Source organism: Sturnira hondurensis, unplaced genomic scaffold (assembly GCF_014824575.4).
Source record: "Sturnira hondurensis isolate 20B ecotype Veracruz unplaced genomic scaffold, ASM1482457v3 Scaffold0017436, whole genome shotgun sequence".
NCBI classification, from domain to species: domain Eukaryota; kingdom Metazoa; phylum Chordata; class Mammalia; order Chiroptera; family Phyllostomidae; genus Sturnira; species Sturnira hondurensis.
In genome coordinates this window covers 16,916,564-17,038,053 of record NW_028090067.1, presented here as the reverse complement: position 1 = coordinate 17,038,053, position 121,490 = coordinate 16,916,564, and the positions used below count along the sequence as shown (strand labels likewise).

Below are 121,490 nucleotides of genomic sequence, written 5' to 3'. Positions count from 1 at the left end.
GGAGGCCTTCGCTCACTAAGTCAGACTGCAGAGCAAGAGGGGTGTTGGGTTTGGGGGACATGGTCTCCCCCAAGGCCTGGCCCATCTGTGGGGGGTGGGGAGACAGCTGGACGCTCTGGGGGCCCCAGGAGGGGGAAATCCCAGGCCTGCATCCAACCAGGCAGAGGGGAAGCGGAGACCCCGTCCTGTGAGCTGCCTCCGAGTGAGGGGTGTCCCTGGGAGAATCCTGGGGGATGCTGAGCAGAGGCGGGAGCTCCATGGAAGCCCAGGGAGGCCAGGGCAACCCTGCAGATGGAGCCGCTGACAAAGCTGACCCTCCTGGGTCCTGGTCATCCACCCACCCACACCCATTTCAAAGGGTCCTGTGTCATGTGCTCATTCCTTCATTCAGTAAAGATTTGTTGAACACCTACTATGAGTAAGAGGCAGAGGGGGCCCCTGCACTGCCAGACCATGCTGAGGCCCGGCACGGGCTGGACCTCGGGGCCACTGACATCCCAGCTAGAGATGAACGTCCCAGAGGTCAGAGGAGACTCTAGCCTCCTGTGTTGGGGACAAGGGACAAGCCAATCCTGTTTCAGTATCTGTGGGACCCAAGCCTCTTTCCTTACCTGTGAGGTGGGGAGATTGACCTTGGCCCCCAGACCCACGTTCAAGGCCCTGTGGGGAGAGAGGGGTGGCCACTCACCCCGCTAGCCTGGTTTGGTTGGAGGGTGGCCTCGACAATCCCTATGGTGGAGATGCAACAACACTGCCCGCTCTCCACACCCCCCCCCCTCCCCGCCTGGGACAGGTTACAAAGCCTCTGAACTCCTGATTCTCGTGGCCGCTCCGCATCAGCCTGAGAGTCCTGCTCATCAGGGCCCTGACACTCTCATTGCCGTATCCAGAAGCTGTATCCTGGGCCTTCAGGCCTGGCCCCGTTTCCACTGCCCCGTCCCAGGGAGAGCAGACGTCCTCCAGGGGCAGAAAGAGGGAAACATTGGTCGGTTGCCTCCCACATGTGACCAGGGATCGAACCCACAACGCAGGTATGTGCCCTAGTCAGGAATTGAACCCACTGCCTATTGGTATGCAGAACAATGCTCCCTGGTCAGAGCGTCCACCTGGGCCGCCCTGCCAGGGTCTGCAAGGGCAGCTTGGGAAGCGGGTTGGTGAGATGGGAAGAGCAGGGCCTTTCTGGTGAGTCATGCGACTTCCCGAAGGCTCAGCGTCCTCGTCTGTAAAATTAGCTGACGGAGTCTGGTCTCCTGGGTTCTCCAGAGAAGGAACGGGGTGGGATGAGGTGGCCGATGGCGGGCTCAGCCTGGGGGGCGCAGCGGGTGCTCAGTACACAGGAAGGAGCGCTGCTGCCAGAAAAAACAGAATCTGGGGAGTCTCAGGGCGGGTCCCGGAGAGTGTGGGGTTCCGTGCAGACCTTCAGCGGCGGGCGGGGAAGGCCTTTGGGGGCAGTGGTGGGTGTGCCAGGCTTTGGGGCCGTGGGAGAACGTGGAGATGGGGTGAGAGACTGACACTTGGGAGACCAGGGAGGGTGGGAATGAGGAGGGTGGGTCTGAGGATGACGGGCAGCACTGGGCCTGGGGTGGAACAGGAAGAGCGTTCCTCAGGACCAAGTGGAAAGGCTAATGCAGAGAAGTCATGCAAATATATGCAAAAGACCATGCAAATGAGCCAGCTGGGGGCCGTGGAGACAGCACCCAGCCAGTGATTTTGTTCCCAAGGTGTGGTCCAGAACCACCTGGGACAGAATCACTTAGAAAACTCATCCTGATCCCCCGCCACCCCCAGACCTGCTGCTTCCATCCTGGGGCCGCTGGCCAGGAGCCCATGAATTCGAGGAGCTCGCCAGGTGATTATTTACTTCCACGCTCACTTATTGAACATGCACACAGTAACACATTATATTTATAACACATCCTAACATATGCGCATTATTATATGTAACATAAACATTAGCAGAAAAGTAAGGTCCCCTCCCTTCTCGTTCTCCACCTCCACGCCTAGGGGCAGCCACCGAAGCCACTCCGTACATTTCCAGGTCCACAGTGTCACAGAGTCTTAGGCTGGTGTCTCTGGGCCACTCACAAACCAAACTGTCATTCATTCGTGTCTTGGTTTCATGAATGCAAAATTCACTAGGAGTCTGCTGGATGGTGGGCCCACGCCAGGCACGGAGGAGGTCCTGGCCCAGCCCCCAGAACCTTGCGCTAGACGGGAACCAGTGTGTAAAAGGCAGCTCTGCAGTCAAGACACCCGAGTCTCCTCGCAGGACTCCCTCTCCCCAGGCCTCCCGCTCCAGGCCCTCAGGGCAGCAACTCCGTGGGCCGAGAGCCTCATTTGGAGCACAGCGGGTTCTTCCATCAATGCTGGTTTCCTTCCAGAGGACAGGGCTCTGCCTAGAGCGGAGGCAACGGGAACAGGGAGATTTTTCTAGCAGAGACTGGCCAGGTGTGGGGCTGGCGGGTGTGAGGGGAGCACAGGAAGGGGGACTTATTATTTCTCCCTGCTCTCGGGCAGAGACCTCTTCAGGCTGGAGTTTGGGGTTCCCTGGGACCTGGGAGGGCAGCTGCGACTGCAGCAGAAGGTCCACAACCCATGGCCTGGTGTTCAGGGCCCCCCATAGTGGTAGGAGACCCCGGCAATATCCCTATGCTCTCTCTGGGTCTCTCTGCATCAGTCCTTATGGGTGAGGCCTGCCTCCTCCAGGCAGCCTTCCTGACTGCTTCAGCCAGCAGGGTCTTTCTGTCCCCAGCCCCACCCCGACCCGGTATGCTCATTCATTCCCTTGACACTCATCCACAATGGGGCTTGTCTCCCCACGGAAGAAGAGGCTGCATGGCTGACAGCTCCAGCACACGGTGCACACCAGTCTGGGCATGGGGGCCAACACTGCGGGAATAAGAGGCTCCAGCCTCTGGCCGTAGCCGTGGAAGGGAGGGGGAGGCCTTCTGGTCCCAGCTGTCGTCATTCTCACCAACTGCTGCCTTTGTTGTCACGGCTGTGAGCTCTAAACCTATGCTGACTTTACTTATTGTTTGTTAAATTATATTTTATCGATCATGCTATCACAGTTGTCCCAATTTTCCCCTTTGCCCTTTCCACCCGGAAAACCCCATCGACTTTAAAAGAATATATTCAGCCCTGGCTGGTGTAGCTCAGTGGATTGAGCATGGGCCTGCGAACCACACGATCGCGGTTCAATTCCCAGTCAGGGCACATGCCTGGATTGCAGGCCTGTTCCCAGCAGGGGACTCACAAGAGGCAACCATACATTGATATTTCTCTCCTTCTCTCCTTCCCTTCCCCTCTAAAGATAAATAAATAAGAAATATATTTTAAAAAGAATATATTCATAAATTAGCTCATTTTTTTTTTACCTAAACAAGTTTATTTTAGAAGGAAGCTTTCTTTCCCTACCCTAGGTGGAAGCCGGTATTACTTGCCGTACACAGAAGGTGAAGGTGGAAATCCTACAATGAAGTCAAACAGGTGTTTCTGTCGCTGCCAGGCTTGGGAGCGTCCGGTGGGAACCCAGGCCTGAGGCCCGCCCCCTTCGGAGGGAGATTAGAAGCGGAGGCCACTCCCTAGTGCTACTCGGAGAACTTCGGACCCACGGACCTTCAAAAGGACGCCCTTCAAAAGGACGCCGACTGCACGGACGAGGGAAACACTGGCTGGAAACACTCGCTGTGCCGAGTGGGGCTGGGTGCTCCGACCTGGACCTCCGGGGGCCTTCTCCTGCTCTCGGAGGATACATGCAGGGGAGGGACGCAGAGGGGCCCAGCGCACCCACCCGGGACCACGGGCTGGGCCGGACGCCTCAGACATGGCCTCCGTTAGTCCTCGAGACAGGCCCTCTGTCAGGTTCCGAAGCTTGGCTAGTTTCAGGCCAGCACTTAACTCAGCCGTGGCCTGGTCCTCTCCAAGGCACGGCGGGCAAGGGACACCGCCTCCCAGAAGCATGCCTGATTTCCCGATTGTCAGTGAACGCGTTCTGGGAACTTCTAGGAGTCGTAGGCTGGAGTGTTCTGAGCTGTCAGGATCCATCATCTCTCAACACGCAGCCCCCCGCATGCGTCCCGGACTTGGCGCCCGACAGCGCCCCGCCCCCGCGACCCATCCCCGGCAGCACCGCTGCGACCGGCTGCAGCACCCACGGCGGCCACATGGGGGCAGCAGGTGAACGCCCTCCGCCCAACTTCTCGCCCCAGGTCGGCAATGGGGGACTCGGCGGGAGGAAAAGCGTCTGTGGGCCCAGAGATGGTCCCACTTGGTCCTGGCTGTGGCCTGGCGTGGACTGCACGCTGGACCCCGGGCAGGGCGTTCCAACAAGGGGCCTCAGTCTCCCCATCTATCAAGTGGACTAAGCCGTCTACAAGAGCCTTTCGACGCTGGTAGTCCCTGAGTGAGCTTTAGTAGCAAATGGAGAGGAGCTTTTTTGCCCGGCGTCCATGCTCACAACGCCGGGGGTCAGGACTTGCTCTGACGGAAGCCTCTCACGCCCAGGTGGAGAGAAGGAGCCGGCAGACCGAGGTGAGTCCCCTGCGGTCACACCTGACTCCAGCCCCAGCTCCGGGTCCTGGCAGTCCCTGCGTACAGGTCTGGGACCTGAACCCCCACAGTGGGCGGGCGTTTGCTCAGCTCTCACCCTGAGGGCAGAGCAGAGCTGAGCCTCCTCCACCAGTGGTCTCTCCCAGGGCCTCCCTCCAGGTTTAAGGACTTAGCAACTCCTGCCCCTTACTTTCATTTGGAAAACTAAGCTGCACTAGAATTGGCGGTCCACACAGCATGCTCTGGAGAAGAGAGAGGCTCTGGAGGTCCTGTTGGAGGCCCTGGACTGGGGGTCTGCCACAGGGGGACCTGGCCCAGCAGCCCAGAACCAGCCTGACACAGGACCCCTCCGTCTCCTCAGGAAGGAGGGCAAAGCTGGGGCGGCCCCTCTCATGCGCAGAGCAGAGCAGCCACAAGAGATGAAGCTACAGAGGTTCAGAGTAGGTTAGAGGCAGGGCCAGGACTTGAACCTCCATCTCTCCAGGTCCGTCTATACCACTAAGCTGTCCCCTTCCTGTCTCAAGGCAGGAAAGGGGGCCAGGAGAGCTACTCACTGAGCCCCAGCTCTGGCCTGGAGTGCTTGCCTCCTGGGGAGCTCCTGCCACTCCAAGAGGTGCCCCCCTTCCAGATGAGGGCTGGGCCACGGCTACCGGAAGGAGCACGCTGACAGGGATTTGAACCAAGGTCAGCTCGGCTCCCCACCTGGCTCTGAGCCCAGGGTCTTACCAGTCTTCTGGGCTGGGGCCTTGCAGGTTGCCTTCCCTGTGGCCCCAGAAAGCAGTAAGGGGAGCAGGTTTCTAGGGGCCTAAGCAAGTCAGAGGACCGCCCTGTGCCTCTGTCTCCCCAGCCCTACCCACCCACAGCACATTCCAGACCAAAGAGTCTTCCCGCTTGCTGCCCGGTGCTCGGGAGAGCAGCGTGGGCCAGCCTTCCAGGACATCCAGACTGGGGGAGAGGGAGGGACACAACCAGGGACAACCAGGATCAACCAGGGACAACCAGGATCACCCATCAAGGGACACTGTGGGGGAGGGCAGGGGATGAGGTGCTGTGTCATCCTGGTCACAGAGCCTCAGACCTCCCCCACCAGCCCACACTCAGGCCCTCAGCCTTGGCAGAGGGCAGTGGAAGGCAGGCTCCTGGCCTTCGGGGACAGCCCCAGCCCCAGAAGTATGTCAGCAGGAGGGCCAGAGAGTCCTCCCTGTTTGTCATTGTCATCATCGTAGTCATCATCGTCATCATCGTCATCATCCACTTCAAAGAAGTGCAAAGAATGTCCTCCTCTGGCCAGTGGGGGCCACTCTGTGGAAGCAGGGGCTGGGTGAGAAGCCCTGCAGAGGCCCCCTGGGGGGCAGAGCAGGGAGGGGTCTGCAACTTGATTGCATGAAGTCAGGAAGACTTCTCAGAGGAAGTGGCCTGTCCTCTGAGCTTTACAGGAGGTACGTGGCTTCTCCAGAGCCCTGTGGCCCCTGGGGGAGTGACAGTCAGAGAAGGTGGGAGGGGGGCTGCCCGGGCCGGGGGGCGGGGCAGAGTGAGGGTGGGGGGTCAGTGTTTAGCCACATGGGGTTTCCCTGTGGAAAGAGGGTGGTGGGGACAAGTGTACAACAGTGTGAAAGTGCTAATGCCACAAACTGCACACTTAGAGGTGGGAAATGGTAACTTTTAAGTTAGGTATATTTTACTACAAGTTAGAACATTGTTTTCATTGAAAAAACATAAAGAAAGGAGCAGGAATTGACAGGCAGAGCACAGGAGAGGAGGTCGCCCACAGTTGCGCAAGGGGGGAGCCTGCTCTCAAACTGCGGGGCGCAGAAGTGGGGGGCTGAACCCAGAGGTGGAGCAAGCGCAGTGGGGGGGCGGGGGGCAGGGCAGCAGGGCACCTCGGGGCTCCTGGCTCCTTCCTCGCAGGCACCCGTCAGCCCACCCCTCCACCAGGCCTGAGACCCGGTCCTCCCATGCAGAGTCACACTGGATGAGACACCCCAGGCTCTCAAGGCCTCTTGGCGACTCGGGGAGCCTTTGAGTTTCCCCTCCCCACCAGCCCCAGCTGCCACTCACACCTCTGCCCTCTGGGAAGACCCTTAGGTCTGTCCTCTGCTAAAACCCCCTGGGACCCTCACACTCTACAACATTCATCCAGAGGTTTGGGTCTGGCCCTGCTGACCCCTCCCATGACCCTCCATGGAGAGTCTGGGAGTCAGAGCCCTGTGTCCTGCCCTGTCCAGATGTGCTGTGTGACCCCAGGCAAGTGGCACCCCCCTCTCTGGGCTTGGGTGCCATACAGCCTCCTAGCACATGTGGCCTCCTGGGCTGTGGGTCCCATGGCACATGCTCTGTCAGAGGGTAGTGAGCACAGGGCGGGGCCATCGTGGAGGGCCATGACCTGTGGGTGGGGCACAGTCAGCGACAGGGCGGCAGCCATCACCCCCACAGCCAGCCGAGTCTCTGGCCACCCACACTCACTCGCTCACACACTCCCAGAGCTATGCTCCTGCGGTGGCCTCTGGAATGCCAGGGCGGGGCCAGAGCGTGTCACCATCATCAGCACCACCGTCAGTCAGCCTTGTCATCCCCACTGTTCTCTTCGTCACCACCATCATCCCCACCCCATCCCCAGCAACAAGTTCAAAGCATTTCCTTCTCTGTAGGGCGCCTCCTGCCCAAGACAAGCCTGCTCTGTGCACCCAGTGGGCGGGAGGAGGAGACCGTTCTAGGCCCCTGAGAAGGGGGCTGGAGGGAAGCTCTTATGCCTCTTTGTCCTTGACCTCCTCAGGGGTGCAAGGGAGGGAAGGGGCTCCACCTTGCCGAGCTCTAGCTGTGTATCAGGCACAGGCTTTACCTCTATAAGCTTCTTACCCAGGGGGAAACTGAGGCTCAGAGAGGCCCTGGAGCACGAAGTGGGACTCACTCCGAAGTGTTTTGCTTTAAAAAAAAAAAAAGATTTCATTTATTTATTTTTTAGAGAGGGGAAGGGAGGGAGAAAGAGGGGGGAGAGAAACATCAATGTGTGGTTGCCTCTCACATGCCCCCGACTGGGGACCTGGCCCGCAACCCAAGCCTGTGCCCTGACTGGGAATCAGGCCCCAACCCTTTGCTTCACACCCGGTGCTTAACTCACTGAGCTACGCCAGCCAGGGCTCACTCCGAAGTGTTTCGATTGCTGACCCCTCTACTTCTAGGTAAACAGCAAAAAGCAGTCTGCCCTGTGACCGAGGCCCCTCTCACGGCCCTGGCTTTCGCGTCCCTGCCCAGTGACCCGTGCTGCTGCTGGTGTGGTTAAGGGCCCGACTCAGGAGACTTCCTGCCAGGTTCCAAGCCAGCTGTGCCTCTTGTCAGCTGTGTGACCCTGAGCAAATCACTGACCCCTCAGTACCCGCGTCCTCCAGCCACGACGTGGGGCGCCAATAGTACGCGCGCTCCCAGGCTGGCGTGAGGCTAACTGGGGCGGACGTGCAAAGCCCTAGAACAGAGCCGGCACACGGCAGGCGCTCGGTAAGGAGGAGCCCCTTAGTAAGTGTTGCCCAGCAGAATTGCCACTTCCCTGCCGGCAAATGCCTCCTCCCCCAGTACCTTTCTGACCGCCCTCCCTGGTCTAGCTGCCTTCTCCCCTCTGGGGAGCCTTTCTCATCCCACAAGGTGAGAGCCAGCTACTCACTGCACCCCCTCACCCCAGACTGTGCCCCTCCTGAGAGCACGGGGCCCTCCCGGGTCTGCGGTTGCCCGGGGTGAGCGAGTGCACCCCAATTTCCTCCTCCCACTGCTGCCCGGCCTCCTCACCCCCCAGGGCTTTGTGGAACCTTCTCTGACATTCTGCTGTGCCATCCCTCAGCTCAGGCCCGGGCCCTGTGACCCCAGGTCCTCCCCAGCCTCATCCCTCTGCTCTTCAAGCACAGGAGGAGCCACCCCCCCTCCCCGCTGCACCCTACAATCTCTTCATCACCCCACACACCTCCTGCCCTCTGGCATCCTGGAGTCCTGACCCCCCCCCACACTTGATGTGTGATGCTGGGCAAGGCCCTGCCCCTCTCTGAGCCCCTGGACATGAGCTATAAAAGGAGGAAGAGAGCCCCCGCTCAGTGGGTTCCTCTGAGGATTAAACGGAGTGGAGGGAAGTCTGTCTGTTCAACGCACTATGGAGACTTGTGTTAGTGGGAGCTAGATGCTGGCTGGGTGGGCGGGGGGTTCCCAGGAGCTCTAGGGTGTGGTCCCACTGTGGGCTCCTTAAACTCCCCACCCCTCAGGAGAACTGAGCTGAACATCCCAGCAAAGGGAGGAAGGCTAGTGTCCTCTGGCCTCTGAATCAGAACTGGCCCCAGGGTCAGTTCGGTGGCGGTCACCCTGCCCTGGCCTGAGCCCCTGCTCTGGGCCAAGCCCTGCGCCAGGCCCGGGGCCCGAGTGCATCTGCAGTCCCTGTCCCCAGAGAGCTGGGGGCACACGGGGGAGACAGTTCTGGAAGCCCTTCGCCACCCCGCAGTGTGAACCGGAAGCAGGCATGACCACTGTGGAGTGGGGAGTGTCCTCGCTGGGTACCCCCCCTCCCCGGGGAGGGCCCCAGCTGCTGTGCAGAGTAAAGCTGGAGTGGGAGGGGTCGCCCTCCCCCGAGCTCCCTGGGAGGGTCTGGAAGAACTTCAGAGAGGAGGCAAAGGCGGTCTTGAACGATGATTCAATCCAAAAATCATCCTGTGAATTCCGTCAAAGAACCACTTAATCAAATTTCTTCCCAGATCCAGGCCTTTCGGAAAAGCCCGGAGCGTACTCCCAAGGGACCCAGCTCATAGGCGGTGGGTCCAGTCCCCGATAAACCAGCCCGGAGCCCTGCCAGCCCTGACCGCCCCGCTCATTCAATTAGCTTCTCCTCCTTTCTCTTCTTCTCCTTTAAAATAAAGTGTAACTCAGGCAAACAACAGTTCACTCCGGTCAAATGGCATCCAGCAAGTTCAGGATGAAGAATGGCGGGCACCGGTTAAATGAGAACTCCTTCGCCCCTGCCAGCCAGCTGGGGGTGGCACTGCGGGGTGACCAGGCAGGGGGAGGGCTGTGAGCCAGGGATGTGAACCTCGTTGGCTGCCCCACCCCCAGCCTGGTGCACTCCGTGTGGGTGTGCCAGCCTGCAGCTTGGGCCTCGGTGTCTGAATCTGAAAAATGGGGAGCTGCTGGGAAGGTCAACTCCAGAGACCGAGGAGGAGGCCTCCTGGGGGGGCCGCCCCCACCCCCCCACCCCCGCCTTCACCCCAGCCCAGGAGGAGAGGGACTTGCAACTGTGTAATATGGACCCTTAAAGGTTTCATTTCAGGTAATTTCTGGAAGGGACATATTTTCATGGGAATCAAAGTTCAAAAGTTACCAGAAGGGCGGGAGTAACAGTCTCCCTCCCGCCCCAGCCCCAGCCCCCCACGTCCGGTCCTGGGGGAACTGCTCAGGACACTGACACCAGCCTCTGACTCTGCCGGCCAGAGGGATGCACAGACACGAGACAGAAAACAACGGTGCTTGTTCTTTCTCCTCCCTGCCTTTTAACAAAAATAGCCACAAACTATAGACTCTTCCCTGAACCTTTTTTTAAAAGATTTTATTTATTTATTTTTAGAGTGAGGGGAATGCAGGGAGAAAAAGAGGGAGAGAAACATCAATGTGTGGTTGCCTCTCATGTGTCCCCCACAGGGGACCTGGCCTGCAACCCAGGCATGTGCCCTGACTGGGAATCAAACAAATGACCCTTTGGTTAGCAGCCTGCGTTCCATCCACTGAGCTACCAGCCAGGCTATTTATTTACTTTTATTTATTTTTAATTTTTTAACAGTTATCTTTTTAAAAATTAATTAATTTATTATTTTTTTGAGAGAGAGGGGAAGGGAAGGAGAAAGAGAGGGAGAGAAACATTGTTGGTTGCCTCTCACACGCCCCCAACTGGGGACCTGGCCTGCAACCCAGGCATGTGCTCTGACCGGGAATCCAACTGGCAACCCTTGGGTTCCCAGGCCTGAGCTCAACCCATGGAGCCGCAGCAGCCAGGGCCGAGCCCTGTCTTCCTCCCCACCGCACAGTGCTTCGTCTTTGTAGGCCTTTCCCGTTTGCACAGAGAGCTCCCTCATTCACGTGGCTTCACGATGGTCCATGGGTGGGGGTTCTATGATATATTTTATCTGTGCCTTGTTGTCAGACATAACTGTTTCTCTCTCTCTTTCTCTCACACACACACACACACACGCCACATTTCCCAGGCCATTTCCCACCGCACAGCGAACACCTGCACTTGGAACTCCGAGGGCAAAGGTGACGCGCCGTTGTCATGTGGATGGACACTGCCACCACCCTCCTCAGGGGCTGGCCTCACTCACTCTCCCACGGGGGAAGATGCCTCCTTCCCCAGAGCCTCACCATCCGGGTGTCACCGAGATTTTGTGCCTTTCCTCACCTGACAGGTGGGGGTGAAAGCTCACCGTGGTTTTGAAGTACATTTTCTTTAATTCTGAATGAGGCTGCCTCCTCTGTCTGAGCTCTGAAGGCCTTTGTTTCCTTTTCTGTGAGCAGTCTGTTATTTCTTAATCATTTTATATTACATTGTTGGCATTCTCCTACTGGTTTCTGGGTGTTCTTTGTGTATGACAGAAGGAATGACTTACAAAGGCTTTTACTCACAGACACTCTATGCGCACAGAGGACAGACATACACATGGTATGTGCGCACTTGGAGCTGGAGTTCGCCGGAGGCTCCTGTCCCTCAGTGGTCCGGATATTTCCCGGGATCCCTGCCATCAGAATCTTCGAGCTGGACTCGGGGACCTGAGCGGGTGGCCTCCCTGGGGTAGACCCTCCAGGTCCATTTCCATCCGCTTCTCAGGCCTCCGAGGGAGGGCAGGGCCGTCCGTGGGCACAGCATCCAGCCCTCTCACTGCTCACTGGCGTCTCGTGGGCAGACTCCAGGTCCAGGGCTCTTCGCACTCCTGATCTGTGAGGATGCCTGCGTATTCTCAGCATGCACTGGGCCAAGACACACCCTCTCTGCCTCCTCCCTCAGGGCTGACATTTGTGAGTGTGTCTGTGGTGAGGAGCAGAGTCTTTGGCCACAGCTCAAATCCCAGCTCAGGCCTTATTCACAGGGTGGGCCCATTCCTCTCCCTCCACTGCCCACGGCAAACTCCCACACACACTTAGAGGCCAACCTGCAGCGACACTGCCACTGGGAAGACTCTGCGGCCCCGCCCCTCTCTCTGAGGTTCTGGCCCCCTCCTCTCTGTCTAGATTTACCAGCGAGAGAACTGGGCCCTTCCATTCTCTGTCCTCCAGGGCCTCTTGGTCTGAGTTACCAAATGACTCATCAAAGGCAGGCCCCTCCCCCATTTTATTTTATTAGATTTGATTTATTTCTTCCTAGAGAGAGGGGAAAGGAGGGAGAAAGAGAGGGAGAGAAACATCGATCGGCTGCCTCCCTCACTCCTCGAACTGGGGTCTCAGCCCACAACCCAGGTGCGGGCCCCGACGGGAAATGGAACGGGCAACCTCATGGTCAGCAGGCTGGCACTCAACCCACTGAGCACTTCAGCCAAGGCTAGTGGGGTTTTTTTCTTTTAATTGATTTTATAGAGAGAGAAAAGAAGAGAGAGAGAAACATCAATTTGTTGTTCCACTTCTCGATGCACTCATTGGTTGATTCTCGTATGTACCCTGACCAGGAATTGAACCCACAACCTTGGTGTATCAAGGCAATGCTCTAAGCAACTGAGCTACCTGGCCAGGACACCCTCACCATTTTGGGCCTTGGTTTCCTCGTTTGAAAAGGAAGCTCAAACTATAACGCCAACCACAAAGGGTGTTGAGAAGATTAAATGAGTCACTTCATACAAACCACTTAGCATAGTGCCAGACACACAACAAGGCCCTACTACGCGGCAGCTGTTCATTAGTACTAACCCCCGTGACCTTGGGCAAATCACCTCTCTTCCAGCCAGTTTCCTTCCCTGTAAACTGAAGGGTGAGATAGACCAAGTCCACAGTCATCCATCGGTGCTAAACCACCGGGCAGAAGGCTGATGGGAGCCTCGGACAAGAAGGATGAGGTGGACACGGAGAGCCTGGTAACCTTAACACCACTCACGGTGGGGCCACCCAGCTCCGAGAGGCTGCTGCCCTGATGCACCGGGAAGAGCTCGCCACCCTTGACGAGATGCTCGTCATAAAATAACCGAATCCAAATCAAGCCTCCCGCATCCCGAGTCCACCCCTAAGGGCCAAGTCATAGGGACTATAGGGGACAGAAGCACGCATGAAGAGACACAGTGGACACGCGGTCCGCCAGCTCGAGACTGCGGGGGACTCGGTGGGACCTGCCGGCTGCTGTAAAGAGGAACGAAGCGCCGTCGCTTCCACGTGGCTGCGCCTTGGGGGCATTTGCCTGAGTGAATCCAGGCACCAGAGGCCACATATTTCACGATCCCACCTACATGAAATAGCACAAGACAAAGCAGACCAGGGGGCTCCAGGGGCTAGGGGAGGGCAGAGATGGGGAGTGACTGTGTTAGGTGTGGGGTTTCCTTGGGGGGCGATACAGGTGTTAGGGAACCAGGGAGTAGTAATGGCTGCAAAATCTCACGAATCTACAAAAAGCCACCGAGTTGTACACTGGGAAGGGTGTGTGAATTACACCTCAATGACAGGGAGAGAGAAATTGAAAAGATGGGTCAACCAGATATGATACGTGGGTCTTGTACGGATGCTGGTTTCAACAAACCAACTATAAAAAGACATTTTGGAGCCAAATTCGGGAAACGTGAACATGGACCACAACTTAAATGATTTAAAGAGAGAAATGGTGTGATCTGGGTCTGTGTGAAATGGTGTCTTGTGTGTGTGTGTGTTAATGAAGTCTGTAGCTATTTGATATAATTACTGAGGTATTTATGGGGGAAGTGGAACGGTCTCTGGAATTTCCTCTTTAGAAATGTGTGTGGGGTGATGGATACAAGAAGAATGGAAAATATTGATGGTTGAAAATTAGTGATGGATATATGGGTTCATATACTATATTTTCTCTACTTTTTGGTATTATTTTAAATTTCCATTATAGAAGATAAGATAATGAAGTGATTACCTTTTGTTTTCTTATCTTTTTTTGACTCCTCTAGTTTTCTATAATAAACATATATTGCTTTTATAATCATAACACCATGTTAAGGCTATCAAATGCACGGATGAGGTTGAACTGGCTGACCTCCCAGCCTTGGAGCTTGGTCTCTGGGAAGCCTGTCCTCCTTGAGTCCCAGCAGCCTCAAACCCTCTGGGGTTGGGGGGAGGGGTTCCCCCAGTGGAGGAGGGTGCACTGAGGCTGGGGGGAGGGGGCCATTCATCGCCACACCCCTCCTCTTGAAGCCCAGACCCTCTCACCAGCTACCTTTAGCCCAGCTGAGGCTGGTGTCCTGTTAGCCTGGTGGCTAGTCAGGAGGCTGTGAGAAGGCCCCCCTTGGCCTTGGAACAGCGACTACCTCTGACCCTTCCTACGTGTGTGACCTTGGGGATCAAGCTCCCAGACCTTGGCTTCCTCCCCTGTAACAGGAGAACAATCCTTACCTGAGAGCTATCTCAAGGATTACGGGAAAGGGGCCCCTCCTAGATTATAGTAAGTGCTCAGTTAATGGGATCACCTTTTGTTATCTTATCTTTATAAAGGCCATATAAGCCCATTAGACAAAAATGCGGGGAACACAGAGAGTAAAAAGCCTCGTACTGCCCCCCCCCCCCGAAATAACCACAGTGGCCATTTTCTTTCCAGGCTCTTTCCCACCCAAAAAATTGTTTTAGGGGGATCAAGGCTGACAGGGAGACTTGACTTTGCGTGGCGACCGCCCGACGCCGCACACAGACGAAGCATCACCGTCCTGCACGTGAGAAACCTGGGGGCAGGTCAACCAACGGCGCGCCGGTCGATTCCGTAAGAGCTTCCGAAAACGCGTGTTGCGCTGTCAAGTCCGGCGGCAACCGGCTGCCACCGCACACTCACATCCTGCTCGTACTCCCTGCACATTCTAGCGCGTTTCCTCACGTCGCTCTCCGCTGTTTGTAAACACAACTCGTAAAAGGTTGTGCAATGTCCCCCTGAGTGTGTGTGCCGGTCGCCGCCACCGCCCCGGCCTCCCCCCCTCCCCCCGCCTCTCCCCAGACTGGTTCCAATTTTCACCATTTTAAAGGGCTCCACGATGAACGCTTATTCTGAATTAGCCCCTCAGGATGGATTTCCAGACATGGAGGAATTCCAGGGTCCAAGGGCGAGCGCAGTGTTAAAGCCCTTCGCCGGATGGAACCCGAGAGCCTTTCCAAAGAAGGGGTCTGTGCCGCCCGCGCAGGCTGGCTTTCCCGCGCGCACCTTCGCCGAATAGAAGCAACCTCGGACACGCCAAAGAAGGAACCGGTTGCCGACTGCAGATGTCAGATGCCGGGGTCACACTCCTCAACCCCCGAGGGCTGGACTCACACCTGGGGCCCGCCCCCTCCCCGCGCCCCCGGTTTTCTTAGCAGGAGAGGCCGGACGGCGTCACCGGGAGTGAGGACGGCGCGGAGAACCCTCGGGGAGCCGGACGCTGCCACCGTCCCTCTCCTAACCGCAGGGGATCTGAGCCTGGGCCCCGAACCCAGCAGAACCGCGTACACCGGGGTGCAGGTGCGCCAGGGGGTGGACGGGATCCCCGCTCTTTCCCGGCCTCCCAGAGGCGCCCTGGCTGCAGCAGCGCAGGGCCTCCCGGGGCAGCCCGCCCACCCCGAGCGTCGCCCTCGGAGGTCCCCCCCCCCCCTCCCCGGCAGCACGGCGGACGGCCGGGGGCCCGGGCCCGGCGGGCGTGCATGTCCGCTGAAGTGTCCCTGGCACCTCAGCGGGTAAACATGAGAACCACGAACCCCCGCGGGGCAGGAAGCGGGGGCGGGGCCTGGGGCCGGTGGGCGGGGTCCTGCGATGACGTCATCACACCGCCCCCTCCGCGGGTTCTCTCCTCCCAGTGCGCAGCTCCCGGCCAGAGTCCTCACCTGGAGGGACAGGTGTGCGCATCTCGCATCTCGCATCTGAAGCCGAGCGCGAGTGTCAGGTGAGTATCGGCCGGAGCCCTGTCCGGGGGCTGAGACGAGGGTCCGGGGTGGGGGGTCCTCACTCGACAGAGAGGGGGAGCCTGGCCAGAGCGGGCTGGTCCAAGAGGAGGAGCTGACGTGGGTCTGGAGGCACTGGATGCTCCCCAAACTCCTGCGTCGTCTCCCGCTGGCGTCACGTTGTCCTGAAAGCACAGGCTTTGGAGGGATTTGAAGGATGGGAAGCGGAAGAGGAAGAAAACAGCAGGTTTCCAGATATTTCAACCACAGATGTGTTATTACGTTTTGCATGATATCTTTTCTTCGTTGTAAAAGTTCCCCGCACTGACTAACTAGTTGGCAAATGGAGAAGGGTAGGGGCAGATCATCTGCGGTGTTTGCTTCCAGTCTCTGCTGTGCAGAATCTTTGTGGTGCAGTTTTACCATGCTGCGTCTACGATTTTGGGGTCTTGCTTACCCCCCCCTTGATACTGTGTCATACGCATTTTCCCGTGTTGTTCTTAGTCATTTGTGTATGTGAGGTCATTCTGTGTAATGGCTGCCTAAGGTTAATTTGAGGGATGGGCCCTCCCCGGGCACTAGTCGGAACACTCGGGGGAGGGATCCGGGGTGAAGGCAGGGAGGTGTAACAGGAAAAACATGGGCTCCAGGTCCCAAGGCCGAGACGCCTTCTCGGACACTGGGACCCCAGGAGAGACCTCTGCTGTCTTTCAGCACTGGTTCCCACCTCTGCGAAGTGGCCACACAAAGCTACTTCCCCCAGATGTTGTGAGGGTTAAGTGAGATAATTTATATAGAAAGTCCTCCCCTGTTCCCCATGATTCGGGCAGAAAAAGGGTCTTCGTGTTTGTGATGTCTGTCTTCTCCCTGGTCACGCTGATTTCTGGCGACCTGTCCTGGCCTCCTGCCGCAGGCTCGCTCCACGGGGCAGGGTCCACCACAAGGCCCGGCCTGCCCCTGCGCCCTGCCGCGGAAGTGGCAGTCACCGCACCTGCACTCAGGTGCCAGGCTCTGGGCTACGGGCCTCACGAACATCTCTTCCTGTTGATCCCCGGAGACGGGTGTTATTGCCTGCCCCATTTCCCGGAGGAGGAAGCTGCAGGCTAGGAAGCTTCTACTGACTGGCCCAGCCACACAGCCCAGAGGAAGCTGATTAAGGATTCGGACCCAGCTTGTTGAAGCAGGGCCCCTAGCACCGCTGCTTCTCGAGGGGGAACTCATTGCAGGGGTCCTCCAATGCTGGTGCAAACCTTAGTGGTGCACCCTGTTGGTGAAAACGTTTTTGAGCATGCATTTTGTATTTGAATGTGTATGTATATACACACACATATATCTATTTATCACTTAGGTATGAATGTTTTATTGTGCTAATGCGTGCATTATAAAAGCATGTATCAATATGCAATATTTGGAAGATTAAGATGGAAAACTAAAGAATACAAATTCAGATTCCCCCGCCCAGTGGATCACTTACTGAACTTCCTGGGTAGAAGCACCCACGTTGCTGACAGCTCCCTCCGTGGTCACCAGAACCCCCGGATGCTTCCAGAGTGAGAGGGCAGGCTCATGGTGTCCTGAAGGTCAAGGGGACACATTGAGTGGGAACCTCAGGTATGTGGGCGGGTCCCAGTTGGCACACACGGAGGAAGACAAAGGCATACTAAGGTGCAGTGCCCAAGGCAGGAGGAGGTGCCAGGGTGGGTCTGGAAAGGTAAAGTGGAGTCTTTCAGAACCTTCATGAACATTAGGTCAGATTCTCTGAAACTCGCTCAGCCTTGGGTGTCTACCTGTACAACAGGTGGCGTGATCTCCAGATCACGGGCTTGATGTAGAATTAAACATCCGGTCCAAGGCTGGTGCCCGGTGTGGCCCTGGGCGCGCCGGTAAACGTGTACTTGCGAGCTTGCTTGGTCTTCTCCCTTCCACGTGCAAAACTCAAAGCTGTTCTGAGCGAACCAGTGGATCGGTCCCATGTTCAGGGATTGGAGACCCTGCCTGCCTCCACCTTCCTCTTCAGCCCTATCCCCCCAGGGTGCCACTCGACTGGTCTCCCCAGAGTTTCTCCTCACCCCGAAATGTCTGCGCTTCCAACCCGGCATGTTCACTCAGGCCATTCCTCCCAGACCCCCACCCTCCAAGTCTGCCCACCTTTGAGCTCTGCTCCCACCTTTGATCTCTGCTCCCACCTGTCCTCTCCAGGGGCGGCTCCCCAGTTCCTTCGCGGAAGGGGCCTGGGCAGTCAGTCGGGAGGGGGCTCGGGGGCTTGTCTGGACACTGTATTTGTGTAGCGCCTCCTGAGAAGTGAAGAGACCCCAGTCACTGACCCCAGGTTGCATGGTCTGTCCGCGGCCCTCACCATCTAACATGCCCTTGTTAGCATGTTAAGTCGTGTGTGTGCGTGTGCACAGACAGCCTCCCCGAGTGGGTCATCACCTCCTGGCCAGCAGGGTCCAGAGCAGATCCCTCGGGCCCTTCACAGAGCTGGCATCAGGAAATATCTGTGGACAGACACATGACGTGGCGAGGAAGTGACGAATGGCACCAGCTGTGCTGAGTGGGGAAGAGTTGCTGTGGGAATTGGGGTCATTAGCCGTGGTAATCACCTTAATTCCCGTGGCCCTGCTAATGAGTGAGTGGCTGTGTCCTGGGAATGGCATTCCGTGGCTTCCCACAGGATGGAAGGAGCAAGTTTTGGGGAGAGCTGGCGGTGGGGCAAACAGGAGGTTGTGCCCCGTGGAGGGGACAGGTGCGCCCAGAGGGGCGGCAAGGTGATATAGACTAAGTGGAAGGAAGGAAGCGGTGGGTGGGGGAGGGTGTTGGAGGCAGGGTGATGTGGCCCTGGGGTGACGCACCCGTGATTTAGTGCTCTCTACGCCAGTGGGACACGTGCTTGGTGTCCCTGCCTCCTCTGGGAGTTGATTTCCCCGAGAAGACAAGCAGTGCAGGGAACCTGACCAAGGGGCTGCCCCTGTGGAGGGGAGGGGCCGAGAGCTCCCCCATCGTGAGCCCTTGAGACTGAGGGATGGGGTGGGGAGGAGCCACGGGCCTGTCCCCGAGGGGCGGAAAGTGCCATGCCCTGCCTCCACCCCCACAGCCATACACCCGCACAGATATCATGGGACGCTCCTTACCAGCTGGGTACCCGCAAGAGCACTTATTGGAGGGTTTCTTTCTCTTAGACTGTGTGTTCAAGGACATTAAAAATGAACAAGTTAGTGTCTTCAGCCTGCAGTAAGTGCTATGAAAGAAACAAGGTGGGGAACCTATGGGAAAGGGACCCACAAGATGGTGTGGTCAGGGAAGGCGCCCTGAGGAGGTGACTTTTGAGCTGTGGCTCGAACCATGCGTAGGGGGCAGCCACTGAGAACTGGGGAGAGGTGATTCCAGGCAGAAGGAGCAGCAAGTGCTAGGGCCCTGATGTGCGATGAAATGAAAGAAGACCAGGAGAAAGCAAGGCTCAGGGCAGAGATGAGGTCTGAGAGGCAGGTAGGAGTCCGATCACGGCAGGGAAAGAGTTTGGACTTCACGCGGAGGACAGAGGGAGCTGCTGGTGCATCTTCAGAAGCAGAGGAGTATGACCTCGCCAGTGACAGACCTCCGTAGTGTCCGAGTGCAGGGAGCACGGGAGCAGCGGCTGGGCCCAGAATACGCTTGGCAGGTTTTGAATATGGGGTGGGGGTGGTGTGCGGGCCCTTCCCTCCTACCCCAGCCCAGACCTGTGTAACCTCAGGGTCTTCGTCAACCAAGTACCTGGATATGGACCATACAGGCCAGTCCCCACCCAGTCCAGTCCCCACCCAGTCCAGACCTTAGTTTACAGATGCAGAGGCTGAAGAAAGAGCTTGAGTGGTCCCCTTGTCCAGCTCCCCAGAGAGGGGTTGTGAACCCTCCAAGTCCCCACAGAGTCTCAGTGGCTGAACTAGCCCTCCAACTTGGCCTCCAGGCCCCTGGTCCAGGCCCCTTGCTGCCCATCCCTTCAGCTTCTCCGCTGAAGATGGAGGAGGAGGGAGGACCCATCGCTGGGGAATGATCTGACCAGACCGGACAGTGTGGCGAGGTCACCGGGGGAAGCCTGGATGACATGGATGGGAGACAGGGCATGGCCCTGGGGCAGGCAGCAGGGGTGGGACATCATGGAAGGGGCTGGGGCCCCGGAGCTGAGGCCTGGCAGGGCAGGGAGGAGGCACCAGGGCAGCCTCTGCAGGCCGGCAGGGCTGGGAGTAGCAGCCGAGAAGAGGAAGGCCCCAGAGCAACTTCCTGCAGGGCCTCCCCAGAGCCGGGACCCGGGGAAAGACAGAGGGCGGGCAAGGCCAGTGGCGCCCCTGGGCTGCACAGGTCTGTGCACCTGCAACCCACCCCACCTCGGAGGGGCTGGTGGGGGCTCCTCCTCAGGAAGGTAATGCAAGGAAAGAAGAACCTGTAGACCAAGCCGGTGGTGCCAGAAGGAGTCAAATCAGGCGGTCTGGAGTTCACTCCCTGTCTGCTCCTCGGGCCACTGACGATATCAGCACCTTCCTGTCGTCACTCAGGGCTTCTCTTGGGCGAGGTTGTTTTGGGGGATGGCCCTCTATATTACCCCCACTTACAAATGAGGCTCAGAGAGTATAAGGAACTCTCCTGGGGTCACACAGTTAAACAGGGGCAGAATCAGCATTTGAAGGCAGGCTCTTAACCATGGGGGGCCTCTGTCCCTGGTCCGGCTGTGACCTCGAGCAGGGCTGCCTGGGTCTCCGTCTCCCTGACCGTAGGATGATGAAGTTGGACTAAAGGAGGCCCATGGGCCCTGTGACTCGCGCCTGGGGCCCTGAGCGCCTTCTGCGGTAGAGGGGCTCAGGAGTCTGAGGCAGGGGCATGGGGGCTTGTCTCAGAACTGTGTCCTGCACCAGCCTGGGGGACATGGCTAAGCGCAGGCCTCTGCCAGGCCACTATGTCCACTGAAGGTGGCTGCATGAGTCAGTGCAGATAACATGTCTCGCAGAGGACCTGGCACACAGTAGGTGCTCAATACAGTGATGGTTCTTAACATCTGTCAGAGCGTGGAGGCTGTCCCCTCACAGCCCGCCCGTTCACGCATGCAGCAAGTGCTCGCTCACTACGGCCTATGTGTGGGACACCATGCTTGACACTGGTGACACAGCGGTGTCCCCAAGTTGCATAACTCCCTGACTTTGTGAAACTTATATTCTAGGGGGAGACTCAGACCCACCCCCCAAAAAATTCAAATGAGCACCATATGGAATATGCTAGTAATATGCTAGACAGTGTGATAAGTGCCAGGAAAAAAAGAACCAGGGAGGGGGGGGGAGGCAGTGCCCTAGGGGGTTAGAATCTTACACTCAGAGGACTAGAGGGCTTCTCCATGAAGGCGACTTGAGAGGCAAAACGGGAGGGTGGTGAGGCAATGAGCTCAAGGCATCTGAGGGGAAGGGCACCGCACAGTGGGAACCGCCAGGGCCCAGGCCCCAGGGAGCGGATGGTGCAGGACTGGCGTCAGGACCTGACGCGTAGTGAATGAGGTGCCCACAGTGGAGACTCAGGTTTGGGAGGACTGGACCCTCCTCCCCGTCACTGGCTTCATCTGTCCTAGCCTCCTGATGTGACACATCCAGGGCTGTCCTCGAGATCCCCAGCTGGTGCTCTGGGGTGCCAAGGAAACAGGTGCAAAGGTCAGATTGGAAGGGAGCCGAGAGACTCTTCTTCCTTACTCAGCGCAGAGTGGCCGAACCCCAGGACGGGACCACGTTGAGTGGGGACCTCCCCGACACCTACTGGGTTCCTACTGCATCTTCCAGGTGGGCGGGTGGGTGTGTAAGGTGGGGGCTCGGGGCACTCAAGCTGGCCACGCTCTTGCCGTTTAAAGCTGGGAGGTGAGACCCAGAAAAAAATCATGCAGAATGTAGTCTGGAGAGAAGTCAGGCCCAGATGTCTTTTTAAAATTATTTTTATTTATTAAAATTTTATTTTTATTTAAAAATCTTTATTTAAAATTTTTAGAGAAAGGGGAAGGGAAGGAGAGAGAGAGAGAAACATCAATGTGTGGTTGCCTCTCACATGGCCCCCACTGGGGACCTGGCCCGCAGCTCTGACTGGGAATCAAACCAGCAACCCTTTGGTTCACAGGCCAGCGCTCAACCCATTGCGCCACACCACCAGCCAGGGAGATTTCTTTGTCTTAATTCCTCAGCTGGGTTTTGTTTCTCCTTAGGGCTGGGTGCAAAGCTCTTTGGAAGGATGCTGGGGTTGGCCTTTGAGAGGTGTAGGAAGGCAGAGAACTGAGGCCCATGCCACAGCTAATCAGGGGTGCAGTTTGGGCAGCTTTTCCCCAGGCAGACGGTGGGTGGGGACAGCAGAAGAGAGAGGAGGAGCAGGCCTTTGGGGGGAGGAGTGAGTCTTAAACCTGGAGGCCCAGGGAACTGCCCAGGATCTTGGGTTCAACCCAGGTGGGGGGTGGCAGTGGTTACAAGTTGTGGGATGGGGAGGGGACACGGGACGAGACTGGAAGCTGCTGGTTAATGCGTGCCCATAGGCAGGCCTGAGATTCCCCCCCCCCCCACAAGAATGGAGCAGGACTTAATCTGTGGTCATCTGAGAGGATTCGCTGAGATAACCTCCCAGGGGCAGTGCTGGGCGCTCTGTGGGCGCTGGAGAGGTACTAGTCCCTTCCAGACCAGGAGGGCCCACAATTGAGAAGCCGGACCCAGGTTGGAAGGTTGGGGTGCTGAGGACGGGGGACACAGGGGTGCACCCCACCCCTGCTCAGTGTGCCAGGGACTCTGGGACTCGGGCCCCGGCCTGGGCACTGGGTGGCCTAGGGGAGGGCTGGCCTCCATCGACACAGGACCCAGCATAGTGAGGGTGGCGTGGAAACAGACAGCAATGGGAGGGGCGCTGGTGGTGGAGCGGGCGGCTGGCCTCTGGGGCAGGGTTGCACCTGGGGGCCTCCAGGCAATGAAGGGAGGGACAAATATGGGCAAAGCAAGCTGATGTGAGGAAACAAGATGGGTCCCTTGGGCTATGACCAGGGAGGGTGGGTGGCTGCTGCCCAGGCCAGTTGAGTGTGGCCGGGACCCGGTGTGAGTTTGGGCCTGGAGTTGCCGGTTCTCCCAGTGCTTCTGGAAAAGTAGAGAATGTGGACCTGTGGTGTGAAATCCTAAAAACACTGGGAATGAGCCCTGGCTGGTGTGGCTCAGTGGACTGAGTGCTGGCCTGGGAACAGAAGGGTCGCAGGTTCGATTCTCAGTCAGGGCATGTGCCTGGGTTGCAGGCCAGGTGCCTAGTAGTGGGAGCATGAGAGGCAACCACACACTGATGTTTCTCTCCCTTTCTCCTCTCTAAAAATAAATAAATAAAATCTTTAAAAAAAACATTGGGAATCGATTAACAAAAGAAATGACAGAAAACACCAGTGACAGAAAACACCAGGCTGGCCACTCGAAGCCCACCACCTTGGTTGGTGCCCCCCGCCCCTTGCTCTGGCCAAGGTGGCAGTGAGGGCAGGTCCCCAGCTGCCGGCCGAAGGCCTCTCCTGGGAGGCTTGCCCTCCCTTCTCCTGTTCTTGGGCAGGAGACTCGGCTTCCCTGGACGGTGGGGAGAACAGAGCCATCTTGCTGTGCTGCCTGGCCCTGGGCCCTTCCCTCTCTGGGCAGTTCCCGCTCTGCGACAGACAGCCGGGTCCGCGGGGCTCCCACCAGTCTGGGCCCCGCGTGACTAATTGCCTCGGGCACCGAGGAAGATGCGGTTATTGTGGAAGCGACGCTTCTCAGGAGCCGTGCTTCCGGGCGTGGGTACAGCGCACTCGCGGTCTGCGGGTCCGGGCCCAGTTGCGTGAGTGGACGTGGGTCATAATTCGGAGCTTCGCAGCGACCAGAGTAAAAACACCATTGTTTTAACACCACTGCCCTGGAACCTCTCTCATGGCGACTCTGGAGGGCGGCAGGAGACCTAAATTAATTCTCCCAGGGACCCCGGGAGGCAGGGTCCTGCCCGCAAGCTCGGAACTTGGGCCCGGATGCGGGCACTGGCCCCGCGGCTGCGTGGGGCGCCCCTCGCCCCCCGGGAGGAGGGCGGGTTTGAGTCTGCCGCGTGCCCGTCCGTTTCAGCCGCAGGAAGGGAGCGGAGGGCGAAGGGAAAGGTCTTTGCCTTTGGTTTTTCCGCGGGGTGGGGGCAGAGGGGGGAGAGAGCAGCTGCGCCGTAGGCACCTCCCTGGACCTTTGGTCAGCGTCCTTCCATCTCTTCTGGTCCCGCCACTTCCTTCGCCCCCAGCGGTCGTCCTGCCGTGTCCGCAGCCCTCAGGGATGGAAGTCGGAGAGCGCCCCAACTCCCTAAACCCGCTCCTTTAGCAGGAGCGCGTGTCCACCGCCTTTGCGGGGGGCGGGGTGCCGCCGGGCGGAGAGGACAGGAGACCCCGGCGGGGCCGAGGGGATGAGAAGGGCTGTGGGTCTAGAGCGCCGCAGCTTTGCGTGCGCCCTCCCGCCCGCCCCGCGTTGCCAGATGCCAGTGTCTCCGTGTGCTTCCCGCCCCCCCCAGGGCCGCGTTCCCGCTAGCCCCCACCCCGCACGGCTCGGGGGGCCGTGCTTCCCTGCTGTGGCCCCCACAGCGTCCCAGGGAGCGGAGGGCGCGGGCCCTTTAAATCCTCCGGGGCGGCGGCGGGCCGGGGATGACATCAGCGGGCGGGCCCGGGGCTCAATGGGAGCCGCGGGCGCGCGCCGGGCGGGAGCGCGAGCCGGCGGCGGGGGCGGGCGGGCTGGAGGGCCCTGCGGAGGGAGGCGGCGGCCGCGGCGGCGAGAGCCCAGAGCCAGAGCCCGGCCGGGGCCGAGCGGAGCGGAGCGGAGCGCGGCAGCAGCGGCGGCGGCGGCGGGGCCGGGAGAGGCTGGCACTCCGGGCGGCTCCGCGAATCCTCCGGCATCCGGCCCGGCGGGCCGCCCCCGCTCGCGGCAGCCCCCGGAGCAGTGGCCGGGCACCGGCGCCGTCCCAGCGGGGTAAATATTGGGAGACCGGGGGCTCGCGGAGGGGCGCAAACCCGGGGGAAACGGGGCTCCCTCCGCCTCTTTGTTTTTGCTCGAGAGAGAAGGGAGGGGAGGGCAGGGCAGGGCGGACACCCGCTCGTTAGCGCTGGGAAACCGGCGGGGGGAGGGGGCTGTCCAGGCGCCGCCCGCTCGGCCCGGAGAGGACAAAGGCGCGGCTGAGGCCGAGGAGGAGGAGGGTGACTATTATTTTGCAGGCTTGCGGGGGGAGGGCGCCCCCCACCCCGTCCGGCCTGCCTCCGCCTCCCCCAGCTTGGACCCTTCAAGGCCACTGCCCACCCAGGTGGCCACCTAGGGCTCTGACTTGGGCGCGTTGAGGGAGGGGGTCCGGTGCGGGGGGCACTCGACACTGTTGACTCGAGCTTGTCCTCCAGACCCTGGGCTTCCGTTTGTCTGTCTGTCTGTCTCACCGGACAGCCAGTAGCAGCGCGTTCCCTTCTCTCCCGGCTCCGCGCTCCGGACCTGGGGGTCAGCCAGGCTGCGCCCGCGGGTGGGATGGGGGCGCCTGGGGGCCCCGAGATGAGGGGCGTGTAGTCACCCAGCCGCCGGTTCTGTTTTCCTTTGTGGAGAGAAAGAAAGGGGTGGGGGTTATTTGTCAGATCGGGTCTCCCGGCTCTGCCTGTGAGAAATCCGTGTTTTGCGAGTCTCTGTGCAGCACACAACTCCGCGCGCCCTGCGTCTCCGGAGACAGGACTCCCAAGCTCCCCCGCACACCCGGACTCGAAGCGGGGCGGCCCCCTCCCCAACTCTCCTTTAGCTTTCTTGCATATCTTGTTCTTGGCGCAGCCTCCCTCAGGGAGAAGGAGGGGATCCAGAGTATCTGAGTTGCACCCCAAATGCCTGCGTTTGGGGCTCCTTTGCTTTCGGTCTCCGATGTTTCCAAGGTTTATTTTACGTACAGGGACCAGGGCCCTGGCGGGGGCAGGGGCAGGCGACAGGGTGTCAGAAACTGCCCTGGGTGGGGTGCTTGGTAGTTTGTGTGATTGTAACTGACTGAAACTCTGAGTCTTCGTGTGGCCTTTTTTTTCTCTTTTAAATCATTTGTTTCCCCCACCCCTGCCCCCCATGGGAGAAGCAGCAAAGAACTGGAGAGCCTCTCCCGTCCCCTCCCGGAGGCCTTCGGGGCCGTGGCGCCTGGACCGGGCTCTGCCTGGGGTCTGCGCGGCCGCCGCGTAGCGGAGGTGCGGAGGTGGCCCCTGCAGGGTCCGTGGTTCGCACTTCTCTCTCCCTTGCCTGCTGGCGGCCCCGGGAGTGGGGAGGGGCTGGGGGTCCCGTGCAGTGTATTTATGTAAGACACGCAGACGGAGGGCGCGGGTATTTATGTAACCCGGCGTGGGTATTTATGTAATATAGGATGCGGGTGTATTTAGGTGCCTTTCCGAACCTGCGGCGTCCCCGGCTGCCGCGCGTGGTGTCTGAATTGGCGTCGGCGGGGCACAGGCCCAGGAGGCTGTTTGTATGTGTACACACCCGCGCCTCCCCTCCCCCCACCCCCCGCAGCGGGGCTCTTGGTGTGCGCCTGCTTTCCTTCTCTTTTGGAGTGTGCGCGCCCGCGGGACGGTGGGGCTGTGAGGTGCGTGGCGCGTGGGTTTCCTGCGACTGTGAAGAGTGTGCAGCTGGCAGCCCTGGCATCTCAGCTGGGACCGGCCGGGCGTGGACGCAGAGGCCCTCGGTAAAGAGCCCAGAGTTTGGCCAGCCCTGGGGTGGAGGCTACTTCCTTGTGGCCATTGGGGAAGGGCTGGTGGCGGCGCCCTGGGCGCCAGGTGCTGGGGCTGATGTCGCTCCCGGTCAAGAGCTCCTGGCGCCTTGCCTCCGGCGAAGGGCGGTCTCGGGCCTGGCCACCCAAGGACTAGACCTCTCTGTCTCCCTCCCCCGCTCCCGTGCGGCTGGCTTTGGGGGCTAGCACTTGCCTGGCACAGCTCCTCTTTGCCTGCCCGCGCTGGCATGAGCTGAGTCTTTGCTTGTGGGAATGCAAGGCCGCCAGGTGGGGAGGTGAGAATCCTGTGTGGGTCCCAGGTGAGGAGACTGCCGCTGACTTGGTGAGGTGGGGCGGGGCTGGGCGGGCAGGGGGCGTGGCCTCTCTGGGCCTGACTTCCTGGTCTCAGACGAAGACCCCTCCTGATTGTCTTCTGTGGTGGCCCTCGTGTGGGCACCGTGAGATCGCAGGGGTCCCTCATCTCCCTCTCAGTGTCACATCCCAGTGTTCCCTCCCCCCCACAGTGGAAGAGTCACCCCCTTCTGAGGATTGTCCTCTTCTGCTGGCCAGCACCCAGTGCCCAGACCTTTGCCCCAGGCCAGAGCAGAGGGGTCTCTACCAGGGACGCTGAAGTCCCACAGGCTTAGGGCACAGGACATAGGGGAGCTGTTCGTGTCAGCACTCCTCATCTCCCGCCCCACAGGAGTTCAGAAGCCCAGGCCAAGAACCTGGCTTGGGTCCCTTGGCTGGTTCAGCTGCCCTCTTAGAAGACCCTCCTGAGGGTTCTGGGCCTGAAGGAGTCCAGTCAGTCCCAAGTGGTCCGTCCAAAGGAGTATGTTCAGAGCGGCCTGTGCGAGCTTCTTGGTGTCACGAGGTCAAGGGGAGGAGACGACGTTACTTGCAGGGCACCCCGCAAACTGGCACAGTCTGGCTTCTGGGGAGAGCAGACCGGGCCGCTGAGGCCTGACCTCTGATTCCTGGCACCGGAAGCCCAGGGTGGGGACGTGGCCACGGCAACTCAGTAATTTCTGAGTCCAAAGGGGCTGAGCAGTTTCCTAGGGACCTTCTGTTCAGCTTGTTTTCCCATCCCCCGGAGGTTGGAACTTGCTGGTGGTTGCCATGGTAGCACCCCCCAGGCCAATCAGCTCCTGCATGCCCCCTCCCCATCACCCCTCTGTCCTTGATTTCCTTTTTTAGGGGCTTGGACCACTGTGACTGGCCTGCCCCTGAGAGGCTCCTGTTGGAGGGTCCCAAATGGGGGTCCCCCAAAGTTCCCCTCAGGCCTTGTCTCCATTTTGCTGTGAGCCTGCCTCAGCCATTGCCCAAATGTGGAGGCTCTCAGGCTGCCTGATGATGCCTGGTTTCCCCCAGGCCAGGCCAGTCCCCTTCCTGGACAGTGGGAGGGACAATGCTGGTCTCCCAGTTCCTGTGTCTTTGGCTGGCCTTATTGGGGAGGGATGGGGCCCAGCTCCCCACTTCTCTGACCCCCGTGTTTCTGCTTCCCTCCACAGTGAGAGCGAATCATGGAGCTCCGTGTGGGGAATAAGTACCGCCTGGGCCGGAAGATCGGGAGCGGGTCCTTCGGAGATATCTACCTGGGTGAGTGTGCTTGGCTCCTGCTCAGTGGCTCTGGGGCCCCTGGGACAACTTTGGGGACAAGGAGGAGGAAAGATGCCAAGATTTCAGGCTGTGAAGTTGGCTCTTGGTTCTGCAGCTGCAGTGGCATGGTTTAGTCATTTTGTCCCTAGGGCCATCCCTGGTGGGGGCGGAAGCGGCAGGTTGGGACGAGGCAGGCTGAGGGTTCCTCACACAGACAGGGCGGGGTTCCTGCTTGCTGTGCCGGGCAGGGGAGGGTATTTTTAGCTTTGGTTCCAGCTGTGGATGCCCTAGGTCTCTGACTGGGCGTGGGAAAGCCCGGGCTGGAAGAGCACCCCATCTCACATATCCCGGGAGGACGCTGGTGGACAGCGAGGCCAGGCTCCTGCCTGCTCCAGCTTGGCCCCCTCCCTGCCGTCCGGCCTCCTGGAGTTCAGCCCAGGCAGGCTTCGAAATGACGCAGGCTGCCCCAGCCACCTCGGGGGAGGCAGGGGTCTCCACTTTTAGGATCTCTCTCTCTCTCCGGATGTGCTTCCTGTTCGAAGTCTGAGTCTGTGCTCATTTTGTTGTTTTAAATGGATCCCTGACATCTCACCCCTGCCCTTGCCTGGGAGCAATAAAGAGACTCCTGCCTGTGAATGCCACTTCCAGCCTCCCAGGGGGCACAGTGGGGGGGCGGGGCGCACACAGAGAGGACGGTAAGGGTTCTCTGCGCACGTGCTCCTTGTGAACGTGCTTGGCCTCCCATCACAGCAGCGTCTGGAGACGGCCCTGCACTATCCCCACTTCACTCACCCAGAAACAGGAGCAGTGTGGTCAGGTCTCCTCCCCCAGGTTTCTCTCAAAAACTAGGAGAGGCCCTTATACCCCCAGTCCTCCTGTGAGTGACGTGTCGGGCCCAGAAGACAGTACGTGGGAAGGGGACATCGGACAGACCTGGGCTCCAGGCCTGGCTGTGCGTGGCCGTTCGGGGCTTCAGTGTCCCCTTCTGGAAAGTGTGAGTGATGGCAATGTCTGGGTGGCCCAGGGCTGTCCTGAGGCAGAAGCGACATGGCGTGAGGCCTGGGAAAGCATCGTAAATGGCGCAGCGCATTGCCTGGCGCCCTGTAGCTCCCCCTACTGGAAGCACGGAGTGGGGAGCTCAGAGCAGAAGGAAGGAGAGGCGCAGGCTGGTGCCCTTTCGGAGGTTTGTCTGAGACGCCCAGCTCCTCCAGCGGCAGCAGGCGCTGGGGCGCTTCTGGCTGCTGCCCCGGTGCCCGGCCTGTGGCTTGCCCAGAGTGGGAGTGAGTGAAGCCACTCCGTGGAAGAGCAAGGAGATGGCTGTCACATGCCTTGAAGGCGTGTGAGGCGGCTGCACTTCGGGCAGGGCAGGAGGAGGCTCGTATTTGGGGGCAGGTCCAGGGCCCCTGGTCCGCCTCTCATTTGCTTTGTGGCTCAGGACAGGTCACTCTCCCTGAGCCTCAGTGTCCCCATATAGGATGCCCATGCCAGTGCGACTCGGCCGTGTATGAAGGGCCCTCTTATCATGGAGGCTCCTGGGCTCCGGACAGAAGCCTGGAACCAAAGGGCATGCAGAGGCAGCTCTTGGTACAGACACACACCTGCTCCCACCCAGTGCGGGGCCTTCTTTTTGTTGAAGGGAAACCGAGGCCTAGAGAGGGGGAAGGGTAGGCCAGGGTCTCTCAGAAAGAGGGACCTAGGGTCGCTGGTCCATGTGGCAGGACCTCCCTGGGGCAGGACTTCCTATTTATCTAAATAGTTTGTTTCGGAAACTGGGGCCAGATGCATCCCCGCCGTACAGGCTCCAGAGTGAATTCTACCAGAGTTTGGGTGTCGGCATTTCCGTCACTAGCTGCGTGCCCTTCAGCAGGCGAGGGCCTCTGCCCGCCTTGGCTTTCCCTTCTGTAAAGTGGGGCCGTGTGAGGGCACAGTGTGCAAAACCCTGCATACGCTTGGCCCTGCAGTGGTGCCTTTATGGTCGCATCCCCCTGGCTCCGTCCCTCAGCCTCAGCTGGGATTTGCTGCTGGTCCTCTTGGGCCAGGCAGCAGTGGGGGAGGAACCTCTGGCCGTCTGGTCTCGCCGGGTGTGCGTGCCCCGGGGGCCTCCGTCTGACACAGTGCCCTGCCAGCTCCTTCCTGGGCCCCAGTCTTGCTGGCGTGGGCACAGTGGTGCTGGTAGGGCTTCCCTGGCTGGCCTTGCTGGCTCCCTTTGTTCAGCGCTCTGGCCACGTTCTTGTCGCCAGGGCCAGGGCCTGACTCCAGATGGCCTCCGCAGGTGGGGCTGGGTGCAGCCTCCAGGCCCTGCTTTCCAGGATCGGTTGGAGGTGAAGGCTTTGTAGATGCGGCCTCGAGGCCCGCAGCTCCTCTTCGGGCCGGTTCCCCGGCTCCTGGCAGCATTGTGAGGCAACAGCAGGAGAGTGGGGCCAGCTCTGTCACAGCCTCAAGTTGGCTGCTCGAGGTCCAGAGCTGGCCAGGCCTGCGTCCACTCTGCCAGCTGCTGGCTGCATGCCCTACGAACTCTGGGTCTTTTAGTCACTGGCCCTTGGGGGAGGCAGTGGTTGCTCCCGCCCGGTGGTTATGGGGATACTTGGTCCCCCACCTCTGGTCCAGCCAGCTTCCTGATTGTATCCATGTGTCCGTGTGGGTGTGCGAGCAAGCCCCAGTGTGAAGCCGGTCACCCTCTTCCCGCCTAGAGCTTCCCGAGCTTCTAGACCTTCTAGGGCTGGCCAGGCCCAAGGCCTTCTCCGTGTCCAAGTTTGTTTTCCAGACCAGTCTGCCCCCCCACAAGGGCCTCGTGTCTCATGGCCAGCCACCTCTGCCGCCCCGACCCTGCATTTCCCACTGAATCAGTGAGTTCCTCCCACAGGAGGTGGCTGCGCTCCGCCAGGCAGGGCCACAGCAGCCGGCCCCGGGCCCCGTGTGTGTCTGTGGCTTGAATGAGTGAGATGCCAGGGGATTGGAATACAGAGCAAAGCAGGGGCTTTTGGGGTGTAGTTTCAAATCCCAGCTGTGTTGCAGCCAGTTCTGTGTGACCTCAGGCCAGTTAGTTAACCTCTCTGAGCCTCAGCTCAGCAGTTGTGAGAATTAAGGGAGGCAGAGAAAAGACTGGGAGCTTCTTGACAGAAAGTAGAGGCGGCGGCGGCAGGGCCCAGTGGTGGTGGGACCCCACCAGCTGGGACCGGTTTCCAGCACTTGGTGGGAGTCAGAAGATTGCCAAACAGCTGGGCCCTTGTCCCAGAGAAGTTGTGTGGCATTTGACCTTTTGCCTTTCAGTCTCTACAAACACTAGGACCTGCGGGCTGGTGTCAGGCTGGGCTGGTGTAGGGACTGAGGGGGACTGAGGGGGATTGAGGGCTCCTACCCTCCACCTCCCACCTCGGCGAGGGCACTCTCCCCTGCACCTCTCCTCCCAGCGCACACCTGCTGGATGCTAAGGGCTGAAGCGCTGCCCCCACCTGGGTGGGGCCGCCATCAGCTCTCCTGTACCGTGGCCTTGGCCTTGGGTCTCCCTCTAGTCCTCTCCAGTCCTTGCACTAGTGGGTCTTAGCAAGGGGAGGAAGGAATTTTGTCCCATGGGGGACGTTTGACAAGGTCTGGAGACATGCTTGGTTATTTCTACTCAAGAAAGAGGGGGTACAACCGTCAGCTAGTGGGTGGAGGTCAGGGATGCTGCCCCACACTCTGCAGGGCCTGGGACAGCCCTCACAGCAGACTGTCCGTAGGGCGGAGACTGAGGAACCCTGCAGTCAAGCATCGGCCCTTGGCCCCCCGGAGTCTCGGGCCAAAGGCCAGGGTTCGCTCATCGGTTGAGGCCCAGTTTCTCCCCTGCTCCCCTCTTTTGTTGTTCTCTTCAGCTGTAATTTGGGGGTCCCTGTATCCCCTCCCATCAGGCCGTTGCACGTGCTGTGGGCCGTCTGGCGCAGCCCTGATCAGGCAGCGGGAGCCCTTGCGGCCTTCCATGCGGGGGCGCCCGCCTCCCCACCATGCACCCTTTCCCGTGTCCTTTCCGTCCACTGTCTGCCCCACACGTGCCTGGGGCACTCAGGCTCATCGCTGAAGCTCGGGGTTGGCACTGGTCGCCAAACCTGATGTTTCTTGAGCACTTTACAGTGTGTCAGGCACGTGGCTAAGCCGGTTGACACCTCAAAAGGCCTTAATGAGCTAGGTACGGTCACCCTGATTTATAGGTGGGGTGCCTGGATAGGAGGCGGCGGAGTCAGGGTTTGGGCTCCTAACCACTGTGCTCTCCTGCTCCTGTGCAGGCGGGGAGAGCGGGCAGGGCCAGCCCAGGGGACTGTAGTGGGCCTGGGCTACCCACCCTGCCACATCCGCGCGTCCCCTGGAAACGAGCGCGGCCCCTCCCAGCAATGAGTGGTGATGTGTCCAAAGCACTGTGTAGTTTGCCAAGCACTCTCTGTCCCGTTGCTCACTGGACACAGTAATCTATTTTATTTTCTTAATCTGAGTTTGATTTCATGTGGCTCAAAAATGAAAACACTCGAAACCAAAAGCCCAAACACAAAAACAAGTTAAGTGAAAGGAGCCAGCACAAGACCACATATTGCATGATTCCGTTGCTGCGAAAGGTCCAGAATTAGGCCGTCCCTGGAGACAGAAAGGAAATGAGTGGTTGCTGGAGCTGGGGGTTGGGCGGGGGGGATGCAGCGTGACCGACTACTGAGGGGAATGGGTGCCTGGGGATGATGAAAATGTCCTGAAATTGACTGTGGTGTTGGTTGCACAATCTTGTGAATAGACTAAAAACCACTGAATAGGAGACTTCAAAGGAGTCATGGTGTAGTATGTGAATTACATCTCCACAAAGGTGGAGAAAGAAATGATGGCGTGTAACATGGTACCCAGTGAGATGCCCGCCCTGCCCTGCCCACCCGATGGGTCCAGTGATTACTGTTCTCTTGCTTCTTTTCCGTGTTTGTGTATGCAGATACAGCCACACAGGGATACATATTATTTCTCCACCTTTTCTTTTTTTTTTTAAACCGAAAAGAGCATGTAGGATACATAGTGTCTTGTACTTGGCTTTTTCACTTCCTGCGTCTTTGAGACCTTTCCATTTCTGCGCAGAGAGGGCTTCCTCATTCTTTCACCGTTGTGTTTCGTTTCATGGACGGGCCGTTCTTTATTTAACCAGTCCCCGGAACGATGGACATTTGGGTTGTGTCCAAGCTCTCGCTGTTGCAAACAGCCTACAGCGGACAGCCTGCTCCGGGCCTTGTATTGCACCGTGCAGAGGTGCCCAGGAGACCCCAAAGGGGGAGCTGGGTGGTGCCAACTCAGCCCCTGCTGGCATTTACAGGTTCCTGCTTGGACCCCCCCGCCCCCCGGGAAGAAATGCCCACCGCCCCGCAGACCACAACAGACGTGGAAGTTGTCTTGTGGGGATGGATGGGAGGCCTTTGCCAAAAAAGGGTCTTTCAGGGTTGTTCTGTGTTTTTCTTCCGAGGAGGCAGAGCATTTTTTCACAGGAGTAAGCCATTTTACGTTAATGATATTTTTTTCCTCTGTGGAGGGTCCGTTCAAATCCTGTGCCCTGTTTGCCTTTGAGTCTGTGGTCTTGCCCACCGAGCTGTGGGAGCTGGTTATGCTACAGCGGCGATACAATAGCAGCCCTTCTCCGTTGAGAAGAGTTACAGTGTGCATTTCTTAGGACTTGACTTCGGGTGTTTTTGCCATGGAGAAGGGATTCCTCTTTTGGAGGTGAGGAAGCCATTTTTATTTTAATGGCTTGCAGATTTGAAGTCAGATAACAAGAGTGCCTACCCCCAAATTTAAAGGCACCTCTCCCTTCTTCTGACATTGCATTATTTTATTTTTTGTAAATGTTGATTGTTTTATTTTTTATTAAATGTTAAGTAAATATGAAGGAACACATATAGAATGTGTGCATGGTGTCAGTCACCCCCCACCCACACTATGCAGGTTGGAGGTGGACCTGCCTGTCACCTTGTGAAGACCCCTGGGCCCCCACTGCGCCCTGTCCTCTGCTGTCCACTCACAGAGGTAGCTGCTGGTGACATTTTAAACTGTTTTCTTTTGTGAAAGACATCTTACACGTTTATGTCCCTGAACTATGTACATTCTGGTGTTGCACGTTTTGGAATTGAGGCAGACAGAAATGTGCTTGCCTTCCCGTCTCTTCCTCTTTTTAAAAAGTGGAGGGGAAATTTACACAACACGAAATTAACCATTTTTAAGGTTTACAATTCAGTGCCATTTAGTACATTCCCAGTGCTGTGCAAACCGCCATTCGAACCTGGTCCCAAAACATTTTTGTCATCCCAAAGAAAACCTTGTGCCTATTGAACAGGCAGAGTCCCTGTCACCCCCTCCCCAGCCCCGGCACCTGCCAGCCTGCTCTTTCTCTGCGGGTTGACCTCTTCTGCACATTTGTGCAGCGAAACCATGCAATGTTATGTCCTGTGCTGTGTCTGACTCACTCACTTAGCATAATGTTTTTAAGGTTCATTGGTGTCGTGCCTGAAGTATTAGTGCTTCATTCCTCTTCATGACTGAGTAATAGTCCACGGCGTGGGTAGATAGTTTTTTTACTTGTGCATCCATTGACAGACTTTTGGGTCCTCGCCCCCTTTTTGCTCTTGTGAATGGTGACTCACAGTGTTAAGGCTGGTGGGCCACCCGGGTGCTGTGTGCAGCTCTCGTCTACCCCTTGTCACTGTGTCCCTCTGTATGACTGCATCACCATTCAGCCACTCCCTGTTGTCGACACCTGGGGTGTCATCACCATGCCCACCTTCGCCGTGTCCTGGGGCTCTCGTTTCTGAAGAGCATGTACTTGGGGGTTGGCCAGCTTGGTCCTGTGTGTTTAATATAAACTAGATCAACGCTGACTTGGCATCCAGAGTGGCTGTGCCAACTCACGCCCCACCTTTTTTTTTAGATACAGCCTTGTGGTCTGCGCGGGCTTCTCCCGGTGTGGGGTGTGGGCTGCAGGGACCTTCAGACGGCCAGCCAGTGGTTGCTGGGACGTCGGGTGCACAGCCCCATCCTTTCCCCAATTTGAGGTGCCGGCAGCATCCTCACCTATGTTCTCCCAGTGGCCATGTCCCTAGACTTGTGGTTTGTCTGTGTGGGGGCTGAGTCCGCACTGTTTCGGTTACAGCAGCTCCGGTCATGGCGGCCTGAGAGGGGACCGCCTCTCAGCCAAGCCCCCAGCCAAGCCCCCAGCCCAGCCCTCCGACTTGGCCCACCGTCCTAGCTAAGGGAGCTGAGGCAAGGTGCCGTTGGGTTTGATTTTCTGTGTCCGAGCCTCGCCCTGCTCCATTCTCTCCTCCGCAGCCCGGTACCCCACTGGCCTCGCATCTCTCCAGCTTGGTGGCCCCCACCCTCCAGGAAAAGTTCCCCTTAGGTGGTCTGTTAGCCTTTCGTAGCCCCGCCTGTCCCCCCTTGAATCTGGTGTTTATGCGGCAGCAGCCTGTGGTTCTCCAACTCACTGCTCATTCCTCACCTCCTTCCCCTTGCACGGGTTTTGGTCATGCTCGCCCCTCTCGCCCAAGCTGGGGGGTGCCCCTCTGTGCCCCACAGCGCCCTGAGAGCTGCCTGCCCAGCTGAGGGACCCTGACCCTTGCTTCTCCCACCCCTGGCAGGTGCCAATATTGCTTCTGGTGAAGAAGTTGCCATCAAGCTCGAATGTGTGAAAACGAAGCATCCCCAGCTGCACATCGAGAGCAAGTTCTACAAGATGATGCAGGGAGGAGGTGAGGGCCCTGGGACGCCACCCGGGGTGGGGAGCGGAGTGACGGGTACCGGGTACGGGATGAGGCTCTGGAGGCTGGTCTGGGGCGGGAAGGGCCTCCCCTGACAGCCCCGCCTCCCGGCCCTCAGTGGGAATCCCGTCCATCAAGTGGTGCGGGGCTGAGGGTGACTACAACGTCATGGTCATGGAGCTGCTGGGGCCCAGCCTCGAGGACCTCTTCAACTTCTGCTCCCGCAAGTTCAGCCTCAAGACGGTGCTGCTGCTGGCTGACCAGATGGTGAGTCCCCCGCCCGCCCACCCTGGCCGGGAAGCTGTGCGTCCTGTTCCAGGCTCGTCGTTTCCCTCGAGCCTCTGCTCCTCCATTGTGCCCCCCCGGCCACAGGGGGGTCCTGCCTCCTGCCTCTGGTGGACATAGCACAGCCCTGGTTCCTGGGCTGTGAGATTGGAGGAGCTCAGTGCCGATCCCCAGGCCCAGCTTCAGGCCTGCTGGTTCAGGAGTAGGTAGGGCCTGGGGCTCTGCCCTCTGGCGACGTGAGGCCCTCGATGGCGCAGATGCAGGTCCTGTCCCAGCGTGGGGACTGTAGGTGAGCTCAGGCTCTCGGAGCCCCAGTCAGCTCTAGAGAGCCTGCCCTTTGCTGTGTTGCTCTGGGGTCCCACACTTGCCTGGTCCAGAGCAGGCGCCCACTGACCAGCCGTCCTTTAGTTCCGAAAGCCCTTTATAAACTCAACGGAGAAGAACCTTGAAAACATGCAGGAGCATAGACATCAGGGCCCGAAGTGGTCCGTGGGGGTCTTGTGGCACACAGCTGTGCGTCTGTGGCCGGCCTGCAGAGAGTGCCGACGTCCTGCGGTTTTAGGCCGGACAGGTGTGTGTGCAGAGGACGGTGGTCAGCTTCTCTTAGGACACGAGACTCCGAAGGGCTGGGAAAGACTCAGCCACGCCGAACGGAGCCTGGGGTCTACCGAAGGCCGGGGCCCAGTCAGGCTGACCCGCCAGAGGGCAGATTGCGTGCATACGTGTTAATTCAGGGGGGCTTTTTTGTTGTGTTTTAACAAACTGTCCAAAGAAGGACCTGTGTGTGTGCCTGACTGGGGAGGACTTCAGAAGCCAGGGGATAAATCCTGTCTTTTGCGCTTCATCTCCATCACCCTTGCCAAGTGTAGGCTTTGCTGGTGCTCCCTCTCCTTTCCTTCCCTTTAATCTGGTTGCCAGAGCAACCTCTGAAATGCCTCTCTGACTCCGGCTCCCTGAGCCCTGGGAGGGTGTGGAGCCAGGCAGCGGTGGCTTCCGGAAGGGCCTGGATGTCTCTTCAGGCTTCATTTCTAGAGTCCACCATTGGCGTTTCTAATACCTTACTGTCTTTTTCTGACTCACAGCAGACTTAGTGAACTCCTTCTTCAGAGTTCCCCCCCTAATGATGCTTCCTCCAGGGAGCCCTCCCTGACCTGCCCCTTAAATCATCTTACATGGTGGCAGACATCTTTCTCCCCCTGCCCAGGGCAAGGACCATGTATGTGGTTTCCATTCTGACAGCCCCAGCCCTCAGCCCCGCCCCTGCCCTCCAGGGCCTGGCCCACGACACTTGGTGACGGCCCTTCTGGGCTACCATCGCCCCTAGAGCGATTGCTGAGTGACTCTTGATCTGCTCTTCTCCCCCAGATCAGCCGCATCGAGTACATCCACTCCAAGAACTTCATCCACCGGGACGTCAAGCCCGACAACTTCCTCATGGGCCTGGGGAAGAAGGGCAACCTGGTGTACATCATCGACTTCGGCCTGGCCAAGAAGTACCGCGACGCCCGCACCCACCAGCACATCCCCTACCGGGAAAACAAGAACCTGACTGGCACCGCGCGCTATGCTTCCATCAATACTCACCTGGGCATCGGTGAGTGGGCGAGGCCTGGGTAGCCCCCCGATTCCCCACGAGGTCAGGTCTCCCCCATTCAGAGAAGAGCTGCCTGCTTGACTTCCCTGCAGCGGCTGTTGGGGAGTGGGCGAAGAGGTTTCCCCACTTTTATGGGGTGGGAAACGCAGGTCACGGGTAAGGCCCTGTGGCCAAGGCCGAATTGGAGCCCTGCCTGTTGCAGCCTATGCCCTGTCCCCAAGGTGGGCCAGGCGAGGAGGCGCCAGGGTGCCGACTGCACAGGTGTGGCACGGACAGGTGCCGGCCCCGGAGAAACTAGGCCCGGAGTGGGTGGGGAAAGCCCAGCCTCAGGCCCCGCCTCTGCAGACGGAGTGATAGAGGGCCTGTGTGTTCCAGGGGTCCAGCAGGCCAGCCTGCAGCAGTGCTGGGCACACAGGGCCGCTGTCCCCTCAGTCACAGAGCAGGCCAGGAGCCCCAGTGCACCTTGGCCCTCACCCTGTCCCTCCGTGCAGAACAAAGCCGTCGAGATGACCTGGAGAGCCTGGGCTATGTGCTCATGTACTTCAACTTGGGCTCCCTGCCCTGGCAGGGCCTCAAAGCAGCCACCAAACGCCAGAAGTACGAGCGAATTAGTGAGAAGAAGATGTCGACACCCATCGAGGTTCTCTGCAAAGGCTACCCCTGTGAGTAGCCCGTGGGGTGGAGACTAGCCCGGGACCACTGAGGTCCTGCTGAGGGGAAGATGAGGCCGCACAGAGCCCCTCTTAGGCGCCCCTTGCCCCCGACACCAGAGCGTTCACCTTGGGCTCTCTGTCGTGGCCCGGCCCGGCGGCAGGCCTGGCCGCCACACCCTCAGCACCCCCACCCTGCATTCCTGCCTCATCTCTCAGGGCCGAGTGTTAGGAAAAAGTAGTCTTCCCTCCTCCTCAGGCCCCTTGGCTCTCTCTCACAGAGTACTCTGACACTGTGGGTCGCCAAAGGGGTGGGGTCTGCCCCCACCAAGCAGTTCTCCGCAGCACCCACCGGGTGTCCTGCCGCTCAGCCCAATTTGGACACTGTCTCCCTGAGATGGCGTCAGATCCCACGGGGTGAAGGCCGGGCCCTCGCAGCTGTTCCCCCACACTTTTCTGACGCCAGTTGCGAGCCCCCCCTGTGCCTCCGACTGATTGGCCAGGACTCTGAGGTTGCCATGGCTCCCTCCCTGAGTTCGATTAATTTGCCAGAGTAGCGCACAACTTAGGAAACGTGCACCAGTTTATCAAAGAGTGTGACAAAGTGTACAGACACAGGGGGGTAGATCTGGGCGGGTCCCGAGTCCAGGAGCTTCTGTCCCCAGGGAGCCAAGGTGTGTCACCCTCCTGGTGTGGATGTGTTCCCGGGTCTTCCGACCCTGGGGGAGACTTATCATGCCATCACAATTCATTATTAACTCCATTTGTAGCTCCCTTTTTCTTTAGAGAAGTTGGGGGGGGGTGAGGAGGGGCTGAAAATTCCCAGCTTCTAATCATGACTTGGTCTTTGGGAGGACCAGCCCCACCAGGAGCCCACCGAGTCACCTCGTTAGAGTGAGTTGTTCCTAACACACTCTTAGCTCTTAGAATCACAAGGTTTGGGGAGCCCTGTGTCAGGGGCGGGGCCAGAGACGCAGTATTAGAACAAGGGATGTTCTTATCACGTCGGAAATGACGAGCATCTGAGGAGCTCAGGGTGGGGCCAATACATCTGTTTGCTGTTACCTTCCCAAGGCCCCCCCACCCTACCCCTGATTTTCAGGGGAGGACATGGACGTCTTCCTTGTGTGGCTTAGGGCCCGTTGAGTATTTCCACCTGGCTCTCCACGGGCCTTTGAGGTGGTGACAGCTTGTGAACTGCGGCCCCGTGCGTGCCGCCCGCTGTTCTCAGGTCTCCAGCCCTGTCCCTCCGAGGGTCTGTGCGCAGGCCCGTCAGGGAGCCACAGCCAGCGGGAGGGCCCCGGTGCTGCTCTGTCTCCTCCCGGCCCCCACTTAAATGGATAGTGTCTCCAGGGACAGCGGGAGGGCGGGACAGCGGCCGGCCGCCAGCCCCGGCAGTACGGGCCTCACGGTGGCCGTTCTGTCCCGTCACCCCCACCAGCCGAGTTCTCCACATACCTCAACTTCTGCCGCTCCCTGCGCTTCGACGACAAGCCTGACTACTCCTACCTGCGCCAGCTCTTCCGCAACCTCTTCCACCGGCAGGGCTTCTCCTACGACTACGTCTTTGACTGGAACATGCTCAAATTCGTGAGTCCCCCGGGGGCCGAGGCAGGCTGGGGGCACTGGGCGGGGCAGGACCCCACGGACAAGGCCAAAGTGGCCCAGTGGGGGGCGGGGCTCCCCCGAACTGGGAGCTATGAGCTGGACTGTGCCGGTGACATCACTGGGGCCCCAGAGCCCCCTCACTTCCCACGCTCCTGCCTCATTGACGCCGACAGCAGCCTGTACTGCCGTGGTCAGCAGGGCCCAGGCAGGGCGCTGCCCCCCGCCAGACCCAGGAGCGCCTGGCTGGGCCTCTGGTCCCTCCTGGGTGCCCGTGGCTGGGCGTGGATGGCTCTGGCGGGCCCCCCCACTACCGTCCTGATCGTTGCCTACACTGTCTTTCTCTTGTTGTTCTGCGCATCCCAGGCAGCTGCCTTCACGGTGGCCCCTCTGGCCAGCCTAGACCCATTCCACGTGGTTTCTTTCTTCCTGCTCACGGGGTCCTGGGCCTTGCTAGGTGGCTGTTCTGTCTCCCTCTTTTAAGAGTCTTGGGGGTGGGGTGGGGGGAAGTGGTCGTCAGCCGTGCCTGGAGCTCTGGAATCTCACATCGTATGACCCGTTTCGCATCTCTTCTGGAAAAGGGGGCTTCCTCGAGCCAGGCTCGGCCCCGTGACAGCGAAGCTATCGCCCTGCCCCGCCCCTGGCCCTGTCCCCGTGCTGGGCCTGCGTACTCACCCACATACTGGTAAGGACCCTCTGAGGCCTGGCGTTTCCACAATTCACCGTTTGGCCGGCACAAGAGGCTGAGCCTCTGTTGTGCCTTCTCTGTCCCTTCCAGGTGCCCGGCACCCCTGGGCACCCAGGGCCCTGCAGATGGGCTGGTGGAGGAGGTGAAGGAGGTGGAGGAGCGGCCCCCCCAAACCTGCTGGCCTATGGTTTGGACTCCAGGGCCCCAGTTCTGATAGCACCAGGTGCGCCTGAGCCCATGGGGGCCAAGACTGAGGAGGTGTTTGTTCCTTGGCGTGGTGGGGTCAGTGGAGAGGGCACAGTGGACGAGGCCCGGCCAAGAGATACTTGGGGATGCAATCGGCTGCCCGCTGGACAGAGCCTGATGGAGGGATGACGTTCACCGCGCCGGAGGGGCCTGGGGTTGGGGTCCAGGAGTGATGTCAGCCAGACCCTATCGGCGGCGGCCTCTGTGTTAAGCCTGCACTCATTAAACTCACCGCCTGCACCGCACCTCGTCCTGCCTCTTTCATCGCACGCAGTGCCCTTGGCCTGCAGTTCTGGCTGCTGGGGGCCTCGTGCCCCTCTTCTCTGGCCCCCAGACAGTGGCCCTGTATGAGTTCCCTCAGGAGTGGGACAGAAGTTGGGCAGAGAACGGGGCTTCCACAGCCCAAAGGACCCCATGGGCAGGAGGGGCTTGGAGATAGGCACGGAGATGGGCACGAGTGCCCTTCACCCAGACCTTCCAGCTGGGAGTGTGGCAAGGGCCCGGGGCCAGCTCTCCTTGCACAGGGAGCCGCTAGGGGAGTTGGGGCACGGGCACTCACTCATTGTGCAGAAGGACATTCCAGAGTCCACTTCTGGGACAGGCTTGGCCTTTTTCAGGACAGCACTGAGAAATGGGGTTTGCGTTGTCTAGGCCGGTGTCATTCAGTGTGGTGGCCACTGGCTCCACGTGGCTACATGTTGATTAATTAAAAATCGATCAGAGCTGAAAATGCCATGTGTCCGTTGCATTTGCTACATTTCAAGTTCTCAGGAGCCACCAGTGGCCAGCCAGTGGCTGCCGCGTTTGGCAAGGCAGATGTGAACACGCCCATTACCGCTAAGTTCTGTGGGACAGAGCCACCCGAGAGGTCACCTCACAGAGCCCCTCACGGGACCATCCAGGTGACAAGAGTTCGTCTCAAGCGCAGCCAGGAGCAGCCTCCTCACCCACTACTGCCTCTGAAGTCGGGCCGAGTGGACACTGCTGGCTTTATCCTGCGCTGATCTCCGAGTCAAAGGCCATCCGACCAGATGAGGGGCACCTTTAAACCCGTCACCACTGGGGGAGCTCGACCACCTCCAGTCACCCTCTGACAGCAACACCTGCGACATGTGATGGGGACCCGATGTGCCTTTCGCCTGGAAGCCAGGACCCTCTTAATACCGGCACCCCTGCAAGAAGCCTTCTCGAGCTCCCAGCGGACTGGACACCATGCAGGGCACTGCGGCCTGGGCCGTTCTGCAGGAAGGATCCCACCCTTGACTGAGAGCTTCCTTCCTCGGAGCCGTCGCCCTGGAGCGCTCCGAGTTGGGCCTCGAGTCCCCGATGCCAGGCGCCTGGGCTGCTGCCTGGTTCAGACCCTGTCCCGAGGCCCAGCCGGTTGGCCACGGGGAGACAGCGCACACAGCACGGGTGGCAGTAACTCTGCTGTTTGCCCTGTGTGTGCTTGTGGGCAAATAAAAGCCATGAGACCTGCCTGCTGTGTGCTCCTTGAGGCGTCGCTTGGCAACATGGAAAGGAGCTCGCCTTCTGCCTTGGGGCCGGCCTTGGCCTGAGCCCACGGGGTCACAAAGGGCAGGGGCTGTGCACTCGGATTAAATCACTTCACGTCCCCACCCAGGAAAGGAGTTCTTGCCTGCCGGCAGGAGGGTTCTCAAGTGGGTGCTCCAGCTCCTATCGCCTGGGTTTTGCTGTGGTTCTGGCTGAGCCGCTCTCTCTGCCAGTCCGGAAACTGAGTGGCTGGGGGCGCAAGGGAGCGGCCTGGGGTCCGGAGGTGAAGCCTGCCTAGACGGGCTTGGGAGTGGGAGGACTGGAGATGTTCGTTTCTAGGATGTTCTGCTAAGTCCTCAGGAGTTGCAGAGAGCACAACAGGACTGGGAGGCAAAGGCCTGAGTTCACACTCAAGTTCTGTCCTCAGCTGTTTGGACACACGATCCCAGGGAGGTTGTGAGGCCTCTCTGGACCTCAGTTCCTCAGTTGGCCTGGCCACCCCCACTGCCCCAGGACAGCAGGGCCTCACCGGCCAGGTCCCTAGGAGACACACAGGGTTGCAGGAGCCGCACCCTGTGGCCCGTGAGCAGGCCCCAACTCAGCACGCAGCTCTCTCCTCCACAGACGCGGCCCCCCTCACGCCAGCCCCCTGCCCTTCCCTGTGGACGACCCCAGGACCAGCTAGGTAACGCGGCCAGACGCTATTCCCACGCCGTGCTCCTCTCTCTGGGTCTTGCCCCTTTCCTCCTGCACTGGGGGTGGCAGAGGCTGGATGGCAGGCCCCTGGGGGCTCACGCACCCCTTTTTGCCCCAGCCTACCTGCTCGGTGTTGTGTTCCTCTCTGGGGCTTCCAGCCCAGTCTTTCTCCAGCTCCCCTGAGTGCCCTTGCCAAGGCGAGCAGCTTCTGTCTGGTGCTGTCCCCGCAGGGCCTGCCAGGAGCCATTGCCAGGGATGGGGCAGTCTTTCGAAAAGATCCCTTCACTGGGAGGCCTGGTTGAAGCCCTGGCCCAGCCTAGGCTGGCCTCGTAACTCCCTGGGCCTCCAATCACCTGCCCTGCTCTGCTGGGCAACCTGGAGGAGCAGAGGCCTTTCTGTGCATCAGAGAGGCCAGGCTGGGACAGCCAAGGAGCGCCCTGGGCCATCCTGAGGGCACTAGGCCTCCCAGCCCTGGCTGGCCACACGAGACCAGGACAGAGTGACCTGCCTCCACCTCCCATGTCCAGCTTCCTCCTTCCTCTGGGCAGTTTGTGGTTCCCTCTCTCTCTGCAGTGTGATCGTGGGTCCTTCCCAGGCCTCTCGGGCTATCTGCTCTGTGGGGAGGAGGTTGGACCGGAGGGTTTCTGTGGTGCCTCTTCCCCAGTGCGTCCCCCTGGCCTCCCCCACCCCTGTGCCACCCCGCGGGGATGCGGGGCCCCAGAGCGCTCTGGCCTTGCCAGGCTGACCAGGCCTCCCCTCCCCTCCCCGCAGGGCGCAGCACGCAACCCAGAGGACGCGGACCGGGAGCGGCGAGAGCACGAGCGCGAGGAGAGGGTGGGGCAGCTCCGGGGGTCTGCGACCCGGGCCCTGCCCCCTGGCCCTCCCACGGGGGCCCCTGCCAACCGGCTTCGCAGTGCTGCCGAGCCTGTGGCTTCTACCCCAGCCTCCCGAATCCAGCAAGCTGGTGAGCAGGGACCTGGGCAGTGGGCGGGAGGCCAGGGCGGCCAGGGCGGCCAGGGCCCTGAACACAGAGGGTGACTTGGCTGGTCCTGCCTCACCCCCCAGGCAATACTTCTCCCAGAGCCATCTCCCGGGTGGACAGGGAGAGGAAGGTGAGCATGAGGCTGCACAGGGGCGCTCCTGCCAATGTTTCGTCCTCCGACCTCACTGGGCGGCAAGAGGTCTCCCGGATTTCAGCATCACAGGTGAGCCGCCCTCGCCCCTGCCCTCCTGTGCCTCACAGCTGAGCCAGGGCCCCCCAGGCGCGGAGTCAGGCCTGGCGGTTCTGTTCCGCACACCAAGTTGAGCGGGGACTTGGCTTCACTTAATCCAACCAGATCTGATTAGCCCCACAGAGCAAAGTCAGAAGTAACTTGCCTCGGTATGCGGTAGCACTGGGGTCCAGTGGCCGCTGCCTGGAACCCAGCCCAGGTAGGCAGCCGGGAGCTCCTACAGGGCAGGCTCAGAGCCCCCGCCCTTAGGAGGCCTCTGCAAGCCCTGGCTAGCACAGGATGCAGGGCTGGCTGGGCCTGTCCGTGGCCCTCTCAGATGCCGTGTTGGACTAGGAAAGCTGCGAAGGGGGAGTCCTGGCAGGGGTGGTCAGGAGAACGGCTCCGGTCTCCTGCCTACAGTGGAGAAGCTTTAGCAGGACAGGCCAGGAGCCGGGCGCGCCTCGGCCAGGCCACCCTCCCGTCCTGAGTGGCCCGGAGCAGCTGCTTTGCCTCTGAGTGATGTTCTCATCTACAAAGCAGCCAGGTCCTAGGGTCTTGGAGACCACACACCCCTTCCCTTGGCTCCAGGGCCTTGGTGGGGGGTGGAGTTCCACAGTGGGAAGAGACTTGGCCCCTGGCCAGGGCCAGCAGCTGAGCCCCGCCCCCCCTGCCCCCCCGCAGACAAGCGTGCCATTTGACCATCTCGGGAAGTGAGGAGCCACCACCGCTGGGCCAGTGTTCGCTTAGGTGAGTCGACGCGGCTGCAGGCGAGGCTCCAGGAGGAAATCGGTGCACTGGAGCTGCCCGGAGAGTCACCGATGGTATCAGAGACCCCGGAACCCAGGGCCTTCCAGGGGGTTTGAAACCTCAGAGGCTGCCTCTGAGCAGGCCTGAGCCGCAAGTGTCCGCTTTTGCCAGAATCTGCTTTCCCCGTCCTCGGGCCGGCCGGCCGGCCTCTACCCTTGCTTTGCCTTCACGAGTTCCAGGGAGTTGGTTCCCTGCAGAGGCTGAGCCTGAGGGCCGGTACCCTGACCTCCCCAGGGCGTTAGACTGGCCTCCGCTGCAGAGCTATTAAACCGATTATCAAAGAGCACTTAGACCAGGGGCCCGTGTGAGGAGTTTATCTGCCTTCAAGGAGGGCCCGTGTCCTCCACGCGCCCAGGAGAGGCCTTCTGGCCAGCCCGAGGCTCTCGGGACTCCATGGCCGCGTGAGGCCTCGAGGTGGGGGTAGCAGCTCTCCGCTCTGGTCTGGCTTGGGGAAGGGGAGGTGGCAGGGAGTTCTGTGGGGGGGATGTCGGGGGAGGTCTGAGCTTCCTGGGGACATGACAGGACACCCTTGGAAACTCGCTGCACAGGTGGAGCCAGGATGCTCCTCCCCTGCAGACCTGCGGCAGGAGGGCAGGGGAGGGAGAGAGACTGTGTCCTTTCTGTGGGAATGGAGCGCCTGCTGCGCGCCCTGGAGGGGACCAGGCCCAGAGGCTTGGGGAGAGGACTGCAGGAGCTGAAGAGGGTCTGGCAGGCGGGCAGCCGGAAGCAGATAAACCTCTAACCTGTCTTCTCTCTCTCGTTTTTAGTGTCTTCACTGTATTTTCTTTAAAAAAAAAAAAAACAACCAAAAGATGGGAGGAAAAAACCACTCAAAAGAACATAAAAGAAAAAAAAACCAGCACAAGAGCGACGATGGATTTTGTCTCTTTTTTTTTCTTTCTCCTTTTTTTGGCCAATGGCAAGAAGACGAGACGCCCTCAGCATGGAGGATTCTTGTCCCTTCACATTACCCACTGCCTTCAGGCCGCCAGAGGCTCCCCAGACACTGGGCTCCCGTGCCAGATGCCAAGGGGGCCCTGCCCCAGCTGACCAGCTGGGGAGCCACGCCGACAGCTGGGCTGGGACGGGCACGGCCTTGAGCCCCTTCCCAGCCCTCAGGGGGCGGCCCGAGAGGCCCAGGAGCGTTGGATCATTTGGTGGGTTGGGCGCAGGTCCCACCAGGCGTCTGGAGCTTCAGAACCGCAGGAGACAAGCACAGCTCCCACCCCCTGAGGCGGTGGTGGCTTTCTGTGTGGGTTTTTTCCACTGTCCCCCTGAGTGTTTGGGTCTTTCTTTGCCTGTCCACAGGGACTCAAGTAGTGGGTGGCAAGGCGGTGGGGGCCGAGACCCCTTTGTGTGTGTGTGTGTGTGTGTGTGTGTGTGTGTGTGTGTGTACGATGTGACCTGTATCTCCCAGGCCAGCAGGGGCCCACCCCACCTGCCAGGCCGGGTTTCTGTTCTTGTCCCCCAAACAAGGACACGGGTGCCTAGCAACCTCTGTGTCCCCCAGGAAGGGCACCAGCGCGCCCTTGCAGCCCCTCAGCCTGTCATCACCCTGTGGCAGCCCTGTCCCCCTTTCCTGGAGACTCCTTCGAGAAAGCATCTGGCTCCTGGGCTACAAATGAATTAATTCCCTGGTTCTGACCCTCCCCTGGGGCCCCCTCTCCTGTACCTGCCTCTGCGAGGAGGGGCCTGGGGAGAGGCTGGGCCTGGGATCTGCCCACCCTCCTAGTTAACACCCTTCTTGTTTTTGTTTGTTTTCCCCATGTGTGTATTTCCTAATTTATTTACCTCCGTTTCCCCTTTTTTCTTTTTCTTTTTTTTTTAATTAAAGAGCAAAGCTTTTTATAACTTTGTAATTTAAAAAAACTGAAAAAAAAATACTGAAGAACTTTGGGGGGAATTTTGTACTTTTTTCCTGTGTAAATATTGGACTTTTTTGAGCTTTATTGTGGTTGTTAATTTGAAGTAATAAAGTAGAAAAGCATAAAGTGACCCGGCAGCCCTCGGTTCGCCTCTCTGCTCTGGGGACGTCTCCCCAGCAGGCGGGAGAGAGCACGGCTGGGGTTAAACCCACACTTCAGAAACTGCACACAAACCGGGGGGGTTGGGTGTGCGGGCCGGTTCTGACCGCAGAGGGTGGGGTGGGGGCCTAAGAGTCCGCACCCCAGCGGGCTCTGGGCGATGCCCAAGGCCCAAGACCAGAGTAGGAAGGTTCAAGACTGTCTTCACATTATCTTGTCCACACAAGAATTCTTGTTAGGTCCGTTCATCTCTCTGCCCTCAGGGGGGAAACAGTCTGGTGAAATAACTGGGTCAAGGTCACCCAGCTCTGATGGCAGAACTAGGATGTGAACCTCCTCATTGACCAAGGATCCCTGCAAGTGAGGGCACTAGAGTTGGTTTCAGTGGTGACCTTGGCAGATGACCTTGGGTGGCTCCTTCATCCAAGCCTTGATACTGGGGCAGCCCTTTACCTGATGGGCTCTGTGCGGTTGTGGTGGGCATTCTGAAGCCCTGGGTATAGCTCAGAACCCCTACACTTCAGGTCCTTTACAGTGCTGGCATTTGACGACCCTGTGACCCCACAGCCTGGCTCAGCCTCATGAGGGGTCTCCTGTTCACCCTCCAGATGAGGTTTAGGCAAAGGCAGGTGCTCGTTCATGGCCTTCAGGGGCAGGGGTGTGTTAAGCCAGGAAGTAAGTGCCCTAGGGCCCCGAGTTGAAGGCTGTGAGCCCCAGGAAGACCTTCCTGGGGGGCAATGACAATAGGAGTCCAGTCCCAAACCGCTCCAGGCTGCTGGGGCCCCCCGCCCCCCAGGACCTCTCTAGTTGGACATCTGACATGAAACACTCAAGTATGATACTACCAACTCTTTTTCCCTTAGAATGTATCTCACTAAAGGTGTGCCATCAGAGTATAGTGCCCAGAAGTAGTTTGAAATTCCCTCCTCTGTATGGCCTTTATTGATTTCAGTGAGTTCGTGTGTCTGCCCCCCGCCCCCCGGCCCTGCCCTCTTGGGTTAATTTCAGTGTTTGGAGATTCCACGTATGAAAATGAAGCTATAAAAAAAGTTAGAATCGCTAGCCCTGGCCAGTGAGCCTCAGTTGATTGGAGTGAGCCGCAGGTTCGATTCCCAGTCAGGGCACAAGCCTAGGTTGTGAGTCGGGGTGTGTGCGGAAGGCAGCCGTCAATGTTTCTCTCCCTCGGTAAGTGAACCAAACAATCACCAGGAAGTTTTGCCCGGACTGGAAGGGCAAACATGCCGCTCAATGAGTCATTTTCATTCATGCAGCAAACATTGGTTGGGCTCATGTGGGTGCCAGGGTGCCAGGCTCTGGGCTGAGGAGGGGCGAGCTGCAGGGGTGAGAGTGGGGAGCACAGGGTGGGAGGCCATAGGGCCAGCTTGGCCCCTCTGTGACCCCAGGCGTTATCTAGGTCTCAGTTTTCTCCTCTGTGCAGTGGGGTCATACGTGCTGCAGATGGCAGTAGTCCGATTCATTAAGAGCCCACCATGCCCGGACCTGCCCCCAAGCCTGTGCTCATAAAAACCCCGAGGCAGGGGTATTGCGATGCCCATTTTACAAATGGGAACGCTGAGGCACAGGGAGGGCTGTCTGGCTCCACAGCCCATGGAGTGCTCAGCAGTGGTAACTACATATTTCTTAAGAAAATGTTTTTTCCATCCCTGCCTGGTGTGTGGCTCAGTGAATTGAGCACCAACCAGCCTGTGAACGGTAGGGTTGCAGGTTCGATTCCCATTGAGGGCACATGCCTGGGTTGCAGGTCCGGTCCCCAGTTGGGGGTGCATGAGAGGCAACCAACAGATGTTTCTCTCCCTCCCTTCCTCTCTAAAAATTAAGGAAAACTGAAAAAAATTTTTTTTCAGTTCCAGCTGATGTTCAGTACTATGTAGTTTCAGGTGTACAGTGATGAGACATTTATATAACGTGCCAAGCGATCCCCCTGATAAGTCTGGTAGCCGCCTGGCCCCTTGCGGAGCTGTTACAGTGTTGTTGACCGTGTTACCTCTGCTGTATTTTGCATCCCCGTGACTGTTCATTTGTACTTCTTCATCCCTTCACCTTTGGTAACTACTGTTTCAAACACAGGGTGTGGTCTTGGCTTCCAGGGGCTCACAGTCTCATCTGGGGTAAGATTCAGACTAGCACAGGGCTCATCCCGATTCCAGTGGGAACTGGGAACAGAGAAGGGAGGGACTGCGTCTGGTGTCATCAAGGGAGGGGTTTCAAAGATCTTTGACCTGAGCCTTGAAAGGGGACTTGGCTCGGGTGGGGGGCAGTCATTCGAGCAGAGGAAAGACCGCCACGTGCAAAGGTCCAGAGGTACAAACTACTTTGATATACCCGCAGTTGCAAGCACAGGGGAGGGAGATATTCACAGCAGCCAGCGTAGAGGAGGCAGAAGCCGAGTGGACTCACCTGGCTTCCATCTTCCAGGACCTGCACTGTGGAAGCCATTGATGGGGGGAGAGGGCGCGATGGTTGTGGACCTGAAGAATGCCATATGGCAACAGTGGGCAGCGAGCCTGGAGGAAGGAGAAAGTCGGGGAAAAGGGTGAGAAAGCCAGGGCCTCAACCCGGGCAGGGGCATCCAGAGGGGAGGGTGATCGAACCGCTTCAGAACACACTCTTCTTGGCCCACTGAGAGAGAGGAAGGAACCCCGGGGCTCTGTGGTTGCCGGGCGGGCGGCCGGGCACCTGGGTGCATCGCAGGGGGAGTGGTGCATTCTTGGCTCCAAACCCAGGAGGGGTGGCCAGCCAGGGAGGAGCAGGGCTGTGAGGGCCGGGCATCAGGAAGGAGGGCGTGCTGACCAGCCTCAAACCGCAAAGCAGTGGAAAGGGGAAGGGCAGCAAGAAGCAGCCCTGGCTGATCATTTTTGCCCCAGGACCTTGCCTTCCTAATTGACATATAATTCAGAGAGATGCACACCTCTCGAGCGTCCAGCCCCACACAGCTTTTCGCCGGTTTCTGTGCCTATGTACAGTCGCTGCCTGATGGAGGCGGGGGCTGCCGACGGGTTTCCTCGTGGCCCTTCCTGGGCAGCACTGCCGCCCCCACCCCCACACAAGACACCGCTCTTCTGAATTCTCCCGGCAGGTGACCTCCTGACTCTGGGGGAGCTCGGAGGAGGAAGTGAGAAGGGAGGCCCCTGGGCGCAGGAGGGTGACAGGAAGAGGAAGGCCTGAGCAGGCAGACACCCCAATTTGGGCCGCTGGTAGGAGGGGGCCTGAGAGGCTCCCAAGTATTTGGAGGCCTAAGAGCCCTGGAGGGTGGGTGTTAATGACGGGGCAGCAGGAGGTTTGGAGGAGGGGTCAGGGGAGACAGGGAGAACTCCTTCGGGGACACGGGGCGGGGCTGAGCTTCGGAACTCGATTCAGTTGCTTCCACCTGCAAAAAATACAAGTCCCTCACGTCACTGGGCTGCCCCCTCTTAGGTGGTGGCATCCGCTCCCCATTCCTGCCTGCATTTTGAGGTCCCGCCCCCAGGGCCGGCTCCAGTGGGACCACTGCTGCACAGCGCCTTCCCCTCCCCTCCCCCACCCACACTCCAGTTCAGGAACAGATAGGGAAATGGCAGCTGGGAAGGCTGAGCCCACACCTCGCATCGCAGGCGGCCCCAGAAACGTATTTAATCATCTGGAGGAATAAACACACTCCAAGGTCCAGCCTGGCACTGCCCAGTCCCCAGACATCTAAGATTTGCTCTAGCCACATTTCTCTGGGGCCCCGTCTCCCTTCCAATACATGGGCTGGTGAGGGAGAAGAGGTCTGGTGTGCAGCCTAAATGTTGCCATGGCGACACTGCACCTTCGCTGCTCCTCCTCCTCCTCCTCTTCCTCTGGCCTGCTCCGGGCCCCCACTTCCCTCATCCTAGTCTTGGGGCGCCAAGAGAATCTTTCTGTCCTCCTGGCTGTCTTTGTAAGGCCATATCTCAGAGCCCACTGAGGTGCAGGAAGCTGCACATCCAGAGCCCGGCTTCACCGAGGCTGCAGCCCACCCAAGAGAGGCTGATGGGATGGGGGTGCAGGCCATTCAGCAGCTACCGGGAGGAGAGCAGAGGTTCCCAGCCCCGGGGCCCCTTTAAGGAAGCCCCCTACCCCCTACCTCACCACAGGTCCCCCAAGACAGTCACTGGGGCTCCTGCAGGCCCTTGGGAGAATCTCAGGTAATTATACCTCCTAAGGCCTTTCATCCCAGCATCTTCAAAGCACCGTGACTAAGGTAGGGCCCCTTTGAAGTCATCCCAAATCACTGGGGCCCACAGCCTGGGACACCCAGGCCTCTTGCTTCCTGCTCCACTCCCCTCCTCCCTCTGATTAAAGCCTCTTTGAGAAACCCCTGGCCGCTGTCTCCCCAGCCCCCCCGCATGCCCCTGAGCAGCGGCTGACCTCCCTTTCCCCAAGCCAGTGCCTCAGGATAGGCGGTGCAGCCCGGGATTCCCTGGGGAATCTGAGACGCCTTCCCAGTGGCTCCGAGGAAACTGGCAGCACCTCCTTCTCTCCGGCCCAACTTCTTTGGCTCGTTTGTTTCGGCTGCTAAGCCGGAAGGGGAGCTCCTCTCACCCGTTTCAGGTGCAGGTGCGTGTGTGTGACAGACGAAACGGAAGCTCCCCCTCGCTGTGTCTCATGCTGTCTCTCACAGCACCCTGCACACCGTCGCCAGCCTCGTCCCTGAGTCACATACGTGCCTCTGATGCACCCTCCAGAATGGCCTTGCTCTGCCTGCTGACAGCCACTGGGGCCCTGAAGGTTGCCACCCCACCAGGAGGGACTGCAAGTGGCCAGAAGCATTTTCTCTTTGTGCTTGATTTTCTTAGTCCCTGTGGGGGCCGATGTGGGTCCTGGGTTCATTTACCAAACACCCACGGAGGCCTCCTGTTTGCCAGGCTGCTCAAGGTGTGTTTTAGCCAAGTAATAATGCCTCTCTGTGCCTGTTTCCTCATCTGCCTAATGGTAGTCACTCCTGCTTGCTGAAATAATAAAGAGGTTAGTGCATGGCCTGCACATAGTAAACGCTCAAAAAATAGTGGTGAAGACGCAGACACTAATGCTAGCCCTGTGCGTCAGCTTCTGGGAATGTAGAGATGATGAAGAGCTCGTCCTTGTTTGCCCTCTGTGCGCGTACCCAAGGACCACGTGTAAGGCCTCAAATCCGGCTCTGCCTTGTATTTCCTCGTGTTCCTAATGCTCTTTTGTTTAACTCAGTTTAAATTGGGTTTTTGTCCATTGCCAGCAAAAGGGTCTAATTCAGGTAGGAAGTTAGTCGGGTCCTCAGTGGTTGTGTTTACAGCACAGCTGTCAGCTGTGGGCAAGGTCCTGGGCTAACACGGTTATGCACGTTGATGGGGAAACTGAGACTCCGAGAGGCATGGCCACGTGCCTGGAAGCATATTGCTAGGAGGCAATGGAGCTGGGCCTGTGCTCTGCCCACCACACCACACGCTGCCTCTCCAGGGCACTGGGCCAGAGGTCCCTCGGTGTCCTCGGAGACGAGAGGGAGACACAGAGGCGGCAGGTAAATGGATCTGGAGAGCCCTGGGCTTCCAGCCACTCATCGGCTTGCACAGCTGAAGCCTCAGCTCTTTCCTCTGTGCTCCACTGCCAGGTGCCAGGAGTGGATTATGGATGCTGAGAGAATGCATCTTGGTCCCTACCCTTGAGAGGTCCTCAGTCTGGTGGGGAGACAGGTGAATCAGATGAATTATGATGCACTAGTAAGAAAAAGGCATTTCTTGTTTAAAAACAAGAAATCATGTTTTTAAATATGTTTTTAATGTGTTGATTTTTTTAGAAATGGGGGAGAGACATTGACTAGTTTTTCTACTTATGTATGCACTCATTGGTTGATTCTTTTTTTAAAGATTTTATTTATATATTTCTGGAGAGAGTGGAAGGGAAGGAGAAAGAGGGGGAAAAATCAGTTTGGTTGCCTCTCATACGCCCCCTACTGGGGACATGGTTTGTAAATCCCCTTACTGGGGATCGAACCCACAGCCTTGGTGTATTGGGGATGACGTTCTAACCAACTGAGCAACCCGGCCAGGGCTCTTATAAGTTTTAGAGAAAACTATTCTTTTTTCTTACTTTGTAATGTAAAGTAAATTATTCTTTTTCTTTTGAAAACATTGCATGCTTTTGCAAACATATTTTGAAAAATACAAAGAAACAGGGGGCAGGGGGAAGACATTTCCTTCTATTTCTTTCCAATTTTTCTTCTAAGTTTTTTTTTTTTTAGAACAGACTTCAGACCAGGCTGTCATTGCAAGTTTATGACTGCTTTTTTTCCCCCAACTCCATGCTATTCTTAATCGCTTCCTCATGTTATTTGAAATGTGTAAAGAGGCTATTTTAATATCTATGCATGCCATTGTGAGGATCTACCATAATTTACTTAAATGTTATTTGATAAACTTCTGAGTATTTCCTTTTTTTTAATTAGGAAGAAACGAATCTAAAGAGAATGGGAGAGGTGAGGATCAAGAAGGAACCAACGATACCTGACTGCTGGGGGTAGAAAAAGGTGGCAGTAGCCAGCGGGCAGGTGTACAGGTAACAGGTGGGCTGCAGAATTGTTGCAACTGTCCAGAAGTAAGGAGATCCGAACCAGGCAGTGGTCCCAGGCTTGGAGGGGAGAGGGGACCAAGGTGAGTAGCAAGTTTGACCCTGGATGGATGTGCAGTTGCACGTTACATGCCGGGGGTCAGGGGGCTGGTGGGAGTTAGAAGAAGCGGGTAGATGTTTGTTTTCATTTTGGAAAGCCTTGGGGAGAGGGTTGGGAAAGGCAGGAAGCAAACATCCAGGGGGTCCCAGTGCCACCTGCTGACCAGCTCTGTCTGTCACTTGGGCCAGGTGACTTTCGTTTTTGAGCCTCCTCTGGCAATACAAGCCTAAAAATACTCACCACCTGCCTCAGCCCCACCAGCCTGGGGCCGCTGTAAGCTGAGACCCAAGAGCTCTCTGGAAGATGAGTGGGGCTAAGAACCTGAATGCGGGTGCAGCTTGGCCTGGCTGCTCTGGAGGGAATGTCAAAGTCTGTCCCGTTTGTAAGCTTTCTGCGTAAATATGGTGATAGCTGAGCTGAACACTTTGCCACGGAGGGGCCTGTGTGTAAGGCAGGAGAGCTGGGAAGTCGTAAACAAAAGATTGCCAAGCAACTGATAAGATAAGCCTAGTTGGTGTGTTGGGTTAGCCCTGAGCAGCTTCCCACTGGGGTGTGGGAAGGGATTTCCTACAGGACTCCTTAAAGAGAATCTTTGTGCATGCCTCCAACACTCTCTGAGCATGTTGTCTACACCAGTCCTTATACTAAATACTGGGCTTACAGCAGGAAACAAACGGCAAAAGTCTTAGTCCTCATAGACCTTATGTTTGACTAGCTGAAGTCCAATGGTAAAACAGGCACATGACATGTTATGGTAGAAATGAAGTGATATGGGGGGAAAATTGAGCTTCTGAGGGGTTTGGCAGTTTTACTAGGGTCGCGAGGGTGGGCCTGAAGTAGTGAACATTTGAGCAAACCCTGAAGAAGGTGAGAGAGGGACCATTCGGATATCAGAGGGAACAGTGATCCCAATAGAGGGAACAGCCAGTGCAAAGGACTGGAGCTGAGTGTGCTTGGTTTGTTCGAGGAACCATAAGGCCAGTCAGTATGGAGGGAAAGAAGAGGGTAACGAGGTCAGAAATGCCTGAGTCGGTAGAATGTCAGATCAGGCAAGACTCTGTAGAGACTGGTAGTGCTTTGGGCTTTTACTCATAGTGAAGTGGGGAGGCAATGGAAGGTTCTGAGCAAAGAAGTATCACGTTCTGACTTAGATACAAGAATCTCTCTGGCTCCTATACTGACATACACTAGGGCAGGAGGCGAGGATAGAAAACTGAAACAAGTTAGGAGAGCATTGCGTAACCCTGGTCAGTCTGGGCTGCTATAGCAAAATACCACAGACTGGGTGGCTTATGAACAAGAGAACTAAATTCTCATAGTTCTGGAGGATGGAAGTCTGAGACCAGGGTGCCAGCGTGGCTGGGTTCTGTTGAGATTGCTCTTCTGGGTTACAGACTGCTGACTTCTATTCCCTGTGGACGAAAAAGGGGTTCGATGGAAAGTAACTTCCCAGGGTGATCTGATCATAAATTCCTGTCAGGAGGTCTTGGTGGGTAGTCATAATGCAGGCACATAACTTCTCTAGTAAATGGTTTATCTCTGGTGTCAGCAAGCCCTGTCCATTGCTTTTGGTGCATTCAGGTTAACACACCTTTGAGATAAGCCTAACCACACCTTCAAGAGAGCACAGAATCTTAACTCTCTTGTAATCCAATCCCTGCTTTGCTTTCTCCCACCTTCATGTAATCTTCCTTCCAGTCCTTCCTTAATTTCAAATGCATAAAATAAACTGCAAAACAGTCATTCTCCAAAGCATCTGAGATCTTGCTTCTTGGCAATTGTTATCAGTTTGGGCTCAAATACACTCATCAAAATTCTCCACAGGTTTGAACTTTCTTACATGGACACCTCACACGGCAGAAAGAAGGCTAGAGGGTTCTTTGGAGTCTTTGTTGTCAAATCCCACTCATGAAGTCTCCACCCTTATGACCCAATCACCTCCCAAAGGCCCCACCTCCTAATGCCATCACATTGCGGATTAGGATATTAGCATTCGAATTTTTCGGGGACACTAACATTCAGTCCATAGCAAGAATACTGCAATAATCCTGGGCAGAAACTGGACAAGGGTGGTAGGAGTGGAGATGGGGTGGAAGAGGTCAGAGGATAGACATGTTTTGCAGGTAGAGCCAATAGGATTTGCTGCCCCAGTGTGGAAGAAGGATTTAAAAATAACTCCGGGAGTTTCTGGCCTGGGCGCTGGAAGGACGGAGATGCCAATCGCTGGTAAAGGGAGGCTGTGAGGGAGCAGGTCTAACCTATGTTTGAGAGGAGAGAGCGGCCCTGTGTGGGCACGTTGACTTCGAGAAGCCCATTGGACCTCAAGTAGGTGTTGAGTCAACAGTTCAGGGGAGGAGTCTGTGCTGGGGAGAGGAATACCTTTGGGGGTCTTGAACAGCATCAACGCCAGAAACAGCAATAGGCTAGGGCGGCTTAATGACATCTGAAAAACTTTTTGGGTGGGCCTCCCAGAGCAAGGTGCGGCAAGAAAAGAATGCCGCTGCGCAGAGTGGGAAGAAAAAGCCTCTTTCTCTGCTTTGCAGTTTCATCTGGCACGATTGCGCGCAGCACTTCGGCATGCATTCATTACATAGTTCTATACGCACTCTTCACTCGACAAACAGCCATTATGGTACACTGTTTTACCTTCATAACAGGCCCAAGTGAAGCACCAGATAGACTGGAACCGAGCTCGGAGCCCAAAACCCGGTCTGCTGTTTCCCACCCCACTCCGCCCCGCCCCCGCAGAAGCTCTGTAGTGGGCAGGGTTAGGAGGTCAGATTGAGGCGGGGAAGGCGACTCCCAGCTGGTTTGTTAGCTAGCAGCGGGAGAACCTGGGTTGACCCCCACCAATCGGCGGCGAGGTGGAAGCTCGGGACGAGGCTCCTTTAAGGCCGCGCGGTGATCTCAGCCCCGCGCTCGCCGCCCCACCCTCTCCGGAGGCGCGCTCAGTGCGCAAGCGCACCGCGGCTGAGCAGCGCTGTGTCCCGGACCCGCGGCCGGCGGGGACTAGACTCCGGCTGCGGTGGCGGCTGCCCCACCCGCACAGTCCAGCTGTCGCGCGTCGCTCCCACAAGCCACTGCCGCCATGGGCTCCTGAGGTACCCGCCCGGTCAGCCTCGGGTCAGAAGCCATGAGGGGGACGACTATGAGCTCCTGGGGGCGGAGGGATGCCCCGTTTTGGAGAGGCCGAGTGCAGGGGTCGCCCCGTGGGTCGCGTGGACCACGGATCCCGGGAGGGGAAGGGACGAAGAGGCCCGGCCTGGCTGAGGAGGGAGGGGATGTCCGCCGCCCTGCCCGTCCCGACCTGCGTCCCCTATCCTCCCTACCGGGTCGCGGGGCCGCCCGTGGGTGTGCCCTGGCCCCCTCCTCGCCAACGTGGCGGCGCCGGCGTCTGGAGTGTAATTGGACCTGCCGGTGGAGGTGGCTGGAGGAGACGGCAGGCGGATGGACAGCCTCTTTGCAAGTGGGATTGTGTGCGCCGGTGGGTGTGCTGGCGCCTGGCACCGCCGAGTGAGTGGGGGGGGGCACACTTGCCTCGTTTGGGAGGGTTGGCCTGGCAAGGCTTTTCGGGATGCTGGCAGGGAGGGTGTAAATGCCTTGCAAACAGGTCAGCTACTTGGAAGGGGCACCGACGGGAACCTGGGACTCCAAGGATATTTGCCTCGAAAGAGACTATAGAGACTGATGTGGGGTGTGTATATCCATTCTGTGGGTTGTACATTTCCTCCCTGGGTACACTGCTGGGGTCTAGAGCCATGTCCGGGCCATGGCGAAGCTTTGGGGTTGCAAGTGAACATGGGTATCTGTTCCCGAGTCGTATCTCCCATGGGTTGTGCAAAGCCAGACATAGCACACACACCCTAGGCTCCATGTCGCAAAGCAAGTGTTTGCACGTTTGATACCTGTGTGTGAGCTGAAGGCATGTATTATTTATCTGATTGCCTGGTGCTTTATGTAAGGCAAGAAACAGCAATCTGTGCCCTGGAGGCCCTTTCACGGCAGAGTCAGCCAGGTAAACAGGCTCACCGCACCTCCAGAGGAGGCAGGGCCCTCAGGTGAGACTTCTGTCCCTTCCCATCTCCGCCGTCTGCATGCTTGGCGGGCCCCTGGAGCTCTGCCCTTCAGGAAGTCTTGTTGAAGAGGGCTGTGTGTATCAGAACTGGGCTTGGGGGGTAGGAGGGCGTCAGCAGCCAGATGCCCATTTTGTCAGGCCTTGGACACAAATGTATGATGCCCCCTGTATACAGTCCCTGAGGTCAGCGGTGGAATAAAACTTAGAAACAAGTAATCGCAAAGATGTGAAAAATATAAAACAATAAAGTGCCGACAAAGTGGTTTTGGTGCTGAGAGAGGGGCGGTGTGGCTGGCAGAAAGGCCACGACACTAGGGGACAGCCGAGCTGAAGCCTGAAAGCAGCATTCGTCCGAGAAAGTAGAGCACGAAAACACATGCTTTCTACATGTGTTTCCCCGCTCGGCCTCTCAGCAGTTGAGGGGGTGTAAGGCTGATTACCCTGTTGGGCAAGTGAGGAAATAGTCGTGGGGGGGGTTGCATGATGTGCTTCTTCATGGTACATGGCAGGCCTGGTGGAGTCATCCTTGAATCAGGACCTTTCTCTCGCTGCCAGACCTCGCTGCCTTGTAACTTACTGAGCGCCTGCTACATACCAGGCACCATGGTGGGGGCCCAGGGGTGAAGGTCAGTGAGACCTGGTGCTCAGCCACTAGAGGCTCCCAGTCTGGTGGGGAGATGGACATGGACGGCGGCCCCAGTCCAGACCCGAGGCCCCAGATAGCCAGTGTGGGTGGAGAAGGCACCGGGAATTCCCCCCTGAGAACCCCAGGCCACCTGGGGTCTGCCTGCAGACCTGTAGGTTGTTCCCACGTGGGAACACGTGGGTCGTACAAGGAGCTCCTTTTAAAGCTCTCCAGGTGGGCAGGAAGATGAGCTTCAAGACAGAAGTGTGTGAACGATCTGCTCGTCCTAGTTCTCTCCCGCTGGCCGAGTTCTCTGGAGCTCCAGCTTTTGTCTGGAGGCCGCTTTCTCCTCTCTGCTTTTTGAGGTCTTGCTCCTGCTTTCCGGCGGGCCAGCCCAGCTCTCTCCCCGAGAGGGGCTCAGTTCTATTTCCAGTCCCTGCTGTGCTCCTTTCTCTCCATAAATTCCCTGGAGTGGAAACCGCCTTGGTAAGGCAGAGTGCAGCCTTCACTGTTTGGAAACCCGGTAACGGTGAAAGCTTTTGGGCTCTGCTGGGCCTTCAGACAGGGTTTGGTGTGAGGTGTGGAGGGCCAGCAGCTGAGCCCTGGGAGAGGTCTGTGGGGGTCTACTGTAGGACCTTCCCAGGCATCGAGTACTCACTGAAGACCTAATACACGCCTGGCACTGTGCGAGGCCTGAGGCCCGGGTTGTGCCTTCCGAAAGGCTGTGGTTGGCTGAGGGTCCAGAGGGCAACCAATAAGTACGAGGCGGGGCGCTACTGGTGGATGAAACAGAAGGCCTTGAAGGGGCTGGAGGACAATGGGAACAACAGCTTGTTTATTTGGCACTTACTGTGTGCCAGGCACAGTTCAAAGCACTTTCGGGAAATAGTGGCCAGTTCATCCTCTGCCCCCCACGCGGAGAGGTGGGAGCAGTCACTGTCACATGGTGCAGAGGGGGCAGCCCAGGAAGCCACAGTGGGGCTGGTCGTTGGGGCTGAGCTGTGAGCCGGAGGGTCTGACTGCAGAGCCTTTCCTTCCCCCACTCGGCCTGGGTGTCCCAGGAATCTTCCTAGAAACAAAATGCCCGGTGCCTTGGAGGACGAGGGGCATTTGGCTCCCGGAGAAAGGGGCGTTCGAGGCAGAGGAGCCCCTGGACAGAGGCAAGGGGGCCTGATGTACCTCCCGTCCCAGACCCACCTGGGGTGGGCCTGGGCCTGGGCCTGAAGAACCTGCTATGGAGTTTGAACTCGCCTCCGGGTTGTCAGGGAGCCCCGCGGGTTTCACAGAGGAAGCGACGTCCTCAGCAGTGTGTTACAGGACAGCGTGATCATCTGTCTCCTCCCTTTACTCCCAAGGGGAACCCCGAGAGGGCGCGGCCTCGCCCTCCTTTGCTTTCCCTCAGGTCACTGGCGTTCTCTTTCGTCCTTGTTGCCTTTCCCTTCTCTTGTTCCAGCAGTTTCGGGTTTTGACCACCCCGCGTGACCTAGGACAGGCCTTTGGAGTCCACTGTTGGGATGGTGTCTGCTCTAAAGGTGGCCCCTGGGTCACCGTGGCTGGTTAGCTCAGTTGATTAGAGCATCGCCCTGATACCCCAAGATTGTGGGTTCCATCGCTCGTCAGGGCACATACAAGAGTCAGCCAAGAGTGCATCAGTGAGTGGACCCACAAACCCATGTTTCTTTCTCTCTCTCAAATCAGTACATTTTTTAAAATTATAAATAAATAATGAAAGTGGCTTCTGGGGCCAGCTGTGGATCAGCCATTGAGCTGGAACCCAAGTCTCTTCTGGACCCCACAGGTCCTCACTGACTTCTCCTGTCACAGACCTGGAACGGACGTGGGCAGCTCCCTTTCCCGTTGGAGAGCTGTGGTGGCTGTCCACTGTCCACGCACCCACGCTCGCCAGCAGAGAGTGGGGACAGAGTGGGAACCCAGAAAGCCGGGCTCAACTCCCAGACCCCGGGGGTTCGCTGAGGGAAGCCCGCTCTGCCTGCCTGCTGTGCGGGTGCCTGGCCTCCGGTGCCCACCGGCCTCTCTAGTCGCTGCTCCTCGGTGCTGGAAGGCTGCGGGGGGCGGGGGGGTCACTGCTGAGGCACAGCTGAGGGGTCCACGTTGGGTGGTCGGGTGTGGGAGCCGGGGGGTGTGGGGGTGTCAGGGAAGTCTTCTGAACTGGGTACCTTGGGAGAGGGGGCCAAGGATTCGGGAGGGGGCCAGGAATGGTCACTGGCAGCACCACAGAAAGGAACCGCGCCCGGGCATCAGTGAGAGAGGGCCACACGGAGCTGAGGGGTCCTGTGGCATGGGGAGAGAATTGGGAGGTGCCGTTCGAAGCCTCGCCCCCTTTTTATCTCCGTGGCCTTGGGCAGGTTGCTAACCACGTTCTAATTCCCATTCTCTAAAAACAGAAAATTGATGAATTTCCTTTTCCCGTGAGATGGGAGTGACAGGGAGCAGCCATCATGCGGCTGTCATCGCCCAGTGTCTTTGTGGAGCCCAGTGCAGCCTCTGGCACGTAGTACATGCTCAGCAAACACTGGCCTTCGTGATTACCTGACAGGCCATTGAATTTATTCCAGAAACTCTGGGGCCCTGGCTGGTGCAGACCAGTGGACTGAGTGCTGGCCTGTGAACCGAAGGGTCACCAGTTCGAGTCCCAGTTGGGCACATGCCTGGGTGTGGTCCAGGTTCCCAGCTTGGGGTGTGCGAGAGACAGTCAATTGATGTTTCTCTCCCCCTCTTTCTCTTCCCTTCCCCCTCTGTCTAAAAAAGTAAACAGATTATTTTTTAAAAGAAAAAAAAACACCATGTGACAGCCAGTGTTCGGGGGGCTGCCTTCACAGAGCTGAGTGAGTGCAGCTGGGGAAGGCGCCGACACCGGAGCAGTCACGGTTGTCACAGGTGCTCCAAGACAATGTCAGGACAGTCTCACCTGGGCAGGCACTTCTGAGAAGGCGACAGACATTTCAGCCGTCGCCATGTGTAAGGGGAAGAAGCAGGTTCCAGGCAGAATGAGCAGCATGTGCAAAGGTCCGAGGTCTTGTCGACGACAGTGTGTGACGCTGGGGCTCAGCACCGTGTGGGCCCTCCATAAATGCGAGCCCAGTGTGGTGGTCTTGCCTCCGAAAACTCCAGAGGGATGGGGGGTGGGGGGCGCCGAAATGGGCTGGGGCCATGGGGAGGAGAAGCGGGTGGTTGCCAAGTTCTGGTTTTTTTTACTCCGCCCACCCCCATTGTCTCAGCCTCAGTCGAGTGGGGTGCAGTGCCTTTCAGGGACCAGGCTTTGCCTGAGGCCCGGGGAGGGGGGCCCCATGTGGAGTAATTGGGGTGCTGGCATTAGGCAGGTGTCGCACCCAGGCAGCCCATGTCCACATTCCGGTTGCTGTTTTAGCGCGGCTGAAACCCTACACTCTGGCCGAGCGCAGGATGACCAGGAGCCTCTGGGCGGTGGTTTCTCCAGCCTTCGGTCAGCAAACGGCTCAGTGTCCAGCACAGTGCCTTGCACAGAGTCGGCACTAAACCAGTTTTTGACTTAGTCAGTGGCATGGTCAGATGAGTTAATGTCTTTGCCACTTTAGATAAAGGTGGAAGTGTCCTTGGGAAGTGACGGATAGTAAGACTGATCCGAACAGGACTGTTTATTAGAACTGAGTTATATCAGGAGCCCACAGGGCACATCCTACAGCCTCTGGTTTGTTGGCCCTAGGGGAGGCTGGCCCCGGACCGGCTGGGAGGTCTCAGGCCCTGGCTCCGATGCAGGAAGCCCTGCCGCCCCCTCCTTTTCCTCCTGTTCTGGGGCGGAAACCAGAGGGAAGATCCGCTACTCCACCCAGAAAACCTTTGTGTCTGACCTTGTCACTTCCAGCTCAGCCATGTTTTGAAGTCACAGCTTTTGAAGTCACAGCTGAACGTTTAATGGAAAGTTTGCATGTTGATCTCCATGTTTCAGCCTTTGAAAAACAATAGGCTTCTCTGGTTTTGAAAATGGTACATGTTGGTTTTAGTAAACTTGGAACACAGAAAAAGTTGGGGGATTAGAATAAAAATCACCCCAAATTTTATAACTGAGAAGTGATTGCCATTGAGGTTTAGGTGTGTTCTCTGTCCAGGCGTGTTCTCTGTCCAGGCGTGACCCTGTGTTGTCTCGTTGCTCACGGGGCACCAGGTTGTCAGCCTTCCCCCATGAGAGCAAGCAGTTGGCCGTGGACCTAAAGGAGAGAGAGGTTCCAAAACAGCGCCCGCCGAATCTCAGATTCTCTGCGGAAAAGACGGGGCCCCATTCGTCGAATGGCACTATGGCCCAAGGGGTGGGCGGAGCACTGAATGGAGAGTCAGAACCCGGTGATAACCTTGGGTGTGTCACTTGCCCTCTAATGAGGCCACTTGTACCCTCTCTGCCCACCTACTGGGTGCTACAAGGCTCAGGGGAGGTCCTGACTTAGACACCCCCTGAAGGGGAGGAGCTTCATTGGGAAGGGGGGCAGGTCTTCACAGTAGCATGAACACCGGAGAAAGGGTGTGTGTGTGTGTGTGTGTGTGTGTGTGTGTGTGTGAGTGAGTGTGAGAGACCTCCTTTCTGACCTGAAGTCTGTGTGGGGACTGCCTGAGCACTCTACCTGGTCTCCTTGCCTGTAGCCATGGTCTCTGGTCCCTGTGCCCTGGGCCACGGGTAGTCCCAGGGTGCCGTTTCCCACCCCCACCCAGTAAAGAGGGTGGAGTGAGAACTCTAGAACTTACTGCACCTGTCGCCCTGAAAGGGGTTTTCTCATCAGATAGCGCCCCCACCCCCACCCCCACACCCAGGAGACAGGCGTGCAGATTGGTGCCTTTATTTTTCCCTGCTACGGCCCCTGTGGACAGCCTGCACCCAGGGGGCCTGTCCTGCTGGCAGGTGGCGAAGAACCCTCACTTTGCTGGTCTGTGCTGTTCCCCAAGGCCCACTGGGTCATTATTTACAGAAAAGCTTTGAGGGAAAAATAACCAACCCCAAGGCTGCTGCTGTAGACGCTGGCAGGGCCTCCTGGGCTCTGCCTCCAGTGCCCAGTGTTTCATTCCATGTAGAGTGAACACAGAATCTGGGGTTCCATCGGCAGTGTTTTTGGGTGCCCACTCAGCACAGTGATAGGTGTTGGTAAGGGGATATCTGGGAGGATGGTGATATTAATTAGCATTGACATACTGCCCCGACTGGCGAGGCTCAGAGGGTTGAGTGTTGTTCTGCCAGCGAAGGGCCACTGGTTCGGTTCCCAGCCAGGGTGTGAGCCTGGGCTGCTGGCCCGTTCCTCTGTTGGGGACATGCCAGAGGCAACTGCCTAATGTTTCTCTCTCCCTTCTTCTCTGTCTAAAAATAAATAAATAACATCTTTAAAAAAACACTGGCGTACTAATCAATGCCAACAGTGCTGCCCTCACTGTGCTTGGTGTGGGGCGGTCTGCAGTGTACCCTTCACCTCCATTGTCTCTAATTCCCCCAGTGGCCCCGGACCTCAGAATTCCTGGGCCAGCTCTGTAGCTGGGCGGGCGGAGGCCCAGAAGGGTGGGTTTGTCTCAGGTCCTTTGGGAGGAAGCGTCTGGGTCTCCCATGTCGAATCCTATGCCCTTACTCTGGCCGGTGCGCTTGCTGCTCAGACTGGGAACATGCGATGCCAGAGAATCGGGTCGAAGCCAGGGGCTCCCAGGAGGCCGAAGCCTGCTCTCCCTGCTGGTGGGCTGAGGAGCCAGGCTCCTGTGGACAGGGCAGGTGGCAGGTGGGGAAGGGGGAAGGGCTTTCCAGGTAGCGGGACCACCTGAAGTGTGCACAGAGGCCGAGACTCAGGCAGGCGTGGTGAGCAGCAGGACGGAGCGTGCCCTCTCGGGGTGTTGGGCCTCGCCTCTGTGAAGAGGAGGTCCAGGGGTTTTAAACAAGGAGGCTGTGTGAAAATCTGCATTTACCCAAGCAGCACATACTGGATTTACAGAGAGGCTGACGCACTGTGTGTTAGTCAGGTGTGAGGAGCAGCACTCTCAGTGTGTAAGCACGACTTGGTGTGCAGGGTTCCTGGCCTCTCGGTCAGTGCTCCGCGTGGGCCGGGAGTGGGAAGGTCGGCCAGCGTCCTTCCTTCGCCTGCCGTCTTCATTTTGCCAGGGGGTGTCGCCCACTTGTGTTGGGCGCACAGCCATTTCTTTCATCCACAGTTGGCAGTAGTTGGGCTGAACTGGTGGCTGTGGGAGGGAGCCCTGCCCCGATTGCTGGGTTAATCCAGCTGTCCTCATAGGCAGGTCACCTAGGTGTCCGGACACCTGCCCTGTCCCTCGTCAACTGCTCCCTTGCAGAGTGAGGTGTAGGAGGTCATTGCTCGTGGCACACAGGTGACACAACGGGTCTGTGGTGGACACCAATCATCAGGGAGTGTGCCTGTGTGTGCTTGGCGATGGTGTCCTACTTGCGCAGGGGACCCGGCAGGAGGGGCTTGTCCTTCATTGAAGATGGCCGGAAGGGGAACGCTGACGGGGTCTCCGATGTCGAATCCTATGCCCTCCCCCGGCCCGCCCTCCCCCCCGCCTTGGCGTTCACTCTGTGGTTCACCCGGGCCTCCACTGGGCACCGGCACCCTCACCCAGTCACCCAGGGAGACAGACAGGTGACAGCTGGGCGTTGTGTCTACCTGCCCCCGGGACCCCTGGCCCACCTGTGCTGGAGGGCCCGCCCCTTCACTTACCGGTGAGGAAGCGCCAGTTCGTGGACCAGGGCGCTGGGCGAGTAGGGGCTGACCCGGCCCAGAACCATCCCCTGACCGGGCACTGGATGAAAAGAGGGCTTTTCTCTGTGTCTTCATCCGGGTGTCCTGAACAATTTCTCCCACCAACTGGGCCTGGTTCCTGGGTGGGCGGTGTGAGGGTGCCCTGCCCGTCTGGTAGCGTTTTCAGAGTGGCAGGTGTGTGCTTGCACACTTCATCCTTCAGGTCACTGCTGGGAATCGGTCCCGCAGGCGTTTCACACGTGTGCAGGGCGACTCATTTGCCAGGTTTGTCATTGCTGCCTTATTTGTGATAACAGAGGATTGGAAGCAATCGAGTGTCCATCAGCAGGGGGCCAGGAGCGATCTGTGGTTCGGCCGAGCCGTGGAACATGACACAGCCGTGAAAATAAGATGGGAACTCCACGCCGGATGCGGAACAACCGTGGCCGGGGTGCCTGCGCCTGGGTGACAGTCAGGTCATTTGCCTGGGTCCCTGCGTGGGTCTCTGGGGACTCGCAGGAAGGGCTGCCTGTGCCTTGGGAGGGGGCGGGGCTGGGACGCTGTTCACAGCAGACCTTTCTCGCCTTGTGGGTTCCGAATTGTGAAGATACGATTTAAAAACAAATTGAGATAAATACAACGATGTAAGCAAGTACCCTAAGGAATGTAGCCTCACCCCTTGCCCAGTGCTGGGAAGTCGAGGCTCTGTTTACCCCTTCGAGGCCTGGCCCAGTCAGCCTCACTTAGGCCCCTGACCACCACCCAATAAAAATGTGTGCTTGGGTGTCCCCGGGGGACCCAGTGTGACGGTTTGGCTGTTTCTTGGTCAGCACGACCCCAGTCCCAGCGCTGGAGAAAGGGAGCCATGCCCCTGGCCCCTCCGAAACCCTGCTGCTGGCTGGCTCATCTGGCTCATCGTTTCGCATCTCTGCGGCCCTCTGGAACCCCCCGCTGGTAGCAAAACCCAGGCCCTCCATCCCGGGCCTCTTGACTCGACTGGTGACTGGCCATTCTTCCCTCCCTGTGCCGACCTCCGACCTCTGTGCCTTCGAGCAAAGCCCATCTGCCACCCACGGCCCAGCTCAGTTTCCACCTCTGCATGGCCCTCTGACCTCTCCCCGCTCCCCCCCCCCCCCCCCCCCCCCCCCCCCCCCCCCCCCCCCCCCCCCCCCCCCCCCGCCCTAGACCTTTCTTATCTGCTCCTGCTCTGTGGACACTAAGGCTGTTCTACATTGTGTCCTGGGCGTCTGGCTCCTCCCTGGGCTGCGGGCTTCCTCCGTGCCGGCTCCTGGCAGCTCTGGGAGAGGGACGGAGGCTGTGCTCTTCCTACCGGGGGTGGAAGCTGTGGGGGCAGGGCCTGGGGCATGTCTGTGAACCCCGGCGCCTGGCACCGGCTCCTAGCGGCCCGTCCTCACAGCAGGAATAACAACAGCCAGGGCGAGGGCCACACGCATTCTTCCCTGGCCGCTTCAGGTGGGGACTCGTGAGGTGCAGCTGCTGTGACCTCTCTTAGGGACGAAGAAGCAGGGCAGACATCTTGTCTGGTTGCGAAGGGAGAAGTGGGATTTGGACAGATGTCTGGCTGCCTCCCCAGCTACACTTAATCAGTTCCTTCCCCACCTTCCCCACCTTCCCCAAATGACAAGTAATCCTGGTAGCCTGAACCACTCTCAGTACCTGTCCCACTGGCATGGGCACCCTGGTACTGTCATGGAGTGCATTCTCCCCACTAGACCGGAAGCTGATGGGCTAGAGTCTTGTCTGAGACACCTTTGGACTTAGCACCTGGAAGGTGTTAAGGGATGTACCTGTGTTAAACTTGCCAAGGAGGTTTGACCCACTGTGGTAAAGCTCGCTAATCTGAGGTATGCAGGGCGATGGAGTTTCATGTCTGTGAGCTCCCGTGCAAACCGCTGTCCCGGTCACGCTACAGAGGCTCCTGGGCCCCCTCAGGGTCACCGACCCTCCCGAGGCGAGCACTGCTCACACTCCTCTCAGTTGACCGGCTTGGCCTTCCCGTCAGTGGAGCCGTGGAGGAGACGCTCCTGTGAGACCTGTCCAGCTTGTGTGTGGCCATCCTGGTTCTTGTTCGTGGCTGCGTAGGTGTCCATGGTTTGAGTCCACTTTCCTGCCGATGGTCATTTGGCTTGTGTCCAGCCTTTAGCTGTTACCCACAGGCTGCTCTGGAATTTCTGGTTCTCGTCTGTGGGCCCCTGTGGGCTCACTGGGAACGTACTCAGGACGGAGGCAGGCTCGCCCCACTCAGCACCAGTTTGTGTGAGTGAAATTCAGGTTGGGATTTTTCCAAGTGGCACCGGGCAGCATCCAGACCCCTTGCTGAAGGGGTCCCGGGGCTGGGCAGGTTCGGAGGTCTTGGCCTAGACAGCTTGCCCCGAAGGGGACTCGCTCTGCGGTGCTGGGAGGCTCTAGCGGGCTGGAAAGGTGGTCACTCTCCGAGGGGTGCAAGGCCAGCTAAAGAGGCCCGCCTCTTCTTCAGTTTGGGAGAAAAGTGAGGCGATCAAAATTTGGCCTGGTTTGTATTTTTAAAAGAGATTTGACTCCAAGACTGATTTGAATGAGCCCTCACCGAAGGATTTCGGATTACTTCGTCATCGTGTCCTTTTTTCCTGCCTCCCCCACGCCCTCAGAGAAGGATAGGTACCGGATTGGATGATTTTTCCTTCCTGATTGACACATTCGTGGGAACTTGGCCCGAGGAGAAGGGAGAGAGATGTGGAGTCCTGGGGTGGCCTCTGCTTGTCTGGTGATGGGGGGAGTGGGACTGAGAGACGGGACCCTCCCCCTCCCGAGGGCATGTGATCCTGTTTCCAAGGGCTAACCAGGCAGAACTGGCCGAGGCTGGCAGCTCTTTCCCTCTAATCCCCTCTGGAGAGGGGCCAGGCTGCGGGTGGTTGACCTGCTCCGATGTGGGTCAGCCTCCCCCAAAGGCAGCCACCCAGAAGTTCCCAGGGGCAGGAGGCCCGTCATCCCCCAGGCTGAGCCGCTGAAGTGGGAGAGCGTGGCTAGGGCAGATTCCGCCCGCTGAGCCATGTGCAGATGGAAGCTTCTCTGTAGGTGGTAGTTAAAAGAACACAAAAACGCTCCTGGGCTGTGGTAATATTCTGGAGACGTGGTGTGAACGTGTGGCCAGCCAGCTCGGCCCGTGGGGTGTGGCAGTGGCCTGTGCGGGCGCGTCGTGGCTTAAGCTCACAAGGGTTTGGGTCGGAAGCCAGTGAGTGAAAACAGGATCTCAGCAGGTGGGAAAAAGAGCAGACCGGCAGGTAGGGCTGGCGGGGTCCCGGGGACCGCTGGGGATGCGCTCCCAGCCCGATGGCGTTGGGATGACTGAAGCGGGACAGTCGAGGGCAGTGAGATGAACCCCATTTGGCAGGGGCCGTGGGCAAGCAGCGTTCGCCCTTCGAGCCTCTGCTTCCTCATCTGTAAAGTCAGCGTGTTAGTTTTCTGCTGACACAAGTCGCCAGAAACTCAGTCACTTAAAATGCAGGTATGTGATCTTGCAGCTCTGAGGTCAGAGCCCGAGGTGTGTTTCGCTGGGCTGCGGTCAGGGCGTGGGCAGGGCTGCGTTCCTCCGGGGGCTCCAGGGGGGATGCCGCCTCCGCACCTCCTCCAGCTTCTGGAGGCCAGTCGGATCCTCTGGCTCACGGCCCTTTCCTCCGACTTCCAAACCAGCAGTGTAGCCCCTGCCGGTGGCCCCTGCCTCCATCGTCGCATGGCCTTCTTCCCACTCTCGCTCTCCTGCCTCCCCTGGTAAGGACCCTTGTGACAGTGGCCTACACACATAAGCAGAGATCCTTGATGGGGTCACACCTGCGAAGTCCCTTTTGTCATGTAAGTAAATAGTCACAGGTTGGGGTTTAGCATATGGGTATCTTTGGAGGTCATTGTTCGGCCTTCCATACAGGAAATGGGGTGGGGGGCAGGGTAAGGGGCAACAGCAAATAAAAATCACTCAGAATAGAATCTGCGTGAGACCGTGAGATGCTCTCGGCCATACCTGAATTCCCAGACTGGTGCCCAAGGGCTTTTCTGGAAAAGGTAGGTGTCCTTGGAAGGGGAGTCAGCCCAGAAACCTCTCTGCTGGAGAAGGGTGGGGCAGGGCCCGTGTTGGAAAGCGAACTGCCGCCTCCCTCTGCGCCGTCTTCTGGGTGCAGCGTGGCTCCTCGAGCCCTGCCAGGGCCTGGTTGGATTTTGCTCCAGACTCCTGAGTCCCTGTGCTCTGACTCCGCCCTCCAGCGCCCCTTGGTGGCTGGTCCCACTCCCTGGCCCCAGTAGGAGGGGAAGAGGATATTCATTAACTGGCAGTCCTCCTCTTTCTTTCTTTCTTTCTTTTTTTTTAATTAAGATTTTATTTATTTACTTAGAGAAAAGAGGTGGGAGGGAGAAAGAGGAAGAGAAGCATCAATGTGTGAGAGATGCATTGATCAGTTTTCTCTCGTGTGTCCCCATTGGGGACCTGGCCTGCAACCCAGGCATGTGCCCTGACTGGGAATCGAACCGGCGACCTTTTGATTCTCAGGCCAGTGCTCACTCCATTGAGCCACACAGCCAGGGTGGTCTCCTCCTTTTCTTGTGAGTGAGGTTTGCCCTACCTTGTTCCCCTGGCGCCCTGTAGTCTGGCTTCCTGGTCCCTCGAGCTCTGTCGGCGGGATGAGCTCCGTCCAGCCTGTGGCTGGTGGCCCAGCAGGGCTCAGTGTCCTGGCGCTCCCCAGGGGACCTCTTCCTGGACCTCTGACTTCACGTTCCCTCCGCACACGGCCTTCAAGGGGGATTCTGTCAACTGTAGGTAGAGACCACAGGTGTCTGTCAGTGAGGCCACCTGTGAGGCCAGTCAGCAGCAGCCTGGGCACACCCCATCCCAGTGTCTGTTAACAGACCTTCTCGGTGCCTTTGTCCCCGCTGTTCCCTCTGTCCCCAGATTGGGCAGATACCTTTTCAGCACGGCACGTGGTCCCTGCCCTCCTGGAGCCTGACTCACAGGATGTTAATGGGACAGGGCTAATCACAAACGGGGTGAGTACTGCGGAGGATGGGACTTGCCACAGACAAGCTGTCACAGGTCAGAGAGGGGTAACTGTCAAGGCAGGTGGGGGTGGAGATGGGCGGGCAGGAGAACGTCCGGTTCCGCAGGACTGGCACAGTGGTGGTGGAGGGTATCAGAGGCTTTAGGGCCGGATCTACAAAGGACAGAGGTAGCCATTCAGTTGCCCGCTAATCAGGCAAAGCTGACTGAGTGCTGACTCTGGCCAGGCTCCGAGGGAGGTGCTGGGGTTAGAGGTGCTTAGAGGACAGGACCCCTGGCCTCCTGAAGATTGCCGCTGCTTGGGCAGGAGGCAGGTTCCAGTGAACTGCCCCACCCTGAACCAGGGGACTTCGAGCCCTGTTTGACTGGGAGCTTCCTTATTCTAGAAACAGCCAGACGATTGCTAGACTTTCAGTGCAAAAGCTCTCTGTCTCGGCAGACTCTAAGCTTCCTGCCGCTGCCATCGGGTGGGCCAGGTGTGTCCCGGTGGAGCACGGAGGCCAAGTCCCTTTGCCCTCCAGCGTGGCGTGGCCTCCACGTTGGAGGGTGTGTGTGAGAGGCTGTGACTCAGCCTCCCTCCTCTGCCCTCACTGGGCCCGTCTCTCCCTCCAGCCCCGTGTCCAGGTCCTTCGGCTGAGCTCTGGAAGCTGTTGATTGTGGGGAGGGATCCGGTGACAGAAAACCTGTGCTGTGCATCTGGTGGCTTAATGGCAAGCGTTCAGTCACTCCACAGACTGAGCAGTTCTTCTAAATCCCTTCTGTGTGCTTGGCACCATCCTGGTCCTCGAGATAGGTGACTCAGGTGTTGGGAGACAAAACTGTCAGAACTGACCGTTCAGTACCAGGGGCGAGCACAGTGCTGCTGGCCCTCAGGTGAGGCCGTGATGTTCGAGGTGACCCGTGAGTGAAGGGTTGGCACTCTCCACGAGGACGGGGCAAAGGGGAGGGCACACTGGCCCGGGGCGGGCGGGCAGAGCTTCATGGGCAGGGACCCAGTGGTGCGGAGGCGGCCGGGAGGCCGAGACCCAACTGCCGAGGGCCCCGGGCTCTGCAGAGGATCCAGGACTGCCGTGCCCTGCAGTTGTCAGAGGGGTCGGGCCCGAGGAGAGGCACCGTCACGTCTGACCGTAAGTGAAGGAACAGGCCGCACTTGACTCCTGCTTCCTCAAGCCGCACCCTCCCTGCAGCTCTGGAGGGTGGTCCAGGCCCACGCCCCATCACCTCTCTGGAATCCAGGACACTCGAAATCCCATGGGGTCTTCCTGAGTCTGCAGCAGACTAATTTTGTGGCAAAAATCTGACCTGAATTGATGTGAAACTAATTATGGTCTTTAAAAATATCTCACGTTTCTCTGTAGAGATACTGTGTCTCATTTTGGGGTGCCGCCCGGACCTGGACCCCCGTGGCACCATATTCAGTACCATAGTCCTTACTGACATCTGAAAAACTCTGAATTCCTAAACTCACTTGGCCTGGGGGGGGCTTGGCTACAGCGTGGTGTCCCTAAGAAACAGACTCGGAGATGCCTAGTCACCTGCAGGTTCCTGCCCAGTGTCCCTGACTCACAGCCTGGGACAAGGTACAGACTGTGGCCAGGCCTCTTCACAGCCTTCAGGGTGGTGTGCAAATGAGGACGTGGGTATGGAGTGACCTCGCCAGCAGGTGGGGCCTCCAGTCGAGAGGCGGGACCAAGGCTTGGCCCTGCTTCCTGCCCCACAGCCAGGGATGGGGAGGCAGAGACCTGGCGGAGAAGAGCGGAGTGGGCCAGCCCCAGCCTTCCCGTGGCTCACAGCTCGGCTCTTCAAACTTCGCTCACACGTGCCTACGAGTAGAAAGACTTTTTGAGCACTTGCCCTAATACATAGATACTGATGTGGTTATAATTGTGTACATGTATGACGTTACCATGATGTACATTGTAAAACCTACACCAAAAATAGAAATCAAAGGATGATTTTAGATTATTGCTAAAGATGCAATAATCTAAAATCTTAAAAATTATTTTGTTGGTGGCACAAAAAGTCTCCTGGCTTCTCACGCTCAATTATGTTAAGAAACTGCTGTCATGCCCTGTGAGTGCAGCTGGGGTCCCGGCTGTCCATCCGTTTGGGTTAGACACTCGACGTGCACGGCTGCCCTCCGAGACAGAGGTCCCCGGACGCGCTGCTGCTCCCGGGGTCACATCGCTGGCTCTCCTCCTAGGTCGGCTTGCTCTTGTTCCACCCTGTCCCCTGTGCGTGCTGAAGTTTGGCTGGTACATTTCCATCCTCCCTGACGCCGGTCAGATGTTTTTGTAAACTACGTGGAAGGTGTTTTAAAGTTCTTAGCACGTGAGTCCCAAACCCACGCAGATGCTTCGGAAATTCTTAAACGGATTAGAAAATTGTGTTCCCTAGGTTTTAAGAGTTCAATGATGAGAGCTTTTGTAAGTCACAGACTGATATTGTTTTTGGCGACAGAATCCTACTACAGTTGAAACATTTCTGAGTAGCTCTAGCCTAGGTTTCTTTCAAGAACGGCGCTTTTCACGTTCGTTATGATGACATTTTAAACATGCTTAAAAATGTGAAAACATGGCTGAGAAGCGCATTTCTGACAGTCAGTGGTTGTAGGAAAAACAGGCAAATTTGGAAGAGTTTTTGGTAAAAGACAGAAGAGCTGACCTCAGTTGCCAGGTTTGACAAGTGTTTGTCATCACTCTTCTGCAGGGTGACCGGTCTCTGGTGCAGACAGTCCCCCGAGTGACTGCCTGTCTCATCACAGGTTTCGTGGGAAACTCTACTGTTCTGCCGTCTCAAGCTTTTTATTATGGAAATTTTCAAATGCACAAAAAGAGAGAAAATAGTATAAAGAATTTCTTCCTGTCAGTCACGGGATTCAAGGGCAACATTTGCAATTGTGTTGCGTGTGTCTCCCTCCCCACCCCCTTCAGAGAAAGATTCCATTTATTGATTTTCAGAGAGATGGGAAGGAGGGAGAGAAAGGTTGATGTGGGAGAGATGCAGCCACCGGTTGCCTCTCATGCACCCCTGACCTGGGGCTGGGCCCACAGCCCAGACCTGTGCCCAACCAGGAATCGAACAGCGACCTCTCCGGTCCACTGAGCCACCCGGGCCAGGGCTCCCTCTTCCTTTTTAAAGAGTAAGTCCCAGACTTCATGTTATTTTTCACTCTTAAGTAGTTCAGTATGCATCTCTACTTGATAACGACTTTAAAAAAACATTCATATTTTGCAAGGTTGCAGGTTCACAGGAAGTTGCAAAACAGCACGTCGAGTTCCACCTGCCCTTCTTCCCACAAGTGGCGACACGGTCACTGTGGGCCGCCGCCAGGGCCGGGGAGCGAACACGAGCACAGTCTTGTCACTGGACTGCAGCCCTTCCTCGGCTTTCGCTGCCTTGCCTGTGTGTAGTTCTGTGAGGTTTTATCACCTGTGTGGGCTGATGCAGCCACCACCGCCACCGTCAGGCCACAAGGAGTCTCGCCGCCTGGAGGGGACTCCCTGTGTGCCCTTTGAACCTGTGCGCGCCCTTGCTGCTCCCTGCCAGTTACTCCTCTGTTCCCCATCTTTCTAGACTTGTCCTTTTGAGGATGTTAGATCGTGGGAACCAGGCAGCGAACGACCTTCGGGGTTGGCTGTTCTCAGTAGCCAGCGGGCCCCGAGCTCCATCTGGTTTGCCGCCTGTATCAGTAGTTGCTCCTTTTCCTTGCTGAGCAGCATTCCACAGTCCGGGCGCACCAGCGTTTAATGTCGCCCCCCCCCCCCCGCCCTTGAAGGACATGTGGTCGCTTCCAGGTTTGGGGATTACAAATAGAGCCGCTGGACACATTCGTGTGCAGGTTTTTGTGTGGACATAACTTTTCATTTCCCTAGGAATAAAATGTCTAAGAGTGATTATCGGGTTGGATGGTGTGTGTTAGTTTTGTGAGAAACTGCTTTTTATTAGAGACTTTTCCAGAGTGGCTGCCATTTTGTATGCCCACTAGGGATGTACGTGAGATCGTTTCTCTACACCTTCACCAGCATTTGGTATTGTCATTATTTTTTATTTTTATTTTTAAAGATTGTACTTATTTATTTTTAGAGCTATCAGAAGGGAGGGAGAAAGAGAGGGAGAAGAAACATCGATGTGGGAGAGATATATTGATTGGTTGCCTCACGAACTCCCCCAACTGGGGACCAGGCCTGCAAACCCACGCACGTGCCCTGACCTTCTGTTTCGCAGGCCAGCACTCACTCCACTGAGCCACACCAGCCAGGGCTTAAGATGTGTTTTAATCATTGGTTTATTAGCATCAGGGCCCAATAAGGTCCATGTATTGCATTTGGTTATGTCTCTTGAGTCTTTTTCTGTGACAACCCCTCAACCACCTCTGTTGATAAGCCACTGATTTCTTAGGAAAACCAGATCATTTGTCCTGGAGACTGACTGCACTGTGGTCTAGATCTGGCTGCCGCTTGTTCATGGCATTGTTTAGTCTGCTCCGCCGCCCTCGGTGCCGCCTGGGTGCTGTTGGCTCGTTCTAAAGGCTTGTTTCGATCGCAGTTCACTTTTCAGGAAAGGGTCCTTCTTAGGTGGTGCTGCGTGCTTCCATGTGGAAGCTTCCAGTGCCCCTCTGCTGTGATCTTGATCTTGACTGTGCGTTGACCTGTGCGGCCCGCTCCCTCCCTTAGCAAACTGCCCTCCAGCCTTCCACCAATCACTTGGTGTTACCCTCGTGGTTTTCTCATCCACTGGGGGTTTTCTCGTCCACTGGGGGTTTTCTCATACACTGGGGGTTTTCTCATACACCTCGTGGTTTTCTCACCCACTGGTGGCTCAGGTCTACCTCTAGTATTTGTACTAGAAGATGTAAATGGTCACTTCTGTTTTAATGTTGAGTTTCGTTTTATTTAAGGAGACGTATGTGAAATAGAATAACTCCCTAATGCAGGAACCTGAAACATTATAGGTAAAGCAACTGCGGCTCCCACCAGTAAAGCCGACTGCCTGAGCTAGCAGGTGGTGGAATGTGGTGGGAAGCCTGCTTGGTGACTGCAAAGCTGAAGCTTGGTTCTGCCACTTAAAGACTCTGCCCCAAAGTCCCCACCACATTGACGCCCTCCCTGACCCTCCCCCAGCTGTGGCCGAGGCAGCGAATGCTGCCTCCAGCTCCCTTTGTGCTGGGCGCTCACCTCTTGTGCTGGGCGGCGGGGTCAGGCCTCCGGTTGCCGCTGTCACGTAGATCAAGCGTGTGCTGGAGCTGTGAGCTCCTCCAGGCCGAGCCTGGGTCCTCCAGTGCCCGGCACAGTGTCCAAGGGCCTCAGGACAGGTCTGCGGGAAAGGTGATTCCAGCGTCCGCCCTCAGGGCTCTCTGCCATACAGAAGTTTAACCCTTGGTCAGTTACGGAGATTAGGGGGACCTGCCAGCACATCTGGGGTTCTGAGCTTCATTCCGTGCCACCTTCCCACATCGGGGTGCATGTGCTGCACAGAAAAAGGGGAGCCCTGGAGGCCCTTTCCCCTTCCCCGTGAACCCCTTTCCCTGCGGGAGTGAAGAGGCTGCACTAGCCAGCATCGTCCCTGTCTCCCCACGGTCAGGGGGCTGTGCCAAGCCATTGTCCTGCTCGTTGAAAGACCTGGGCAGGCAGGAGATCTTTCCCAGGTAGGTGCTTGTCCCTCGTATGAAAGGATGGGACCACAGTGCCCATGCTCCCACCCCCAGCAGACATACACTGTGAACCATTTGTGGGGTCTAGCACCGTGTGCTGCCCCAGGTTCGGGGAGCGGGGTGAGCGCTGGGGGAAAGCCTGCCAGGACCCGCCAGCACCTGCCTCTCCTGAGTGCCAAGGGCCACGTGTCCATGAGTCAGAACGTTGCCCCAAGTACTCAGGGGGATACTGTGAAGACCCTTGAATCACTTGGTGTTACCCCAGGGGGCTGCACAACCAAGTTACAGGTGATTTGTTTCACTTCTCAGATGGAGAAATTGTTACTTACTTCAAAGTTGTGAGAAAAAAACAAGGTGATGTTTGGGGAAGTGACTTGTAAACCACAGGGCGTTGCTCAACAGCGTGGCAGGCGTGGGGCAGCCACGGAAACCTCCAGGGACGTGGCCTCCCCTGCTTGGGTAGCCGTCTCTGAGCTGCGGCAGGGCAGGCACAACCCTTTCTGGTGGGAAGTTCTGGAGAAGAGGGCTGCCCCTCCCGGCCCAGTGGGGAGACATTGTGTTTACAGGGCCTGAGCTTGAGCCCGTCTCTGGTTTGGGGGCCAGTCACCACCCCCCACCTTTCTGAGTGGGTTTCTTCTTGTGACCCAGATGACCTGCGTGAGGAAAGTGAGAGAACTCTGAACATTAACTGTTGCTCTGGTGTTGAGAGAGAGGAACGGGAGTGTGAGTGACAGAGCCCCAGGAAGAAGCTGGGCCTGGAACCCGCTGGTGTCTCCTCCCATTGGGCGGGGCCAGGGCTGGCAGCTGCCCCTGCTGGGGAGACCGCCCAGGGGCCTCTCCGCTCTGCCCTTAGGATGACACTGCCTCTGACCTACTCGGCCCCCACTCGGGGACGTGCGGATTTAGGGGTCTTTGTACTTCCCCTGCCTCCCTTTCTGATCCCCTTTGTTTGTTCCTTTAATTGGGGATGATAAACAAAGACGATGATTTACAACCCAAGTCTTCCTTGCTAAGAAGCATTTCTGGCGCCGGTTCTCGGGTCTGCAGCCCTTTGCACGGGAGCTATTCTGAGACTTGTCACTGCCCCTCTTTCGGAGCCTGCCACCAGTCTTTATATAGACACCTCCGTTTGGGGTTTCTTTATATAGGCCTCTTCTCCATTTCTGGTTTCTAATCTAGATACATCTTCTGTTCGGTGTGTTAGGGATCATTTATTTTTACAGGAAAATGGAAATGTGAAGGGCTGTCCTCAGGAGAAACTTGGAGCTCAGAGCGGACGTGGCGTAGATGGTGGCAGAGGATTCTGGGGATGTTGGAGAGGGCTGGGGACAAAGCTGGGGAGCCTGGGGAGGCAGTGGGGCGGCATCGCCGGGTCAGGCTGCAGGCCCAGGCACACCCCAGGGAGTCCTGGGACCCTCCCTGGGTGTCCGCGTGTCCTGGCAGAGAGGGTCAGCTCAGGCTTGGACATGGTATGAGGCCGTGTGGATGGCCCTCAGGCTTCAGGCACCGGAGGCCCTCTGGGGCCAGGTGAAGCTGTGTGGGGACACGGGGCTGGGTGGTGGCGGACCTGGGACTGGAGCTCCAGCGAGGGCTCTTTGCACGGTGCCCACACTCTCCGCTGTGTATCCACTCCAGCAGCGGTCAGGTGGTCCTCGGGTTGTATTGCAGGTTATTCCCAGGGGCTGTCATTCCAGCAGAGCTAGTCTTGCAGGGCCTCGGCTGCAGGAGATCCAGGGACCCCAGGATGGTGTTTGCCAGCCTGTCAACAGGTGGCAGCACCGAAGGGGATGCATTCCAGGCCATGGGCACCGTGCACAGGAGCGGTCAGCCCTCCCAGGAGCCTCCCGCACTTTCACGGTGGCTCCAGCCTGCAGCTGACCTGTGGACACTGTTTGTAAGCTTGGACAGAGAACCCTAGCAAAAGCTCTTTATGAGCGACATCTGGGTTACTTTTTTTTTTAAAGATTTTATTTATTTTTAGCAGGGGGAGGTAGGAAGGAGAAAGGGAAAGAAACATCAATGTGTGGTTCTCTTCCACGCACCCCCTGCTGGAGACCTGGCTGCAAACTCAGGTGTGTGCCCTGACTGGGAATCAAACCCGTACCTCTTTGGTTTGCAGGCTGGCACTCAGTCAGTCCCCTGAGCCTCGCCAGCCAGGGCCCTGGTTACTTTTTAACTGGATATCATTAATTTGTTACCCCGGGTCCTAAAGGTGCCACTAGGAAGTGCTAGGTGACCTGAGAGCCACCTGGGCAGGGGCCCCTGGACGCGGTCCTCTGTCCCATCCACCCCATCTTTACTTTCCTGCCCAGGGTCTTCCTGCAGGTTAACTTCTTCAGCTCTCTTCTTTGTGTCTCTGTGAAGTGCCCCGCATTCCTTTCAAAATGGGGAGTGAAAGCTGACAGATAATGAAGGCAGTGTTAGAAATGGCCTCAGTGCTGAGCTTGGGGCTGGGGATTCAAAGCGGGAGGAAGTGTGGTCTTGCCTCAAAGAGCGGCCAGCCTTGGGAGGGCAGACGCGTGTGCAGGGTGATGCCTGAGCCGGACTAGAAGATGGGCGGTGTGAGGGCACATGCGCTGGGAGGCGCCCCAGAGCCTCCAAAACAGCGCGGCCAGGGTGCGGAGCGGCACCGGCCACTGGGGAGACCGGGGCGAGATGGGGAAGAAAGGGTGCAAGCTCTTAGAAATGACATGGGCGACGAAGTGGTCTGGCTAGAGTGGGCAGGCGGTTCTTTGCTGACACCCGAGGCGTACCGGAGCTGCTCTGTGTGTGTGGGGGGGGTCGGTGTGAGCAGGGCAGAGCCCTGTCCTTGGGCAGCTGTGTGTGATGGAAGTAGGTGGGCGGTTAGCAGATGCTGCGTGAGGAAGTGTTTGTCCCAGGGAGTCAGGTGGTGTGATGCTCTCTGGGGTCGGAGAGGGGTTGCCACGTGTGGCGGGCCGGTCAGGGCAGAGCCCTAAGAAGCGCTGGGCAGCTGGGCAGACATGGGCACTTGCAGGCCTGTGGCGGCTGGGAGCGGGAGGCCCGCGTGGCTAGGGTAGGGGATAGAGGTGGGACCGTAGCAGACGAGATGCAGTCAGAGCTACGAGGGCCCGTCGGGCAGTCTCGTGGGCTCCGGTGGGACCGGCAGGGAGCTTTCGGAGAGTTTCGACAGAGGAGGGGCCAGTCTGGCCTGCACCTTAGAAAGCTCGCACAGCTGCTGTGTGGGGGACCGGACAGCAGGGACCAGGACGGAAGCGCAGAGACTGGTTCTGTTAATTCAGAGGAGATAAGCTGAGGCGGGGGCCAGGACGACACGCAGGCAGAGAGTCGGGAGGCATTCTGAGGGTGGACGCGGAGACCTGGGAGGTTTTCCCAACGCTGCCGCTTGCCCGGGGAGGAGGCTAACACTGTGGTTCCCTCTTTCCAGGCCAGTTCGTCACTTGTTCCTAGGGCTCTCTCAGGGAACCCCTGCTGCCAGGCACCATGACGGTGAGGGGGGCCGCGCTGGCCCCGGGCCCACCATCGCCCACGACCGCGGCAGCCTCGCCCGGCGTCTCCGGGATCCCCGAGGGCAGCCCCACGGCCATGGAGCAGCCTGTGTTCCTGATGACCACCGCAGCCCAGGCCATCTCCGGTTTCTTTGTTTGGACGGCTCTGCTCATCACCTGCCACCAGGTACCCGGCCCGTCAGGAGTCCCTGAGCCCAAGGCCTCCAGAAGGGTCCGGAGGGTTTTCTGGCCAACAAGGTAGTGGTTAGGCTGGGGCAGGCAAGGCTGCGGCAGTGAACAAACCCGCAGTCCTCGGGGCCTCCCCTGCGGGAGTTGGCTTCTCCTCGCTCACGCCCCAGCCCCACGCAGGTCTGGTTCCGCTTCGCGGTCCCGGCATCTCGCAGCTTCGCGGCGTCCTCCATCCGACCGCTGGGAGGAGGCGCGTGTGAGGCAGGCCCTGGGCGTTGTTTACCTTCACGATCCGGACATCGCTTGGCCCACCTTCCATGGGTCAGACTGGTTGCGTGTCCACCAGCCTGCGCTGCAGGGAGCCTGGGGACTGTGCACGAGCCTGTGGATGCCCACAACCCTTTGGCGGACGAGAAAACTGAGAAGCAGAGAGAGCGAAGGGGAGGGGACCAGCCCAGGCACATACAGGTCGATGGCAGAGCTGGGGTAGAAATCACGTCTCCTGTCCCCCCGTTGCTCGCAGGCCCAGAGGCACCTGGCGCGGGCTGAGACGTGCCTTGGCTGCCCTGTCGGCTCCTCACCCAGGGCTCTGTGCCGCCTGCCCCTCTAGAGTCCAGTTGCTCCCGAGGCAGTTGGCTCGCCGCAGACGGGGAATGTTTTGTTCTTTCCCTCCCGGGCCCAGGGCTGGGCTGGGCCAAGTGTTACATCATGAGAACTGGGATGGGAGACTCGGCTGCTGGGACACGGATCATGGCTAGAACAGTTCTTGGCATTTGTGTGTAGCTTTTATTTTTTCCCCTGCTTTATAAAAATTAGATTTCGTTTTTCCGTCTGCCCAGTGAGGCAGGAGTGCTGCTCTGTCCCCCACTGGGGAAGTAGGGCGCGGGCGAGGATGCCACAGCGGCCCCGTCCCTCCTGCCCCTACAGCATCCGCTAGTTAAGGGGTATAATGGGGTGGGCGCTAACCCGCACGCCCTTGTTTCAGCCCCACGGCCCAGGGACCAGGAGTTGGGGAGGTGGGTGTGGGGACACTAATGCACTGAGTGTCTCCTTGCACCACACAGACCTGGCTGTGCTTGAGGGTCCCGAGGGCTTGTTACAGCGGGATGCCCTGGCCTGTCCTTAACTTGGGTTTGGATGGTCTTGGGTGGGTGTAGTGTCATGCCTCTGTGTCTGGGCAGCTGGTCTTGGCACCACCGCCTGAACCCCACAAACTTCTGCACCCCGTGTTCTGATGCTCATGGCGGCCTCAAAGTTTCATTGTCCCGTTGTGCAGGGGAGGGGGCTGAGGTTCAGGGTTGAGCAACGAGGTCACAGAAGTAGCAAGTGGCAGAGCTACCTGTCCCCAGGCGGGGCTCCTCCTGGGGGCGCAGAGGGGTGGGGGGTGCGCCGCCCTGACAGCCAGACCCTGCTGACAAGGCCCCTCTGCTCCCAGATCTACATGCACCTGCGCTGCTACAGCCGCCCCAACGAGCAGCGCTACATCGTCCGCATCCTCTTCATCGTGCCCATCTACGCCTTCGACTCCTGGCTCAGCCTCCTCTTCTTCACCAACGACCAGTACTACGTGTACTTCGGCACCGTGCGCGACTGCTACGAGGGTGAGGACGAGGGCGGGCGGGCGGGATGCAGGGAGGGCCGGGCCGGGAGCCACCAGCCTCTCTCCCCAGTTCCTCCTCCAGAGGCCGCCCTCACCTCTCCACCCGCCTCAGGGTTTCCATCCAGGGCCAAGTCCACAGGTAGCAGCAGCACAGGTGAAGCCAGAGTCTCACCTTGCAGGCTCCCTTCGCACTGTGGCTCCCAAAGCTCCGTCACAGATGCCTGGAAGCAGGGCCTCTCCCGCCGGGCCTCAGGGCTGTGCAGGCAGGGAACAAGTGGTCCACTTGTAGGTAGAAACTCCGGGTACAGAGGGGTTGGGGGTTTGCAGGAGGCTGTGGCGCAGTGCCGGCAGGGCTGAGCCTCCCTCCCCACTTGACTGAATTCTGAGGGCTGGGCCCAGGGGAGGCTCTCTGTGACCCCCCCCTTTGCTGCACGCCCCCCTCGTGGTCCTGCGCTTCCTGTCTCCTGCTCCTGCACCTGGTTCCAGGCTGCGCGACCAGTCGTGGCTTCCCCTGTGCTGAGGCCAGGCTGCTCTGCCTGCGACCCACGACCTGCTCCCCTGACCCAGCAGGCCTTTGTCCTTGGCGCTAGGCTTCAGGAGCATTGGGGTGTGGGCGACGCACATACCATGGGCGTGTATGCACATTGCCCACACCCCCCTGCCCCCAGAAGCTGGAGTTCCTGCTCCACTTTGAACCCGCGTATTCCCGAGGACTCACAGGGCACAGGGGGTGCCTTTGGGCTTGGTGGGGAGATGGGGCACCTGACACTGCGCTCACCTTGCCCCTTCAGCCACACTGGCCTCCTTTCCGGCCTGGGCACTTCAGGTGCTTGCCCGCTGCCTGAAAAGCTCTTCTCCGGCCGCCGTCCCCATCTTGACCCCGGTGTCCCCTCAGAGGCTTTCCCTGTCGCTCCCACGTTCAGCACCCCGTCCGTGTCCTCATGGCCTCGCCATGGTTTACAGCCACGTTTGCGCCTGCTTTGTTCTCGCCATCCTGAGGGGGCCATCGGCTCTATGAACTGGGCACGTGGTAGGTGCTCACTCGTTTTTTGAATGAATAAGGGACTTCTGGAACACCTGCTGGGTGCCTTGTGTTCATCCACACAGGGCCTCATTAAGTCTCCTGGCTGGTGTCCCTGCCCAGCTCTGCCAGGTGTGAATGCTGAGGCCAGGTGGGGCTCCAGTGCCTGACGTTCCTGGAAGCAGCAGGGTCCCCAGGGAAACTGCTGGGTACCCAGGGAGCCACAAAGACTGGGGTTGGAGGGGGTGGGACCAAGAATCCTTTTCCGCCCTCGCACGGGTGCCCAGGAGTAGACTGCCTGCTGGTTCCTTCAGCTGTCCCCTGCCAAGGGGTCCTCTCCTGTGTGGTTGGGGGGCAGGTCCTGAAGACTGGGGTGCACCAGCCAGGGACACGGCAGAAGGGGGCACAGCCAGGGAGCTTCTGCGTCACCCTAACTCTATGCCCCAGAGGTGGTGGCAGATGGGGTGGCTCCCCTCACTCCAGAGGCCTCTTTGTTCAGGCCCTGCCTGTCCAGACCTTCCTTCCATCCATGTAAACATGCAAAGGTCTTCCCGGGAAGTCTGCATCACCTAGCAACGCTGCCGTCGCCATGGCCCCTCCCAGGGAGTTTACAAACAGGGCAGCAGGTGCTTTGGAGGCCAGGCTGCTGGAGTTCAGCAGCATGTGGCGTCTGAGTTCCTGGGCTTGGTCCCTGCCCTCCCCTTCCCCGCACCTCTGCTCTGTGCCTCACATGCTCTCCCACTGTCCTTGTGTCTGCCAGGGCTGCAGCTGCCCAGAGGAGCGGCCCCACGGGGGCTGCCCCTGTAGGCCAGGGGGTGGGGTGTCCCTTAAAGTTCAGAAGGAGCTCCCATTGGTTCCACCCTCCCTCCCAGTCTCTGGAGACCCGAGAAGGCAGCAGGGGCTGGGCCGGGCCACAGAACTCCTCCCTCGGATGAGCCGGGCTCCCTGCTGGCCATCAGGCAGGCGCTGGCTTTTCTTTTCTCTCTTTCCTTTTTAGACTTTATTTACTTATTGTTTGGAGAAGGGGGAAGGGAGGGAGAAAGGGAGAGAACATCGATGTGTGAGAGAGAAACATCTGTCAGTTGTCTCTCACATGCACCCCAACCAGGGATCGAACCCGCAACCTGAGCATGTGCCCTGACTGGGAATCGAACTGGTGACCTTTCACTTTGCGGGATGACGCTCAACCCACTGAGCCACGCCAGTCAGAGCTGCTCGCCTTTTTAACAAAATTAAATCAACTAACATTTTACTTTCATCATCATCATCATCTTTATTAAAGATTTCGTTTATTTATTTTTAGAGAGAGGGGAAGAGGAGAGAAATATCAACGTGTGCTTGCCTCTCCCGCACCCCATACTGGGGACCTGGCCCACAACGCAGGCCTGTGCCCTGACTGGCAACTGAACTGACGATCTTTGGTTCGCAGGCCGGCACTCAGTCCACTGAGCCACACCAGCCAGGGCCACATCTTACTTGTATTGAAGTCGTACGTGCGTACGGTCGAAACAGGCTGCCCCAACTCCCCTCACGTCCAAGTGCATTGCACTTTCAGCTCTTTAAACCTTCCTTCCCGTAGAGCAACCGGAAGCTGTGCTTACACCGCAGTTTCTTGGTCTTTCGATGTTGTGTGGTGCTCAGTTGTGACTCCCTGCTCCGGGAGGCTTCTGATTAGGTGCCTGTGTCCAGCGGTGCCCACCCCACACGGCGCGTCTTCCTTCCACTTCTCAGTGTGGCTGTGCCCAGTTGTTTCTGTTGTGTTCGTGTCGTTCCACTTCTGTAAACATCGTTCGAAGCTGGGCCTTCTGCTATCTTGAATGACGTTTCCTTGTACAACTTTGCTTTTCCTCTGCTTACTACTTGTCTTGCTGTTTGGTTTACTCTTGTTTTCTGGGTATCCATCGGTAACTTGTTCCCGAATGCTTCATGGAGTACAAAGCAAGCCCCCTTGAGGGGAGATGAGTCAGTTACTCTGTTCGCTCCGGTGCCCCTCGGCGCAGTTCCTCCCGGGGCCCTGCCCTTGCCCACTGGTCTGCAGGCCCGGCGCCTGCTGCTCAGCTGTTGCCCGGGGTCGTTCTTCCACTGTCATCCTGGGAATCCTGGCCACCTCTCCCAGACTGCGCCACCGGCTCCCTGGATGCCATTTTCTCCTTGCTCTTGACCTGTCTGTTAGAGGACGCGCTCTAGGAGCTGCTGAGAAGAGGGGTACGTGGGAGTTCTAGTTTTTGAAATCCGAAAGGTGTCTGCAAATATATACTACATTGTTCTGTTTCATTAGTTCTGAGTTGGAAGTCACTCTCCCTCTGAATTTCGAAACTCTGTCTTTCAGCTTTCAGGGTGGTTTTGGGGAAGTCTGCTGGAGCCTGATTCTTCTTTAAAAATTGAGCTGAGAGAGAGCAGTTTGTTTTTCTACTTATTTATGCACTCACTGGTTGGGTTTTTTTAATGTTATTTATTTGTAGAGAGATGGGAAGGGAGGAAGAAACAGGGAGAGAAACATCGATGTGTGAGAGACACACTGGCTGGTTGCTTTTCACCCCCGGCTGGGGGGGACCTTGCCCACACCCAAGTACGTTCCCACGAAGGAATGGAACTGGTGAGCGCTGGCTTCTCAGGCCGGTGCTCAGTCCACTGAGCCACAGCAGGCAGGGCTCACTGGCTGATTCTCATCTGTCCCCTGACCAGAGATGAAACCCGCAACCTTGACATACCTGGATCATGCTCTGACCAGCTCAGCTACTAGCCAGGGCTGGATTCTGATCCTCCCCCCACCCACCTTTTTTTTTTCACGTAGAACTTTTAAAAAAAATTAATCTTTATGGTATTTTTTCCCATTAGATTCTCACTCTTGGTCTCTGTGTGTGACCGCTTTCTCCTTGCTTTCAGTGTCTTGATTCCCAGTGTTCTGAAATCTCACAGGAGGCAGGATGTTCACCGTGCGGACGCCTGGCGGGCCCTTCACTGTGGAACCCATGTGCTGCGTTCCCTGTTCTCCTGCGCTCCTTTGCTGACTTCTTCCCCTAGTTTATTCCTCCTTCTGCAATTCCTGGTGGTAGGCGGTTGCACTTCCTGGATCGCCCTTCAACTTTTCTTGATGATTTTCTGCCCTTTTGTTCTGTTTTTCAGAAGCTTTTTCAAAAAAGTATTTACTTTTGTGCTTTTCCACAGGAGATTTTGTTTTTCTTTATCATGTTGTAAGACGTCAGATGCTCTTTCCTGTTCTTGTATTTATAGTCTCTTGTGCTTGGTATTGGAGAGCGTCTTCCTGTCTCCGGGTCAGTAACGGCAGTGTCCTTCGTTTCCTGCGTTATGTCTGTCTCCCGACTTCCCCGTCTGCTTGCTCGACCTTTCACTTTTGTGGTGGAAGCTCCGCCACGGTCTGGTACCCTTGGCTACTCGTCATACCTGAGGACGGGGCTCCCAGCGGGGGGCAGGACAGGAGGCAGCCGCTCTGCTGCTGCTGTGCAGTGGCGGACACAGGCCCGGGATGAAGGCTCTTCGACTCTGGGCCTGTTCCCCAGAGGATAATGTCCTCATCTCCTGCCTGGGTGGCAAAAGCTGGGCAGGCCGAGTTAGGGCTGCAGGCGGGGAACCCGATGTGTCACCGTCCACGTGTAGACCTCGCCTCTCTTTTCCGCAAGTCTCCTCGTTGCTGCCCTCGGCAAGCGAAGTCCTCTGAGGTCTGGAATGGAAAAGCCCCGCAGCTCTGTGTGGGAACGTGCAGCCACGTTTTCCGGCCATCGGAACTGCCTGGTGCACCCAGTTCTGGGGGTCCCCGCGGTTCTCGTTGGCTGGCCACTCCCCTCCCTGTCAGTGACCGTGCTGCATCTTCCAGAGCTTCTGTCAACATCGCTTGTCGCTGCCTCCAGTGCCTTCCCCTTGTCCTGGAAGGCTCGTACTTTTCCACCCATTTGTTCTCGTTTTAGTGGCATTCTGCAGGGAGGGGGAGTGTGGGGATAAACAGCTTGAGTTGGTGGTAGTGCTGCCATTTTTGATGGACAGGGCCAGTCTCTGAGGAGATGGCTTGCCCAGGGTCCCGCCCCTGTGTCTGGTGAGGGCGGTAATGTGCACAGCGGCTCCAGGCAGAAGGCGGAGGGGTGGAAACCAGCCACTTCACCTGCCCTGTGTGATTGTGTTTGGGGTGGGGGTAGCCCCTAAAGGTAACTTGGAGACAGCTCTGGGAGCTCGGAGATGAGAGGGAGTGGGGGCAGAGTTCAGAGAGGGGGACACGCTCACCGTTCACATTGCTTTATGGGGCCACTGTTTCCCCAGTAGCGCCTGTGTGGCACTTCACAGTCATACCACGTAGTTCTCATTATTGTTAGCGCAGCCTCACCTCCCAGTTACCTGGCGGAGTATGTATCGTGCCCGTTTTATAACTGAAAAAAAAATTGGAGTAGGCTAAGAAACATGCCCAAGATCTCCCAGGTGCTTGCCAGGGGCCAGATTCAGCCTGGGCGTCCGAGTCCTGGACGTGCTCTGTGCCGGCGTCGGGAGGGGGCAGAGGCCAGGTTTCTCCCCTGGCAACACAGTGGCTCTCGTCAGGGGAGGAGGTTTTTCCTGGAAGAATCAATTCAAGAATGATGCTTCATTCACCCAGTCAGATTTTGGACAAACTTAGCTTCCTGATATGTGGCCCCAAATGAAACCTCTTCCTGGGTGGAGAAAGCACAGCCAGGAGGGACCCAGCCGCGGGCCGACAACATGGGGCCACACGAAGCCCCGGGGCCGGCGTGCTGGCAGGAGGACCCTCGGCCTAGGCCGCACTCGGACAGGGCCGGCGTCACAAGCTCTCAGCTGATCAGGGTAAAGAAAATAGTCGAGAGAAACCAGTAGAAGGTCTTGAGAGACCAGAAACAGCATTCCAGGCGTCAGGAAGCAGGATCGGCACAGAGGACAGAAAAGCACGAGGGAGGAGGGCAGGGCGGCCTCGGAGCGACCCAGAGGCGGGGGTCGTCGCGTCAGCGCGCCCACTGTCGTCTGCCGCGATCATCGTCAGTCGCTGAACAAAGAGGAAGGAACCTTCTGAGGCCCCTGTTTCCTGAGCAGAGACGACTTCTATCCAGAGTGCTCAGAACTGAGTTTTCTGGGCGCATGCATGCATTCTCTGAAATGTGGAATGCCCCACGTCTTTCCAGTAATAACCAGAGTGTTTCTGTGTAGCAGAGACAGCTGGGCCTTGAGGTCAGGTTTGGTGTTGAAAGTGTGTGGAGGGGGCGAGCGTGGGGTGGCCAGGTGCGCCCAGGGCCACTGAGGTTTCAAATGCAGTGCGTGGCTCAAAGTAGGGGTCCAGTGAGCGTCTGCTGAACAGACAGGGGTGCCCGACTTGCTTGTAGTGGGGAACTTGCAAGGACTCCTGACCCAGGGGGCTGCTGGCAGGCACTGCCGGGCATCCTCTCTGAAGCCTTAGGGGCCCCTCAAGGCTATGCTGTCACAGCTGTCCGTTGCCCGGGGGCTAGGGTACCCGGTGGAGAGCAGTCTCCAGGACTACAGCTTCCTGTCTAGGGTACTCCAGGTTGCAGAAGCTGCCAGTGAGGAAAGAAAGCCTGGGGTGTCGGGGTTGGAAGGGACCTGTAAATTGTCAGCTGCTCAGACCCCTTTAAAATGTCTCTGTCAAGAGGCTACCCAGCCTCCGATTGCATGCTTCCACTGGCAGAGAGCGCACTGTCTCCCATCTCTGAAGAGTGCCTGTGTCTTACACTAAGCGGAAGTGCCAGGATCTACCCCTTGGACCAAGTGATTCCTTCTACACAAGGTCACTGGCACTTACATGGAGAGAGCGATTCCTGTGTCTTCCCCGCGGGCCTCAAGGATCCAATGCAATCCCCATGTCATCTCCCTCTGGCCTTTTTCTCCTGATTGTGTGCCCTTGTCTCTAGGTACCTGGGATGTAGCCAGAAGGTCCAGGTACCTGACCGTCCAGAGCAGAAGACAGAGGCCATCCCTTACCTCGTTCTGGATGCTGTCCTTTAGACTGGAGGGCCTTGTCCCTGCGTCCCTTGGTCCTATATATGTCCCCAGGGCCTAGCACAGGCTGTAGCGGACATCTAGGGAGGCACAGGGTTAGTCTGTGGCTCTGGCACCTCTCCAGGGAACCAGGACTGAGACCGGGGTCAGAAGGGTACTTGGGCAACAAGGCTGCGGGACTGAGAACCAGACCTCTGACCTGTTTTGCTTTCCTTGTGTCCAGAACCGGCACGTCTTGGCATTTGCTCTGGGGCATGTTCAATTGTCTGTTTTAAACAGCCCTGCAGGGGTGCTTCGGGTGGCCCTGCAGTTTTCTGGGGAGGGACTGATTTGTCTACATGGGTCCTGGCATGGGCCAGCCGAGTCCTCTGGGAGAGATCGAGTCTTGTCGCCCTTCTCCGAGGATGTGCTATTGACTCACTAATGGTCTTGGGAAGGAAGCCGTCGGCAGATGGCTATTACACAGACTGACTGGCCCTGGAGCGCCGTTAAAAGGCCAAGAGTCTTGAGCTGAAGGATGGATGAAATTTGACAGTTCTGACCATTGGACGCAGCTGGACCCTGTCATTCAGGAGGGCACTGACGTGTGGGACACGAGAAAGGCTGTGAGCTCTGGCGCTGGCTCTGCTGAGTGGGCTGCAGGACGGCCCGGCTTGGGAGGGTGGCTCTGTGTTGAGGGGGCTGACGAACTTTGGCCCCTCTGGGCTCCCTGGAGGGTTTTGTCTGTGGGGCTAGAAGTCTGATCACCTTGTGGAAGGCGCAGCCTCCCATCCTGTGAGGGGTGGACTTGGGTGCAGGCTGAGTGTGGGTGCAGCTGCCTGCCCTGCCTCCCTGAGCCTCACCCGGAGCTGTGACCGTGTCCCTCCATCATTCCGTCCACGTTTGTGTGTAAGTGCCAGGGCCTCTGGTGGTTGTTGGGGATGGGCCTCAGTTTCTATCTTCGAGGAGGTTGCAGTCTCGGGGGCACAGCAGGCAACAACACACTGGACCATTGGCTGTGAGCTCGGGCTTGTTTAAGGCGCCCCCTCGCCCCAGGCCGTCCCCACAGCTTCTCCATGAGGAAGGGGCTCCTGTGATCCTCGGCCTGTAGACGAGGAAACCTCAGCACAGAGCACGGAAGAGACGTGCATGAGGCCACATGGCTCCTGAGTGGTGGAACCAGACCCTGCCCAGGTGGCTTGGCCCCGGGCTCGAGGCTTTCCTGCTACTTCACGCCGTGTCTTGTCCCGGGAGCATCCAGTCGATGAGCAGAGAGATCCCGAGTGAGAAGTGAGCGTGGCAACAGGGCAGAGGAGGCCACCAAGAAGGAGGCGGCTCCTCCGCTGGGTCTGTCTCTGGGAGTTAGCAGGGGGGCCAGAACGTGCACCCGCAGGGAGATGTGGGGGATCCTGGAACGTCCCCAGAACTCCAGAAGTGGTTCTGTGCCTGTGCTGCCTACCGTGGCTGTGTGAGGGACAGCCCCACGCAGAATGGCCTGGAACAGCCACTGGCTTAGCTGTTCACAGACTTCGAAGGCCAGGGCGTGCACAGGGCCTGGGGGGCACAGTCTTTGCCCTGTGGTGTCTGGTCTCTGCTGGGCAAGACCCCTCTGCCTCAGGCCTTGCCTGGGGATGGGGCCCGAGGGCCGGCGTCTCAGGAGCAGGAACCAGAGGAAAGCCCCGGTGTCCATCAGCAGATGAGTGGACAAAACAGCTGTGGGACCATTACGCAGTGGGATTCTACTCGGCCTAGAAAAGAAGAAAATTTTCCCTTTGTGACTGTGTGGATGGACCTGGAGAGCATTGTGCTGAGTGAAATAAGCCAGTCAGAGAAAGACAGATACCATAGGATCTCCCTCACATGTGGAATTTAGTGAACAAACTGAACTAACAAGCAAAACAGACTCGTAGATGGAGAGCTGTTGGGGGGGAGGGTTGGGGGTGGACGGACTGAGCAAAAAGGAAAAGGGACTCGTGGACATGGACAACGGGGTGGGATTGTGGGGGCAGGTGGTATAAGGAGGGCCCCCACCCCACCTGGAGACATGAGCCCTTAATAGGTCAGAGCAATTGCAAGTGGCTTAAAGCACCCCAGATGTGCCCCTTTCCAAATCGCTGAAGGCCAGCTTTCGCCTCAACGTCTCTCCAGGGTTGTATGTGCTCCGGCCTCCCGTGTGGCTGGGCAGGGACCAAGTCACCCTCCGGAAAGTCCTTGAGCGCCATGCCGAGGGGCTGCCCCGGGAGCCTGGAAGGTCTTCAGGCTGCAGGGGTTGGCAGGATCGGATGGAAAGGAGCCTTCTCTGACTCCATTTTGACCCTCGCCTTGGCCTTGCTCCTTTGCTGGACACCTCTCCCCACTCCGTGCTCTTAGCCCTGACGCTCCTGCACCCTTCCTTGGCCGTGTTGTCTGCCGCACTCTTGCTCCTTCCCTCCACGCTCCCTCTCCTTCCTCACCCCTGCACACACGCCCCTCTGCTTCCGCACCCTGCGGGCTGTCGCCTTCACTCTGCCGACCCAGCAGAAACCCTTCCGCCAGGAGACACCAAAGCGTGCTGCTACATTTATAATGTAGTACTTACAACATACTTCTCCACTGGTGGTCACTATTGCAAATTTTGTGTCTTGGTGGGGATGTCCAGCTGCGTCCTCATTCAGAAAAAGCTGACCCAGCCTCTCAAGACATTTGTGCCCGGTTCCCGCACGTTCTGTGCAGACGAAGGTGCACCAGAGGCTGCCGGGCGGATCAAGGTGCCGCTGTCTCGTGCTTACCTAGGACGTCTCCCGAGACCCCGCCGGGGAACGTGTTGTTGTTTTGTTGTGAAATTTTGACTTATTACACAAATGAAAAGGTGCAAAAGACGAATAAATTGTGCAGCTGATACGTAGTTGAACCTAGAGCTGGCCCATGGTCCTGAGTTTGTGGCCGTCCCTCCCTCGCTCTGCTTCGCAGAGTGAGCAGTAGTGAGCCTGCGCCGCCCTGGTCAGCACTGCTCGTCCTAGCCTGGTTTTCATTACAGACAGCGTCCTCGCTGTGTGGGGTCTCTGTCCCTTGGGGCTCCCTGTTGCTGCCTGTGGCGGGTTTTTTCACTTTTCATTGATGTTCAGAATTCTGCCATCTGCTTGCCCACCCAGTTGATGTGACTGGTTCATTGTGGACTCTCTTTTCACAGCCCTGGTCATCTACAATTTCCTGAGCCTGTGTTATGAATACCTCGGCGGGGAGAGTTCCATCATGTCAGAGATCAGAGGGAAGCCCATTGAGTGAGTACAAAGCTCCCCTGAAGCACCCCCGCACCACCCCTTTCCTGGGCCTGACATTCTCCGAGCTGTTCTGGCGGCAGCTGGATGCACAGACCCGCTCTGCCTGTGGCCTTGACCTGTTGTGCTGCTCTTGAACTTCCTGCACAAGGTCATCCACCGGGACTCTTGGGAGGGCCTCCCTGGCTCTTTCTCCCTCTCTCTTCCTTTCTTCTCCTATTTCTTCCTCCCTCTTGCACTGTTTACGCTCAGTGCCTCTCAAGTTGGTATGTTACCTCGAGGCCCGTCCACCCTGCTCCCTCACGTTTCACTGAAGCTACACATGCTCCCCAGTGTCTCCCTGTACTTGGCCTCGGAGGCTGCCTGGGCCCCGTGCCCCATTCCCACCCCACCCTGCTCTGCCGTGGCTTGTCTGGCTGTAAGGGAGGGTGCCCCCCAGCCCCCCTTTCCCTGGTCCTGGCTCTCTGCTCACCATCCCCTCTCTGCTTGTCTCTTCCAGGTCCAGCTGTGTGTACGGCACATGCTGCCTCTGGGGAAAGACTTACTCCATTGGATTCCTACGGTTCTGTAAGCAGGTCTGTGTCCCAGCAGCTGCCTGGGTCAAGAGTTGTGGGCCAGGGACCAGGAGCCTGGGGCTGTGCCCGGAGTGGCCGCTGTGGGCTGTGCCGTCCCTGGTTGGCAGAGTGGCAGAGGCAGGCGTAGGGCCCGAGGACCCTGCCACAGGCTGCGCTGGGCACCGCCTGTGCAATCCCCGTCGCTGCATTTGCCCAAGTCTCGGTGTGTGTGAATTGGAGGGAGTGCGTGGGGGGTCTGGAGTCTCAGTGAGAACCTGCCTCACCGTGGGGGTCAGAGGGAAGGAGGTCCAGACAGGCCCAGGCAGTCTCTGGTCTCGGCCCCGTTTCCCAGTTGGCAGCCCAGCAGCTTCTGGCGTTCTCTGCCTCGTGGCCCGTGGTCTGGTGCAGCCTGGGCGGAGGCAGGGTGGCGCTGTGGCCGAGTGCGTGGACCTGGCTGTCTGGCCTTCGGCCTCGGAGTGTGCGTTCCAGCTTCTCCTCCGACTGACCTCTGAGCCTTAGTCCCTTCTGTAAAATGGGCGTGATGATCCTTGTCTGAAGGAATGGTTTAAAGAACAGGGCGGGCATAGAGCGTGTGAGCAGTGCTGGCACCATGCCCACCGCCTCCCCTTTGGGGAGGGGGAGTCACGTGTCATGCCCAGCTGACCTGACCTTGACTCAGTCTCCTATGGGGCTCCACCGCCCCTTCCAGCCCCTCAGGCATCTCCAAGAGTAATCAGGAGGGGAAATGGTGAAACCCATCCTTGTGACCCGCTGGAGGGCGGCTTTTACACTCTACTCTGGGTAGGGCCACTGCCTGGGGTGCGGCCACACCCACAAGGCGCCTGCCTGGGCTTCCCAGGTCTCCAGCCTGCTTGCAGGCCTTCCTTCCTGAGGGTGTTTGCAAATGCAGAGTCTGCCCACTGGGCCTGCAGGGGAAGAGTTAAAACCACCCCGGGCCCAGGGTGGGGCCTTTCCAGCCATTGTTTACCGAAGGCTGTGGCCGCTCAGGGCCCCCGTGACTCATGGCTGCCTTCTGTGGTGGTTGCATTGTGTACAGAGTGTGATCCCGCAAGCACTCACTTCGGTTGCCCCGTTACAAAGTCACCCAGCCCTGTGGGCCTGGGTGTTCCTCTGTTGCTCCTGGAGGTGGCACAGGGAGGTAGGAACAGGACAGAGAGCCGAAGCAGCCTCTGCACCCCTCTGCCGTGCTGCAGAGAGGAGGCTGCAGCTCCGTCCCAGGGGCACAGAACCAGGCCTTTGTCCGGGACCCGAGTCTCCTGTCACTCCGTCACTTCAGCTTTTCTATTCCTCTGCGCCCTCATCTGCCACAGGGCGATGACGGTACTTACGTCCCTGGGCTGTGGTCAGCATGAAGTGAGCCGACCCAGGACAGCATCGGCCTGTGGCCAGGCTCCTAAGGTCAGCTCGTGCGCCCAGCGCGGTGGGCTACTGCCCCCTCCTCCTCCGCAGGGACTGGTCCCGCCTCCTACTCGGGGTTGGGGGGGCCAGGGGACACCCGTGGGGTGTGCCGACAGTGGTGTCGCACCTCTCGCCCATCACATGCCTCTCCTGGTGGCAGCGCCACAGCTCACACCACTGGGGCTCCCCTGCACGCCTTACTCCAGCTCCCAGAACTTTGGGGTCAGCTAGCACTCTCTGCCCCGGGTCCTCGCCTTGTTTAGAGCCACACTAGCGTACCCCCTTTTCACTGCTCCCTCCTCCACAGAAGGGGCCTTGTCTCTTGGACTGACTTGATTTCTTTTTTTTTAATAAAGGACACATTTTTAAAAAATATTTTATTTATCTTTAGAGGGGAAGGGAAGGAGAGAGGAAGAGAAACATCAATGTATGGTTGATTTCAAGAGAAAGGTGATTCTAGTGATGTCAGGGGCCCCACAGGTCCCCAGTCTTCTGGGCCTCTGTGGGGGATTGTGGGAGGCTGGGAGAGGAACTCTTCAGGGGCCAAGCAGGCTGGCCGAGCCTCCAAGTGTGCATTGGGAGATCTCAGGACACTGCCGTCTCATGCCCCAGTCCCCGCATGGCAACCCTGTCATGAGGGACCTGGCTGCGTCCGTCTGCCAGAGGCTAAGTGGCCGCCCACTCAAGCTTCTGTAGCTGGTAGCTGGCGAGGCCAGGAGTCAAACCCGGGTCTGAACCCCAGACCTTTGCCGTAGGCTGCTTCCTATCTTGCACTCCCATACGTCACCTCCACCCTCAGTAGGACCCCAGCTCAACAGAGACCCTGGACCCAGACCCAGAGCTGTGGCCAGGCAGCCAGGCTGGGGTGGACAAGGAGGATGAGGGGCCTCTTCACCTGTCCCCACTGTCTGTGTGGCCAGTCCCCGAACAGGGCCCCGTCTTCCCTGGCCACCTCACCACTGCTGCCTGTCACCGGCACGGAACCGTGCCGTGTCCATTCTCTGCCCGTGAGCCTCAGTGCGAGCTGCTCCCTCTCCCTGTCCCCTTGTCTCTGCCTCATCCCTCCTGGCCCCTTCCCCAGTGGCATCTCCCACCTCCCACTCCATCTCTCCTTCCACCGCCCAACCTCCTTTCCTGTCCTTGTCTCCTCACGCAGCTGAGTCACACTGTCACTGTCTCACGGATTCCACTTTCCCCTTCCCATGGCTGTCCCCTCGGGAGAGGACACTGGGCCTCCCTCACCCCCTGGAATCCAGGGCAGGCCTGCCTGCCAGCCAGAGGAGGTGTTGGTCACGAGGTGTCTGTCCACACCCTGACGCTCGGCCTCCGCCCCTCCCTCCACAGGCCACCCTGCAGTTCTGTGTGGTGAAGCCGCTCATGGCCGTCAGCACCGTGGTCCTCCAGGCCTTCGGCAAGTACCGGGATGGCGACTTTGAGTAAGCAGCAGACCCCAGGGAAGAGTGGGGAGGGTGCTGGTGTCAGGATAGATGGCTCCGTATGGAGGCTGCTGCCCCAGCTGGGGGGGTGGTGGCCGCAGGCTGGCTACACACGCACACGCCAGGTCTTCCTGTGAGCCGGGGCCAAGATGGCCCCAGCCTTCCTCACTCCTCCCAGCACCCCTGAGCCCTGAGGCCCAAGCCTGGCTGTGGCACAAGGCCCGACTTCCAGCACAGGAGTGATCAATCCCTCAGTGTCCGTCAGCCTCACACACAGGCCACAGCCTGGGGCCCTGGGGGCGGGCTCAGACGGAACAGTGGCCGCTGTTCTCCACTCAGGGAACAAGAGGGTCAGAGCCCCTGGGTAGTAAGCCTCTCCTGTGTAAACGGTCCTCGAACATTTTGGGGGTCTGCCACTCGAACTGTGCGCAGTAGCCCCACCGGGGCAGGTGAGCGCACCGAGGCTCCGCGGGGCGTAACCTGGCTCAGGTGAAAGGAGCAAAGCCAAGGCCTCAGGCACGCTGACACCTGCCATCTGACTGTCGAGCTGCGTGCCCCACCCCCAGCCACACTGGCTGCCTCTCCAGTGCCCGCCCTCGGGAGGTCGGCACCAGAACTGCGGGCAGACGGCTCAGACGCGCCCATGAGTGAAGCAGAGGCGGTGGGGCCGTCCCAGACTGTGGGCGCACCCCCTGCACCCTTCTTACGGTGTGACCACTTAGGTCACCTCTCTGTGGTTTGGGGAGCACTGCTGAGCCATACGAATTGGCATTGGGGTGGGACACAGGATGAGGGAGGCCCCTTGTCCCTCAGAAGGGTCTGAGCCAGGATGCTCCCCCATTCCCACAGTGTTGCCAGCGGCTACCTGTACGTGACCATCATCTACAACGTCTCTGTCAGCCTGGCCCTCTACGCCCTCTTCCTCTTCTACTTCGCCACGCGGGAGCTGCTCAGCCCCTACAGCCCGGTCCTCAAGTTCTTCATGGTCAAGTCTGTTATCTTCCTCTCTTTCTGGCAAGGTGAGCCCTTCCTAGCCCCCTGAGGCTGCATGTGGCACACTGTCCCCCAAGCCTTGTCCCCTTCTGCTTGCCATACTCAGTGCTCCTGGGGTCCAGGCCCTGGGCCTGTCCTTGGCTGGTCCCAGTCTGGAGCTCCACCCACTGGGCATCCACTGGATGAGAAGTCTGAGCCCTCAGGTGCCTTGATAGGAGCTTCAGTGGGGATGCTTCATGGAGGGGGCCACCAAGAGGACCCTGCGTAGTCCGTGACATCTCAGTGCTGGTGGCCAGAAAGCAGCTGGGGGCATGGAGTTTCTCTCTGGCCTCAGCTTTGTCGGCAGCCCTCCCCTACAGAAACAAATGTGGGCCCTTCTCCCATCCACCCTGGCATTTGGCTGGGGGTTGGGGGGACTGGGAAGGGGGTTCAGCCTGGGCCAGACAACCACCCCCCCGCCCATTCCAGGCATGCTCCTGGCCATCCTGGAGAAGTGCGGGGCCATCCCCAAGATCCACTCGGCCCGTGTGTCGGTGGGTGAGGGCACCGTGGCTGCCGGCTACCAGGACTTCATCATCTGCGTGGAGATGTTCTTTGCGGCCCTGGCCCTGCGCCATGCCTTCACCTACAAGGTCTATGCCGACAAGAGACTGGACGCACAAGGTATGAGCCACAGTCCTGGCGATGACTCCCAAGGAGAGGGTCACACCCAGCTCTGCCCAGGGACCTGCCTGCCCCTGGTGTCCTGCAGGCATGGAGGGCTTAGGAATCCTCGGGCTGCATGTAGGTGTAGCTTGGGGGCCAGGCCCCCATTTTGCGGGAGGTCTGGAGTTCGGAGACCCCCCGGGAAGGTCAGGGTAGAGACGTTGGAGTAGATGAGCTCCTAAGGGTTCCTGACATTGAACTCAAGTTACCCGTTTTATCCTGTAATTCTGTCTCGAAGGTTCTTTTTTTTTCCTTTAACCTGATTACTTCTCAGAAACAGACTCAGATGGTAATAGTTTTGAACAGCTTTTTAAATTTTTCTGTATTTTTCTTTTCACACCTGTTGCTCTTCCTCTCTGTTAGAGCAGCGGCTGGAAACTGCCATTGTACAGTAGAGCACCCTGGAGAGACTGAAAAGCCTGTGTCTGGCCCCACGGTCAAGAGATTCTGCAGGGGCTGGGCCAGGCTGGGGCCCGGCAGGGTGTGGTTTCAGAGCTTGGGGCGGGGCTCCCTCTGGCAGCTGCTGGGCAGGGAGGGTGGTCCCCGGGGCAGGAAGAGGGGTCTGGGAAGGCCTGACCTGGAGGGAGGAGGTGGGAGGGCCTGGGGTGGGGGGTGCGAGTCCTGGTCGAACACTTCTACGCTGGAGCTTGGCCGCTGCAGCTCCTTCCTGTGTGGCTGGAGGCAGGAACCCACTTCCCCAGGCCCACCGCCGTGCCCAACACAGGCCCCAGGAGCCGAGTACTAAGAGGAGAGAGGCACTGGTTCGGCCTGTGGCCGGACTTCTCAACCTCCACCCCCTTCCCTCCCAGCTCTTTCCCTGGTTGGGAGGAGGCCTCAGAATGCCCGAGTGGCTGCTGGAGGCGTGAACTGTGTACCCCAGGCCTCCTGACTCTCTCGCACCCGACCGTGTTTACTCAACACGCTTGCTGCCTGGGGCTGGGGCGCTTTTTCTGTATTTGACCACACACCTCCTCAGGGCCAGGCTTGGCTCACCCGCTGCCGGCTGGTGTCGAGTCTGCTTTCCCCCTGGGCCCCAGTTGGAAGGATCTGAGGAACACCTTCCCTGTGTTGAGGGTGATGTCCCTTGGCCCTGGTCCTGACAGACCCTGTGCCCTTGGGAAAGTCAACTTTGTGCCTGGAGCCTGTGAAGGTTTAAATGTATAGGGAGCCATTTCTGTGTGTGGTGACCCTGCCAAGGTGCTCAGTGGGTGCCTGGGCGGTCTTCCTACCCTCAGTGGTCTGGCTCTGGCAGGGACCCCCACTCAGCCAGGGAAAGCCGCTGCTCGCCCTTGCCTTCTGTGCTGGTCCTGGCTGGTTGTGTGCCCGCTAACCACAGCGTGCAGCCCTTAGCCCTCCAGCCAGACGTGGGTGCAGAGCCAGCTCTGCCTGCTGAGCCACCTGCACAAGAAACCCCCGCCCCAGCCCCAGCCCCAGTTTCCTGTCTGAAGTGGCGAGAGGTTTGTGGAGCACAGGGCATAGGCTTAGCAATTACAGCCTGGCCTGAAGAGGAGTGAGGGGATGGGGGTCCTGACTTAGGGCCGGAGGCTGATCTCCGACCACTGCTCGGGTGCCCACTATTTGTGCCCCACCCAGCCACAGAAGGAATCTTTCCTAGGTGGACATTCCGCCCAGGCCCTGGAAAGGAGCTGGGGTGGCCTGTGTGTGGGTGGGGCTGAGGGCTGGGTGTGGCGGGGCGAGTGATGTGCGCTGGCCTCAGTGGTGGGCACCTGGTGTTCACTCAGCTGTCTCTTGTCTTCTCTATTTCTCCTGCTTCTCTCCCCCTCCCCTGCCTGCCCTGCTTTTGCCCCGGGTTTGGCCGTGGGCAGTGCCAACATATGGTCCTTACGGTAGGTTCTGCTCTCAGTCTGCACGTCTGTCCTGCACGCCAGTCCTGGTCACTGTCACACCAGCATGCCTCTCTCCGCGGCTTCTTCTTTGTGCCCCTGTCTCCTTCCCCACGGATATCCCTGGGTGGCAGAGCCCAGAGCATCTGCCTGCCTGGGGCCACCCTCTGTGGAGCTTGCCTGAATCTGTCCTGGTCTTTCGCTGTCCTGGAATCCGCCCTGCTTGGTTCTGGGGCACAGCAGTCATTCACGGGAAACCAGGGGCGTTAGGCATGTCCCACGGCAGAGGGTGCAGAGAGCAGGCGAGTTTGAGTCTGAAGACCAGGGTGCGAGTTGGGCTCATCCCTTACCGCCCAGTTCTGTGGCCCCGGGCCCGTGGGGACAGGTCATCAGAGAGGGAGTTTAGATCTGCACATCAGGGCAGGTGGCTCCTGCCCTCCCAGAGAGGGGCCTCCTCTGCTGGCCCAGCCCTCTGCACCTGACCTGATGGAGCAGGTCCCTGGTCTGCTCCCCTGGGAGAAGTGGCGGGGCTGGCACCCGTGGAGCCTGGGCACCCCTGGCTCCCAAGCCCCCTTCCCCAACACTCCCTCCTTCAGATACTGGGCCTGGCCCCGCCTCCCTAGGGCCTTCTGGGCTCATTGCCTGCATCGTGCCAGCCTCCACCCCTGCCCCATCCCACAGGCAGACTCAGCCCCTGTGGCTACTTACCTCCACTTGGCTCTGTGCCTCAGCCAGAGGGGCCATTTCTTTCCTGCACACGCCCCCATGTGCAGGACCCTGTTCTCTGTCCCAGGAGGGGGCGGTTGGATGAAAGAGCCTGGCAGGGGCGGTCCCAGGACTTAGGGGGGCCTCGCCGCCTCACCTCCTGCTGCTCCAGCCCCCTCAGCTCTGCCTCCTGCCCCCTGCCCTGCAGGCCGCTGCGCCCCCATGAAGAGCATCTCCAGCAGCCTCAAGGAGACCATGAACCCGCACGACATCGTGCAGGACGCCATCCACAACTTCTCTCCCGCCTACCAGCAGTACACGCAGCAGTCCACACTGGAGCCGGGGCCCAACTGGCACGGTGGTGCCCACGGCCTCGCACGCTCCCACAGCCTCAGTGGCGCCCGAGACCACGAGAAGACCCTCCTGCTCAGCTCTGATGATGAGTTCTAGGTGTGGAGGCTGCTGCTGGGAAGGGCGGGCACCTCGGCCCCAGGCAGGGTGTGCCCCCTCCAGCCTCGAGTCCAGGCCACGAGGCAGGCCGACACAGCTTTGGCATTGCCCTTTAATTTATTGGACCAGAGACACTCACATATCGCTTCCAGAGGAACAGCCAGTTGCTGTCTGCGAGGGAACAGCCCAGGCTCACCCTCGAGCCTTCAGGAATATTTACACAAGGCCAAACCTGCAGGACCGGGGTGAGGAGCAGAGGATCCTCGGAGCGACTGCCATGTCCCTGTGGCTTGTCCTGCGGTAGCAGCATGTCAGGACCAGCTGTGCCCCAAGCCTGAGGATCCCCAGGGGTCTGCTTGTGTTGCAGACCAGCGACCAGTCTTCTGCTCTGTCCCCAGGTCCTTGCCCTCCCCGACAAGACTCTGCCCCACCCCCAAACACCGTGCAATACAGCTCTTCCCCACCTGTCCCCTCCCCTGTCGCCCCTTGTCTGATGCTGGATTAGCTTCACCTGGGCAGGAGGAGGGAACACCCCTGTGAACCCCCTCCTGCCCCAGGACTGCCTGGCGTGCTTCCCCGATGAGAGCTGGACACCAGGAGCACAGGCCCCTGGGGCAGGGTGCTCAGGCGCCTCCGTGCTCCTCTGTTGACGCAGCCCCTCCAAGTCGGGGGTCCCTGAGCCCCTGGGTGTCTTCTCTGTGGCTGCACCTCTGCCAGTCTCATGTCCCTTCCTCCTGGCCTGCTGAGGACGGCCAGCAGCCCACACTGCCCCCTTGGGGTCTGTCTTGAGAGCATTTTTGGACAGAGTCCTTACTTCCTGCTTGCTCACAGGGTCAGGGGCTCCCCGCTTCCTGCCCAGGCTGAGTGATCAGAACCTTGGCTGGGGCATGGTCTGTCGCTGGGGCTTCTCCCTCACATTTCCTGGGGAGAATCTCAGTCTCTACCTTTCAGACCAGCTTCTGGAGGAGGGAGGGCGGAGGGCCGGGGCGTGCCGCGGAGGGCCCTGGCCCCAGGTCTGCACAGGGCCCGGTGTCCTCTTCATCTGGTTCCCTAGCTCATCTCTTCTGTGCCTTAGTCACATATGAGCGCTCCCCGTCCCTAGGCCTTTATTCTATCCCAGACACCACCCCCGCCCCCCATTAAGCTGCTGGCACTCAGAAGATCCTGCAGTGCTGGGCCAAGCACCCTTAGGCCTCAGGGGTGGCCAGGGCCACCTGTCCCCTGCCCTTGCCCGCCTCTGCACCCCGCCCCTGGAGCTTCCCTGCGCCAGAGCCCCCATACAGGCTGGGTTTGCTCTCAGCGGGCACTGCTTGTGTGTACAGGCAGAGCGTCCCATCCCCAGGTGGTGGTGGGCTTGGGCTGCAGTAGCCTGGGGAAGGGGCAGGCTGAGCGAAGAGGGCCTAGCCTGGTGGCTTCAGAATGTCACTGTGGCACCTCTCTCTTTTTTGGCCACTCCTGGAGTGAGGGTCGAGTTGGGGATCTGTCCCAGTAATCTTTCTGGGCTCTTGGCCCTTGTGACCAAGCCAGTCCCCTGGAGGAGCAGCAGCCTGCTTGAGGGGTGCCGAAGGCCAGCCTCGGGCCCCTGTCTGGTGGGCTTGGCCAGCCAGTCCCGAGCTGCGGGTCAGTGCAGGCTATCCGAGAATGACCTCTGTCCCCACTCCCACTATTTCCTTCCGTGAATCGGTCTCTCTGATTCCCCTTCCAGGCCAAAGTGTGCAGCTGGCTCCCTGCCCCCAGCCAATGCCCACCCTGGCTTGCCCTCCAGCTCAGCCGCAGGGAGCCAGCGGTCCCCAGGGAGCCGGGGCTGGGAACTCGTGCCTGACCATGCCACCCTTACTCCTAGGATTCGTCGCCTAACTTGTCTTTTTTTTTTAAATTTTTTTCCTGATAGAGTAGTTCTTTGTACATAAAAAATACTTGAAAAATTAACTGTATGATGTATGAGAGACAGAGCCCCTAGTTTTGTATCTCGCTTATGACTGCCACGAGCCCCACCGGAAAGCCGCTCTATTTTGGTCTCTGTGACATGTTGAGTGCGTGACAGAAGTGAGCAAATAAAGTGAGAGGAATATATATGAGATAATATAGATTGTATTGAAATCTCTGCCTGTGGGTGAGGTTTTTTTTCCTGCCTCTTCCCACCCCTGTGGGTGTGTCCAGGGTGGGTTTTGTGGTGTGGGCAGGGGTGTTTTAGGAAACTGGTCCTTCCACTATGTAATGTGTAGGTGATGGGGGGATTCATGTTGTCAGAGACTAAAATCGGGGTCTAGGCCTCCAGTGGACAGTGTCGCCCCCTCCCCACGTGGCCTGCAGGACACGGGAGCGCCCACTGGCAGGTGTCTCTCAGGGAGTTGAGGAGAGTTCCTGAGGTCCTCACTCTTTCCAAACTGTCCCTGCTTCCCTGAGCCCACCCTCCCACTAGGGGCAAGGCCTGGAACAGAGCCTGCTGGGCAGCGGGGACTGCCCCCACCCACCAGGGCAGGTGTCCTGCCGCCATCTCCGCATGCCTTCTCGGCCCTGGCCGTGAGCCTGGCTGAGCTGACTTAGGCACGCGGGAATGCAGCGGGGGCGGGGGAAATTCCCAGCCTTAGCTCATCCTCCTGTAGCTTCCGGTGGTCTTTTCCGTAGGCCTTAGCTCAGCATCTCAGGATTGGGTGAGGCCTGTGGACCACGCCCCCCCACGTGGTTGGGCCTTTACTCCCCAATCACGTTCCGCAACCTCTCCCAGCCCTGCTGCCTTCACCCCCATTCCCAGCCTCGAAGCAACCCTCACTGTAGGGGCATGGTTTTGTTGTGTTTAAGCCGGCAGCCCTCCAGGTCCCAGTGCAGGTCACACCTATGCCCTCAGAGTACCTTTCTGGTACACATGGGTAAACCGAGGCTGCAAGAAGCTAAATGAGTCATCGAAAGACACAGCTAGGAAAATGCTCACGTAGATTCAAACCCGTTTCCCTGAGCCGCAGTGGACTGTTGTCTGCCTGGGCCTTGGATGGGAAACAGTTGCATTTTAGGCCAGCCGGCTGGGACTGAGGAAACCGCTTCTCTCTCTGCCTGCCTATGCCTTCTGGAACATGCAGGAAAGATTTTCCCCTTGGCTGTAGAAAATCAGGCCTCAATGGGAAAGTGCTGGGAAGATGCCTCTTTAGTCTGAGAGTTTTCCTCTCTGGGTGGGACTGTGTTTACACTGAGGAGCTGCCCAGGAAACTTAACCCCATGTTTCACTGTGCCCCCGGCTTCATCTTCCCCAAGGAAGGTCCTTGGCTCAGGCACCAGAGGGAAGGACAGACGTTTGGGCACTATCTGTCTGGGTGTTCCCCTCCAACCCACCCCAGCCACGTAAGAGCTAGTAGTGATGGTGCATAGCTTTTTTGTTTGATTGTTTTAATCTGAACCCAAGGGTATGTTTATTGGTTTTAGAGAGAGGAAAAGAGGAAGTTGGGGGAAGAGAGGGGGAAAAAACAGCGGGAGAGAGAAACCGATGAGTTGCCTCCCTTACGCATCCCAGTGAGGGACCAAACCCACAACCTAGGTATGTGCCCCAACCAGGGATCGAACCTGAAACCTTTTGGTGTCTGGGATGATACTCTGACCACCTGAGCCACCGGCCAGGGCAGCATAGTTTTTATTTGCAAATCGGAGCAAACTTTTTGGGGTGGGAAAACACAACGGCATCTTAGGCCCCTCATTTAGAACCCCCAAAAAACCAGGGCGTACACTTCTTCACTGTGGAAATAGAGAACTTGTCTTTATTCAGAGTCTGCAAAATACAGAAGGCGGGTAGCTCGCTCACTGTAAGTCAGAAAATAAATAAATTCTGGGGGCCGGGCAATTTTTTTAAAAACTTTTTTTTGGTTGTTGCTATCCGGCTTTCCCTAAATATAAGATAAAATGTGATTTATTTGCTGATATAAAATATAAAGTCCAGCTCAGGGCCCCATGCCACTTTTCCCAGGGGGTGGGCACTAGGGCTCCGGCTGGAGAGAATAACTTATTCGTGCAATAAATAAAGAGTGGGGAGGGGGAGGGGGGCTGGGCTTCCCCAAATAATCAATGGCCGTAAGTCAGCCCCCACCTGGGGTGGACAGTCACAGGGAAGAGGTGGGGACCCCTCAGCCCAGGCTGTAAGACTGTAGGATCTGCCTTCTCATCTCCCCTTTCTCTCTGGCTGGCCAGCGCCTTCCCTCTCTTCCATCTGAGTCACTTTCTCTCTCCCTCTACTTCTCTTATCTCGGCTCACCGCTGTCTCCCAGGCCACAGAGGCCCTTCCACCGGTTTCAGTCTCAGCCCACTGTTCCCAAGACAGTCACAGCCTGGGATCTCCAGGCAGCAGTGGGAGAACTTGGCTCGGAGACCCAGTTCGACCACTAAGCATATGTGGCCCATCCACGGAGACCTGTTTCCCCACCTGTTCACGGGGCTTCACCAGGTGATTTCCGCAGGCCCGAAGGGAGGTGGGAGCATCAGCGTCCCAGCGGGACAGTCCCACAGGACGACAGGGCCAGACCTAGTGCTGCATGCTAGGAGGTTGGGGAGGGGCCACTGGCACAGTCTGAGCAAACAGTTTACAAAGTGAGGGGTGGCCCTCTTCTCCTTGATGGCTCTTCTGTAACCTAGTCCGCTCCGTATCCCATCCTCCCGGTCTAAAAAGACTGAACCTTTGGGCCAGGGAGACTCTTGACCACAACCCCATCCTACCTCCTCTCTCACCAAACTCGCCCCTTCCCAGGGCTATTAGGTCCCAGTGTCAAGGGCTGCACGAGGAAGACAGGGTCTGGGGAGAGGACCTGTGATAACCACAAGGGCTGGTGGCTGCAGAGAAATGGCACCTGGGGACAGAGGTTGTGCTCAGGCTTTTCGGGAAGGGATTGGGGACTGGGAGCGGGGTTTGGGAGTGGGGCGTGGTCAGGGTGCAGCGAGCACTAGGAGCAAGCAGCGGGGGCGGGGGCGGGGCCTGGGGCGGGGCCCGAGCTCGGAGCCGATTTGACGATGGTGATGACGCTAGCGGGCGCCACCAGGGCGGCTGGCCCGCGGGAGGCGGAGACTGAGCGTGCGAAGCCCTGCAGGGCCTCGCACTTGCCGCGCAGGGCGTCGAGCTCCAGGCGCATGGCGGCGTTCTCCCGCGCCAGCTTGTCCACCTCGCGCTCCAGCTCAGACTTCTGCTTCTGCAGCTCCTCCTTCTGACACACGCGCTTCACGCGGCAGCTGGCCGCGTAGCCTCGGTTCTTGAGGGTGCGGCGCCTCTGCTTGAGTCGCGTCACCTCCTCCGCGGAGAGCCCACGCAGGTGCCGGTTCAGCTCACGCACCGACAGGCCCATCAGTGCCTCGTCTGACAGGTGCGGCGTGTTCTCGCTCAACTCGCGCTTGATCTGCAGGCAGCACGGTGGACGCATGGGGAAACCGAGGCCCAGGGTCGCTCCCTTGCCTGTGGGCCGTGTGCCCGGGGCCTGGCACGCATCAGGTGCTGGGGACCTCCCCACACCTCCCCTGCCACAGGCATAGAGGTGGTGGCTGGACTTGTTCCAAGACCTCCAAGTGGGGCCGGTACCCGCAGATAGGAAACCGGGCCAAACCAGGATCAGAGCTCACAAAGGAGTCACCCCAGAGTGCAGTTCAAATCCTGACCCAGCGACTAGGCTAGGACTCAGCCAAAGAAGCCCAAGAAAGTGCCTCTAAAGTCCTCCAGCCCAGCGGACACTGTTCTGATGGGGAAACAGGTACAGAAAGGGAAGTGACCTGCCTGCAGGGGAAGTGGGGGACAGAGCCTAAGGCCAGAGCCCAGTCTCCTGGTTTCCAGCTGTGACCTCATGAATGTCTGATGCCTGCTGGGCGGCCCTTGTGGATTCCAGGTACTGAAGGGGAAGTGGGTTCGGGAGCCCAGCCTGGGCAGGGTGGGGTAGGGCTGGGCGGGTTGGGGGAGGACTGGGAAGGGCAGGAGCCACCTCCTCACCTTCAGCGCTTTGCTGGATAAGGGATCCACAGACATGTTGGCAGGAGGTGCCCTCCGGGGGTGAGACCTGGGGGAGAGAGGAGACCAAGGTCACTTTTTGTCTCCCATGGCAGCTCTTCCTCACATGTATCTTTGCTCAGGGCCCGTCTTCAAAAGGTCTGTTCGGCTAGGGCACCCACTGGTGTCCTGTCATTTAACCTCGTTTGCTGACCTTCCTGACAGTCACCTCTGCTGCAATTACTTGATGTCTGGGGGTTTGCTCATGGTCTGTCTCTCTCCCCCCGACCTCCCTTCCACTAAAATGTGAGTCCACGAGGGTCAAGGCCTTGTCCTACCGCCGCATCAATGTGCCGAACTCAGCGCCTGGCACACGGTAAGTTCTCAGTAAGTGTGCACCAAAGAGGGCACCCCTACCGCCCCAGCCATTCCTCCACACAGGGCCCAGGCATGTGTATTTTGTTTTATGTTTTAAAAATCTGCCCTGGCTGGTGTAGCTCAGTGGATTGAGAGCGGACCTGCGAACCACACGATCGTGGTTCGATTCCCAGTCAGGGCACATGCCTGGGTTGCGGGCCAGTTCCCAGCAGGGGACTCACAAGAGGCAACCATACATTGATGTTTCTCTCCCTCTCTCCTTCCTTTCCTCTCTAAAGATAAATAAATAAAATCTTTTTTTAAAGATTTTATTTATTTATTTATCTTTAGAAGGGAAGGAGAGAGGGAGAGAAACATCAATGTATGGTTGCCTTTTGTGTGTCCCCTGCTGGGAGTTGGCCTGCAGGGAACCCGCCTGCAACCCAGGCATGTGCCCTGACTGGGAATCGAACCGCGATCCTCTGGTTCACAGGCCTGCGCTCAATTCACTGAGCTACACCAGCCAGGGCCTAAATAAATAAAATCTTAAAAAAATAAAAATCTTTTCATTAAAGCACTAACTACATACAGAAAAGTACACAGAAAGCATGTGTCCTAGTCAATGACGTTTCACAAGGTTCAATCAGCACCCCGGCAAAATGCGGTAGATCCTGCCCCTGCTCTCTCCCCTGAACAGATCCCCCTCATTCAGACCTGTGTTCTGGAAACGCCTCCCCTACCTAGGGGCAGCCTGGAGCGAATCCAGCACTGCCCTGGCATGTGCCTGGCACTGGGGAGACCTGGAAGGTATGTTCTGCGGGCAGTGGTCATTGCTCTGGGCTGGGAAGGGCACCGTCTCCCAGATTTCCCCCTCCTCCTCTGCTAATGCCCATGGGACTGTGATGGAGTTGAGGAGCGGACAGGAGGGTGACCGAGACCAGCATCCCGTCATCCTCACTAGGCAGGAGCTGAAACCCAGCTCCAGATCTTGGTGGCCTGAGCTGTCTGCAGGCCTGGCCTCTGACCCATTCTGGCTGGCCAGGCGTCTCGCAGAGACTCGGTGGGAAAATGGAAAGTGCACAGACTTGGGCACCAGACAGCCTGGGGCCTGTCAGAGGTTGTCCCACTCACCAGTGGTGGGGTTCCGGCGTGTCAGTGAACCTCTCTGTGCCTCAGTTTCCCCACAGGTGATACAGGGTGGCCATGTGTTAAGTCAGATCAGGCCACTCCTCTCTCAGGACCCTCCCTCAGCTCCCATGTCACTTGGATGACAGCCCAAGTCACCATAGCGGCTCATGAGGCGCTAGTGATGTGGCCTCACAAATGCCTGACTTCAGCTCCTGCTTCGCTTCCCCCGTTTCAGCGGCACCCGCCTCCTAAAACATTCCACTTGCGGCTCCCCAGGGCCTGTGTGCTGGCTCTGCCACCTGCCCCTCGTCCCCTTCCCTTAAATAGCCACAGCACGTGCTTCCTTGCTTCCTGCAGGTCTCTCTTCACACCGCATGTTCTCACTCGATACCCGATACACGTACCCACACACACGTGCGCATGCTCACACCCTCCCTTCCCTACCTCAGGTTTCTCTATGGCACGTCTCACTCTGTGTATTGTAATCACTGTCACCCACACGTATTTACCTATTTGTTCAGTGGCTGCCTCCCCATTAGCAGGCCAGCTCTGGGCAGCAGGGATCTTGTCCTGTCCGCTGCGGTATCCCCAGTGCTGAGTAGTGCCTGGCACAGAGCAGAAGCAGCTCAAGTGATGGTTGCTGAATTCTCAGCGTGACTCAGGCCGAGGTGGGGACAGTCCAGGGTTTCTTAGAAATCCCCTAGCCCCTCCAGCCCACGCAGCTGTGGGATCTGACGCCCAGAGGGAAGCGAGGACTGGCATAGGAAAGGGAAGTTGGCCCTTCAAGAGATCCCCTGACAGAGGCAGCCATGCTGGTCCTGGGGCCAGGAGGGTCTTCAGAGCCACCCACGCCCTGGTGGCAGAGCTGAGGAAGAAACTGAGGCCCAGAAAGTCCCAAGTTTGGACCCTAACCTGTTGTCACAGACACCACCAGGAGACCCTCATCCACCCCCTCCCCATGCTACCCTTCAGTGCAGGCCACCTTCCCCCAATACACCCCCTCCCAGGGAGGTCCTGGTGTGTCCACTCATCCTCCATGCCATGCTCAGAGGATCTTTCTTTCCACCACGTGAGTCTGACCACGTCATCACCCAGATGTGGACCTGCCATGGCTCCCTACTACCCTGGGGACAGGGTCCAGGCCCCCCGCATGGCTCCCAGGCTCATCTCCCACTGCTCCCCACCTCTGTTTTGCACTCCAGCCACGTGGAATTTCTTTCAGTTCCTCCCACCCCACACTTCCTTGCCTCTGGGCTACCCCACACCCTGTGACACTTCTCCCCGCCTTCATCTGACAGACTCCTACTCCTCCTTCTGCCCTGGCTGTAGACATCTCCTCCTCCAGGAAGCCCTCCCTGACGCCTAGGGCTTGTAAAGTATTCCCCTGCATTGTAACAGTCTATCTCCTTGTGTGCCCACCAGTCAGGGAGCTCCACAAGCAGGAACCAGGCCGAGGCAGGTCTGGGTGCTGAGGCCACCAGGTGGGGCCTGGCAGAGAGCAGGCACCACTGCGGGGGGGATGGGTACGGTCTCTGACACCGTCCGTTGTCACCCAGCTTGTCAGTGTCCGAACCAAGTGCCAAGCCCAAGCCCAGCTGAACACTATCAAGGGAAAAACCTCCTGGCTGCATCTCCAATTCTTCCTCCTTTTCATCTGCTTCCTGGCGTCTGCATGGCAGGGCTGGTACCAGATGCTAGGAGGAGGGGACAGGAGCAGAAGGAGCTCTGTCCTCAGGTTGCTTGGCCGCCAGGTCGGTCATGGGAAATAAGGAAAGGAGCACTGGATTAAGAGTCAAGCCCAGGTTTGAGTCCCATCTCTGTTTTCAAGGCTGTGTGACCTTGGGCAAGCTACTCCACCTCTCTGAGTCTCCACTTGTCTGTAAAAATAATACCTGCTCTCAGAGGTTTGGTGGAGCCAAGGGTAGAGGTCACTGAGCACCTGAGGGGTCATGAGAAAAGCTGAGTCTGTCCAGGAGGGGCCAGGCCTGCAGCAATCACTGGGGTCTCCCTTCTACTCAGCATCTCCCCACCGCCTGGGGTCACAAAGGAAAGGCCCCCACCTCCTGGCTTCACGCAAGGAGGGGAGAAGACCCAGGGAGGAACATCTGAAGTCACACAGCAGGGGAGTGGCTGCCAGCCCTCACATCAGGAGGGAGTCTGACTGCGGAATCCTGACCCTCCCAACAGCCTGTGAGATAATGCCCAGAGAGGTCAGTAGGTAGAGCAGTTCAGGTCACACAGCTAAATCGGGGTGGAGTGCAGGACTGAGGCCACACTGGGCCTCATGCCTCCTCCCAGTGTCTCCCTGGCAGGGCACCCCCTCTGTGTTTCCTCATCTCTGTGGAGAGAAGGCTGGACTGGCCAGTCTCTAAGGCCACACTCTCGGACGTGCCAGGATTCCTGTGGGGTCTGCCAGGGATCTGCAGACAGCCAGGCCGCCTTGCCGGCTGCAGGGGGAGTTGGGTGCTAGGTGACACTGGCAATCTGGGCAGTGCAGAGACACCTGGTGGGAGAGGGTGAGCCTCTCCCTACATAGGTTAGCTGAGAGCCTGTTGGGTGCTGGGTGCTAAGCATTGGGTGCTATGGCTGATGCAGAACCTTGGGGGCTTGGCCCCTTGGACAAGTCATTTCTCCTCTCTGGGCTTTGGTTTCCTCACCTGTAAAGTGGGGGCGATTACAGAAGCTTTAGTGTGTACAATACAGGTGGCTTAGATAAGACCAGAAGTGGCAGGTCGTTGGCTTCTCTCACCATCATCCCCACCCCCTTCTATACAATGACTGCACGTCCCACCCACGGGGCCCGCTGCGATTCTCAGTAATTTTAGGCCCTAGGGAGGCTCTGAACCTGTTCTTTCCTCCTCCTGTCTAGCCTCAGCCCCCTCACCCACAGCTTGGGTGTCAGCTGAGACACTCATGTTTGCCCAGGAATGTCCCTAGGTCAGCAAAGTCAGGCAATCACAGAAAGTCACAAGAAGGGGGAACCTTCTGATGAACTTAGGCTTTCGGCCTCCAGCCCCAGGCCAGGGGCTGCTAGAAACCTCGGAGCTGGACCCTCCACCAGGCTGCCTTGGCCAGTATGGCAGGTAGTCCCTGGGCCTGAGACAGTGGCTGATCCAACCTCCTCGTTCTGTCACTGAGACAACTGAGCAGCTGTTTGGTGGCAGTGGTGGGCTGGAACCCAGGAGTCCTGAAACCCAGCTCAGGGCTCTTTCCTCAGTGCCAGCCAACACACACACACACACACACACACACACACACACACACACACACACAGCTTCTTCGCTTTGAGGCCAGCAGAGCAACCTCCAGGGGCTGCAGGTTCCTAACATTCTTTTGGTGGCATGAAGAATAAACTACTCTTGGGAGATTGACAGCCGCCCCGCCCAGTCTGCAGCCACAAGACCTCCCACAGTCCCCTCCCTCCTGCCCCCCCCCCAAGTCCATTCCAGGGACATCCTGCAGACGGCCCACCCACTGGCATGGGCTCCTCTCTGGCTGCTGAACCATTTTGCTTCCTCTGTGAGGACAGAGGGAAAAAATGTGTTTTCCCCGGGCCTTGGCAGCCAGCACTGGTGGAGCCTCCTCCCTGCTGCAGAGGGGAGCGGAGCTGGGAGGGCTCAGCACCCCGGGACAGCAGGAGCCCTGGGAATCCAGCTCCAGTTCTGCAGCCCAGTCACACTCGCTGTGTGACTTCAGGTACGCCGTTCCCTCTCTGTGGGCCTCACTTTCCCAACAGGCCGGACCCCCACCAAGCCTAAGGTGCCTTCCAGCCTAACAATCTTGGAGTTTAGAGTGTCAGATTCTGGCTTGGAATGGAGCCCCAAGACCACTAGCACAGTGGAGATCCTAGAGAAAGAAAGGAAATCAGTGAAGGATTCCTGGAGGCAGGGGCACGAGAACAACAAACTTGGAGACTAGCAGCTTTGACTATGCCTCTGCTCGACCTGCACAGCCAGGGACCACTTCCTCTTTCAGCTGAACTATGACCATAGCTGCCTCCTCACTGGCTTCTAGTCTCGCCCGCCTCCACCTCTGACCCCACCATCTATTTTTCCCCAAGGCTGTCAGAGAATCATTACTGGCACAAACCTACAAACCTATGTTCAGCCCATTTCAAAACCCTGTGATGCCAGCCACCCCCCTAGCCTACACAGTGGGGCCTTCGGGCTTCAGTCATGTTCTTTGTCCACTGTCTTCCAGGATCCTCTTGGACCCAGTGCTCATTCATTCATTCAATCAGCCAATGCCAAGAAGCACCTACTGTGTGCCAAACCCCGAACGCCCTGAAAGGCCAAGGATGAATCACCCCCTCTGCCTTTTAGGGCTTCACAGACCATCATCACTCACTCCATCTGACAACCTGGCTCACTGGTCACCTCCTCTGGGAAGCCTTCCTTGATTGCCCCAGCTAAGTTGAAGCCCCATTACTGGCCTACCTTGGAGATACTCTGGGTGTGGTTCCAGACCACCAAAATAAAGCAAATATCGCAATTAAGCAAGTCGCAGAAATTTTTTGGTTTCCTGGTGCATATAGCACTACAGTGTAGTCTTTTAAGTGTGCAATAGCATTATGTCTAAAAAAAAAACAACGTTATTAAAGAAGACTTTGTTTCTAAAAGATGCTAACCATTATGGGAGCCTGTTGGAAAATGGCGCCAGCAGACTCACTTCATGTAGGGTTGCCGCAGACCTTCAATTTGTAAAAAACACAGTCTCTGCAAAGTGCACTTTTTAAAGCAAAGCACAAAAAAATGAGGTATGCCTATACTTGCAAGCCACAGGGACTTCCCTCTCATACCACCCAGCTCCGCTGTGGTTTTATCTTGAGTTCAGCAGCTCTTCCTTTAACTTTGCCTCCTCTCGTCAACTATAAGCTCCCAGAGGGCAGACTGTGGATCTGGTTTGGTCACCGTCTCGTCGCCAGCGTCCGTCCAGGACAGGGCCCCTGGCAGTGCAGGCTAAAAGCATCAGGACTGAGGGAGGTACAGGTGCCAAGGGAGCCCACGTGGCATCCCAGGCTCTCGTAGAGACCAGGTGTGACCCACTGGGAGGTCAAAGCTTTCAGTGCCAGCTTCCCACCAGTGACTGAGCCACCCAGCCCCTTCCCCTTGTCCTCTGACCCCCAGCCCTACTCAGGGATGTTTCCCACCCAGCTCTGAGGATGGCCTGACTGGTTCTTGTGCTCTGGAGGCCCACCTCCCTTCCTCGAATCCCACACATTCCTGGACATCCCTGGCCTTGGCCTGGGGCCGTTGGCTCTGCTGTCTCTCCCACAGTTCTCCTGGGAAAAAGCCTGTGTGTAGAGGCTGCCGTACCTCCCCCTTTGTACCCCCATCCTGCCACCTGGATGTCCCGAGTTCCTGCTGCAGATGGGGATGCTGAGGTTCCCCACTGCAGTAGCAGAACCCACCAGGGCTCAGAGATTCAAAGTTAAAAGGTCATCTGGTTCTTCATCCCAGCAAACTCCACTGACTACCCTCCAGGATTCTGTAGCCCCGCAGCTGGGAAGAAGGGGAGGGTAGAATAGAACCAAGAAATCCCTAGGCCCTGGCCCATCTCTCAGGCTACTGGGCTAAATGGAAGATTTCTGCAGGGCTGATAAAGGGCGTTAGGGCTAGAGTGGGCCCCCACCTCTTACACATTAGCCCTTCATGCACTGAGACCACCTGCCCCACTACCTGCTGACCATGCCTCCCCAGGATGAGGACTCTGGGAAGTCCAGCTGGCCCAGTTCCTCAACTAGATCCTCAGGTCCCGCCATCAACAAGTATGTCAGACTAGTCCCACTTGTAACTGAAACTACCAGGAGGACAGAAACCAGCTCCACCCCATCCTCCAGTCTCACCCTCCCAGACCCAACAGGTACAAGCTCCAGAACCCAGACCAGCCAGAATAGCTACCAAATAGAGGAAGCCCAGGATTCTTTCCTACCTTCCCGCTCTGCTATGGGTATCCACTTCCTCCTGAGACTGAAGACCCTGGGGATGAAGGACAGGCCCCAGGGTCCACCTGTCTCACCCCCAGCCCTTCGGGGTGGAGTCTTTGGCACTTTGTCCCACCCTGTGGCTACAAGCTCCGGCTCAGGGCAGGGGACAAACACCGAGGTCACATGGCCCCAGCGCTGGGAAACTCCGCGACAGCAGGGGATGCACCAGCGCCACTAGTGTAAAGGAGACAGCCTGAGAATTCCCAGACCCCGTGTGACCACGAACCAGGCCGCTTCCCTAGCTCAGGTCCCTATCCCGCGTTTACTCATTGGGCACACTCCTTCCAGGGTACGCAGGGCTGGTACACAGGCCCTAGGGTGCTCAACCGCCTGGGAGTGCGCGGGCTGCCTCTCCGTCCGTCTCTCCCTCTCCCTCCCTCCCTCCCTCCCTCCCTTCTTCCTTCCCTCTACAGTACACCTCCGTCGCACACGCATCAGGCAGGATACTCAGGACGCAAGCCAGGGAACACACGCACGCACACACACACACACACACACACACGCCCTGCGTAAACAAACCGAGCACGCCCGGCTTTCGGGCAGCAGTCCAGGGACTGTTCTCACCGAGTCACGTACGTGCACACACCGCCCGCGGCCCCGCCTGGGCAGACGCTGACGCTCTCCGGCCCTCGATGCCCCTTCCTGCTGGGCTTCGCTGCCTCTAGGCCGGCGCCCCCGGAAGAGGCCCATCACCTCCGCACCCCGCCAAGCTCGCTTCTGCCCCTACTCGCTCCCCGGACTTCTGCCCCTCCCCTCCCGCCAACCCTCTGAGCGAGCGGTGGATACACTGGAGCGCCGACTGAGCCGGCTCCGCAACCCGCCCCAGGCACGTACCCGAGACGAAGACACCCTGCTGCCTCGGCCCCGCGCGCCGGTTCCCGTCCCGGACCCGCGATCCTCACCCTTCTCTGGATCCGCTTCTCCTGGTGCCCCTGGAACGCTCGGGTCCCGCTGCCTGCCGTCCGGGCTGCTGTCCAGCCCGCGCCCTGGTCCGTCTGCCCTCCGGTGCCGACCGCTGGTCGCTCTGAGCCTGGCTCCCGAGAGCGACAAGCTGAGTTTTGTTGTGGGGCGGGCGGCGCAGGAGGCCGCTGCGAAGTTGTAAGGCGAGCTTCCCGGAATTACTCACGCACAGGATTCCTTTCATTCATAAAAACCCAGTCATGAGGTGACGTCACCCCCCTGAGCGGCCTCTGGGCTCCTCAACTCCGCCGCCCCGCCCACTCAGGCCCCGCCCACATCTAGGCCCCGCCCCGGGACTCTCAATCCCTATTAGGCTAGTTGTGTTCACGTGACACCTCGCGAAAGCCGCGTGGGTGAAGGTGTCGTTTGGCTCATTTTACAGTCGACAGTCCCAGACCTTTTCTTTCGACCTACACCTTCTGCCACGGTGATCTCATCCGATCCCGTGGTTTCAAATGCCATCTATAAGCCCGTGAGCTCCAAATTTGTGTTTCTAGAGCCAAGCCACTTCTCTGAGTTTGACTCATGATTCAAGTGCCCACCGCTCCTTCCACGTGGGTGCCAGACGGGGACGGCAAACACTCTCCACACAGACAAAAACCGCCTCCTGATGTCAGCCCTACCCCAGCAACCCATACTCTCAGTCTCCCCCATCTTAGTTTTCAAGCCCAATCCCAGGAGCCTTGCTCCATCCCTTTTCCTCCCTTCCTCCTTGCGCCAGGGATCAGCCTGTCTCTGCCCTCACCCCTGTTCCTCAGCCCCATTGCCTTTCTCACTGCTCCTCAAACACACCGAGCTCACCCCTGCTGCAGGTCCTTTGCACGTGCCGTTTCCTCTTCTGTTCACTGCCTGGTTCTCTCTCATCTGTCAGGTCAGCTCAGATGTCACTGACCTCCTGGCTAAAGGAGCCACCACCTGTAAAGTCTGGTTTTTCTATAACCTCAATAACTCTGTAGGGCATTGTTTTGTTTACACATTTGCTCACTATTTAGTGTCTTTCCTCCCCAGTCAGATGTTTCGTCAGAGAACAGTCTTTTCTATCTTGTTCACCATTCCATACCCTGTGCCCAGGACAGTGCTTAACACAGAATGCGCCCTCAGCTGAGAAAATAATGTTGAGGAAATAAATGAGTGGAGGCTCAGAGGGGTAAAGTGACTTGCCAAAGTCACACAGCTCAAAAAGTGCAAGAACTGCAGTTCAAGTCCAGGTCTGGCTGGTTCCTGGTCCAGATGTTCAGGGTTATGCCCAACCGTGTAGGGCCCAGCATAGATGGAAGGATATGTTCAGTGGCTTGAGCCCTACCCAGAAGAGGCCGCTTTGGGGGCCAAGTGGGGGGATACGGCTACTTATTCTTTCCTTTGCCGTTCCCATTGCCCGAAGTGCCTGCCATTGCTCCAAGGGCCATCTCTTCTGTGCAGCTGACATCAAAGTCCCTACCTCATCTACTGCCCGGGGAACAGGGCCTCCCCAGCTAGGAGGACTTTGTGTGTGTGGAGCCCTGGTCACCAGCAAGTCTTCCCCTTCCCTTGATAGAATGTAATTTGACTTCGGAGACCTTGTTATGCTTTCCTGCCTCCCAGCTGTGGTCCACCTGGGACTGTGACATTTATCCCTCCCCTCCCAACGGCCTGGGGTCTCCTTTGAAAACTGGCCTACAATGATAACGAGGCAGCTTTATCTGGCACTGAATCCCTCCTGACCACCTCCCCGCAAATTGCCCGCTTGCCCTACATTGATATATCTATGAGAACCAACTGTGTTACCTGTTGGGGCACAAAAGCTCTAGGTTTTTAGAAACTGCATATTTGTGATTGTTGGTCCCCTCTCCCCTCCACACTCTATGAGCTTCTCTAGGGCTGAGGCCACAGTAGGTGCTCTACTAGTGAACTAATCCCTCGTGGACCACACGACACCCCTGGGTGCCACGCCGCCTAAATTCGTTGCTCCCATCCCCAGCCTGCCCGAATTGAATTAGGTTGTCAGGGCTTCAGTATCCACCACCCATCAGGGGCTTTTCCCCACAGGTGTGGCTCCCTTTTTGGTCAAGGTCAAGGAACATGGGTGCAATGTCATATTTGAAAGTGGAAGCTCTCTGGCTTAAAGGGCTTTTTTACTAGCCAAGTCTGGGACAGTTTCAGCTTCAAAAGAAATTACAGCAATGATGCCCTGGCTGGTGTAGCTCAGTGGATTGAGCGCAGGCCTGCAAACCACATGACTGCAGTTCGATTCCCAGTCAGGGCACATGCCTGGGTTGCAGGCCAGTTTTCAGCAGGGGACTTACGAGAGGCAACCATACATTGATATTTCTCTCCCTCTCTCCTTCCTTTCCCCTCCAAGGATAAATAAATTTAAAAAAATTAAAAAAAGAAATTACAGCAATGATGGATTATAAATGATTGAATGAGTGAAGACACCAGGGGTCCACGCTAATATAAATGAATGAATAAGGGGAAGGGAAAGCTCCTTTGCCAGTAGAGGGAATGATGGAGTTAGAAAATGACCACTGGGCAACCGCTGTACCAATTGTGGATCCCGGTGAGAATCATCAAGGGTTAGGAGAGTTCTGGTGACAAACGCGATATTTACATAGTTTCAAAGTATTGCCCCTGCAGGCGATCATTAATTACAAATGGAAAGGTAGTAACTCTGCAGTGGAGAAACCTGACCGTTTCTAATGAACTTCTAATGAACTTCCCGCTGTTAGCATCACCAGTAATGGGACTCACCGAAACGTCTTTCCCTAAACGATGCCCTGAAAAGTACACAACCTCCCTGCCGTTGGCATTCCTGCCAAAAGTCCGTATGATGAATCTGATTGTGAGGAAACAAAGTGTGACAAATTTAAATTGAGCACGTTCTACAAAATGACTGGGCCATATGCTTTAAAAAACAGCAGCACAGGCTCTGGCTGGTGTAGCTCAGTGGAATGAGCGCGAGCCTGCGAACTAAGGGATCGCAGTTCGATTCCCAGTCAGGACATATGCCTGGGTTGCAGGCTGGTTCCCTGCAGGCCATTTCCCAGCAGGGGAAGCACAAAAGGCAACCATACATTGATGTTTCTCTGCCTCTCTCCCTCCCTTCCCCTCTAAAGACAAATAAAGAAAATCTTAAAACGAAACAAAACAAACAAACAAACAAAAAAACCCCGGCAGCATCAGAAGAAAGACCGGAAATGTTCCAGATTAAAGGAGTTAAAGAGACAGGACTGCTAACTGCAGTGGGTCATCCAGGATTTCCTATTGCCATAAGGACATTAGTAAGATGATTGGTAAAATCCAAATAAAGTCCGCAGATTAGATAAGAGTGTGCTCTAATGTTAAGCTCCTGGCTTTGATCCACGCCCTGTGGTCAGTAAACCAAGTCCTCCATTTTATGCAACACACCCTGGAGTGTTTCTAAACAAGTGAGTATCGTCCAATGCTCCCTAAACAAGGGAATATTCAGTTCACTCCCAAATGGTTCAGAACCAAGGTGGATGTTTATAAAAATGGTGACAAAATACTAACATTGGGGGAATCTGGGAGAAGAACAGACTTTTTCATTATTCCTGCAATGCTTGTTTTAATAAACGTTGGTTTTTTTCCTTCTCCAAAGTAGGGGCTCTTAAATTAGCCCGTAGGCTCCAGTCCTAGCCCTACTCCTTACGGGCTGAGCGCCTGAGCCTTTCCCTGCCCCAGTCTCCTCCTTCGGGATGGGTTCACGCATGAGCACTTGGCATAACACCTAGTATAAAATAGATGGTCAGTAACTATCTGGTTAGAGAGAGCTGCGTTCTCCGAGTCCCCTAGGACATGTCCTCTAAGAAATCTGCTTCTGCCCTGGTGGGTGACTTGAAGCCGGTGCTGACCTCACCCTGCAGGGTTCCTCAGGGGGAGCTGCCCCCCTGCGCACAGTCCCCCAGGACTCCAACCAGCCCAGCTGGCACCTCCCTCCCTGTTCACCTGCCTGGGGCCCGAAATGCCAGACAGCACCCAAACACCGCCCTTCGGGTCCCTGGCCCACAGTAGGTGATTTGCCCACTAGTAGGTTCTCACTAACAGTGACCTGAGCCAGGGTCTGCAGCTCGGACCCCACCTCTGGCTATACCCTGTGTGGGGCTTTCCACACCCTGACCTTGGTTTCCTCAACTGCTGTGAGCGCGTATTATTAGGTCAGTGGTTTTCAAGCAACCTCAAACCACAGTAAAATTTCTTCACATGAAATCGACTCTACAGAGTGTCCCCCACAGTGAGGCAGCGAGAAGCGGGACTTTGGTGGGGGAGCCCAGGCCGGCTTTGACACCTCCCTGTTGAGGGTCCTCTGGGGGCCCTTCCTGCCCTGAGGTCTGGTTTCTGGACCCCTGGGAGCGCCTGTTCCCAGACCCTTGGGTCTTCCCTGCCCCCCGCAGCAGGACAGCCCTCCCGCAGTCCCCTCTGCTGGGTGGCAGTGAGGTAGGAGGGAGACTCTCGTTCAGCACCTCTTGGCAGCTGACCTTGCTCTGGTTGCTTCCCCCAAACTCACGCCCCCCACCAGTGTAGTATAACTGCTTATTGCTGTTACCGTTTATGATTGCTACGGCGTGTTTAAGGGATGCTCCCTGTGTGCCTGCACTTTGTTAAGTAAGTAAGGGCCTCGGACTTGTTTGCATGGTTTGTGTTTTCCTGGCTATTTTCTCCCACTGCTAAATAAACCAACCATCCAAAGAAGGATTTTTAAAAACACACTTCAATGTCTTTAAAACCCAACTTTTCCTTTTCACAAAGCCCTTCCCACTGAGTGGAGAAGCTCAGGAAATGGACTGATTTATGTGGGTTCAGGGAGCATCCGGCCCCTGTTGGATATTGGGTGTGGTGCATCGCAGGGCCCTTAATCCTCTCCCATGGTTTTAGGAATTAGATAGTACCATTGCCGTGTCTTAGGGGAAGAGATTGAGACTCTGAGAGGTGAGGGACTTGCCCAATATCACATGGCTTGTCCCTGGCAGAGGAGGACTCGACCTCAGGCCTGTCTGATCCAGGGAACATGCCCTCTCTCCCTTCTGATGACTCTGCCCACCCCCGGCTAGAGTGGGGGCTGCCAGAGCTGGCTGTGGCTGCCATCAATCATAGCTCCCGATTCCTGGCCACAGCTGATTGGCTCTGGTGGGCACACCCAGTTGGTCCAATTAGAGCCCTTCTGGGGAGAAGGTTAGTACTTGGTTTTCTTTTTAAATATTTTATTTATTTTCAGAGAGAGAGGGGAAGGGAGGGAGAAAGAGAGGGAGAGAATCATTGATGTGAGAGAGAAACACTGGCTGGGTGCCTCTCACATGTCCCCAGCTAAGGGACCTGGCCTGCAACCCAGACGTGTACCCCGACTGGGAATCAAACCAGCGACCTTCTGGTCCACAGGCTGTGGCAGTCAATCCACTGAGCCAGGATGCGGGTCAGTAATTTCTGATGCTAAAAACATGTCTCATTCCAGACAAGAGAATAAGGTGGATGTGCCGAGGGAGGGAGGCCATGAAGGTCTGATTTACCCCGAGGCCCCCTAGTGTTTAGCTGGTTACCTCTTCCTTGGATTCTGGGCGATTCTCCGATTACCTCGTCCTCACGTACGCCCCTCTGAGTTGGGTTTCTGTCCCTCACAGTCAAGAGACTCCGACTCACTCTAATCTCTTTCTTCCTGATCCCACAGAACCCTGATCCTCTTACTCAGGTCCCTCTTCTGGGAAGCTCTAAAAATATGGCTGTATTGCTCTATTAAGTTAATTTACGTATTGTTTAGGAACGTTTCTGCCGAAGGCTGCACGGGACTCCGACAAGACGACATGCAGTTGATTAAGCACGGAGGTTTCCATCACCACAAGCGAAACAGAACTTGGTTGCCTGGTCAGTCAGTGTACTAGCCATTTGGGGTGTTCACAACTATTCTGGCTCCTCTCCTTCCGGGACACATGGTAGGACTGCATTTCCCGCCTCCCTTCAGGTTGGATGTGACCATGTGACACGCGTTGCCCAATGAAATGTGAGCACGAGTCCCACTTCACTTCTGAGCGTACCAGTATGGGTGTTGGGAACCACTCTGCCTGGTTTCAGGAATTGTAACTATCCCCCCATGGATAAGTCTGAGTGTGTGACCTCCGGAATTCGAGCCGCAAGGAGACAAAGCTTGTCTCTGGTGGCAAACGCTGCCTCTGCTTCCTCTCCCTGCCCCCAAAGCATGGTCAGTTAGTCCATGACGGGCAAGACTCCTCACAGCGGGGGACAACCTAAGCCAGACTCGATCACTTGGGAGGCCATCGTGGAAGGACTTGGGGGCTGCAACAAAGAAGGAGTGATGGACCCTTGCCCCCTGGCTGTTCTGACATAGCTCGAGTCCCCATGTCCTCTGGGAGAAGCGCTTCCTGTCTCTAATCCACTTAAGCCTGAAAACCTGATGGGGTGCAGGTCCTTGCTTTGCTAGAGCAGTATCGGGGTGATTGGGCATAAGAAAGAATTCCTAAAAGTCTTGTGAAACCTGCTTTGCTAAGAGTGCTTTCATTCATATGTTAAAGGTCCGAGCAGGAAATGAGTATGTCTCCCAAAGTTTCTGCAACCCCCTTACCTGATAGACACTGATTCAGACTAAGCCCTCAGATTTCTTTGAAATGTTAGCTATTGTTTGATCCTTGCTGCCCTGTGTTCCTGTGTATTACAACCCAATAAAAGCCCCTGGAGAAAGGGGCTCCTGGCCTTTTTCCTCTGAGAAATTGGCCACCTCTCCTCCCCAAGCAGATCATGTCTTGGTAGTATTACTTTCATCCGTGGCGGAGGGGGGCACTTGTGTGCAAAGTTACCCCCACATAAGAGCTGGCCCCTGACTCACAACATGCGGACCCCCCTGCCACAACGGTCATGCGGACCCCCTTCCACGGTCATGGGAGCCCGTGTTGGGGAGAAGCCCCTGTGGCCTGAGGTCCTGCGTGACCTGGATAAAAGGAAGCCCCGCCTGTCTCCACATCGGACAGGTAGTGTGAGCAAAGACATTAACCCGTGTTAAGCCAACAAGACTATGGGGTTGTTGCTGCAGCCCTCTCTAGCTCATCCTGCCCCCACAGAGCCCGTGGGACCCGACCCCCTGGGACTTCACGATATCTTCAGGAAAACCATGTGTGCCTCCCATCCCCTGGCTTTTCCACAGTGCGTCTGGGGCAAGTTTGGTCTAAATTTTGAACCCTAAGGTCAGGAATGCAGACATCTTTCACGTCCCCAAGCCCCCAAGAGGGAGGCCATGCACATCGTGGGTTCTTCAAAATCACTGGCTGCAGAGACTGAAGCGAGAACGAGAAGCCCAGGCAAAGGAAGAAAGGGTGGGATAAAGGCTGTGCACACTCTGACCCCCAGGAACCCCACACTGGACTCCCATCCCAAGAGGCTGGCCCACGACACCCCCGAAATCCCCTCCACTTAGCCTGCCCAAACCCTCACCACCCCTCAGGCCTCAGCTTCAGGCCAGCTTCTGGCAAAACTGCCCTGGCCCCCTGGTCCTGAGCACCGGCCTCTGCTCAGGCCACGGTGTGTCCTGTGAGCCCCGAGCTGGGGAAACCCCACCTTTGCTGGTCGGGACTGGCTTCCCCCCTGGGGCGGGAACTAATGGCTGCTGCCTCGTGGCTCAAGGTCACTGGCTCTCATTTCCTTCCTGAGGAGGGCACGAGACCCAAGGGCCCCTCATCCAGGCAGAAGCCACACCATTAGTGAGATCACACAGCTGCCTCATGACCTCCGTGTCCTTCGGTGACCTCTCTCACAGCAGCAGAGGGGACTTTTTTTCCATGTCCCTTTC

At 57.9% G+C, this 121,490-nt stretch overlaps 3 protein-coding genes and 1 long non-coding RNA gene across 11 annotated transcripts; 2 read left to right on the top strand and 2 right to left on the bottom strand.

Annotated features, from left to right (window-relative positions):
• The first annotated feature begins 15,524 nt into the window (after positions 1 to 15,524).
• On the top strand, positions 15,525 to 45,758 carry CSNK1E (casein kinase 1 epsilon). 5 transcript variants are annotated; one of them, XM_037068043.1, is made up of 12 exons: positions 24,351 to 24,596; positions 27,849 to 27,936; positions 35,559 to 35,669; positions 35,797 to 35,945; positions 37,329 to 37,557; positions 38,049 to 38,219; positions 39,649 to 39,797; positions 42,862 to 42,922; positions 43,705 to 43,897; positions 43,999 to 44,138; positions 44,826 to 44,891; positions 45,719 to 45,758. In XM_037068043.1, the coding sequence occupies exons 2-11, from the start codon at positions 27,861 to 27,863 to the stop codon at positions 44,840 to 44,842; spliced, it is 1,296 nt and encodes a 431-aa protein (XP_036923938.1). In that variant the 5' UTR covers positions 24,351 to 24,596; positions 27,849 to 27,860; the 3' UTR covers positions 44,843 to 44,891; positions 45,719 to 45,758. The 5 variants fall into 5 exon arrangements, with proteins under 5 accessions (XP_036923937.1, XP_036923936.1, XP_036923941.1 ...); XM_037068045.1 differs by lacking the exon at positions 42,862 to 42,922 and having other exon boundaries at positions 24,355 to 24,596; XM_037068046.1 differs by lacking the exons at positions 42,862 to 42,922; positions 43,705 to 43,897; positions 43,999 to 44,138; positions 44,826 to 44,891; positions 45,719 to 45,758 and adding exons at positions 40,394 to 40,497; positions 40,591 to 41,349 and having other exon boundaries at positions 24,350 to 24,596.
• Positions 45,759 to 49,308: 3,550 nt separating this feature from the next.
• On the bottom strand, positions 49,309 to 54,081 carry LOC119002516 (uncharacterized). Its single transcript, XR_005069756.1, has 3 exons — positions 53,877 to 54,081; positions 53,473 to 53,596; positions 49,309 to 49,500 (listed from the first exon to the last, which is right to left on the bottom strand). It is a non-coding gene; the product is annotated as an uncharacterized LOC119002516 (long non-coding RNA).
• A 2,505-nt stretch (positions 54,082 to 56,586) lies between these two features.
• Positions 56,587 to 101,246, top strand: TMEM184B (transmembrane protein 184B). 3 transcript variants are annotated; one of them, XM_037067908.1, is made up of 10 exons: positions 56,587 to 56,737; positions 79,153 to 79,400; positions 80,838 to 81,003; positions 91,139 to 91,229; positions 91,726 to 91,801; positions 94,544 to 94,635; positions 95,485 to 95,654; positions 96,097 to 96,291; positions 98,160 to 98,180; positions 99,091 to 101,246. In XM_037067908.1, the coding sequence occupies exons 2-10, from the start codon at positions 79,209 to 79,211 to the stop codon at positions 99,330 to 99,332; spliced, it is 1,245 nt and encodes a 414-aa protein (XP_036923803.1). In that variant the 5' UTR covers positions 56,587 to 56,737; positions 79,153 to 79,208; the 3' UTR covers positions 99,333 to 101,246. The 3 variants fall into 3 exon arrangements, with proteins under 3 accessions (XP_036923803.1, XP_036923805.1, XP_036923806.1); XM_037067910.1 differs by having other exon boundaries at positions 56,587 to 56,748; XM_037067911.1 differs by lacking the exon at positions 98,160 to 98,180 and having other exon boundaries at positions 56,588 to 56,737.
• A 1,928-nt stretch (positions 101,247 to 103,174) lies between these two features.
• On the bottom strand, positions 103,175 to 113,908 carry MAFF (MAF bZIP transcription factor F). Of its 2 annotated transcripts, none has more exons than XM_037068182.1 (3): positions 113,650 to 113,908; positions 105,280 to 105,346; positions 103,175 to 104,698 (listed from the first exon to the last, which is right to left on the bottom strand). In XM_037068182.1, exons 1-3 carry the CDS (start codon positions 113,889 to 113,891, stop codon positions 104,252 to 104,254), a joined length of 756 nt encoding a protein of 251 aa, XP_036924077.1. In that variant the 5' UTR covers positions 113,892 to 113,908; the 3' UTR covers positions 103,175 to 104,251. The 2 variants fall into 2 exon arrangements, with proteins under 2 accessions (XP_036924077.1, XP_036924078.1); XM_037068183.1 differs by lacking the exon at positions 113,650 to 113,908 and adding an exon at positions 107,271 to 107,629.
• Between the last annotated feature and the right edge of the window lie 7,582 nt (positions 113,909 to 121,490).

Excerpts from the sequence above, each read along its gene's own strand:
- CSNK1E (XM_037068042.1), top strand. The coding sequence starts at position 27,861 with ATGGAGCTCCGTGTGGGGAATAAGTACCGCCTGGGCCGGAAGATCGGG. Across the intron at positions 35,946-37,328 it reads TGCTGCTGGCTGACCAGATG|ATCAGCCGCATCGAGTACAT; the intron begins GTGAGTCCCCCG and ends CTTCTCCCCCAG. Across the intron at positions 37,558-38,048 it reads CAATACTCACCTGGGCATCG|AACAAAGCCGTCGAGATGAC; the intron begins GTGAGTGGGCGA and ends CCCTCCGTGCAG.
- TMEM184B (XM_037067908.1), top strand. The coding sequence starts at position 79,209 with ATGACGGTGAGGGGGGCCGCGCTGGCCCCGGGCCCACCATCGCCCACG. Across the intron at positions 79,401-80,837 it reads TGCTCATCACCTGCCACCAG|ATCTACATGCACCTGCGCTG; the intron begins GTACCCGGCCCG and ends CTCTGCTCCCAG. Across the intron at positions 96,292-98,159 it reads CAAGAGACTGGACGCACAAG|TGCCAACATATGGTCCTTAC; the intron begins GTATGAGCCACA and ends GGCCGTGGGCAG.
- MAFF (XM_037068182.1), bottom strand. The coding sequence starts at position 113,891 with ATGAAAGGAATCCTGTGCGTGAGTAATTCCGGGAAGCTCGCCTTACAA. Across the intron at positions 105,347-113,649 it reads AGAAGCGGATCCAGAGAAGG|GTCTCACCCCCGGAGGGCAC; the intron begins GTGAGGATCGCG and ends TCTCTCCCCCAG. Across the intron at positions 104,699-105,279 it reads TATCCAGCAAAGCGCTGAAG|ATCAAGCGCGAGTTGAGCGA; the intron begins GTGAGGAGGTGG and ends TGCTGCCTGCAG.